Here is a 116,927-nt window from a genome sequence, read left to right as displayed (position 1 = left end):
ATATATGTACAAACAACACCCTTTTCAGAAGTGAAGTGCCTGCTTTAGTAAGGAACTGCCTGCTCTGTTATAATAAATGTGGTAGCACTGATGCTCAAAAAATATTTTTGGATTTCTAGCAAGGTAAACGCTGCAAAGGAAAGGCAGAGCTTGTGTGGGTTAAAAAAAGAAAAAAGAATTTTAGCCGTGAACATTTCCAGAGCCATTCCTTCTGATGAAAAAGTCGGAAAATTCATACAGCAAACTTTTGAAGCTGTAAGCTGTAAAATTAAGCATACAGGCCTCACAAAAAAATAAGCAGAGATGTGGCAGCATATGTCTTAGGCAAACTGAATGCAGTGCAATGGCTATTGTGAAAATACATATTCGTGGGTAAACTTTATTTACGAACATTCCAAATAGCAGCAAACCAATAATGTTCTTACAGGGTTGATTGAGGCTGCTCTTTTCCTACTCAGCAGGATTCACACAATGATAAAAAAAAGCAGATTGCTCGACAATGATGCAAATGCTCTCTTAGCAGATACATTTTACCTGCGAATGCATAGCCAAAAGCATAGTTTTTTTGGAATTCTTCCCGCAAGGTGTCTGATGAAGCTATAAAATAATGAAGTAAACAGCAAAAAGTAAAAAAAAAATAAAGCACTGCTTCAGAGATGTCATGAAAATGTAGTGTCCCAGAATCGGGCACAGAAACACACATGAGACAACTCTAAACTATTAGGACAACATTGGCTTTTTACAGCTGAACGCCTGACTGACTGACACCTCCATGCTTTCGGTCAAAAATTGCTGAAGTAACAGTAACAGGCAAAACATTCCATTCCTATCGCAGTAATCCACTGTGCATCAGGATGAAAGTCTCTGTGACACTAGGTAACCTGGAAATGCCCACATGGGGAAAGCATGAAATCAAGATGAGCCAGAACATCTGCACACAAGATTTCATTGTCATCCCCAACATCTTCAAACTCCACTCAAAGCACCAGTCAGCACTGTTCACGCCTTACACCTGACACAAAGCAATACACGAGGAAAACTGTTGCACACCCGGAGACACATTAAAGACCTGTCATGATGCAGCACTGGGAGCCGCCGCACCACCTCCAGGATCTACATCGCCCTGCGACTCCAATTTCGCAATCTCTGCCTTGTACTTGTCGATAGTTTCCCTGGCCACCTTGAGGCGTTCCTTGAGGTCAGATACTTCAAATCGAATCTTGTTCTTAGCTGAGAGGACGGCGTGCAGAGTCTTCTCTTTCTTCTCCTCAACTGGAACATCAAAAGTGAATGACTGTCAAAATCACTTCCCACTTTTTGCAGTTTTGTATTTGCTTTGTTACTGCAGCTTAAGGGGCAACTCAGGAGGTTTTTCGAACATTTCTAGTTGATAGTCACGCCCCTTTCCTTACAGTCCCCTTTCTCCACCCACAACAAAATCGAATCTTGTTCTTAGCTGAGAGGACGGCGTGCAGAGTCTTCTCTTTCTTCTCCTCAACTGGAACATCAAAAGTGAATGACTGTCAAAATCACTTCCCACTTTTTGCAGTTTTGAATTTGCTTTGTTACTGCAGCTTAAGGGGCAACTCAGGAGGTTTTTCGAACATTTCTAGTTGATAGTCCCGCCCCTTTCCTTACAGTCCCCTTTCTCCACCCACAACAAACTGTTTTCATAATACTGAGTGGAACCATTTCAAAATAGTGAAAACAGCAAACCAAAGTCTGCAGCTAGTGGACAATGCTTTGCATGATGAAGTGATGACAGCACCAACACTAGTGGAAAACACTCTTAAGTGCGCTGAATGACTGGAGTAGTAAGTGAAAATAATAAATCCTTTCCCAAAATGCCCGAGACGACCGAATACAAGCGTTCGAATTTTGTTACTGAAGTGAGAAGCGGGTATCAACCTGCGTGGAATATTTGTGACATTAAAAAAATTGCAGACACTATTCGCTACATTCGAATCAGTGTGAAAGCACTGATTTATGCTACATAGAAGATGATGATGAGCAGGCAGTGCCGTGGGACAGAGTGCACCGCGCAGAAAATGGAAGTTGATGAAGACGACGCTACACAATGCACAGTGCGAGAATGTGCTGCAGTTTAACACGACACTGCGGGGATAGCGTAGTGCTTTCATGCAGCGGCTTTTGAAGCTGACCTGTTTGTGCCACTGCAGGTTCGACTCCCAGTCATGGATGTTGACGTTTTTCTTTACTTTGTTTTTTCTTTCTGATTCTTCTGGTAAACAACATCCGGATTGGTGCTTTCGCACTAAAATGCAGTGTTGCTCATAGAAGGAATAGTCTAAACTTAGGCAATGGAAATAGCGAACTTTAAAACCAACTCGCCCCAGAATGAAATATCGCATGGCTGCCAAGCTAGGTGGCAGTAAGAAAAACCTACAGCAGAAGTTTCATTACAATATGGTAACCTCAAAAAACCCTCACAGTTGCCCTTCAAGTGACAGTAACAGTATTTGCCAATTCTGTGACCCTGTGCGTTTTTTGTGTAGAACAGCGGGGGACAACATACTGTATACACTCATGTAAGAGCCGGCCTTTCTTTTTTTTTTTTTTTCAAGATTTTAACAAGGTGCGGGCCTTACACAACACGAGCATTTTGCTCTCAAGTTTTCCAGTCTACACAGCAGCACTAATTACGTACCATCCAATTTTGTTGTAAAATGCATTTTACCACAAATTAGCCCACACCCAGCAAAATCTAAGTCTGGATAACACAACACGTCATCACCTGATGACTGGCAGGAACCACCCAGAATAAATGACGATGGTGAATTTTTGTGGCGCAAGGGCATATGTGGCCAAAGAGCGCCATGGCACAAGGTATTTTCGACTTCTCAAGGTAGGGTCAAAGACCCGTTTCCCGAGCATTTCACCCTAAAGAAGCCGAGCATCAGGCAGGGAAAAGCTTGTACCCAATGTATTACCGGTGGGTACCCCGGCGGCACTGGGGATCGAACCCTGCACCTCCCACATGTGAGGCGGATGCTCAAACGGCTAAGCCACCGCTGCAGTCCACCCAGAAAAAAAGAAGATGGTAAATCACCTTACTGGCAGATGTCACCCCAAGTTATTCTAGAAGAGAAAAAATCTATGGTGGGGGGACATGTGCCTATATTCATCAGGATCTGTTGCCTGACTAATGGCAATGAATGTCTGGCCAGCGGTTTGCAACGTAACTCCTTTAGAGCCACCCATGGCGATGGGTGTGAGGCAACTCACACTGGCTTGCTTTTCCAATTACTGCTTTGCCGAGGGAATTGCAGAAATAACTTGTACCTTCCATTTTATTGTGAGGTTACTGCGTGATGGCAAACTGGAAACAAGGTTCGACCTTTTACGACAATTGGTGACTGCTTTCAAAGCAACTACCTCTGCGGTTTCGGTGCTGTGCAAAGCGTGCCACTAACTTGAGCACAACCCATTCCGGCTTTTGCGTGACAGGGGACCGTTCTGATAAAGGTTTGTCCTTTCTGTTGCGAATGGATAGCATGCAAGATCAGTGCAGAGTGCTAAGGCAGTGTTGTGGGGCGATGAGGCCTCCATGTGAAAGTAACTTCTAGGTATAGTCTGATAGAATGATGCACTGTAGGCGGGGTTGTATTATCAGCTATCACAGTCTGGTAGCTCCCAGCAGAATATGTTGCACGGGAAAAATGATAAAATGAGAAACACAATCCTTTTAGCTAACTTCATTTTTATTTTGTGTTTGAAATTCCTAGGTGCCAAAGTGGGTGGTGTGCCGTTTACATGCTATTTCTTCCCTTAGAATTCCAAAGAACAGTGTCTCCAAGTCATCTTAAAATGCACAAACAATGTACGAGACCACGAGAATGAATTCAATTCTAATGAGACTGACAAGATAGAGTATTGGTTCTGAAAGCCTATACTGATACAAAATGACAAGATTTGTCTAAACCATACCTGAAATGTTTCAGTGTGGCAAGTTTCCATTTTGCCATGCCATATACACACTCTGACAATCTGCTTGCTATGCAGAGCAGCTTTGCTGTCTACTCTCCGCAATACATGTGCTGCTGCCTATTTTACTGCAGGGTCTACACTAGAGCCACCCAGACCACACTCTAAAAGATGAGTACTCACAGTCGAACTCGTGCTTGTATGGGCCCACAGTGAGCGGCCTCGTATTTGTCAGGAGCTGCTGCATCATGACCGTTGGTTCAGAAAAAATCTGTGGACCAAAGCCAAATGTTAGCCATTCAGACACCTTCATCACAGGTTACGGGCATACAGCAAACACATCCCTGTCAAAAGCTCCCGTGCCATGTTGTCATCTCGTGTCACTCCATCGACCCATGTACCATGCAACAATCTCTGCCCCTCCCGCACTGGAGCTGCGAACTGGCGGAGAGCGGGGAGCACCGCAGCACGGGCAGGGCAGAGACTGTCGCATAGTACGTGTGTCACAGAGTAACGCGATTTGATTGACATCGCTTTGCGCCCTCCTATAAGCTTACAGTTTTCGAATGGTGTGAGAAATGGCCCAAATTAGTAAAGCCACAGTGGCAAGGATAATTGCGAAACTAATTCTAAAAACTGATATGGCTATAACTAATTGTCGGCTGCAACTATCTAATTGCAATCAGGAGCCTATTGATAATAGTTAAAAATTAAACTATTATTTAGTTAATCACTTTTCTAGTTAACATGATTCGATAGTTTTGAACGTCCATGAACACTGGTCTATGCCGCAAAAAACTTCTCTTTACGTCAAAAACTCCATTTTTAATATTAGTGGCGGGCTTTCCTGGAACATCTGGTATAGTGTGGTAATGGAAGTGACAGCCCATTGATGGAGGCCTGGAAGTCACGGCAGGTTTGGACTACAAGAAAGAAAATAGAAGGAAAAAAAAGGGGAACGGGTTGGAGCGCACCTTCCAAGCACTGCCACTTATGAGCGAAAGATTACTGGTATCCTCATAAAGAAAGTGTACAGTAATTGATGCACTGCATCAGTGCTTATCTATGGGGTTGTAACATGGAGGCTAAAAATTTAAATGAAGCTCAGGACAGCACAGCAAAAAGTGGAAGACAGAACAATTAGTGTTTCGTTCAAACAAAGACAAGCAGCATGAACAGAAAACAAATGAGAGGTAATAATACACAAGCAAAAATTAAAGCGAGGAAATGGAGTCGAGCGGGAGATGTAAAGAACCAAGCAGACAACTAGTGGCCTGTCAGAGTGACAAAGTAGACAACAAGGAAAAGGAACTAGCTGAAAGTGGGAGAGAATTTCGATCAAGTGATGGGATTATAAAAACTACTGGGATAGTATGATTGTGGCTGGCGCAAGACAGGAGTAACTGGAGTTGAAGAGGAGAAGCCTGTTCTATGCAGTGACTTCACTCTACAGATGATGGTGTCAATACGGGGTTGCCATAACAAAATGATCCCCAGACCAACTTAACTAGTCGGCGACTCATAGCAATTGAAGCAAACATAAAGCTATCATCTATAAGGGACAGCAACATTGCAACTAGTCATTCTGTGTTGGTCGGAAAATGAGTACATTTCCCATTGAGGAGAATTTGCCACTGCATTCTTGTCTTAATGCAGTTAGGGTTGCAGGCAAAAGCCAAAGGCGTGCCATCTGGCAGAAGCAGTCAATAGACAACACTCAATATTATAAGTTTTCATGTTACTCGTCCAGTTCGTTACTGACTGTGTAATCAACCTGCTGTAATCTGTTGTAGCACTGCTGTCCCTTGTAAGCAATCTCTTGGGCCTCGTTAAGCTGCTTATTAGCAGCTTTTAGCCCCTGAGACTGTCCAGGACGTTTCTGGTAAGTAAAACAAACAAAAAAGCCAGTGACAAAGGGAGTGGCAAGTCCACACAAGGGCAAAATGTACAGGACAGAAAAATGAACTCCAGCACCCTACAAGCAGATATAAGCTGGCATTTCCCCAAAAGGGCGAATAAAGCTTTGGGCAGTGAGGCAAGCATCGTGATTACAGCAGCAAGAAAAAATTCTGTAGCCTAGCATGACTTCACCTTACTTTTAAAAAAAATGTTGTGGTAGAAGATTTCCTGCGCAGCAACTAAGGTTTCACAATTAATATGAGGAATACTGAAAAAAATAGGAACCAAATGAGTGGCCCGCATCTACTGCTCCATATTCTCGAGACGACAGCTGCATTGGCAAGCAGAGCAGCCACTCTCAGTTTGTAATGCAAAGCTGTGCACACGACGTTCAGTAGTTTCAGTCTATTAAGCAACCACAGAATTAAAAGCACTCACCAACTCATCATACGATTCTGACACAAGCTGCTTTTTCCCAAGCATGATGTTCGTGTCATTTTGGAAAAGCTTCAAGATATGGTAGACAGTCACCTAAGGAAGTGCGGTAAGTATCATCAGTGCAAGAAAGGATTGGTCTAGCAAAATAAGTGTGCAAAATAACTGGGCGTTTAAAGGTTCAGACCACTGCCCACAGCAAAGAACAGCATTTTCTAGACATTGTGGCATGTTCAGTTCTTTGTTCTTCATACCTCATCGCAACAAAAAGATTATACCATACGACAGTCATTTACAGAATGACCTTCCCAGTGCTCCCTGACCGGTTGATGATCAATGCTGACATCACATCACGTAGCAGCTGAGCACACCTATACGTACAGACACCCACACACCTATCCAGAGTGCTCGAATGGCACACTTGGTGTTGCATTTGTGACAATCGCCGCTGTCTGGAGAGCCCGATATAGCTTTTAGAGAAAAGAGGAGCTAAATACAATCCATGGGAATGTGCATGCACAATAATATGCTGTTTCAAGCTCTAGGCTGCTCGTAAATGATCCCAGCGTTTTCCCTGGTGTGCTGTTCGGGCACTCTAGACAGAAGAATACAATACTCTTCCTCTGGTTTCTTGGGAGCAGTCAATAGGGGATATTCAAAAAGCCGCAAGTGCGCTTTCCCACATAACTATGTTGCCAAAGACAAGATCGCCGACTTCTCTGTAAAAAAAATTGCGAGGGGTACAGAACAGGGGCTAAAGGTGTGGGCAGAATGAGCGAAACATATTTTGGAAGAGTAAAACAAAAAACTAGTCCTTCCTTCTTTTTTTCAGCTGGAAACGCATGGTCAGCCATCTTGTGTTAGGCAACATTGTTATGTTGTTATGAGGGAAAGTGCATTTGCAGAATTTTGAATATGACCGCACTGGCCCCCCTCAACTAGGGTGCTGCTCTCACTGTCATTGCGGACCATATGCATGTGCACAGGAACTACATAGAAACCATCCGACGTTGTTCTTGACACCAAATCAGGTTTAAGTATATCCAATCAAACCTGACAACTCAAATTTTCTAATCAAGCCAAGCAAAGTTAAATCAAGAAAGGAAACTATTGTAAAATGAATCATGAATCCAAGGAGATGGACTTAGGGAGGAATAGAATGAGAGAGACAATTAAAGAAACAAGCGTCAATATGAAGACAAGTAATTTGTGGAGACATACAATTAATGGAGAAATAATGAAACAGTGTTATCATTAGCGACTGCTTGGTTTTTACTTGGCAAACCAGCAGTGCGGAATATGAGGCACATTGTGGTGAAAGGGTCCGAATTAATTTCAAATATCTGGGGTTCTTTAAAGTGCACTGAAAACTGAGTACAGAGCCGATTTTACATTTTGTCTCGATCAAAAAGTGGCTGCCATATCCAGGATCAAACCTGTGACCTCACGCTCAACACATCTTCACTGCTGCATTGTGAAAATGAAAACGAAGCACACTATTATTCAACCATGATCAGCCAGAACTTTTTGTCTCGTTTTGTAGTGTGAGCTACACTGGCTGAGGTTGAGCAGTTTCGCGTGGCTCCTGGAGAGCCGTGCTGCGCATGCGTGAGGAGCAGTGACATCACACGGCACACAGCTGGCGCGCCGGAGCTGCCGTTGCCGCACGTGCCTCGGCATTCCAGCTGTGCGTCTCCGTTGCGCAGTAGCCAAATCTGACGCTGCGCCGGAGCCGCTTGATAGCGCCCCTCATTTTGTGCGCATGCGCAGAGGTATCAGTGCGGGTATACATATAGCGGGGCGTTTACCAGTGTGGTATAGCCATGGAGGAGAGCGAACTTCCTGCTCACGCTACGTATATCGTGGCATAGCCGAGCTAAGCCACTGCAAATTTTTACACTTGAAGGCGTCATATTCAAGCCCTATTTATAAACAACAGCACATCACTATGATGAGTGCATTTCCCAGTACTGCCAAAGTGGCTCCAGAGGACAAAACTTTGGAAGTTGAAGTGGGAGCATTTTTATAAAAGCTGGACTTTCAGGATATACAGAGTCGTCAACTCTTGGGGTGCACATGCGAGCATGTGGCAGTGTTCTTCGGAGCACCACAGCGTGCAAAACAGCTGTGCATCGAAACAAAGTGGCAGACGAAGCGAATAAATCCAGGTCCCTCTGCACCTGCATCACTTTGCTTCAATGCATTGCTGTATGGCACATACTGGTGCTCTGAAGAGCAAAGCCACACGTTGGAGTGTCACGTCGTCTAAGTATCTAAGTGTGTCTAAGTGTGGACGACTACGTGCAGCAAACTTCAGCTGAGGTTTTGGGTACTACAGACAAAGGGCAGATTTACAGGTGACTCTTGAAGGGGGCGGTCCATCTTTCACAGTATTTTTTCAAAATTTCTTACTCAAAAAAAAAAGGGGGGTGCTTTGAAAAGAACTTTTCTCTTGAACAATTTCTCATTCTGTAGGGACAGTCTCCCGCTGCCCAAATCCACCCATGTAAATAGATGAAATTAACAGTGAACTTCTCTGCAGTGGACTGCACTGTGCTGTGACCAAAATGTGGTGTGTTTGGAAATACATTCAGATTTATGAATGCTAAGGAGCTTTCACTCAGTTCCAGATTTAGGGGACTACTTTGATATGACCAATGGTTTTTCACACATAGTGCACTATTAAAGCCCAAAGGCTGACAGGCCAATTCACACTCCTGTCCAAGAACTAATGAGATGTCACACTCACCGGTCTTTCTGTGGTATCCCAGAAGTATATTTTAATGACAATTTCAAATTCACCCCAACCAGTCTCTGTCACTTCGTATGGTGGCTTTGTTACCACTGCATAAAAAAAATAAACTATGCTAGAGGACACGTCACAAAATATATACCTCAACATCACAGTCACTGTATCATGGATCAGTAGAAACAAGCTCATTAAAATAATCTGTTCTTCAGAATTCACAATTACCCAATGCTTGTAGGAGAAAGGATAAAGAAGATGCTAAACAAAATTATTAGGGCACAATGTCCAAAAATCCTAATTGCAACATGAATCGAACAGAATGAATATAAAAATGCACAAGAAGAACAATATATTCCACCCTTTTACAAGGCTGAAAAGGATAGGCGACAGTGAACAAGCAGTTTATGATATCAGCAGAATAGAATAAGCTGAGTTTATACTGACCAAGTTCGTCCAACACTTAGCAGATCAACCTCATCAAGGTAAGCTTGATTCAACCAGTGCATGCCCGCGCACTTAGTTCTAGCTTCCACAATAAAAAATGTATTATTAATGCTACCCAAGCATCCATCTTCACCACGGAATACGCAGCCAATAACACCTTAATGCACAAGACAGTTAATAACTAGTCCTATGCTGAACACTTGCTCACAATGAGGAGCCATCAACTTGGCAGTAACATAGTATTTCAGAGAACCAGCACCCATATAGTTCATTGAAAAGAAGGAGTGACAGTTCAAAGGTCACAATGACATGTGTTCTGTTTGTAAGGTCAAAATGACATTGAGAAATAATGAAATAGCTGTGGAAGGCAGTACCGTTGAGCACCAAGCCCAAGGAAAGCGTAGTGAATTACTACATTGTACCAAAAAAAAAGAATATCTCATGCCAGACCATGCACCAAAGATAGACAGTGAAGCGCCCACTTGGACATAATCTGCGCATCGCAAGCCTGGCACACGCATCTGATGTTACTACTGGCAGCGTGCAGCCACGTCGTCCTTTTGGCTCAACGATAACATTTTGTAAATGATTTAGCATGGTGCTGCGTTGTAAATTATTGCGAAAATAGTTTAAGAATGTCTATGCCTAGCTTCTTCAATACACTGGTTAACTATCCTTTGTTTTCATCCAGCACCAATCTGCAGGAGCCCGTGCAGGGTGCTTTATGAGGATTTTTATCAAAATGACAGCGCTCTGATGGAGATTTTGACAGCTCAGCATTTATATGTATTCCCTTCAAGCAGGCCTGTTAAATCCTCTCGAGCAACTTCACCATGGCAGGTGACAACAGCAAATCATAACACAGCTCCTAACCACAGCACTCCACTACTCTCAAGCCGTGCAGAAATAATGTGCCACATCATCCACAGCATAACTTATGCAAGTCACAGTAGTTGATCAGTTGGAAGTACAAACTGCCTGAGTGGAAAGAATGAACAAAGAAGTTCCAAATACTCACCTCTATTCTGGTTTGGGTAACTCTCGTGAAGCTTGAAGTGCACTTTCTTGACATACGAAGACATGTCCTGAAGAAATCACGTACAACCCATTAACTTTTTCAACTAACCATAACAACAGTACATCTCTTCAGTTTGCCAGAAGAAACAAGTTTGACCTAAGTGACTTGCTGCAGTGTGCATGTAATAAAAAACTACTGTCCAAACTTGAGTATGCCAGACTAGAGCAGTGGGCAGCCTTTCGAGTATCAGCGATACATTTAAAACTTGAGTACTGAGACCCATCAAGCACATCACTCCTCTGATGCACAAATGTCACTTAACAGCAGATTCTGCTTAATACAGCAGTAATACTTGGCAAGCAGATGTTGTGTCAGGACGTGACGTCAAAGAGATGTGGTGGCGCTGGCGTCAACAGTGGCTTTCGTTGTGTTAGGCAAAAAGCGGGACCTTCCGCATTGGGTGCGCCACGCTTGCGTGCTTTTGTGCACAATTCACGGCGTGCCAACAAATTGTGGTATGGTTGGTTGAGCCGCAATGCAGAAGAAAGGGAGCGGTATAAGTTTCCACAAGTTTACTGGAGTCAGACAGGCGCGAAAGCGACGGGAAGGGGCCGAGGAGCAAGAGAAGTTCGGCGACGGATCGGCTTCGCGGCTAATTATTACCGCCGAGCTCATTTCGCCCCTTGGGTTATTACATTGCGTTTTTTCACTCAAATCTAATAAGCTGGTTCGTGTCTCTGACTTCACATCGTTGCTGTTCGGTCGCGTGGTGAACAGTGCAAAAATCAAGTAATGCCTGCAATTTGTTCTCATTCTGTCGTGCTCTCAGCACAAGTTTAGGCACGATATTCCGTGTGCTTGGGATTGTAAGCTGAACGCAGGGGGGCACTTTCAGATGCTTATCACCTGGACAACGTCCCGATCTAGCATCACTTAGCGAAAAAAAAAGACAAGACAAAAAGCTGCCGCCAGTCATCTTCAGCGTTCACACCATGCCGCGGTTGAAAAAGCACCAGACTCGGGTAGTAGAATGCACGACGGTTTTTTCTCTGTTTTCATTTTCGCGAATTTCAACAAGTGTGTTGTTTCAATACCGGTCCTAAGACGCTAGGATGTCGACAAAGTCGAGCAGTGTTATTTCCCAAATTATTTGAATTTTCCCACTGTAGGTCGATCAGAATCTGGCGAACACAGCAAATTACACGCCAAATGCCACTCCGATCAAGCAGAATGCACACACATGAATAAATTCTAAAATAAGAAACAAAATTTTATAGCTTAGCAAAGTGAGCGTAAATTTCGTATGGAACTCGAGGAAAACATCTGTGCATGCGCTTGTGTAGCTCTCGGATCGCATTTGCCTTATTCAAACCAGCTATAGTGTTCATTAATTTCCAATGTCTCCGGAGTGAAGCGGTTCGGTGAAAATAGGAAGCACATTACAAGGTCCGTCGTGTGAGAAAGCTGATTCGCGTCCTGCAACACGTTGTCCTATCTTGCACTAGCAATCTGATATGCTTTATCGGCCCATAAGTTGAGAACGGTGGACGATTCGTTCCTCCCCATACCTCGCGCTTTCACCCGCCGTAGCGCTAAGCTTTTAGTTGTCGCCAACTATAGGAGCGGAGAAGCACCCGATGCAGCGCTTCACCTACTAATTTCTTCTGGCGAACAGGCTGAAAAGTGCAGAACTACTCTCCGAGCATCAACAAATATATTTCTAACCACAAGTGACGCGCACACTTTGAAATATTTGCATACACCAGCTGGTTTCGAAGGCAGCGTCACTTGGCGCAGTGTAGGCGCGCTGCGTTCTGCCTACACCCTGCGTCGCTGCCGACCGCAGCGCCACCTTTGTTTACAAACATCACGCTTGTCTATACCTTAGTGTGTAAGTTTTGTACAGAAGAAAAACATTCAACGGATGTTAAACTTAAGCATAAGCTGCTTAAGCAAGATTGCCTTAGCAAAACTTCGCACCTATTTCTCTGTGATACTCAATTATACTGAAAGTATGCATTACTAAGATTTCACTACTGTCTAGGTAACACAAACAGCAATGCTGTACTCCTAGCTTTGACTCAAAGCAAAGCGTACAGAAAAGCTTCATGTGAACATCTAAACCAGCCAACGTTACAAGAAGACTGGTAATAAGAGCAGTGGCATACATACTTCATTTTTGTATGGCTTCAAGTAAACCGTCCATTGATGAGTGTGGCCGTCTTCCTCTCGCTTCTTCCCAAAGTAACGAGCAACATTTCCATACACAATGGGTTTCACAATAGTCAACCCCTGTGAATGAAAAGAGAAAAAAATGAAAAGCTGATTGTGACCCTGCTTGTCACAGGGCCCTAAAGCTCATGTCACAACCTAGTTATGGCTTCCATTGCCATTCAAAGAGGTTACAAGCCTAATGACCTAGTGGTGATACAACGTCTACCACACCCTGACCATGGCACACAGGAGAGGCCAGCACTGAGATTTTTTTGCTTTTTAACTGCACAAATGTGGCTTTTGGCGTAAGACAGTTATATGTACATATGCAGAACCGTGTCGGCTATAGATGCAATCAAGGCCTCATGTTGGGGCCCATGTGTCCAGGTTCTTGTGTCTGGTGGTCAGCTAGGGTGGTAACCCTAGCTTGCACGCCGCCCAAAGCCCACGGCAAGTTATAAAGAAGTGATCTACTGTCACCTCTATAGCCGGAGCGGGGCAGAGGGGGCACGTCTGACAGAAATGCAAGGCTTGACCCGTACATAGCAAGAAAACTAACCTCCACATGCAACACTCACATATCTTGACAGGACACCAACAGACTTTGTGAGTTAAATTTGTACATTATGGACTGATTCAAGCTAGCCAGGACACAACTTCACAATGGCACCAGCAAGCCATTTTGCACTCTCATTACCACCTGCTCTCCAGTGACATGCAAACAGACTAGAGGCAAAGACAAAATTTGTGATAACTAAGTCCAGTTAAATACAATGGCAAGACGGGCGAGTTGGCAAGACGGGCGAGTTAAATACTCAGACAGTAACAAAATGACCTTGCTTACTAAAGAACTACTAGATTACTGTAAACATTTGCTAAAACTGACACTCACAGCAGTGCTTACATGTAGTGACTAAGTGACACACTATCAAACTCATTGAACATATCCATCAGCTTCATGCATACATGATGCAAAAGGCTGAAAAAGCAACCAAAATTCAGCATGAGCAACACCGACCAATCAACACACTACTTTTCAGGTATCAGTTGCCACGGTTAAGGGCAGTGAAAGCTAGTCAAGCTGCACCCATACTGTCCGACATCCTTTATGTGTCAAGAACAAAACTACGTTCAGTTTTACTCTGTGCATTCATTTACACTTTTGAGCACTTACAATAATGAGGTATACGCTGGTACACTTGCTAGATGCTAGCTCATTCTTTCAGACATACTAGCACGCAGATGCATCTAACAGTCCAGACTAATTTCTGGAACACTGGAAATAATTGATCGCATTCTGCTACTCCCTGCCAATGCAACTAAATATATCTCTACACAAACATGGAAACTAAATTACACAACACCAAATGACATTATGCTTGAACAAGGCTTAGCAAACAGAAGCCTCGGCCAAGACTGCTTAGTAAATTTCCCTCAAATCATTCACAACAGTGCAGCACAATTTATCACCTCTCAATAAGAACGTCTCCACAGAAACTATCTCTTGACCTACCTTCACTGGCTCAGCAGTGATGAATTACTAGAGTTTTCCTTGCAATGCACACTAAATGTTCCTAGCTTGTAGAATTCCATGTCGCCACCTACAAGCTATGCACTGTGCCATTTTTTCTTCTACAGCTCCCTTATTATCAGCACCTGTGTAGCTCAGCAAATGCTTCTTACATTAAGCAAGAGACATTCTGAATAAAGAATAACTTAATAAGGGAGTAATTAATTAGTGTCCACCCAAGTGCAGCCATATGGCTAGAAAGGAAAACTATAACGCTTCCACAGAAACTTCGCAGTTGAGCGAAAATTCGTCTTGGTCCGGGGTTTGAAATCAGGACCACCGCGTCACCACGGAAGTCGCCCTACCAGCTGAGTTAACCGGGACGGCTAGCATACGGTAAGGCGAGAGCGAATTGATCAAAAACTCCACTTTGGGGGATTTCCTTAATCTTTGGACCAAAGAATAACCTCCTTAAACATAGTCACGAAGTGAATAAAGAGGGGAAAGACTCAGGGTGCTTGCCAACGTTTCGAGGTGAAGACAAGTGCTCTTGTCGAAACGTTGGCAAGCACCCTGTGGCTTTCCCCTCCCTTGTTCACTTTGTGATTACCATGAACTATCTGCCCATCCTTTCTCTATCTTGTACTCTTTAAACATAGGAATAACCTCCTCTAGCATATACAACACTGAAGAGAGGTAGGTGGAATTACCTCCAAACATTTAATATTGTTTAGACTTTGACGTGCCCTTGCATGCTTTGAGCCTGTGAACTAAAGCAGTGATCACTTCTATTAGGGTACTGTTTCTTTCCTTTCTCCTTTACTGTAATGCCCACATTTTACCTACTATGAGTAGAATAAGGGAATATGACGAGGCCCTTAGTGGTTCCTTCTATATTATTTGGTTCATGTGGTCCTTTTAAATGTGCGTTGAAACTACAGTAAACAAATGCTTTTGCATTTCCATACTAAGATGTTGTGGAATGAAGAACTGTCATCATGTTTTGGAGCAAACATATGGCGAGCTATGATACGTACACTGTTGCTCCGAGAAACCTTGCGCTTACAGAGAACCAATAAAAGTAAATAACGCTCACTAGACCAGTGAAATCGCAGTTAAATGAGAAATTAATGTATTTTGATGTGCTCAAGCTAAACATGGGCTGTTAGACATGCCATAATGGTGGGTGCGGCATTAGTCTTCACCACTGGGGTTCTTACTTTGCCGTCATCAAATACAGCCACCCCAGCCAGGAATTAAACCTGCGACTTCGTGCTGAGGAACAGCACTTCATAGCTTCTTGGCTATTGCAGTGGGTGCAGCTACAGTAGGTGGAAAATGAGTCAATCTCAACAAAAGCAGGCAAAAGCATGTGTACCACATACCTTCACCCTCCCACCGGGTTCTTGGGCAGTCTCTGGAAATGTGCCCGGCATGACAACTGCCATAACACAGCAACAGACCGTTGATATATAATTCTGCCGACAACCTTTGTGCCCAGCCTACGGTCACACCTACATGGTTAAAGATATAACATATAAACCACAACAATAGTGAGTGCAAGTTGTACATATTACAGTGAAACAGACACAACATGCTCATCAATATCAAAAGAAAATTCTAGATTAAAGCTAGGAGGCACCTTAAAGTGAAAATGGCCCATGAAATGATTTAGCTGACAGCATGTGGTGCTATCATAAACAGGAAACAAGCCTCCATTCGGTCATGATTCAGGTGTAGACAATCATTGTTTATTTGTTCAAACTTCTGAACGATTACTGAATTTTTATGCGCAAAACAACACAGTGGAACATAAGATTCGCCGCAGTGGCGGGATTCAGACTTATTTCGGGCACTCGAAGTGCCCTAACTCGTACCAAAAATCTCAGTCGAACCCTCGGAGTAGAGCTCGGTGATCATAGTAGCGGGGTTCACACTCCTGAGTGATAAATGCACAGGGTAAAGAAGTTTCGTCCAGGTATCAGAATGACAACATCGTCACCCCGGCGCACCACTTTACTCGTTAATGCAAACAGGAATCGCTCAATGAGATCTCATAGTTGCATGCTTTTATCAGGGATCCAGCAATTCCTCACTCTGTGGTGTCAGAGCTTACTGTTTTCACTCCTAATGAGGCTCCAACATCCGTACTTTTCCTTACGTCTGTGTCAATTCTAGTTCGATGTAAAGTGTACATACTTATAAGCGTCTTAAAATGAACAGACAAATATGCATATGTGTCTTTCCCAAACTTCTTTCGAGCTGGTCTGCAAGTCCAGCGAAACAGCATGTCCGAAACAGCCGCTTTGTCCGGCGTAGCACACCAAAATTACCACTGACAAATCTTCACACGTTTCCAAGTACATCTAAATAAGCGAATACCATAAGTAAATTGACCCCTGAAACCGAAATAAAACATAAGTTTGCGCGTTGCACCGAGGCCCGACTGCGCGATGTTGACTCGGAACAACGCTAGGCATCTTGCCCGAGAATGGCGCAGCCGCCACAAAAAAACATGTCATTTTGTACGAAGACACGCTTTGTAGTCTTATAGTATTTGTCTCACAAAATCAAAGGCTGAACATGCTTGCAGTTACGTACTTAAAACAAGAAAAGATTGAACTTACGAAAAGCGCAGGGAGCGCAGCCGCTGCACCAGTCACAAATTCATGTCGAGCGCCATTTTGTTCAGGGTGGCCGCTTCACTGGAGTCGTTCGCTAGTTACAGCAGAGCGCGATTTTGCAGTTCAAAGAGGATGCCAGCAAGCCAAAAGCCACAGTAGCAACAATTGCAGTTTTAAATCCGATGTGACTTCCTATTTTGTCAAATTTTGCGTATTTTGACAATTTTTACAAGCGCCGGCTTGCGTATTCTTTGTATCGAAAGCTCTAAAGCTAATCTAAGGGCTTTATTTGTATTTACCCGAGCGTAGGCCCTAGCTTTCGGTTTCGGGCGCCTTAGGTGCGCTGTTGGGGTTGTTCTGGACTCGCTAATGAAGTAAATAGATTATTGACATATTGAATGTTACTTTGCGCAGGAATGAGTTTTAGCGAGTAAAGTGCTACGGGTATATAAGGGGAAGGAATTGAGAGTGAATAAAAGTTGTATTTGAAATTTTGCAGTAAAACGCGATGTTGGAATGTTTTTTTTTTTTCTTCTAAAGCTACACCTTGAAGGTAATAAAAAGGTGATACCTCCGTGCTGCTGCGAAGAGCGGAGCAAAGTGACAGTGTGGACCGCCGTTGTCTAAGATATGAAGGTCATTTGCCCCTGCCGGTCTCCTGACTCTCCAACTTCATATCGAAGGGTAACAATTTTGATTGAGGTGTGGACTGTCCATAAAAGTAATTGGCTTTCATTTCTTAGTTTTTGGGCATTTCTAAGAAAGCGGTTGGGCCCTTCTGCACGTAGCGCGAGTATTAGGATAGATACTACAAAATGAAAAACGCATGAGCATGCATGATATAGTTCAACTTGTGTATATCCACCTCGACCATTGTTAAAGGTGCATCCGTCTTTCTTGCGCACTTTCGCCTCCTCCATAATCTCAAACACTTTATTATTGAATTGGAAGGAAGGGATTGGGGGGGAGGGGGGTCCATTTTTTCTCGATTTTTACCTCCCTGCTGCGGCACATTTACAAGCACGCAAATTCCATGCCCGCCCTCACCTTTCTGAGCACGGCTATGTCAAAGCATAATTAGAACCGCATCGACCAAACTGAATTGCTTGGGCGTGCCCCTTTATGCTCAGAGCAAGCAAAAGAGTGCCGCGAACAATGCAATGGGAGCGCGTTCGCTAGCTCATTCCGTGCCTCTTCATCTAGCTGTTGGTCGGCTTTGCATGTCTTCAGAATGTCAGGTGCTTATATTCCCTGCCCGCAGAGAAATATTTTGAGCCCCAAAAGCAACACAAAAGGCGGAAACATGGCAAGACTAGGGCAGTCTTGTTCTGCTATATTTCCTTGTCACGTTTATTTAGCGCTAAAAATTGTTCTTCACGTCGATTAGCTCTAAACCCGCCGCGGTGGCTCAGTGGTTAGAGCACTCGGCTACGTGAGCCGGAGTTCCCGGTTTCGAACCCGGCCACGGCGGCCGCGTTTCGATGGAGGCGAAACGCAAAAGGCGCCCGCGTGCTGTGCGATATGTAGTGCACGTTAAAGATCCCTAGGTGGTCGAAATTTTTCCGGAGCCCTCCACTACGGCACCTCGACCTCTCTTTCTCCTTTCACTCCCACCTTAAATCTATCCCTTACTTTACAGCGCGGTTCGTGTGTTCACCGAGATGGGAGACAATTACTTCACCATTTCCTTTCCTCAAAAAGAAAAAAAAAATCACCTCTAAGCTTTGGCCACGTCGCCTAACTCCTGGTAAGACTAGCGGTGAGCGCTTTCCTTGTCTACAACTTGGAGAAGAGATCGTGTGCACCCATACTGTCTCGTCGGTTTAGGCGCCGAAGATTAACCGCGCCACCTCACCTATATGCGTAAACTGTCATATTGTGGGCGATGTGAACCATTTAATATTAGCATGCCCGGTGGTGGTGGTGAAAACTTTAATAGATACAGGCGAGTTTAGGACACGCAGGTCCTTGGGCCCCCGCACGGCCCCACTGCACTCAAACGTTCATGTCCCGGAGGCTCATGACGCTGGCAGCCCGGCCTGTGGCGATGGCTTGCTTGGCCGGGTCCTCGGAGCGCAGTAGGGTCTCCCAGTGGTAAGGTGCTCCAGGCCCCGCGGAGGAGGATCCGGCGGGCAGGGGAAAAGGATATGATCGAGAGTGGCTTTGGGGTGGGGGCAGAGGGTATACGAAGGGTTTGTGTGGACTTGGTGATAGCGCGAGCGTATATAAGGGGAGGGTAAGGTGCGTGTTTGGAGCCGCCTCCAAAGTGTCTGGGGATAATTGTCGAGGGAGGGATGGGGATCGAAAATAAATGAAGCTAGTTTCCCTTAGCTTCCTTTTATTTTTCTCCACTGTAATTACCTTCTTTCAAGCCAGCCGTGAAGAAGTCGCACTATACACAGAACCACAAAGGACGCTGCACTGACCCCTGGGGTCAGGGCGTCCTGGATATCCCGATCTCAAACGTTTCCCACTCGTTGCTTGCATGCGACGCTGAATAGTCTCTGGGGGACCTGTCCAGGCCCTTAGAGACAGCGCACATCCGCCACCTGCGCAGCCTGGGTTACCACTCGGGTCGCTCACCCGACTTGAGAATGTGGACACACAGGCCTGAGCGTCAAGCTCTGCTGAAATTGACTAGATAAACAGGTCCTTAATTACCTCTTCCTATAACTTGCGCTGCACAGCACTCCAGCTCAAGTATAACAAAAATCGCGGGTTATATATTTTTCTGCCCGCTTTACGCTATTGAATCATGCGTATTCTACGTTACTTTCGTTAAAAAGCACTAGACAGTTTTTGCGCAACCAGACGGTGGTACGGCAAATACGGTAACGCGTTGCAGTTGCTACCATTGCCAGGCTTGCCTTTAGCCACGTTGGCTGTACGCTAGCAGCTGCCGTAGTTACTATGTTCACCGTACGGTGGTGCTAAAGCTCTAGTTAATAGACATACTCTAGTTAATAAACTATAGTATGTCTATACGCTTCGCTATCATGCGTTCCCAGGTCTCTTTTTGCCTCCGCTTGGCAGGTGGGAAATTGCACAGCACGAATTCACATAGTCAGTGTTGTGAGGACCCGCTGTGTCCCGCTGGTTTCGTTAATTGCAAGCATTTTCGCTTGCCTCATTTCATAAACTATGGTACGACTATGGCCTCCGAGATACTCACGAAAGCGGGTTATTTCAGAGGTCCTGAGCACGACATGGGCAGTTGGGTTATGCCGCTCTCTACGCGCTATAGGAACCAAAATGGCGTCACTCGGCTGCAAGAATTTCTTCGCGTCCGCTCCCTCTCCACTGTGGGGGATGCTTTTCGGGACGCGGGGAGAGGCGGAACCGCGGCACGCGCTAGCGATGGGGTCCAGACGCGGAGGCGCCTCCCGCATCGATCCCGCCGACGCAAAGGGGCAACTTTTCTTGTCAACTTTTGCTGGGAGCAGCGGCGACCCCCCTTCAGTCGTCCCGTTGCGGGACGGCCAAGAAAAGGGATGCGGATGGGATGACCCGGCGGCCGGATCGCTTCACTGGTCCCCCTCCCCGCAGCCACGCGAGTTGTGCGGCGACACACAAGCTGACGCTCCTGGGGCGGGGTTTCCGGTGATGTTTGCCCGGTGTCGACAGATTTGCTGACAGGAGAGACGCGATGAACTACTACTGCGACGAAGAGTGCCAGCTACTGCCCGGTAAGGAAAGGAGGAAACCCTATATGCATGCTGTTCTATTGACAGGTCCCCGTGGCCGATTTCCTCGTTTGATCACTGGCGCGCGTTTTTGGAAGGTTTAACACAGAACCTTGGTACGCGTGTTTTTTTCTTCATTTTTCTTTTGCGAAACCCGCTTTGGAGTTTGTCCCTTTGCGAAACAGTACAGCACTAGGAGTGGCCCCCGAACCTGGCTTTTGAACAGACTGTGTCGGAACGTGTGCGGGAACAACATAGGAAAGAGGGGTAGATCCAGTTGATACTTTCTTGTGAGCTTAACATAAAATACTTAGGTTTTTATGAGAGCATCGCGTGTGATCTAAGGTTCGCGCTCAGTAATATAATGCCGCTTAAAAGCGCAGATTTTTCGTCTCCATGTCATTCGAAAGCGACGCAGTTTTTTTGGCGTATTTCTATGTGACGTTGACTGCAATGTATCGAGGATCAGAAGAGCCTAATAATAATAATAATAATAATAATAATAATAATAATAATAATAATAATAATAATAATAATAATAATAATAATAATAATAATAATAATAATAATAATAATAATAATAATAATAATAATAATAATAAAATACTTCAGGGAAACCGACTTTTCTTTAATGAGTTCAGTTGACCGACGTCTTGTTCAGTGCGGTTGAACGAGAGACCAATTTGCTTACTTTGTATTTTTTCTTTTCTTGCCTTCACTGTTTCAGAGTTCAATGAGTCCACTGTTTTCTAGCTTTACCCATATTAATAGAGAATGCGATAGAAATGCAAGGTGTTGCAAAATTAGGCATCGAAGGGTATGCCGCGCTTAGGGTACCTGTGTATCTGCCTATCAGGCGCATCGTATGCACAAACACAGCTACAAACATGTATGCGTATTTCCTTATTTTTCGCATATTTGCGAAAAGCACCGGTCCGTCTTGAACATAGCTCTGTATTTCTCTTTCTTTTTTTTACAACGAGAGTTTTCATTTTGCCTTAAGACACAATCAAGCACACAAATTGCTAAATATTGAATTCCAAAGAGAAACATTTTTTTCAAAGGCACCCTTCGAGAACAGGCGACAAGGCACATAGCATGACTTTTAATGCAGGATTTTTAGCTGTTCAGGTTGGACCATTATGGTGCAACTAAATAAGTTATTTCAATTAGCAGTACGAATGAGGTCTCCAAAAATCGTTTATGATAGCCTTTTAATTCTGTCATTAAAGAAATGAGAGCAGATTTGTATTGATTTCTTATGACTCTCGTACAAGTTTATGTTTAATTGAATGCATATGATACGCACGGAATTCTTCCTCGTGATGTCTGTCACAAACGCGTGACATAAATAACATATAATAAAAAAGCAAAGGGAAAGGATAAAACAAACGCATTACATGGAGATGAGTGTACGCAATTAAGAATACCACACGATTACAGAACCAAGAAAGCATTAGAAAGCACTTTCTCAAAATACGCCGTTATACATATATTTTCTTACTTTTAAGTGTGATGTGGTTCATTTTTTCGTATGCGGAAATTCCTGCAGACATAAGGGTTGTGTCCCAGCACAGCCTGCAAAGGGTTGACTGGTTGGCGGCGAAGATCCGTATTCATTCTATCACGCAGGATTCTTATGGCGCCGATATCGGTACACGGGTGCGCTTGCATTTCAACTCAATCGAAAATTTGCAGTTGGGTTCGTTCGAACCTATTAAATCGTGCTCAGCGGCCAAACAAGTCAGCAAAGGCTACATACATAAAATATTGATTTTTTTTGTTCGAAATTGCATAAAATCGACAATTTAGAGCCAAGTATTGATGAATCATTTGTGTATGTGCTTCTCCCACGGCCCTCAGGGAGAGTATACACAATAAAAGCTATTAGATTACCCTTGGTGGATCGTTAGAATGGGTTAGCAGCCAAACGTTCGTTATATCTGAGCTGGACACACTTCGCTACATTCGAGGTCCAAACAAGAAAGTTCGTTATATTCGAGCGGCACACTAAGGTTCGTGATATCCGAGGTAGTATACTACGTTCGCAGCCCGGTGGGCAGACTGCCACCTGCCACAGGCTATTGACAGACGATGCTCTTCATTTGCTCTTGCACCGACTCTTCTATTGCTGATTCATTAAAATGATAGCGACTGGCTTCTTTCTGCACCAAAAGAAATTGTAAAACAACGCCGAATGGTAACGGAAAGAAAAATATATATTAGTATATATCTGCAACTGCATTGTTCATGGTATAGTCCAATTGTTTCACCCTGAGAACCTAGAGAACCTAAAACAAACCGAACCCATCAAGAAAAAAAAATTAAATGAAACGTTTACATTGTTACGGCCTGTGCCACGAATTCCATCGCGTCGTCTAAGGCTTCATGTACAGAGCGCACCAAACTGTAAAACGCAGAGCATTCATCATCCGTCGGGACGCAGTTGAAAAAAAAAAAAAAAAGACACATTGTCTTCACTAGCCGTCTGCGTTTCTTTAATTTTCTCTTCGTTGCGTGCTTCTGGGCAATGACGTAGCGTTATTGCTCGTTGTTGCATAAGGACCTCATTGTTCCCCCCGAAAAGGATGAGCGTATATGCATACAAATGCGTAGCATGAATGAACGATGAAAATAGCACGAAGCCGGTCGTTAAATGAGGCGATGCAGTTTTTTCGTTTGCAATATGAAGGCGCGATGAAGATTTACGCCGCGAAAGTAAAGAAAGATGGAAGGAGGAAAAAAAAAGGACATCCGGGCTATCTAGGGAAACCGCTCTAAAGGAAATGAAGGCACGGTACATTTAGCACCGCCGTGAAGCCGTTGACAGAATGGATTGTTACGAGTTGTGTGGGCTCATCTGATCGTGATTTCCACCGGAGGGCGGATCCATGCTAGCGCAAAATGGGGCAATGGTACAGAAGGCGCAATGTCTTTCAGCTATGAGGCATAGGTGGAGAAATCGCCGACGCACTTAATGTTTGTAAGACATCCTAACAGCACCCCGACCAGCACACCTTCACCGTAACATTCACCACAAAGTACCACAACCGCTGCCCAGCACGAAATATTGCCCAGAAATTTCAGTGCTGATTTCGTTTGGCGTCTAATTTAGGTCTTACCTCATAATTACTAGAATGCCCCGCGGGAGTGCTTAGTGCAGCTTTGAGGAGATCAGCTGGAGGCGGTTGAACGTATATAATAATGCGGTTTCAAAGACTGCTCCATTTGGCTCCCAGATTTGCTGAATAATACTGTTCGTTAATTCGCACTCGAGCATATAAAATTCACGTTTCTCGTAGACTTCAAGCTGCATGATACGCTCGTGACACCAGCAGTGTCGGGGGCCTTTGACTTCGGCAGCATATGTTGGCCTTTTTTTCGGCAGTACGCTCCAGTTAACACCTTAACGGTTCTTGAGAACCAGTTTAGAGTCACCATTGAATCTAGCTGAAGTTGGCTTGTAGGGATCACTGCGTTGTAATGACTAAGAGGCAAATTTCAATGAAAACGGTACTTTCTTCAGCCAGAAAAGGTAAAAATATGAAATACAAGTGTCGCTACCATCGGCCATTGTCGCGGGTAAAGGGTGGTCAAGCCAGAAAAAGATTTCTGAGCGCGGATCTCCGAATCTAGGCTACACTGTCTTCCGCCCTATACTTCCAAGTGGCCATCGCGAAGTTTTCACGGGTCGGAATGAGTTTTTAAACCCGCTTTTAAGAATCGATGCACCTTTCTCTTTCGCTTTATTCTCGTTTCGCACTACACTAGCGCCCTGTTGTCAGTTTTTGTATATGCGGTATAAGTTAGGGTCGTTTGCACACATAACTACATGCATTATCAAAGGCAAGAAGGCACGTGCACCAAAACTCGGAAACGATAACCAGAACTGCTGATGAATAATTACAGCCAAGAGGTGCATTTCGTACGGTTCTTTGTTTTAGATAAAGAGCTCATCCGCATCTCCTCAGAGTTTTCAAAATTGCGGTGAGCGGAAAGAACACGCGAGGCCTGAATTTTTAAAGAAATAAGTGGCGATAATTTTTGAGTGCACGAATTGTTTTCGACTTGAATAAATCTCCCCATAATTCTTCAAAGTATTTGAGCGATATTTCGTTCATAAAGGGAGGGAATTGTTGACGATCATTGCACAATCGAAAACCCTACTTTGGTCCGTTTAAAACATGTTCGCTGTATTCTCGTCCACTCTGCTTATTTTTTATACGGACCAAAACGTCTAACCCGCATTCGTACCCAACAACCAGCGTTCCTACTTTTCTGAATGTTAACTTCGAAACCTGTGTATATGGCGTACAGACAAGGAGCGTCTTCAATAGCCTTACGCAGAAGACATAGAAAGGCTAACGTCTAAATCCCGCACTGGAAATACCAATGCAGACAGAAGTATGTTTCATAACGAGCACACCTTGTTCTTCCGTCTGCGCACGAGAATAAAACGAAAAATCGAGGAAAACCGTTTGCTGGCAGTATAATTAACAAAATGATTAATCTCGTGTAAGTGGCCGTTCGCATGTACAGCACGCTGCGCAGCGCGAATTGAGCGAGAGAGAGATTGAGCGAGAGAGAGAGAGAGAGAGAGATGGGGGAGAAAGAAGGAGAAGAAAGGATGAGAGCGTGGCGACCAGTATAGATCTCTCTATAACTCGAATGCATGGGAACCACCAGCCATTTCAGTAAGGGAGCGAGACAAAGAAAGAGCAGTCGAAAGAGAAAGAAGACAGAGAGAGCGAGAGAGAGAATGAGGAGAGGTAGGGGTCAAATGGAAGGCGAAGAGAGGAGCGCATCTCACCACCGCTATAGCTCCCGCGATCTGCCATTTCGTAATTACGACGAAACGATTCGCCCCGAATGGCCCTGCAGACGCCGCCGTTGCGCTGTTCTCTCGGTCGAGTGCCTGGCTCGCTGAATGTGCAGGCAGAGGCCGACCCCGGCATCTATGAGCGCTACTACGCACTCTCTTCCGCTCTCCCTTCCTTTAGAAACTGTTCCTGCAGCCCAGCGCCGCACGCGCTCTGCTGGAGCCTATGGCTGGAGCCCCCGAGTCGAGGCCTCGCAGGGTCGGGAGGCTGTAGCCACAGGGCGGCTGCCCTTTCCCCTCTGCTCGGAACTATTACACGAGCCGGGTTCGCAATTAGGCGCGGCGCGAACACGGCGCCGTAGAAAAAGCGAAGGACGCTCGGAGCAGCGGCGGCGGGGGTGTGAGTGCGTGTCCCGGCGCCTGTGCATGCGGGGCATATAGATGCCGCGGTTTTCTGGGTGAGAGAGGCTCCGATCCACTCTTCCGCTGTAGAGTCCTTATGCATGCGGTATACTGTGCGTAGCACTCGCTTTATGCGCTTGTCCGGAGTCGTTTGAGGGCTGGATATTCATGCTGGGGGGATGGGGGCGGAGGAAGTTTCGCTGGTGTATGTGACTGCCTTGCAGGACATGGAATGCCGGCTGCCTCTAAAGAATGGCCGGAACATAATGAAAGAAATCGGGGAATATATACGCAAATACTGTAACTACTCCAGGGAGATAGGCGGCCGGCGACTTGAAGCGAGAGATTTATGAACGATTTTTACTTTACGAATGTTTCCTCACTCTAAAATGACCTGTGAGTGATAACCTCAGGACAGCGCATAATGCGACGGACATAACGAGCCTTTCAGTGAAACCGCAGTTTGGAAAGGAGTTATAGGCAGTGCGCTGCATTGCGCAAAGTTACCGTAGTAACACTCGTCTCATATCCGAGCGATGGTTGAGAGGATTACTTATTCTGGCTTCGAATGAAGTTCGTGCTGTATGAGGCCGGAGGAGGGACCCTTGGCACCTTACATGTCTGTGTGCGTGTGAGTTTCTTGATGCTGAGGAGAAAACGAAATTTCAAGCTCAGTATTCTACCGACCGTCATAGCGCGGCAGAGTTGAACGAATGGTCGTGGGCAGGAAAATAACGAAATAAATAGCGTAACAAAAATAAAATGTGCAACTAGAAATCGGCTAAATATAATACTGAAAAAAAACGATAAAATGGTTTCATGTACTATATAGGCGCCTGTCTACGCTCACCATCAGGCTCTTCAAATTTCTTGACAAGCAGGACGCGTTCTATTGGGCGGTTGCTCTTTAGCCTTTAAACAAGGATACGCCTGTGTGAGAGTAAAAAAAGGAGTAAGATCACCTATAGGGAGTGGGCTAGAGGACAGCTAGCCCATTCCCTTTAGAGGACAGCTAGCCCATTCGCTATAGAGGACATCTTACTCCGTTTTTACTCCTTTTTGTTTAGAGTGTATACTGCTTGTTTGCCGTGTGGTCAGAGGAAAGGAAATAGCGTGCTGATGATGGACATCTCTGATGATGACGAACAAGTGCCCGGGGACATCCGCATGCAGTTTTTGCCAGAACTATATAAGCCGATAGCTCGGAAACCGACGGAAGGATAACTGTGGCCTTCGAAATTCCTCACGTGTCGTCTGAAGCTTTCGAGAGCGATGATGACGGTTGTCCTTCCAGTTGTTTAAACGTTCAGGGCTTCACAGAAAGTTTGTGGAACAGCTCGTGGTCAGTTTGGTCCCTATTCCGTGTGGCATTCGAGCTGTCATCGAACCTTCCCGCCGTGTTTCTAGGCGTCCAAACCAGTTGTCCCCATTTGATTAGAGCAGCGTGGCAACGTACTCCATCGAACATTATATTATGTACTGCCGAGAGTACAACGCGGAAAGGTATGTGATGTTCGCTTCCTTCAAGAAGACAGGAACCCGTCACAGTACAGTTCAGGACATTGTCTACCCGAGTGGAAACCAGACATGCAGAAGGGAGGCTGCACGCCTTCTTTAAACATTTCTGCAGGACACAGACCTTGTTTCTAAATGGTGACAGCAGGAACGGACTATGGCCTGCTGTGATGGAATGTGTGCGTAGATGGTGTCATCTGGAGTGGACTACGTTATAGTGTGAGTAAATGTGTGCATGGATTGTGGCACTACAATGGCCTATGTTCTACTGTGACTGAATATGTGCATAGATGGTGACTTCTGGAGTGCACTGTGATGTGGACAGTGTGGAGTGATTGTATGCATAGATGGTGACTATGGGAGAGGAATGTGAGCTATTATAAGAGACTGCGCACAGCGGGGTAGGTGCGACAGGTTTTAGGACATTATTAACATAGAAGGGGCCCTACGGTGGAGCGATTTCCGGCAGAATAAGCAAGGCTAACCCCACGTGTAGAATTCAACACCTCAACTCAGCCTCCATCATTTTGAGAGAGGAGCAAAGGCCAAGGAGAGGAAAGACTAAAAGGTTAGCTACATGAATGATGACGGTTGGCTACCCTATACACATTTTCAAGGAGTCAAAAGTATTTGAAGTGCAAAGAGGGTGAAAGAATATTCAGTATTTAGTCCGTCGTGCCTACAGGTCGCGATCATATATATCCATAGAGTCCGTCGGGGCCTATGAAGACACAAAGGCTTAGAGTTCATATATATGAGCTCTGAACAGGTGGCCGTTTCAAATAATTATGCTGTCGAAGCACTGACAATAAACGCCGTCGATGATGATTGAATCCGCTGCACCGCGCCACAAAGTAGGCATGCATGCGTTTAAAGAGTAAGGCTCGTGAAGCTTGCAAGCCGTTTCCATCAAGTGTAGGCATGCGGTTTCTATTTCTACATTCGGCGTGAAAAATCACTGGCCCTCCGTCCACCGGGTACCGTTTACATATATACACTCGCATATGTTTTCTTCTCGCTTCGATGTCGCGGAAGTTTCTTCCTGTTCCAGCTTCCAGATGTGAGAAGTATGTTCTTGCGCAATAAGACAAAAGGCGAAACACATACGACATGTATGTACAGAGCGCTCTGTACAGTCTTTGTCAAAAATATACAGCCTAAGGGGTTTACTTCTAAACCCTCTAGCGCCCTTATAGAAATAGTCTAAACAGTCTATAGACTTTTTATAGACCCTATAACATTCATATAGATATTTCTTTTTGTCTATTCATAGTCTATAGACTGTCCACATACAAGTATACTAAAAGTGTATGACCATAAATCTATAGAAAGTCTATAGACTGACTGTTTATCAGATCTGTATAGCCTATAGACTATTCTCTAGGTTTGTCTATAGAAAGTATATAGCCTATACAGACAGAAGTCTATGGACAGTCTATAGACTGTTTAAATAAATCTTTGTAAGTGCGGGGCTCTTTAGCACATTTGACAGTCCTAAGCTTGGGTGGGTAGAGGACTTGAGTTCCTCCCGTCTTTGTCATATTAGGGTCTCTCAGTATGCAAGAGGAGCCGCGCAGCTGGACTCAGAAGCAGACTATCTGGGCTATAAACTTTTGACAGAGACTGTGCATACCGTATGTGTTTCGTCCTGTGTATTATTGCGCAAGAACGCACTTTTCAAAACCATGAACCAACTTGCCCAAACGAAGTTACTGTTAGAACATACTCCCAGACTGCACGTGAAAGCGCGCAGTAACAATGCGGTCGCGTATAAACGAGTGCTCTAGTGAGCTGTAGAGCGCACGGGCTTCACTTCACGCCACACGGTCGCCATGCAGAGTGGCCGCGGGTTGCGTGGCCGTGTCGCTTAGCCGCATTGTTTGCGCAAGCAACGCCGTTGCCACGGGTGGCCGCTGCGTTTCGCGCAAGAACGGGAGAATGAGTTGTTGCGGTACCGCAGGGGCTCCATCTCGGGTCCGATAAAAGCGGACCACGCGAGAGAGCAGCGATGAAGAAGTATGGCGAAGGGCGAAAGGGAGTAGGGGTGGAAAGGAGGGATAGAGGGAGGAATAGTGCGTAAAAGCACAGCTGTTATAGGGAGGTGCAGGTTGTGCGTCGAGGGAGAAAGGGGGACACAAAGGGGTTGGCGCCGAAAGACGAAGCGAAGAAAAATAAAAGAAAAGTAGGGAGGCCTCGGTCACATTCTGGTCACGCTCCGGCAATGAGAGGGCCACCTACGTGTCCGCGATCGATGACCTCAAAAAGCAGCCCCACAGAAGGGGACCAGCGAGGGCTGTACAGCGGCGAACCACGACGTGTGTGTGGCACGAAAGCCATGGAAGGGGGAGGGGGGGGGGGGGGGGGGCATAGTCCGGGCTGGGTGCTGCGCTATTTTTTTTTTTGCTACTCTGTACGCGTGTGCGCCACATCAGGGGTGGACTTTTGCCGCGACAGAGTAGAAGCTTTTTCCGTAGCAATATGTAGAAGCGTGTGGCGGGAAAGCCCTTCTTGGATCGGACGAGTATTAGTGCTTCCGAGGCAAGTTACTTTGAGCCGGGAACCTCTCAAAGCCCGGGAAGTTACGTCGTCAACTTTTTGGGTTAGATGAAGGATAGCAATAATATAGCAAGTAAGAACGTGCTGGTATTTGACTTAATTAATCAATCTCGCTCCGAAGAGTTGCAAGCCGCTATCTAGAAAGAACGATATTTGTTATTAATCGTCTTACGCGCTCAGAGATTGCATGGAGAAAGTGGAGAGTTACCGCCGCAAATGTCATGTTTTTTTTTGTTTTTTTTTTTTTGAACTCAGCGAAGGACAATCTTGCTGCAAAAAGCACGTGTCTATATGCATTTCCAAACGTACAAAAGGGGCGAGGTATACGGTAGGTTTAGGGTCTGTGTCTTCTGATGCCTATCCAAAAATTCGAACCACCACGGCGCAAATTAAACGATGATTTGATAGTGGGTTCTTCGGATGTCTCTTTTTTGCTCCCGAACAGGCAACTGAGGCAGCTTTCCGGGAAATTGACATGTTAGCGGTATTGGCTCAACGTGGTCGGGGCTTTCACAGAGCACATGGAGGGAGGAAATCTTTAAATTGTCAATGGACTTTTTCTTCATTTTTTCACGCCGTTCTTACTGAACTGCCAATCAGCCAGCTACCTCGAAAATGTCAGTAATAAGGGCCAACACCATGGAATGGAGCTGGCTGAGACATCCACTGTGTGCGTAACGTTGCAAAAAACTTCGCTGGAGCCTGTTCTATGAAATGCATCCTAAATTTTAAGCCTGTGGGCTTCAGAGAGTTTATGACAGATGACGACACGTGAGGAAAAATAAGGAAATGATTGCCGTACTGTGACAGAGGCCTGAACAGGACAAAGAGCTTTGGGGCAAATTAAAGTGGCAGTAAACGGAAACTTGATGCAAATGTCGAAATATGCAGATGAGCTCAAAGGCCGCCTATTATCCTCACGTATTCTTAGAATTCTTGCGATTTTTTCATCTTATTATACTTTATAAACATAAAGTGCACTTTGCACCACTTTTCGGATTTGTTATCTCGCTTGCTGTTATGACTTGTAGATCATTTCGTGGACGCATTTTCATTGGAAGAAGAAAAATTTGATATTACCGGGGTGATGTTTGAGAAAGTTTCTATTAAAGCTCTCTACGCGATCTGATTCTCGCTTGACATGACTGCACAGACTGGAGCACAGCCACCCTACGACACCTTTTCCACTCTATAGAAACAATATTATCTTCATGTCAGTGAATCAAAATGTTGCAATGCAAGTCTGTACCTTCTCACCATGTCACCGCGCCACTTTTATGTGCTCAAAGTTCATAGTTTGAGAAAACAGTCCAGAGTGTAGGATTTTCTCTGATTACATTGAATCGGATTTGAAACTGCTCTCCTGCAGTCAGCGTCATTATTTATCGCTTGTTAGTCTGAATGGGCCTGCGTCATCTGTACCATCGCTTTTTAGACAACAACAACAACAACAACAACAACAACAACAACAACAACAACAACAACAACAACAACAACAACAACAACAACAACAACAACAACAACAACAACAACAACAACAACAACAACAACAACAACAACAACAACAACAACAACAACGATAACAACAACTACAACAACAACAACAACAACAAAACCTCCCTTTTCGTCACATTGGATCAAAGCTGGTGAGTTGCGCGTCGCTTTTTTTTTCTTGTAGCGCCTGCTGAGCAGGATTAGGCTCTTAAAGCACTGGCTGGAATCGAATGACCACTTATGACCACGTATTACCTCTACGTAGTGAGGATTACATGGCTCACATATTTGGCATGGTTTCGTATCTGTAAAAAAATTGGCCTTTGTTCCTCTAACATCATTTTCCTCATGCCTTATGGGGACACTGATGACATACTGAAGTTGGCCTGTATGGACACGTTACGTCATTGTAACGACAACGAGATCGTTCTCACCAAAAAGAGACGTTTTATTTGTAAGCGAGAAAAGACTAAAAATAGAAATGCAGGTGCTGCCATCACCGGCCGATTTCGGAAGTTAGATGCGTGCGTCGACACCAAAAAATCACGGATCCCAGAGACTACGCTACACCTTTATTCACTTCAATACGGTGGCTAACCGTCCTCTTCTGTAAGGACGTGACGAGCTTGTACCGAATGGCGGGAAGATTTTTTAAATGCTATTTTCTTGCTGAAAAACAAAAACAAATTCGTCCTTTGCTGCCAGAGAGACGTCAATATACTATGAAAAAGGCACAGATTCGATTTTTAGAAATAAAAATTTTATAAAGTTGTTCTCAGTGGTACTTTCGACTTTTTTGTTACTAGGCTTTATTTATTCGTTAATTCGTTAGCGTCCCCTCTCTTAAAGCTGCCATTTTAACTAGGTAGTGACCTAGCCTATAGCACCAATTTTCTAATATTGTTGGCGCTAATAAAGAATTTCAACTATGGCACGTGACAGAAGACTGCTCAACTGGCTTCGTTAAGGAACCTGAGTAAATTACGAAAAAAAGTTCTCCAACCTAAGCTACTCTGAAGGAACTCGACTTTTCTGGGCTGTTTCCACAGGCCTTGACCACGGAAGCTCCAGCCAACACATTTTCTCTTGTCAACGCTTATGGCTAGGTGTGCTTTGTTTTTTGTACGTCTTGTTTCTGTATAAGAGCAGGCTCCTGCAAATTGGCCCGCGACGTGAAATCGCCGCCGCTGTTCCCATATAGATGCATTACGGAAAAATAAGGTCAAACAGGGGAGAGCCTTAATGGATTCCGACGAGGTCACTCACGTGTTAGGCGGGGCCATCTGCACTCCACGAGGGGAACAAAAAGGCGTAAGGAGAGAGAAAAAAGGGGGAAATAACAAAAAAAAAACAAAGTGATTAGAGCAAATAGTGTACGTGAAGAGTACGTGTAGGTACGTGAACGGTGTACGATAGGGGTACGTGAAGTGACAGCGCAACACGAAGTACACAGAGACGTATTAAAGTTCTCAGTACAGGGAAAAGTGCGACCTCTTGCATCATATAAAATGCGGAAAGCAAGGTACGCGAAATGATATGAAACCCAGAGCAAAAGTAAAAGTTACCTGTCAGGACGTACACCTGACATAAAAAGTCACCGACTCGATCGCCTTGCCGTTCTGAAATGCGTTTTTCCTTATTTCCTCGTGTCAAGAAATATTCTTGTTACTGGAGTTACCTCGGCCGTTATCACGGAAATGCATGGTTTCAGAATATAACCTCAACATCGCTGACAATTTAAGCGTAGACGTCATCCGAAACAGGAGGCGGGTCCCTTGCATTTGTGCACGTTATGTTGGAACACATTGTTCAAAAAAAATATCGTGCAGTGATAAGATTGCTGTGTGGTGACTAATAAGAGCTTGTCGGAAAACCGTACTCGACCGCCCCTGCGAGCACATTACGATCGTTCAAACAGAAATTACCCAAACCGCACTCCACGACCCGACATCTGTTCCGGATTGTGCAAGGGCGGGGGAAAGATCGGGGCGCGTCGCTGGTCCACTTCGAATGAAATATTCAGTGGCCGCTTTGCCGAACCCCCTGCGTTATAACACCAGGCTCTCCTGCATGTGTGTGTGTCTGTGCGTTAGTGTGTGTCAGGTGTGGTCAGTTTAGGCGTGGTCTTCATCCGGCAGATCTCGATTCTCAAAACTCGCGTGTAGTTATAGTCCTCATGGGTGTTCAGGCACGGGCGTCTGGCTGCTGACTAGATCAACTCGGGGCGCTAATGGTCCTCAAGCAGACGACAACATTACTGTCGCCATTGATCGCCCGGTGGGAGATTTTGGCGGCGATAAGCCACCTTTCGGAGCTCGTTTATAATATGGAGCTGGGCTGTCAGTATAGCAGGCAGTGTTGACCTTTGTTGCCTCTGTAATTTGTCAACAAGACGTACCACTCGACGTTCTATGCAAACAGGAGCCAAAACTGCATAGCTTTCCTGCCTACATACACTGTATTCCTCGTAATTACAGGTTCGCACGTTTCTCTAAGAGGTGAATCAACTCCCACGGAAGAAAGCAGAGATGGAGGAGTTGTTAGCTTGAGAGAGAAACCCTCTTCGGATAGCTGGAATACAAGATAAAAAGAGACTATAGGTAGAGATACGAAACGATTTCGTTTCGACATATATGAGATAGAGTGGTAGAAGAAGCAAACCGTAATTTAAAAAAAAACTGCTCGAGTGTAGTGGTTGCCAAGAGACACGAGGGAAAGGCTAAATATTGTCGAGAAATGGATTCCATCACACGTTCGTGGGTCAGACGCACGGGCACGCCAGTGCATTCACAAAGAGAGAAAAAAGGCGAATTAAAACATCTAAGAAAGGGACACAGCTTTAAAGGCTTGAGCAAGCTAGGCTTCACCATTCATCGTAGCTTATTCAACACTACCAACTTGCGAAAACAAGAACGAAACCGGCGAAGCCCAAGTGGGGACTTATTGCGGACTTATCGCCTTCTAACACTAAACTTTCGGCTTGCATTTAAATGTCAGTCGTACAGCATTCGTCTATTTTGTTTCGAAACAACTTTGAATGCATTTCGAAACGATCGGACCTCGTCACTACGAGCCCGCATTTCGTAATTCTTTAGAAGGACTTCGCCGCGAACAGCTGCTGCCTTTGGCTTATCGTCTGCTTCGTATGTGGAAATGGGAACGCCCTCTTCATTTCACAACCACTTGTCTCTTAATTGCTCGTATTTACGACCAAGCTGCCGAAGGTACGCGAAGTACTCACCATTTGTATCAAGGATTGTTAGTGGCTCCTAATTTCAGGGTTACGAAGAACGCGCACTAGCAAGACAGTTGCGCGAAGCCGTATATAAAGGGCGAAAAAGATAAAACTCCCAAACCTCTTCCGTCACATGGGGCGAAATACGGACCGCGATGGTTGCGTCGCAGCTACATAGCTTGAATTCTCCCAGATTTAGCCTGTCTATGAACATCTCGCGTTTAAAAAAAAAACAAAGACACGAACTTTGCTTAGTGTATTTTTGAACTTGCGGCGTCGTTGTACGCCCGTTAACAATGATAAGAGGGTAATATGCATAGAAGATTCTGCATGCCGTTGCTTCTATTCATACCACGCATAGAATCAACGGAATGATATGAAACCCTTTTGACGGAGTAAACGCTTGTACCATATTTAGTTCCTGTTTCCAGAATCGGCGCACTGCTAGCAGCCAGAGTGCAACGCACGCACTCTGCAGGAGCTGATCTACTCCTTGTAAAACGAAACTTAATTAAAAAATTTAAACCAAGCTGCAGCCGAGCCAGGAATCGAACCGCTGAACTTTCAGTCGCCAGCTGGAAGAGCTACTTATTGCCTATCGCTGGGTATTTTTTTTTTGTTTTCTAAAAGATGGAGTTTATTGCAGTGAAATATTGTTCTGTATGCACCAGCTGGCTCGCAGATATTTATTAAGCTGTACAAAGCTCAATCCAAAAGAAGGCAAACGTCCCAGGCAACACCGTACTAGAGTAGAGGAAATGCGGAGTACGTCACCAGGACGAAGTCCCACTCCGATTTGAAATCTATCGGGGCATAATAATAATAATTGGTTTTAGGGGTAAGGAAATGGCGCAGTATCTGTCTCATATATCGGCGGACACCTGAACCGCGCCATAAAGGAAGGGATAAAGAAGGGAGTGAAAGAAGAAAGGAAGAGAGAGGTGCCGTAGTGGAGGGCTCCGAAATAATTTCGACCACCTGGGGATCTTTAACGTGCACTGACATCGCACAGCACACAGTGCATAAACTTCAGATTAACAACCATTCAGCTGAATTGGGATTTTTCTTATATAACCGTAAATAAGAGGGAACATGACCAGGGGTTCATAGCATTATTGCAGAGCTTCCAGGTATCTTAAAGAGTTGAGCAGTCAAATCAATTTTGTTTTAATGCCCCTGTAGGACATTTCAGAACAGTATTGGGTCTTCACAAGTGATGAAACAACGCTCAGCTGTTTCTGGAGCATCACAGAGATGGCATTTTGCTGATGACACAAAAATTCCCCTTTTTGTTTTAGCGTGAAACGTCTGTGTGTGTAGCTCATAGAAGAAAGTATATAACAAGGCGAAAGAGGTTTTGCGTCCTCTAGAGAGTACTTCATGGCCAGGCATGCCTAAGTTCACAGAGCGCAACGTACACGGAAGGAAGAATATAGAAATCAAATCTTTCTACAACTTTCTCCGCGACATTGAAAACAGGCACTCAGCAGAAAAGCAACTGGGCAGTAAAAAGCGAGCAGAAAAATACACTTTATGCATTGAACCCCATAAACAAAGACGATCACGAACTTCGGAAGACACAATAAACGTTGGCAGTACATTAACTAAATTGACTTTCAAGAACGCACGAACTATCGGATGCGAAGTTTCTCCAAAAAACACGACACGCGAGACAATCTGTCGCACATAAAGATTAACTAAAACCGAGTCCACCAGCGCTGACAGGCCTAAAAACGACAAGACGTCTAAAACATTCAAAAGATGAATCCCACGCAAAAGTAGAAAACACTAACGCAGTGAATAATTTGCAGTACATAATAAATTTTATCAACCAGAAAGATGTTACAGTTCGGCGCTATGCCGAATATCGAGAGATCATCGGGAGGAAATGTCTAAGCACATCTGTGGAAAGTTGGCGCGCGTTCTTTCCAGTAACGTGCACTAAGTTTGTAGACATTTAATGGGACAGCAGGGAATTTTGGTGGTCTACGTGCCCATGAAACATCAGCATTCAGTAGACGATTGATCCGAGCATCTGAAAATGAGCTCAACTCTTCCGTTAAACGATTTTTGTCTGCTTTTGGCTTGTCAGCACAGAAGAATGCGACGTCATCAGCATAAGCAAATACCTTGACATCGTCTCATAAAGGTAAGAAAACCATGAACGACACCACTTTTCATTAAAAAAAGTCTACTCCCAGCTATTCTTTGTATACAGAGCGAACATCAGCGAAACATAGGGCAACCTTGCTTCACAGAGGACATAATAAACACAGGTTATGATAGACAACCATTAACGACCAAGAGTGAATAGCAGTTACTCTAACAAAGATGTGTTCCACTGGAAACAACTGAAATCACATTGATGTGCCCTAAAAGAGAGAAAATAAATTAATGGTCCATTCGATCAACCGCCTTTGCAAGGTCGTCTTGTAGCATCAATAATTGTTCTTGAGAGTCGCAACAATACTGCGAAACTGTAAGCTCATCGATAGGTTAGACTGTATTGATCGCCCTCTCATCTGATGAGGTCCAATCAATGTAGACATTGCAAACTGGAGCCGATTCGATGAGACTTTTGCCAAAACCTTCTAGTCTACATTAGAAAGCGTGACAGATCTGCCGCCACGAATTAATCGCAGTATTTATTTATTATTACTTTAAAAAATAAAAATATGTGACTTTCGTAAATGACTGGGTAGAGCGTCACTCTTTTTAAACGCACATATATGCATGACTGTGTGTCCCGCGGCTTTTTCCTAAGTGCATTCTACAAACTCCAGAGGTCCAGCTGACCAGATTCCAGCCGCGCTAGTTTGCACATCTCAATAAACGATGAAGCAATCTAGACAGTTTCTGTAGACAGCAGAAAATCTTCACCCGGACGAAATTTCATGGCGTACGGTATCCGCATCATCAGCCATCGAAAACCTCTTTCTACTCCCTTTCCACTTCTCCAGTGCAAGGTAGCAGGCCAGGCGATGACCCCTCAGGCTGACCTCCTCTGCCTTTCTCTCAAATGAACATATCTCTCCCCCTCTCGTCCTTCGTGAACACTGATCACTGGCGTCCTATTGGATAATTCAGCGTATAAAAAAAAACAGTGCAGCTTCACTTGCGCTTTCGCCGAGTATTCACGCCGTAATAACAGTGCAGTACAAACTATTTACACTGATGTTTCACGGACAATAATAAATATTTCAGTAAGATATGTTGTCAGAGTGGTTGGTTCTGCGTGCTAACTTATGAAAAAAGGCGCTACATTAACCCACACAAAAAGACAAGGCCACAAGCACAGGCGCAAGTATTTTTCTTGAGCCGAATTATCAGTTGTTTCTAAGCAATGTTTCTTCTATATAAAGGTCACTGTTTTGGGTGCAGGAAGTCGTAAATGTACTCGTCAAGCGGATAAAATGTTTTCATTTAGCGATAGAGCTGTGAGTTTTAGTATAAACTGCCTCCACCCGGAGGTCGTCTCTTCTAAAACATATGTGCGGAAGTGCATGTCTTCGCTGAATGTGTAATACACTCTAAACGCAAAGGAGTAAAAGCTCCACTCCATTTTACGAAGTGGATTACGCTAGAGGGCAGCTTACTCTCTTTTCTACTCCCATATAGGCGTATAAGTGTTTAGAGTGTAACTACTGAGAACGAGGTATATCGGCTTCTTCTTGCCGCTCAGGAAGAGCCCTCTTTGATTTGCATTAATTGGAATCAGTGACGGAAGCATTTCGCGAGAGGCGCAGGTCAGAGGTGACATTATCCCTTTGGTGCATTATGCAAGCGATGAAAATACGACCATTCACTAATTTCTTAAGAATGCAGAGGGAGTGTGCAGGGAGTCCTAGAGTCCGCCGTACTTTGCCGAGGGAAGCATTTCACTGCTTATGAAATTTATGAGGGTAAGCAGCTGTTAAGGAGAGCACAGCAGCCGGTTTTCCCCTTTTTGACACAGTGCGAGTTCCTAGAGTGTATGACAAGTAGATAGGAATATACAGCTTGTGCGTGCTAACGTGAAGCGCAGTGCTTAGTTTGAAATAAAAGTGATTAAATACAATGATATAACGGTGCCGCGAGTGCAGGCTTTCACGTTGCACTAAACAACGTGAACTACGGCGTTAAAAGTTACATTTACAAGTAAATAGTTGCAAGCACTTTTTATTGAGTAAATTTATCTGGCCTAAAATTCTCTATATCATGAATTTCCCGAAGTATGCGACATAACTACGTTGTTAAAAGTTACATTTACAAGTAAATAGTTGCAAGCACTTTTTATTGAGTAAATAAATCTAGTCTAAAATTCTCTATATCATGAACTTCCCGAAGTACGCGACATAACTATGTTGTTAAAAGTTACATTTACAAGTAAATAGTTGCAAGCACTTTTTATTGAGTAAATAAATCTAGTCTAAAATTCTCTATATCATGAATTTCCCGAAGTACGCGACATAACTATGTTATCGCTCTCACAATTATTCTTTCCAAACTCTATGGTCCTTTGGTTGCCTTGAAGGTTGCTTCTTCTTTGGCCGGAAAGTCGTGCAGAAAAGCTACATTACGGGTATTGCGAGCGTTGTTTCAAGAGCCGAGAAAGATATGGCGCAGTGTTTACTGGAAACGAACCCCTTAGTTTACATCATTAACATTTTTTTTTATGCGGCGGCTTTTCCGCCCCCCCCCCCCCCCTCTCCTATGATTTGTGCCCGTGCCGACAAAAAATAAAAATTTCCGATGATTTTGAAAGTTAATCATTCTCGAGTTCTCCTAACAATCCTTCTTAGTGACGAAGCAACAAAAGCCTTTTTCATGCTTATTGCGCCGACAGCGGCAGAGGAAATAATACAAAGTCGGCGGAGTTACTTGAATCCTTCGACAAGTTTTAAATTTCCGTCATTAAAAGCGTTCATATGACATTCGCCGTCACAAACCTGCACAAACAAGACTGTTCATCAGCCAAGATTTTGTTTCATAGACAAGCGTGCCGTATTATTGCGATTTGAAGCAACGTTGACTCATTAATGACCTTCTTTCGAGCCCACTGTCTCACTCGGCGCTCCTCGCACGCGCCGTCACTCGAGGAGGCACACTCGCATCGACCCAACTTAGGTATAACGCGAAGGCCAGCCCAATTTAACGTGCCACTACTGCTGCTGCTGCCTTTGGTAGGGAACGGGGCCAGCCGGGCGCACACGCTGGTACACGCGCGCACACTCGGACCGACCAACGCGATACAAAAATGGCGCCCTGCGTGGAGCCGCCACGTTTTTTGCATTTTTATTTGTCCAGACGGGGGCGCGGCGACCAACCGGAGCGAAGGCCACCGCCTCCTCTCTCTCCTTCTCCTTCTTTCTGCTCACTCTCTCTCCCTCTTTTCGCCACGGGTCGCGAGACATCGCGAGATCACCGTCGTCGACGAAGTCGGCCTGGGAAAGAAGAGGAGGGCGGGAAAAGCGGCGAAGCGCGCTGTGGCGGTGGCGGCGGCCGAGTAGCGTAGTAGTACGTGAGGTGGAGAGCCTAAGCGCAGCGAAAGAGGTAAAAAGAGCTCCGCGCTAGCGCTAGAAAGAGCAGCGCCAGCGGAGTAGCGGCGGCGAGGGTTAGAGAAAAAGGGAGGCACCGGCGGGCGTCGTCTGCTCCTGACGCGACGCTCGTCGACAACGTCGTCTGCTTGCGGCGTGGACCAGGTCAGCTGGCTGGTGGAGCGCATGGTTTGACTTGCGGTGGGTGCGACGTGCGTGTTGGTTGGTCTGCTTGCGGAGGAAGAAAAAATGCGTGTGGTTGAGCGAGTTAAGTCCTTGCGGTCTTCTGTGAATGTTGAGAAGCTTTACGCGGTACGCTAACCGCTTACGGTTGCGGTTGACGTTGTCGTTTTCGTGAAGTGGCGCGCTGTCGTGCGGGAGGCAGTAATAGAGAAACGGGGGCATCCGGTGAAGCCATCTGCGCACCTGATTTTCAAGGTTGCTGGGAAGAAAAAAAGTGTGCTGTGTGCGCTCCTGACTTCTTCGGCGTCCGTGAAAAAGAGTCCGCGGGAGGGAGATCCTACGTCTGATTCACTGCATGTAAGTGCAAGAAAAAAAAGGAATCGTCGTCACATGCCGGGTTCAACGCTTTATTGCATTTGCTGTCGTCACATGGCTGTTTCAACGCTCTATTGCATTTGGTGTTCCTCAAGAACGTCGAAAATGGCGCGCGTGAAAAGTAATTGAAAGCGAAGTTATCGCAACTCTAGCAAGCACGACCTAGGTAATACTGACACTGCATACGTTTGAGGTCATGTTTTGTGGACCCCCCCCCCCCCCACCCAAAAAAAATAACATGTTCAGTGCATGCGCTGACTTTGATGCATTGCCAATCCTTCAATCATTACGTATTTTTTAAAAGTCCATCATTCCGGTCAATATGAGATGCAGAGAGATCTAATGTCTGCACAAAGTGAGGCGCGAAAGGCTGAAAACAAAAAGAGGAAAAGGCTAGAACGTTCCCTAGGCGTTCTAACCCGAGCGTGTGATGTGGCGTTGTTGCTACGTTACCGTGCTGTTTAAAAAACGCTCAAGCGCTGCAACCATGCTTGAGGACGTGGATTCCGTTAGCGTCACGCCCAGTGGCAAGAGGTGAAAAGTAGAAACGGGTGTTCTTGTGCGTTTCGGTCTGCACGCGTTTAGAAAAAAGAACTGACTTCATTAGTTGACTTCAGCTTAGATGACCTGACCGTAGTTGAACTAGCTGACTTGACCCGTGGAAGTGATTATCCTTGTAAACAACGCTGACAAACACTGTTACGGCCACTCGTAAGCCATTTCGGTTAAGATTTTCTCACGTCAACATTGAGTCGCGATGAACCAATGCGTGACTAATGCCTTGAGTTCTGTTATGGCTGACCAAACACCGAATACATGCTATTACCCACCGAAGTTTCGTACGAACATCTTTATAAATCCAGGCTGTATTTTCCTCAAAACTGCTACAGAAATGCTAAAAAAATTATTCTACTTTTGCAGCTTATTGTTCTCAGTGCTTCATGTCAACACGCAGAGTGCTGCCTTACGTTTTAGTAGCCAGTCGTTTGTTTCTAACGTCTAATTTGTTCTCTCCTTTTTTCAATATCGTATTTTGTACAGGGAGCTGTCAAAACAGCTCCCTGGTCTAATCAAGCTTCTTTGACAGCCGTTTGCGGGCAGAACCACCGAGAACGTCTCGAATGATATCTGATTTAATAATTCGGTTTAAAAAGATGAAAATCAAGACTAGTGGCACTCATGATGTCTTACAGTTCGATAATGTTTCTTAATATAAAACAAAAACAATTTGGCCTCGCTGTCCAATCTTTGAATGGATAAAAGATAGAATAATATACCACCGCATAGGTATCCCGTTCAATGAGAGCAGGTTTTGATAAAGTGTCATGCTGGAGTAGACTGGCATAAGGTTCTTGTTAACACAGACCAGGTCTCCGAGCACACAACCAAGGCTCGCTCAATACTGCTGATGGGGCTAAAGGATGAAAAAAGGAGAGGGGATTAGAGTGCATTTGTAAGTAGCGCTTTGTGTGCACGGAGTTCGTCGTTACAAATGGAATCCATCACGACAGGAAAGTCCTTGCATTCTATATTCTAGAATTGATAATAAATAGGAAAACAGAGTAGCTGGTTTATCCGCCGTGGTGGCTCGGTGGATATGGCGCTCGGCTGCTGGTCCGAAAGACGCGGGTTCGATCCCGGTCGCGGTGGTCGAATTTCGATGGAGGCGAAATTCTAGAGGTCCGTGTGCTGTGCGATGTCAGTGCACGTTAAAGAACCCCAGGTGGTCGAAATTTCCGGAGCCATTCACTACGGCGTCTCTCATAGCCTGAGTCGCTTTGGGACGTTAAACCCCTATAAATCATAAACCAGGGAAGCTGGTTTCAATGTAGTGAAAGGACCAGTGATTGACATCACATCTGCAAGCTGTCACGCAGAATCAATTAAGCACGCTGAAAGTCGAGCTAAGGTTTAGTTAATGCTTCTGCTTCGCAGATATTCTCTTCGATAATGGTAAAAGACAAACAATAGCGTGATAAGGGCAGTTTGCTGACCTAAAGTGCGGTGAGGCGAAAGCCTTTAGCGCGGTGTTGCTGCTTGTGTCACTGATGTGTGGTTAAGATGTTGTGTCACTGATGTGTGGTTAAGTACACAATTTTTTGTGAATTTTAAATGCTGGAGACACTAGAGGGCGTTTGGGAGGCGTCCGTCTGCCTTTCCACAAACACTATCCAGCGTCTTAGACAAGGAGAAGTACACATGCGTTAGTAGTTAGTAGCGTAGTAGTTACGTTAGCACGCTCAGCTGCGGAACGGAAGGATGGTGGTTCGAATGGCATCGTGCACGAGGTTTTTTTTTTCTTATCGAGTTGAAGAGCGCAACGGTGGGACGGACGGACGCGAGTATAATACAGTAAAGGCTTTCGCCTTAATAGAGGACGTCACATTTTCAAGGTCCCCACGATGTCAGGACGTTACATCGCTTCGCTGACAACTGCAGCTATTATTGAGCAGCACACGTTTTGTCGAATGTGTCTAAGCCTCTTTTTCAGCAGGGCTGAGAAGACACATTTTCTACAGGCTTTTCAGGAGCCCTACGATAATTAGAAAAAAACGCGAAAGCTCCTTGTAATCGTCCTGTGTATCGAATTCCAAAGAAGACAACGCACGCACATACGCATCGCACTGACTATATTTTTGGTGTTCACAGCGCCTCCAAGAATTCACTTTTTTGTTTTCATGAAGCATCACATAGTCTAACATGTTTGTTTTCATAGAGCATCACATAGTTTAACTTGTTTGTTTTCATGGAGCATCACATAGCCTGACTTGTTTGTTTCCATGGAGCATCACATAGTTTGACTTGTTTGTTTTCATAGAGCATCACATAGTTTAACTTGTTTGTTTTCATGGACCACCATATAGTTTAACTTGTTTGTTTTCATGGAACATCACATAGTCTAACTTGTTTGTTTTCATGGAGCATCACATAGTCTATATTTTAACTCCCACAATGGGCATTACTATATGGCACAAAAACGTCACACCGCACTTAGTTTCCTCACAGCACAGTGTACTATTCACGAAACACAGCAAGCAGGAAACGCGGTCGCTGACGAGTGTCCCATGGAGGATTTACGTCTTCCATACGTCGTTGTCGACGCTTCGTCGTCTTCAAAGTGACGATGTCCGACGAGATCGCGCCTTTTCACTTCACACGCCGTGCATCGTCGCAGGGCCGCCCGGGGCTCGGTTGTTTCGCTTGGCCCAGTGCCCGTCGCCTCGTACCCGCTAAACCGTCACAGTCCCCCCACCCCCACCCCCATCCTCCTTCGCCGTAGCCGTTTTCTTCAGCCGTTTGTTGCCCCTTTCCTTAGCGTTAGCGCGCAGCTGTTTGCCAGTGGCAAACACAAGAAGCAGAGACGTGCAGCATGAAACGAGCCGACGTATCGACGTCGTTCACCGTCGTCGCTTAGCGTGCGGCAATTGATCGGCCAAAGATGCCGTTACTGAACCGGTCTGCGGTTTGCTGAGACCCGAAAGAATGATAAAAAGGGCTAAGAGAAGTGTTAGAAGAAAAGTAAGGACAAATATCGCAGAGCAGGGTAAAGGTAAAGGCAGAGTAGCAATAAAACATTTCTTCTGGACGTCTCTCTAGGCGAGGATATTCGTTACCGCGCACCTCAGAGTCTTGTTGGTGATATAGAGAACGATTATCATGTAGGCTTCCTTTGGTTGGAACATGATTCGTAAAGAAAGCAAAGGAACGTGAGACCTGTATCTTTTCCAAGGGAACAGCGGTGCATTTGTTTGCTTGCTGACCTTATCTAACTCTGCTCGGTGTTTGCTTTCCTTGACGGATCACGTGCGGCGGTGGGGTTCTCCGACGCTGTCTGCAGTTGGCGGCGGGTTAAAGGGCAAAGGTTGCCGCACTTGAGCGGGCGTCGAGCTCTCGTGGGACGCTGCGCAAGGCTCCACCAATGGAGAGCAGCCAACTCTTATGACGACTTCTCGATCACTTTTACATCGCGTTATTTAGCGCGAAAAGTTTTTTTTAGATTGTTTCTATCTCCGGCACCCCGGACAACACGGAAGCCGATGCAAGGTGTTTCATTTTTTTTTTTCGGTGTGCGGTTTGGATATGAAGGGTTTGGCGTCACGTTAATCAATCACCGTGACCTTTCTTCTGGCTGTGCCTAATCGCGCACCTGCCTGCGTCGCAGTAATGCGGGGTTAAAAAAGTCAGCGTCGTGGTTAAGAACGTGCGCGCCTCATACACATGTGCAAGTAACGTGAAGGTGAACGTCAGCGCGACTTCGAAATTTCATACATTGTTCACCTGCGAATGATTCAAGTTTGTGCTAAGGCACGGTGACGGGGGAGGTATTTGCACCCCTAGTTCATGGCTGGAAAGAAAGCTCCAAACAACCAATTTATCTATTTGTATAACTAGTTTATGTATTAGGTATCTATCGTAATAGTTTAAGAAAACACCGGCGGAAACGAAGGCGCACTGCTTCGGAAGCTCTGGGCGAGGACATGAAATGCGCGTGGTTTGACATAACTTTAACCGGGTGTTGTATTAACTGTTCGAAGGCCAGAGATGTCATGTTGCACTGTTGAATGCATACAAGAAAGGGCATTCCTCCATAAACAGTTCCAGCTCAAAAGCTGCATCCCTCGTACGGCAAAGATGGCACAACAAATCGCCATGACAGGCCTTCCCTGACGATCTCTGTAGATCACTGGAACATAATATAAAATTAATTTATAAATCTCCTGAAGACGTTTGCCTCTTTTTATTACAAGTTCAGTTACTATGTTCGCCTGAATACTAAGGCGAACAAACGTAATTCAAAACTTTCATTCACCTGATAGCCGTCGCCTTACTACATGAGTGCACAAATCATATTACAGCCGCTAATAGTCTTGCGGGAGCCACACGCTTTGCTAGACATAGATTCCCTCACACTATGCAGTAGTCCATAGTCGTCTATAGTAGTCTCTAGTAGTCGCGGTGGGCGTTCGTGCTGTGCTAAAGCGCCAGTGTAGCGAAAATGGCCTCCAGCTTTTTGTGATTCACGGTGGGCTTCTTTGCATTTAACCCTTATTATCCGGGTTTACTTATCCCGTGGCTGACGCCGTTGTACGCCTGGGAGAGGAGAACGAGTCTGACCACAGCGGTTGCTGATAGCTCTTTGAGCACCCGCCTAGTACGGCAGGTTCGCAGCTCGATCACCAATGCAACCGGTTAACCAATAAGTACAAGCTCGGATTATCTGGAGATAAGATCCTGACAAAAAAAAAAGACCTTAGACTCTGACTTGCGCAGACCAAAGCACGTTTGCTATGGTACTCTTTCGTCAAGCTGATCTTACGCCATTAAAATCAAACCATTATGATAATCAGAGAATTTTCGTAGTGGCAGTTCATACGCGCTACTGTTCACAACTACTCTGACATCCCTCTAAGCCCCAACATCGAGGGCTGTGTGCAACGTGCCTTGGATGTTATATGCCTTGGTGGCGAAGATTAGTGGTCGCAGACCTATTTTCCTCGAAGAATAAGGCTGCCGCACCAGAGGAGAAGGTCAAGACTATCGCCATTTGTTAGGTACACCGTGTTTTTCCCAGCTGATTCATTTTTGTCCGGGGCCTTGTTTGAACCTGCGCTAAGATCACTGTACAGCAGGACGAAGGGCACAAGGTTACCGCGCAAATTCTCAAGGCGCACCGCAAGCGGCATTCGCGCGGCTATATGACAGCTCTCCATATATTATACGAGAGCTCCTCCGCTGCTTTGTAAAGCGCCGGACCGCCGCACACATTGCTGCGAACGGCCTCACAAAAAAGACAGAAAGAGAGATAGTGAAGGTTTGCAAATTTAATTCCTTCCTTTTGGCCGCAGCTGTCCGGCTCCCAGGGCCTAAACTGTGCCCGGCATTTGATGCTATAGTGTGTATAGAGACCGTGAAGTTCAAAAAAAAAGAGGAAAAAATGCCTCGCGCAGTTTATATATGCCAGCTGAATGTAAAGGTCAAAAGAGTTGGCCATGCGGAGAAAGGAACGGAGCTTGGAGTCACAAAGGACCAGGCCCCCGTGGACCGACCACGCGATGAATAAAAGTCGTCCTGAGAGACGACCTTTTTTTTCTCGGCCAACCCTTTGTGCGAGATAAAAAAGAAAAAAAGAGACCGAATTGCTATAAGCATAAAATGTGCGTCTCCGTTAATGGCCGGCTATTAAGGGAGCGCGTTGGTTTATGAAGAAGGTGGCCCCCGGGCGCTGTATAATATAGGGGGCGCTCGCGGTGCCCGGGCGACGTCGGAGATTGCTATCGACGTAGCGATCATAGTGTGACGTGGCGGAGACGTGTCGGGGGCTTCTTTGCGGACGCGTATGACCTTTGTGGGTCAAGGGAAGCCTTTATTATTCGGTGCGTGTCAGTGAGTGCGGCGGAAGCTTTAGCAGTGGTCGCTTATTGAAATTAATGCTTTCATTGGCCGAGCCCTGGAGGTCGGGCTGCGCGGTAGGGCCCTAATCTCTAACTTATCACGTATGTCTCGATCAAAGCGGTGCTGGAGCTCTAAGTGATAGAGAGAGAAAAAAACACAAAAAAACGCTCTTTATGTGGAAGGAAGGTTGTTATTAGAACACTGCACGGGCCTCGTTCTGAGTCCCGAGGCTCAAAGTCTGAGAGCCTGGCCCGGGCCCGCAGCATTCTCGGCGTGTGGCTCCGCCCGCGCCCATTCAGGCAGCAGCTCAAGAGGTAAACTACCGACCGTATGCAAGTAGACTACTACAACACAAGTGAAGGCTGTTTCGAAAGCAAGCGGAAACGCTGGCGATTTCTGTCGCCGAGGCGCAAAAACCTGTTTCGAGAGGCGGCGTCTCGAGCGACGAGGTTCGAAGCTGTAAATTCATCGCCGCGCCGCTTGCGGCATAATTCGCTCAGTTCATTGCATGTGAAACAGGCTCGAAGTAGTGGACGGCGAAGGAGCTAAAATCGAGATAAGGTCGAAGAAATTGTTTGGTAAACAGAAAAATAAAACAAAATTAGGCGGGTTCGCCCGTCCGCCTTTTTGAACACCGATCTCGCCTGTGGATAACTCCGAAGCTTCGCTACCCAAATGCAAAGGGTTGCATACGTGCGTAAAGAAACAACTTTTTGTTGCCGCCACATTTCTACTCTGTAATTTTTCCTTGAGATGCGATGTCTAAATAGTAAAACACCCTCGCAGCCGTAGTAATCATATTTCTTTTTTTTTTAATGAGAACGATCCTCCCTCTTGAATTTATGGCTGCACTGCCAATATTGCAATAAAGACGAAAAAGAAAGCACCTGTTTATTGCCTAGTATGTTAGAAGACCCGAAGTGGCCTAAACCAATGTGCTCTTCCCCAGTGGCATTGCTCATAGCGTAGAGATGTGTTTTTTGGAGTTTACGCAATCAAAGACGAGCTTGGAATAGACGGCTTGTCTTCAAGCTGTAGAATAGAGGTCACACTCCATCGGTTCTTGTAAGGCTTCAAATGTCCAATCGTGAGCGGTCACACAAGATAGAGCTGCTGCGGGGTGCCTTTTGGTCTATCCGTTCTTGTGTCAGGCGTTACAAAGGTTCACTAAGAACGCCTCTGTTACGCAGGCCAATGTGGAATTTTACACTTTAATACTTGCGATAGCGCTCATTCGCTGCTATCTTCAGTCACTGCAGAATGGCACTGAATTTTCTTTATATCGTTTTTCGCGACCGAGAATGCGCGTCCGAAGTTACTTTGTCATGGCCTTGTGAACGGCGTTGATTAAATCCGGTCTGCAAACGACGTAGTTAAGCTTTCTCTCATTCGCGTGCGGAAAGGTTTGAGCTCCGGAATTCCTTAATTTCCGAGACGTTGCGTGCACCAAGAAAAAAATAAGAGAAACAGTATTGTTTGTAGCTTTTCTCATTTGAGAAAAAAGCATCTATAGGAGACACAAAAAAATAAACAAATACGCGTTGAGCAACATTCTTGTCTGCCCACACCGTAGCCCTCTTTCACTAATGTCGCTGCTATAACACCCTGTATATGTACTTCAGCCTACAATACTTAATGAAAAACTGGACTGGACGCCCTCTTTGTAGGAGCCCTTGCCCGGCCCGGCGAAACAGCGCATTTGTCGGCCTGGCTTGGGCTTTCGGGCCGGCCCGAGCCCGGGCAGTGCTCCAGTTGTTATCACCGTGTTTTCTCATAGCAATGTGGCTCTAATTGAAAAAAAATAGCAGGCTTGTCAATTTCGTCGTTGGTGTTAGTTGTGGTTATGGTGATTGCGTTACTCTTTTTCCGATGTAGGAGAACCGGGGGCAGAGGAGGGGGGGGGGGGGGGGGGAGGCGAAGGATACGCTCCCGTGCAATCTCAACAACAATTAACACCTACTGCTCCCAATTTCTTGCAATTTCTCACCGGAAATGATCCGCAGAAGGAGAGAAATCAAGTATTCATAAACCATTAGGCGAAAGTCTCCATTCTGTCTAAAGTTCGTGTAGAAATTAAAGCATTTAAAATTAAAGCAGTTAAAGTAAGGGAAGCGGGAAATAATGTGCAAGCGGGCAGCTCGTGTGTATAAATATTTTATACACTCCTTGTATTCTTTCCTCGAAGAAAAAAGAAATAATCAAGCGACAGTATTATGCGCAAATGATGCAAGAACAACTACAGCAATTAACTGCAATTTAGGAATCATATTTAACTCTTAAGTCGCCTATCCGCTGCGCACTGTGGCCATCATAGCCTGTGGTGGCATAGAGGGTCATCCTTGTTCAAAACTTCCCAGGCCACAAACAAGGTCAGCTGTCTAGATGTATGAGGAATACTTACGTAATCCCTGATGCTACAAAGCTGCTGCCGTGCGGGAGCTTCGCGGATATCGTAACTGCCCCACCGCTCGGTCCAGAACCAAACCCCGTGGCCTGGGAACTTTCACTTAGGTTTTATATGCTCATGTACAGCCTCGCTCAAAAGTCCCCAAGCCACGAGGTTTGTTTCTGAACCGTGTAGTTGAGCAGTTGCGAAACCTCGTCTGGATAAACACATTATAAATGTGTTTTGTTCACTGCGGTCTTCACCTATGACACGATAAAGGCGAAATTAAACTAAACGTTCCTCAGAAGAGGTCCCTTCAGCTGAGCTGGAATAAAAACACGCAAGGGGTTCGGAAAGGAAATGGAGGATAGTAAAGGGGAAAAGGCGGAGGGGGAGAGGTAACAGCGGTAGGCGTTTCTCTCGGACGCCGCCGGGTACTACGAAGGTCAGTGACGCAGGCAGATAGAGATATAGTTGTGCAGAAACACAGAGCGCAGACCTCTCAAGCCAAGACGCAGCCGACGTTAGACACACGAAAACAACTGGACGGAAAGCGACGCTACCCGCTTTGCTGGCCTTTGCCAGCACGCGCTCGACCTTGGGCCACTCACTGCCCATTGCAACGACTACTGCGGTCTCGGTGCAGCGGAGTGAACCGCCTAACATGTCCGCTTGCTTTGGAATTGTCCGCGATAGACGTCTCTTTGCTTCCCCTGGTATAGCCGAATAAGCTCTTTCACGGTCCTTATTTCTTGGGCACTGTTTCAATTCCTTTTTTTTTATTTGCCCCGACGGTTAATGTACTGAGTGTTTTTCAATGTAGTTTGTTCTATAGCATCGCAAGCGCATCGTACAGTCGTAGCCTCCGGCTCATAGCGATTGTCACTGGTTAAACGAAGTGGGGAACGCAGTAAAGATATATAGAAATCGCGCTATAACGAAGAACTCGTCTTGAAACCATGCAGGTTACAGCACAGGACTGCGGCGCTTTTGAGAGGACTTGGCGAGATGCTCGCGCGGTTTGCCGTACAAGCCCAGGATGAATGTCCAACATTCTTGGACGAAACTTTTGAATGTCGGAAAACTGTAAAGTACTCGTAAATAAATAATGAAGGTAATGGCCGATTATTCCGATATATACAAAATATTTAAAATTTTTTTCATCGCTCCCATCGAGCAGTTAAGACTGCCCTATAGAAAACCAATGGGGGACGCTTTTGACGATAGCAAGAACTTGAATAAAAAAATAATTTAAGCCCGCCGACCGGAGATCTGCGTATATATTGGCTGTCACAGTGAAATCTTACAACATATGAAAAAAAAATGAGCACATATACTACCTCCCGTTCAAGAATGCATTTCTCCAGAATTGTTGGGAATGAAGCTTGGCTCACGTATCTAACTATACTTTGCGATTCCTTTGTCGAGGTGCATTGATAACAATGTCTGACTACTGTCGCAGAAACTGCTTAACTTAACGGTTCGCTACAGGAGACGTCAACATATCACGTGACGCTTCGCGTTGTCACGTGTGTCAAACAAAACGGTGCAGGAGCTCAGAATATGAGCGGACACCTTTCTACAGGTGGTCGATCTATGTGGCTAGAAGTCATGCAGTAGTGCTCATCGATTATAATGCGCGTCGTTCTCTATATTTACATTTGCTGCACCGAATGCGTTTCTAGCGTACCGGTCTGCTACACGACTGGTAAGGGGAAGTAATGAAAGCCTCAAACACTCAAGATGAGATTGCGACTAATGAATTCACAAGAAAAAGTCTCATATCTTCCTCTGAAGGCAGTATTTGCTCTCTGTAAGTGCCTGCACTAATAAAAAAAATATCGCGGGTGGTTTAGCTTGGGGCTAATCACGAATTACCGCAAAGCTAGCATGGTTACCCCTGGTTTTGCATGGTTTATCTTGACTTTCTATGGTTCTCCTTGATTTTAACTGGCTTACCTTGGTTCGTATATCATATGATGTAAGTCTGCGTGATATAGCATTATTTTAGACTTGTACTGCAGTGCAATTGGTCATTCTCAACATTTATAGATCGCTGGGGGCCCTCATGCACCACTTCTGGCGCAGTGGTACAGTGGTGAAGCGTTTAAGATACGCGCCATTGCCCTGCGATGGCAGGTGCTGCCACCGGCGGGACTTGTGAGGCCCAACTTGCTCTTCCCGGGAAATCTGTCGATGGGAAGTTTGCTCACCATCCGGTGGGCAGGTTGTGATGACGCCACCCGGTCACGTGACCTGGGTGGCCAGCCTGCCGCCCAGGCGGTTGGCACCCATTTCGGCAAAGTGGAAGGGAAAACGCAGAATATCACCAGCCTCTATATATAGCTTTCATGTATTACTGGAAAAGCATTCGACTCAGTGGAAACCTGAGCCGTCATAGAGGCACTAAAAATTCAGTTGTTGCATTTTCTTTGAATACTTCCCGTCACGCGTGAGTGTGTGACGACTGTGTTTCTGCTTCGGGAGGCTCACAACGAGTGTTTTACGACGTGAGAAACTCATTGGCACGAATATAGTCATCTTGGCGTCTGAGGCGAGCGACTTTTTCGCGTCGTTCTAGCCGCGGACGAAGTTACGGTGGGTGCGAAGTGTCCTGTGCTGCTTCGGCCTTTTCGCGCCATGTGGTCATCCTTCACGTCGCGCTAACTGTGACGTCATCAGATGAGACGGCTGAATTACCTCGAGGAACAGGCTATACGCACGATGTGGTCACGCCGTCGGGACCATCCAGCGTTACGACGACGGCTGCTACTTCGCGGAGGCCGGAGAAGTTCGCTCTAATATCGAAAGTTGTGGAAAAAAAAATCTCCGTATAACGTCTCAACTCCAGTCGTTCTACCCTAGTCTTATAACTGGCACCGCTTTCTCTCTTTTTCGTTTATTAGCTTGCTTTTTGCCATTTGTCGATGGAGAAACAACACCTCTCTGCATGTGTGTGTGTGCTTCCTCTTTTCATTGGCCTCCGATGACCCCAAATTCCTAATCCCTGAAATGCAGGGGCGTCCTTGATTGTGCTTTCTGGGTTCCCGAGAAAATAATTCTTACTGAAAGGAACACACTCACTGCGCTCTCGTGCTGATTCCTGTGTTTTGCGACAAGCTGTTCCTATAGCTCTGATTCTATTCCTTCCTCTTCACTGGAGAAAGAAAAAAAAAAGTTTTCAACTCGTTCCACGCGATCTGTTTCAAGGCAAAACAAAGCGCGGACCCACGGTCACGACCGCAGCTGGCGTGACGCCGACGCGTGATTCACTCTCAATGCTGAGGATGATACCCCTCCCCCCCCCCCCCCCCCCCTCACCTCCTCCTCCCTGCTACTTCCGAGGTCGGCCGGGCCAGCCCCTTCCACAACCGCTCGGTTGCGCGTCAGCCCAGGCGTTACAACCAACCCCTCCTCGAGCACACCCGCTCGTGGTCTCCCCCCCAAACAGTGGCACACAGGAGCCCCACGATGCCCTGCCGCCGTTTATTTTAGCGCCAAGGTAGCGCGCGCGACCGGTGGTGGCGTCTAATGCGAAGCCGCCCTCTTTTCTCCGTCTCCCCTATTTTTTGCCTCGCACTCCCCCCTCCTCTCTACGGCAGTCTGTGCCGAAGGTGTTTGCTCCGGGTGACGGCGATGACGCAAGCGATGGTACAAAAGAAGACACGCCGTTTCCTCTGTCACCTTCGGCACAACACCGTCGTCGACAACAACGGAGGCACCGACCAGACCGGTTTGCCAACTGAGGTGCTGCTCCACTGCTTTGTTCTTCGCTTTCTCTGTTTTCCTCCTTTGCCTCTTTGCATTTTGTTTGGGCCCTGCTCACTGCCTTGCTGAGTCAGTGCAAGAACAAAGGCTTGGGGAGGGGGGGCGGCACTGTCGTTGTGCGTATATTTAACGCCGGATTGCCAAGCTGAACTGTCCGGTGGCCAAAAATTCTGCTCGCTTGACTGCGACGACCAAGGCAACCACGGCACTGTCCCCGATGCAACTCCTCAGTCGCTCGTTTGGCTTGATTTGTCGAAAGCTCAAGCATTCACGTGCGCTCTAAATTTGTCCCTCATGTGCGACACACACTCCCTAGCTCACTTGGTTATCCTCTGATTCTGTTATCACCGACTTATCGCTTGCCTCCTGACCCATTCGTTCGCTGAGGCAATTAACACTTCTTAAAGCACTAAGTTGAGTGCTCAATCACTGATTCACTTATTCGCGTAGAATCATTCACTCGATGGTTCACTCCAGCGCTCACTGACACAGTGACTCACTCACTGCGCCCTGACAGGCAACCAGTTTTTAACGCGACAGCGTTAAAGGCCCCGTTATCCAGAAAATCCTGCTTCGGCGTTGTCGGCGTTGTGGGCGAAAAATCACGCGCATGACTGTGGCAGGTGGTGAACAGAGAGCAACCTAGGAGGCAGGTGGGCCACCTAGGTCACGTGACCTTGCGGCGTCATCGCAACGTGCCCCGCGGATTGTGAGCAAACTGCCCACCGTGGCAGGTGGCAGCTAAATTAATGATTGATCGCCGCTGGGAACACCTGTCATCGCAGGGCAGTGGCGCATCGCTTAACCGCACCACCACTGCGCCAGGAGGGGTGCGAGGACTTCCAGGGATCTATGAATGTGAAATAGAGAATGGCATTCTGCATATAGGACAATTAACCCTTTGCGCTAACAAGTTATACTCTTAAAGCGGCGCTTAAGTGTCTCCTGCAAATTTTTTTCTTTTCATCTCTCACAGTCAGTGTATACCTTGCCTGCTATCTCCTACAGTATTATAGTCGTCGCAGCCAGGCGATTGGAGTCCGCTGCGGGACCAAGGCTTCTTTCATTGATATGCAATCAGCTTTGTTCGGCGCCAGTATGGGCCACCTTATCTAAGACAATTGTCTACTACCACCTTTCCACGTGACTCTCCCGGCCTCGGCTTCGCTTGTCTTATGCTGGTATGCGCTCTGGTACAATCGCTTATCTGTTATGCGCACTCTCTATCGTGCGAAAGTTCGTTTACCTCTTGATTTGAGCTGGGATATCATCTACTCACATATACTGAGCACTCAAGGTCTACCGGTACTAAGTGACAAATAAATGAGTGCACATTACCCAGTCATTTTCTAGGCTAATTTCTCTTTTCTTAGAACTGAGACAAGTATCATTTTCCCACATTGTATTTGCCTATAGAAAATTCATAGTTTTACTAACAGGAAGACACAGTTTCCGAACTCTTTGAAGAGGTTCAAGGTATACAAGTCTCAGTGACGTCCGTCAAGGCGCACATTTCCCAGCACCAGGCTGTGCAGTGACAACGGCTGGAAGTTAAACTGTCTTTTCCGTGGAAAAAGAAAAAAACAGGTTGAGCCAAGCAGTATGCAATGACTGAAACTCCTCATGGTTGTAGCGGGGATCTTCATCTAGACTATGTGGGAGAGTACCTCACTCACTCTCGCTTTTAAATCGGCTGAAGACGAGGCTTCGTAAATGCACTCGTTGGTTATGTGGGCCGAATACGCGCATAAAGTACTCGTATGCGTCAAAGAACTGTTGTTGCTTAATGTTCTTCTTATAGACAACCTCATGCTACAAGGAAGGTTCGTGACGGGAAAAGCTCCCAAGTGATGCCCTTGTCTCACTTAAGTTTATCTGCTGTTTCCTTCTTCCTAGGGCTACTATGGGCTACAAGTGCGTTGTGCTTGTTTGCTCGTTTGCGAATTTTCTAATGGAGATCTTGGAATCCAGGCTTCGAATAACGAAACTGAAGTACTGTCGGTGCTCAAGTTAATTGACAAACACTTGGATGTGAAGCTCGAGCGAACGTTGTTGACTTAAGAAACACCCATGGTCTTTTATTTTTTTTCTCTCCGCCTTCCTTTCGCCTCCTCGCCCACCCGGCATTAAGCTCCTCATTCTCGCAGCATAGCCCTACTAAACGTGTGACTGTGGAGCAGCAGAAACAGCAGCAGGCTTGGGCAACGGTCGCAGGGTTGGAGAAACCCCATTCGGGTCTTATTCCTGACACACACCGGGAACCGTAGCTTCACTCTTAACAGTCAGCTCCAAGGTTCCCCGCAGCCTCGCGCCTTATTCTGCACCTCTTTTCCTACCTTTTATTTGTGCAAACGAGTTTCCGGTCTGCGGCTGGCTCAAACGCTGCTGTGTAAGCGCTCGTTTCGGATGACGCTGTCACTTGTTTGCCCGGGTTCTCGGAACATCGAAGAAGAAAGAAAAAACAGAAAGAAAGAAAGAGAGAGGGGAAGAAAGAAAGAAGGAAGGAAAGAAAGAAAGGAAGGAAGGAAGGAAGGAAGGAAGGAAGGAAGGAAGGAAGGAAGGAAGGAAGGAAGGAAGGAAGGAAGGAAAGAAGGAAGGAAGGAAGGAAGGAGGGAGGGAGGAAGGAAGGAAGAAAGAAAGAAAGAAAGAAAGGAAGGAAGAAAGGAAGGAAGGAATAGAGGGAGGGAGGGAGGGAGGAAGGGAGGAAGGAAGGAAAGAAGGAAGGAAGGTCGGGAGGGAGGGAGGGAGGAAGGAAGGAAGGAAAGAAGGAAGGAAGGAAGGAAGGAAGGAAGGAAGGAAGGAAGGAAGGAAGGAAGGAAGGAAGGAAGGAATGGAGGGAGGGAGGGAGCAAGGAAGGAAAGAAGGAAGGAAGGAAGGGCGGTAGGGAGGAAGGAAGGAAGGAAGGAAGGAAGGAAGGAAGGAAGGAAGGAAGGAAGGAAAGAAGGAAGGAAGGAAGGAAGGAGGGAGGGAGGAAGGAAGGAAGAAAGAAAGAAAGAAAGAAAGGAAGGAAGAAAGGAAGGAAGGAATAGAGGGAGGGAGGGAGGGAGGGAGGGAGGAAGGGAGGAAGGAAGGAAAGAAGGAAGGAAGGTCGGGAGGGAGGGAGGGAGGAAGGAAGGAAGGAAAGAAGGAAGGAAGGAAGGAAGGAAGGAAGGAAGGAAGGAAGGAATGGAGGGAGGGAGGGAGCAAGGAAGGAAAGAAGGAAGGAAGGAAGGGCGGTAGGGAGGGAGGGAGGAAGGAAGGAAGGAAGGAAGGAAGGAAGGAAGGAAGGAAGGAAGGAAGGAAGGAAGGAAGGAAGGAAGGAAGGAAGGAAGGAAGGAAGGAAGGAAGGAAGGAAACTCCCGCCACTTTTCTAAGTACAGCGGTATACAAAGTTGTTGTCAGTTACTCTCTGTTAAAGCTAATGTTCGTTGCCTTTTTGTCAGGAATACAAAATGCATTGGCTTCCAGTGAAACCGACAGAGTTTCGCCGCCTTGAGTAGGGTTGTGCATAGCGGCACATAAAACTACGTGTGCGTACGCCCATGAGCCGCCTGTACTTATTCTCTCAGTTCTTTACCTAAAATTAAGCACCTAAAACAACATAGAAGCGATGCGGATGCTCCGTCACTGTTTTTATGCACTCTAAGGTTCAATACAACAATTTCTCAAGTGTCTTCATGATGCAATTTGGGCGTCGCTCGTAACCATCGGTTGAATTTAATGGCGTGGTGAGAATTCATATGCTAAACCTCACTCCTCATGCAGCTCTGTGCAGTGTCAAAATGGAATGCAACGTTCTTCACATTGGCCTTTCACACGTGTTTCAACAGAGGCGTATATACTTAGCTCTTGGGCTGGTAGCAAATTAAAATATTCGTGTGCAGCGAACACTGCTTTAGGAACGCTTACATTTCTTGGCAACACTATTATTCTTTATCGAAAGGTACGTCATACATGTCCTATCTCGGGGGAAAAAATGTTTGCCTTTAAGGAGAAAAGTGCCGGCAACCCGCTCTTTTTAACATACGACGACGCACGAATAAACAGCGCAGTCAGATAATCTATTACACTTTGGCCTGTAACCTTCGAAACACATGTCAGCAAGGTTTTGTTAACAAAAATTTTAGTCGACAGGAATCGTTCAAAATGCTACATGCTACGATGTACGGTATAAATGCACGCCTCGAAGAAAAAGCGTATGTTTGCGTCAGGAATTACCTTCGCAAGAACCATGATGTGTGCCGTCTTTAGTGGATCCGCAGACGACCGCAATCACAGCGGATGATACTCGGAAACATTGGCGTTTGTGACGTCAGTGCTTTTAGAGAATATAGAGGCCCAGCGACAGCTACTCTGGAAGTGCACTCAGCCTTTCTGAGAGTCAGCCATCGTGTCACGGAGCGGACATTCATTTAAACTCGACATGTAATGCGGACACGGTCACTGCATAGTATGAAAGCCAATTAATAGGTGGCAGAGAATTTCTAGAAGCTTACCAATGCCTGGTACTTGAGGAAAAATTATTTAGCGGAGCAGTCACGGTAGCGAAGCCACGCTAGCAGGAGAGGTAATGCTTACCACATGAGAAAGATGTGTGCAAGGAAAGAAGTTTGGTTTATGGTTTATGGGGTTTGACGTCCCAAAGCAACTCAGGCTATGAGGGACGCCGTAGTGGAGGGCTCCGGAAATTTCGGCCACCTGGGGTTCTTTAACGTGCACAGACATCGCACAGTACACGGGCTTCTAGAATTTCGCCTCAATCGAAATTCGACCGCCGCGGCCGGGATCGAACCCGCGTCTTTCGGGTCAGCAGCCGGCAAGGAAAGAAGTGTAGTGTAGTGGTCATAGACTGGTGAGAGAAAACCCAAATGAACATGCCGATCAAAATGCTGACAACACCAATGAGACGGTAGCCAATGAGAGGAGGGCGTCACGTCAGCTGCAGCCAATGGGAGGAGGGCGTCACGCCAGCTGTAGCCAATAAGAGGAGGGCATCACGCCAGCTGCAGCCAATGTGAGGAGGGCGTCGCGCCAGCTGCCACCGAGTGGAGAAAGTGTGAGAAGATAAAGACCGAGAAACGCGGTTGCGTGCACATGCAGATGCCAGAAAGACTTTAGAGGCGAAGAACGAACACATGCTTTTGCAAGTCTACTCGGTTTAACTGCGTTAAAACCCTAACCACTTATATTTTTTATTTCGTTTATTGCCCTACACCTTATCCAGCCGTTCACCTGTCGCGCAAGTCTACATTTTACGTACACGAATACCAAATACTACTCTCATTTTTGTCTTTGTTGTTGGCCTTTTTTGGAGCGACACATACTAACGAGTTGGCGGATTGGCCATTGTGCGCTGCGAACTCAAACGGGAGAAAGCCGTTTACTCAGTTCAGTTAGAGAGCCGTTGATTATATTTTTTACTTAAAAACTAATGTAATTTTGAAACTTATACATAATATTTGTCTGCAGCGTAACTTCTCACCGCGTCTTCATATTTATTTATTTATTTATTTATTTATTTATTTATTTATTTATTTATTTATTTATTTATTTATTTATTTATTTCAGAATAATGCAGGCCATTGCTTGGCGCAAGCAGGTATTTCCTTCCTCATTGCCGTCCTATATAACTACCATCTGTCGCCTCCCCAAATAACGCTTTGCACAAACTACAAAACCAAGAAAAACATACAGGATTTCGTTCTGTCTTTAGTGTCTTGCTGGGTTCGTACGCAGCAAGCAATGTGTGGCACGAGCCAATATTTGGCGCCGACACACGCACTTCCGCGCAGCCTGCAGACGGACCCACGTTTTTCAAGCAGGACGCGAATCCCCCCGGAAGCTTTATATATATATTCTCCTGAGCGCGTCCAGCAGCACAACTAAGCCTGCCCGAAGCCCGCCGGAGCACGTACTGTATTGTCGCTCGTTTCGCGGGCGCTAGGGGGCGCCACGCGAGAGTGCCATCATTTATGGAGGCCGCCTATTTGTTTACCGGACACCGGAGCTGATCCTTGCCACCCCGCGCCAACGCCACGCCTAGTAACCGGCGCGCGCTCTCATCGCTGTATTATAGATGCGAGCGGGGGCAGATTCGGGGCAGAGGGATGAATTTCCCCGTTTCTCCATCGCGTTGACTTTCGTTTTATATAGTGCTTTTTCTTCCTTAAACGCATGATAAAACTTGTTCTCGAGCATGACAGCTAAATTTTATACGGAAGTTAGAGTCATCGCAGGTTCGGTGTAATGTTTAGATTTTAAACCTAAGCCCATTTTGATACGACATTTATTTTGTTGTTGCAGGCTTGATGGAAGTGAGTATATGTGTATGGCTTAGCCACGGAGAAAAGGCTTAAGGAAAGGCCGTATCTTGTCGTCTGACGAGACGATTACTCCGAATTATTGAGTATTTTAGGGATGCATGGCCATCAGAATCTTTCGCATTAGGTCACTACAGCGACGATGCAAGAGGCGTCATGAATTTTCCAGGACTATTTCTTCGTCCTGGAGACTAAGTGAAAACAAGGTTGTTTAAGTATTTAGAACAGCAAGCATTGTTTACGCGAAAGTGTAGGTTGGCTGCTCTGCAATAGAGTCGTATGATTTGTCTGTGTTTATTTAATTTTTTTTCTCGTTTGTTGAAGTCGCGTGGATTGCACGTTTCTCTGAAACGGTTCAGTGCGCTGCAGAGTAAGTATGAGCCTAATCCCTTTGTAAGTGCTTGCTGAGCTCGCTTTTCAAAAGTTGGCTAGATAAGGCAGAACGAAACCAACTTCAATCACGGCTATATTAGTAGCATATGCTAAAGAACGTGTCTTCTTTCTTCCTGCTCACAACTTTGATAATTTTATACGCTGTATATTTCACGTTATATATATATATATATATATATATATATATATATATATATATATATATATATATATATATATATATATATATATATATATATATATATATATATATATATATATATATATATATATATATATATATATAACGCCAGCACCAGCGCCACCCTCTCAACACTCTCAAGGTTCACTTACACGCAATAAACATAAATACTCACGAGAGCAGCAGATTGGAGACAGCCGTCGCCGTAGCTCAGTTGGTAGAGCACCGGACGCGATATTCGGAGGTCGTTGGTTCGGATCTGCCCGGCGGCACGGTTGTTTTTTCTGCTGCCTTATAAGTAGTTTTCTTGAAGCGACAAATTAATCGAAGTATTACTCTGTCACTAATCAGCACCACAAATAAAAAACCAGATAAATTCCCCTATGCACCTTGGTTTCGCAGACTGTTGGCTTCCTTCATATGTTTGTCAAACGAGCCCCTCGTTTCCTTTACCTTGTCTACTAATATATATATATATATATATATATATATTACTAGTAAAAATACCTCTGTGTGTGGCAGTGCGCTGCAGTATCTCCAAGTGTATGAAATAATATTGATATGTACCGCTCTATGTGTTCTAGTATCCCCCAAGTATTTCAGTTGATGTGCACGTACAGTATAGCGTAATTAAGTATCTATCGTAGCAAGCGCTTTTCGCCGGAGGCTAAGTGCATTCGACGCTAATTTATCCCCCCTGACTCGTTAAATTATCATAATAAGCCGAGGAACACATTTTTGAAGGGCAGGATAATTACGAAGCTTCGACACTCGCGTTATTCCCTCAATATGCTAATTATTTCTGCGATGTACAACTAAGTTTGTTGCTAAACGCGGCGTGCATACAATATCCACAATACCACTAATTTTAAAGCATGTACACATTGTATAACCATCGCAGCATTTTTCAAGGCTTATTCAGTAACGCTGCCGCCACTATCCACGAGAGATAAACGAGTAATATAAAAAATCTATTCGATCACCCAGCCGTCGAACAAGCTCGTCTTTACGCCGGGGCGGTTCTAGGTCAACAAAAATTTCGGCTCGTACAGGAAGCACAAGTCGATATCTCTATAGAAAGCTGCGTAGGAAGGATTTCTCCTCCGAAAGCGAGATTATGCATAGGGCGCATATTGTGTAAGTGCTCAGCCTTATTTGCTTCACGCAGCGTTGTCGAAATTGGAGCTCGAAAGCTTCTCCAAATCTGGAAGCGAGAAGGCGTCCAATGTTTTCTTTGTGGCACACTGCAGCCTTTTAGCTCCTGCTTGAGTGACGCGACTTCGGCATCTCTACAAATATTACCGATGTTAGCGTTTGATTTGCATTTATTACATGCGGGACAAATACAGCTTGTGTGAAGGGAAGAAATAATTGCTCGCAACTTCAGCCGAACGCGCAACTATGCTGGCAGAAGAATACGTCTTCAAGACTCTGTGGCTTGCGCGGAGACGCGTGCAACTTGATGTAACGCGTGTTCGAAGTGGAAAGGAAACTGTGTCTGGGCGGACCCCTTAGTACATACGGAAGATAGAGGCAACCAACGCACTATGCCGCTGTAGTGGGGTGTGCTCCCCATGCACGCGTTATAAACTGCTGCTGAGCTACTGTCACGAGCCATTGTGTATGAAAGAGTACCACAAATGGATGTGCATAAGCTGTCCAGCTTTATGTCTTCGTACGCCACCAAGCGTACATGTTCATGCTGCGTGCGTGACTCAATCTCTCGGCTAAACCGGGCACCATTTATGTGGAAATGAGGTCTGGAGGGTGCAAGAAAGGGGCGGGGCGAAAGAGAAGCCATATGTTGTTGAAGAATAACTCTCAAACCGAAGGATGCGTGAGTGTAGTGGGCGAAGGAGAAAGCATGTCAGCGATAAAAATGGAAGCTGCACTGCATTTACGTCCTGAAATTTGATGTGCTCGCCGCTAACTCTGTATTCCTTTGCTTGAATGCAACGACACGCTATTTGTATAGTCTTCTCGACAGCACTTTGAGGCGCCAGTAGATAAAAATATATATAAGCAGACTACTGGGTTGGGGAAGATGCCGCATCCCGTTATCCAGGTCACCGTGCCCGAGAAGGGAGTTGACAAAAAAGCAGGGCGCCAAAGCGCACGCGCAGAATAATAACATCATTCTTGCAATTGTTCTGCGCATGCGCACTGGGACCCCGCTATTTCCTTTTCCCCCTAACCGATAGAGTAATCTAGAAGAACTTCTTGCTGGGCGGTTTGGTGCATAGCTAAGATAGAGTACCCATATTCTAAAGCCCTCTAATAGGTTTTGAGCCAACGGACTTAAGAAAAGGTGCATTCATAAAGGCCGGATCTCGGATGCGGAGCCGTTATCGTTATTATTTCTTTAATATTCACGAAAGCAGTGAGTCCAGTAGTTTAGGTGACGGTGGGATTTCACGTAAAGAAAAGTGGATGATAAAAACAACGCAAAGGGAACACTCCTCCAAAATACGAAGCGTGATGATGGGCTCTCACGTAAAATGCGCATATGCAAGAAGAGGGGCTTAACCGCTGCCGTTCAAGCTTGTTATACCTACACCACGGTTCAACTTGAAAAACGGAATGCGGTTGTTGGAGCTCACCGTTTGCGTGCCAGAAGGCGACGCTAAGAAAATAATGCTTACGGAGGCGCCACCATCAAGGAAGCCGCGAGTTTCGCTTAACCTCGCCTTGCTGTGACGCTACCAGCGATTCATGCGGTTAAGCGCATAGCTTCCACTGAAAGTCGCAGCATCTTTGAGAGTCTTCTCGGCGATTGAACACGCAAAGCAGAACAGATAGGCGTTCAAATGACACTCAAACCCCAAAGTTGCACCATCGTGGTTATCTTGTCGCTTGCGTTCGGCGGCTTCGACTTGGCGTGCGCTCACTTCCTGCACTTTGACGCCGTTGTCTCATCATCTCGGCGTCGCGAGCTAGCACAACAGGGCCCCCTCACCGCTGACGCCATCACTCCGCTCCTTCACGGGCGTGCAGCTCCGGGCCCTTCCGTATTTATTTACTTATTTATTCATTAATTTATTTACAGATACCTTACAGGCCTCCGGAGAGGCATTGTGTAATGGGGATCAAATACAGAAGTTTGCGCAAAATAGGTTAGAAATAAAAAAACATAGTAAAGTACAGCATAGTAAAGTACAGCTCGGCTTACGTTCGCGTTCGCGGTGATGTTCGAGAAGTTCTTCCGAGTGCTGCACCGAGCAAGCCATCTTCTCTGCCACGGTCGCGAACTGAACTTCGGCAAGCCTACTGCCATTCACGCCGTGATCCTGTGACGTCAGAGTGAATCCAGACACCGATGAACATAGAGAAAGTGGCCTACCTTTCTTAAAAGGAACACTAAGGACAACTCCACCTTATTATTATTCTCGGTAAAAATTGCTTATATGACTCCTTCGTGGCATGTTAAAGTTTGTCTGGCCGCAAAAGACGATTTATGGCTCAGAAAATTTAATTTTAAAATTTTCTCGCTATTAGATTCAAAGTCATGACGTCCATACCTATAAGGAGTGGCTGCCGCCGTTCTTAAGTGAATGGCGGTGTAACAGCCTCTAAGATCCGCGCTTACATTTCGGTGTTATGGAAACAATGAATAACTGCGCAAAAAAGTCGGGACAAGAGAGAAGAAACACATGAGACAAGCCCAGACTAATCCCTGGTTTATTGCACCAACGCCTCCTTCCTTCGACAACAAAGCGTATGCGCACCAACAGCAAAGACAAAAGCCATAATCATCACGTCAAACCAAGAAACTCCAACTCCTTGTGGTACAGGTGTATGGAAGCCTCGCTAACACATTTGTCAGGCCCTAAACTCGCGATTTCTAAGGCTTCGGTAACTTCACGTTCTTTTTTTTTGTCCCTCGCGTGTCCGATAATCTTAGTCCTGCCGAAAAGTGGAGTGCCATCTTTATCGTCATGCTTGCAGATCTTACAATGCCTAGGCAGATGCTGCCCTCTAGAATCAGGTAAGGAATTGGCATGCTCTAATAATCTAATGATGATGCATCGGCCAGTTTGCCCTACGTACACCTTACCACAGCTCAGCGGAATCTGGTAGATTACATTCACTCTGCATTGCACAAACTTGTTCCTGTGGTTGGTGCTACACTCAATCTTCTTTTGCCTATCTGGTATGACCAAATTGCAAAAACGCGACAGCTTGAAAGGTGCCGAAAAAAGGACCTCTACGCCGAATTTACCGGCGGCCCTCTTCAGGCCGTGCGAGACCCTGTGAACATAGGAAATTACTTCACACTTCCGCCTCTCCTGGGCATCCGCCCCATGAGGCTTTGAGTTTGGGCAGAAGGACTTCAACAGGGACTCGGCAACTCCCCGAAGGAGGGCCAGCGGAAAACCGGCAGACCGAAGGCGATCCACCTGTACATCAAAGCTAGCGTTAACCTTATGATGTCGTACCAACTAGCCCCTCACCGCAATCTTCTAAATTTCGGTGTCTACGCACGCAGTTCACTTGCGAAATCGGCCGGTGATGGCGACACCTGTATTGCGTTTCCTCGTCTTTTCTGGCTTATAAGAGTTCCGTTTCCGGCGAGGCTGATCTCCTTGACGTTATACTGCCGTTATCGATACAGGTCTACTTCTATTGGTCCTCAGAGTTACTTTAATATAGCAAGCGTTGAAAGAACTTGTCATGCAGTGAAGCATCGCATGGGAGCCAGTCGATGAGAAGGACGACCTGTTCGTTGTTTTTATTTTCCTTGCGCAGAGTCTCCGAGCCTGGTGGGCGACGTGCACGCTGATTCGGCGCTGAGCACGTCCAAGCTGGGCAAGCAGTACGTGGCCCTCGACTCGGACTGCATGAGTGTCAAGAGCGAGCACAACCTCACCAATGCGCTCATCCAGAACAAGTGAGGCCCTCTTCGTTTGATTTTTCCTCTCTCGCTCTGGTATCGTGGACAACGCCTCTATAAAACTTATCGTGCGCTGTGTCTACCGGTGCCATCATCATCGTCAGCTTCTGTAGAATTTTTTGAGTCTCAAGTATGATGTCGACGCACAGCCTGTGAAAACTACGATGGTCTTACTCTGTGAACGAGAAAGCCAGTGCCGCTAACACTTGGGAGTGCGCACGACAGTTTGTTTCTCGCTACACTTAGAGTAGTAATTTAAGGCACAAGTAGTGATTACAGTTTACCTTGACGCAGTCCGCTTATTCATGGAAGATGAAAACACATTTTTAAACTTAGTGCTGTGCGTTGTCAGTGCACGTTAAAGATCCCCAGGTGGTCGAAATTATTCCGGCGCCCTTCACTACGGCACCCCTTTCTTCTTTTCTTCTTTCACTCCCTCCTATATTCCTTCTCTTACGGCGCGGTTCAGGTGTCCAACAATATTTGAGACAGATACTGCGCCATTGCCTTTCCCTAAAAAAACAATTATTATTATTATTAAACTTAGTATTTGCCGTTTAATTTGCTCGGCGCTTTGCCACATAATTGTTATGCCTGCAAAAAAGCATGCTTTACAGGGCAATGAATTTAGCGAGGGCGTCGATGCTAAAGGGAAGAATTCAGGGATGGAGTCGATGATAAAACCCTACGCAGGAAAGAGATGGCTTGCCGTTAATCCAAATACTGAAAGCTCTCGAAACAAAGCGGTACTCTGCAGAACGGACCCTTTTAGGCATATCTTCGCTCATGTGTTGAGACCTTCAGTGTCACTCTTCAATGTGTTCATTAAAACGGTCCGATTTTGGAGATAAGTAAGCTAACAGATTTAGCCACGTTATCAGCTTCAGCCTTGGCGATGAGAACGATGACCATCGGAAGGAGGACAGTCGACGCACGTGCTCATTTTAGTGGCGTTCCTCTCCGCAGCTGCCGCGCTCCCATGGCGAGCCTGGAGTGCCTGGACGAAGGGACGTTGTCCAGTGGCAGCTCCGTGCTGGCCAGCCAGCCACCGACGCGGCAGGTTTCCACGTTCGCACCGCCAGCCATCCGCTACAGGTGGGCGGCCAGTCATCGGGTTCTTCCACGTACAGCATTCTTGGGCAAAAATTTTGAATATTTGAATATCATAAGAACCCGCCGTGATGGCTCAGTGGTTAGGGCGCTCGGCTACTTATCCGGAGCGCCAGGATTCGAACCCGACCGCGGCCGGCGGCCACTTCTCTTTTCTAGGCATACCCTGAATTTCTAAAGAAATATTTAAACACCCCCCTGTTTATCCAACTTCGTCTGAGTAGCCAAACGCTAGGATTTGATGTCGCTTTGTTAACCATTCCGCTTTCTGCATGTATACTCATTTTCTGAACTCGGTTTCAAATCGGTAAAAACGAAATGCCACAAAAATCTCTTCGTTATTCATTGATTGGCGCGCTTACATCCATTCTCTTTTTTTTTCGCCGCAGAAACCTTGGAAAATCAGGACTACGCGTATCAAATATTGGGCTAGGTAAGCGTGTTTGTATTTTTAATTTATACAAGTGCAACCAGGGGCCATGCGATGGACGTGCAGTATTCAAGTGATATACTCGTTGCAGTAAAATTCTGTGAATATTTCACCTTGAATAAAATACATGGGATCCCCATAGTAACGGATGCGCTTGCTCGACTTTGTCTTATAGAGTGACTGAGCGTGCGTTTTTTTTTCTTTTTCAGGGACTTGGGTAACATTCGGCTCATTAATATCAGAAGAGGTGAGATATCGCAAACGGACGTCGTTTCGCCGCCTGTCCGTTCTTATCACTAAGGTTTTCTCCTTTATTGAACTGTTAGCGACGAAAATGCCCATCGAAGGATCACTTTTTAAGGGCATTCTGTGCTGCTTATCATGACGTGTGCGTTGTTCGAGGGTATTGTTTCGTTTTTTGTGACGTCACTGGCCATAACGGTGTCGTGATAGGTGGTCCCAAACTTGGGTTCACGGACGGAAACTTATTCTCCGCATTTACATTCTGAATTCATTTCTGAAAATCGAACGAGCCCTACTCGGTCAACTTTATGTTTTTATGCCTTCCGGAACCAGAAGAAATTGGTACCTTGCTTCTTTCCTTCCTAGAACACAAAATATCCTATTATTATTTCGGATATTTTTTTTTTTCACTTTGCACTTTGAACGCCTTTATCACAACGCACTGATAGAAAATTCCCGTTCATTGTAGTCATCAAAAAAAAATGAAAACAGAGCACGTCAGAAGCCAAACTTTTTTTTTCTTTGTCGCGCAGTCTTTAAAAGATAAGAAGAGCATACCTTTTAAAGCGTTTGTCAAATTGGCCTATCTGTCCACCCGTCGTTATTGCTGCAGTTGAATTGCTCCAATCGGGCCTTCGCAGGTGGCCGAAGATATCGTGACGGCTGCCTTCGAAAATGGCATCAATGTCTTCGACACGGCAGACATCTACGCCGCAGGGAAGTATGTGACTTCTCTCTTGTCGTGTTTCTACATCCATTACGACTGCTACGCTCGATCTATGAAACAATTGAAAAGCTTAAAGAATACGTTTCTGTTTTCGGTATAAGTTGCATCCTCAGTTGCATTAATTACCACATGCGCAATAGTATCCTCATGCTGAAGCCGCATGATGCCACGCATGCTTCGTAAAATTCGTTTTTCTGCATCCGCAACTTTTCTGTGAAACTGGCGTGCGCAAACACAATCCTCCTATATTTGATGCTCTTAGCGCAGCTAAGCCTTTCCAGCACAGCTCATAGCACAAGTACATTACCGATGCAAGCGAAAGTGACGCGCCTCGAAACATTTACTACAACTCGAGCACAGCAAACATTCTATTTTCCGCAGTTTTCGTTTTAGAGTGAAAAGCAAACGCTTAGAAATAGCACTCGCGTCGTTACAGTGTCTATCACAGCATTACGCGACCGTCTCTAATGCTAAGAAAAAGGGGAAAAAACCGTTCTTCGAGACAGCCGCACGTCTGCAGCGCATGCATGCATGCGCTCAGCTGCACAGCGATGTAGCTCACGCCAGCGCCTTAATTTCTCGGCATTGCTTCCCCCCCTCTCTTCTTACCCCTAAATTGCCCCCTCTCCTTCTCTGTCTCTGTGTTACCCCCCCTCCCTCCTTTCTCTGTCCCGCGCCGCGCTTCCCGGTCTGGCACAATGGATGCCGTTGTTCGCGCCTGCGAAGAAGGAGGCGTCTCGAAGACGAGAATGACGTGAAAAATAAAAAAAATGAAAGATATTAATATAAGAGAACAACTCTCCCGTGCCTCTGTGGCGGGCGAGCGAGAGAGCAGGGGGGGGGGGGGGGGGGAAGAGTGTAAAAGTGGCCGCCTGTTGTTTGTGCTTACAGGGCGGAGGTGGTTCTTGGCAAGGTGCTCAAGAAGAAACGCTGGAGGTGGGTGGCCACTCCTCCCTTCCTCGCCTTCTCCTCATCCTCGATTTCCTCCCCCTCTCTCCCTGGCCCGACTCCAAGCGGCCGGGGTTCTCACCCGACTCCATTGTTTTCCCCGAAGCGACTGCATGCAACGGGGCCGGCTCTCGTGAAGCCCCACCCTGTGTTCGCGCTGAGAAAGCAATAATGCAGCGGGGGAGCGCGCTTCTTTCGCTCGCCGCCGCACTAAAAGAGCGCCGATTGTTCTCGATACGAGTGGCGTCGTGTTAGATATGCGCCGCTTTTGCGTGGGTTCTGATTCCGCCCCCCCCCCCCCTTTTTTTTCTTTTTCGCGCGAAAGCAGTACCAGCTAGTTTCACAATGCGAAGATTGCGGCATCTGTCTGCAGCCTTGTAGAGTGAACCGCCACTCATTGGAAGCACAACTCATTAGAAAACTCTCCACTGCACCCCTTTGCTTGGAATGCTACTCACGTAACCACCGCCACGCTCTGAACAGAAAGGAGTAAAGGGGGGTAAACTGTCCTCTAGCAGAATCCCGTTTATAAAAGGGAGCGCGCTAGAAGCCAGCTCACTGCCTTTTTACTCTCATATAAGAGTAATCATGTTCACAGTGCACACTTGATCCACCTCCGCATCCACCCAACTCTACCCGCCAGAAGAGGCACCCATCAAAAGACCACCTTCCTCCACTCTCCACGAAGCCACCACCCACGAGAAGCACACGCAACCGCGGGAGGAAAAAGCCGCGACGAAATCGAATTCAGAGATACAGTGGGAAACCCAGCTGTCCTTCATAAGCACCATCCACTAAACACAAATACGCCAGTAAAAAGAGAGTAAATTGTCCTCTAGCGCACCACTTCATTTTATAGACGGGAGTGCGCTAAAAGACAGCTTATTCCCTTTTTAATCCCTTCGTATTTAGACTCCCTTCCTCGTTTACACCTTCCAAAAGCGCCAATCCCATTCACCCAGCTTCGCTCACCTTCACCCTACAGAAAAATTCAGTCGCGTGCGATAATCATCGGTTAGAATAAAAGCATTCATTAAAGTAAAAAGCATCATCGAGGGTAAACGCAACTGCTTTCGCAGAACTGTCGCCTCAGATGTCTCCTCAGACGGTGACAGTGGAAGTCGGAGATCATTGTCGGTGCCTGTGTGTGAGGAGGCGGAGATCTGACAAGTCACAGAACTAAGCCACAGACTTACTGTTTAAAGGGACACTGAACACGAACTGTAGTTGGCCTGTGTTGATAGGGTAATATGGAGTAATCCCAAAAAGACCACACTCTCACGGAAAATGACGATTTTGTTTAGCTACAAACGATCAAGAAACAAAATGGGGATGTCGCCACCATCTGACTATTTCGAAACTAAACTGTGTGCGTCGATGCCGCTATACCGCGTATCCCAGAGGCAACGCAACACCGTCATTGCCTTCAAAAACGGTTGCAACCCTTCCTTTGCCTCCTGGCCCGAAGGACGCGGGTTCGATCCCGGCCGCTGCGGTCGAATTTCGATGGAGGCGAAATTCTAGAGGCCCGTGTGCTGTGCGATGTCAGTGCACGTTAAAGAACCCCAGGTTGTCGAAATTTGCGGAGCCCTTCACTACGGCGTCTCTCATAGCCTGAGTCGCTTTGGGACGTTAAACCCGCATAAACCAAACCAAACCTTCCTTTGCGGTAAAGGGCGTCGCGAGTCTGAGTCGGCTGGTGGCGGGAAAAATTTTTTAAATCCAATTTTTCCCGGATATAAATGCGCTTTTTACTGCCGGATAAACTTCAGACATGCCCGCGAAAAGCCAAGGAATCATTTTTTTACTGAGAACAGTAATGGTTTGACTTCTTAATGTTTCTTTAATGTATCGCTACGATGGACCAATTGCCGGCACCCTTAGAAAAACAACTTTAGGTAGTCTATAGACTGTCCATAGACTTATGTCTATAAAGTTTATAGTCTGTGTATAGACGAACCCTAGAAGGCAGTCTATATAGGCAATACATGTCCTATAGACAATCAATAGATTTATGGCCATACACTTTTATTTGCAGACTTTTGTCAATCGACTATTAATAGACAAAAATAAATATCTGTAGGACGGCAACTGAGTCTATAAGAAGTCTATAGAGTGTCGGGAGACCATTTTTATAAGGGCAGATTTAAACGCCCAGCCAATCCCCCCGTTTACCCAACGACAATCTCAACACCAACGTCAACCTATAGTCTGTTAGTTAAGTCCGTTAGGTTATAACAAAGAAAGGAAAATCTCGCTAAGCCTAGCGCGAGTACCTGGAGATGCCGATTACGAGAGGCAAAGCCATTACGCTTCGCGCGACGCCGCGGATAACCCTCTATACGCGTTTTCGGCGCCGCCACCCAAGGAGCCCGCGGACACCCGCGTCCCGGCTAATTTCTCTCCTTTTTGTCTCAGCATCGCAATGCTCTTCACGGCTGATTTATGCAACGCGCGCCTGGCGTGGCCTCCTTACAACAAAGCCGAGGCCGCTTCCCTTCGACATGCCGGCCCGCGCTGAGGTGACTGCCGCCGACTGTGTCTCTAATGAAGGCGCGGCTTCGTTGCCGGCCGAGGGAGACAATCTGAGACGGATCGGGCGCGCAGTCGTTCCGACGCCGCGAGAATAGAAATGTCGTTCGCCGCCAAAGCGAGCGAGGCTTGGAATAGAGCGCACTTTCTGCTTTCGGGATGGGGAGGTGAATTCATTAACAAAGGACGACCTTGATGCGGCCGTGTGCAGGGCGAGGTGGGAGCTGCACTGCGCAACCGACAATGCGCTCTCTTGCGAGTCTCCGACTGACCTGACGGTGAATCGAGGCAGCGTGCGAGGGAGGCGCTCAAATTCTGAAGAGGCTAAAAAAATTCTCCAGTTTTATATTCAGCAGTTTATAAAGGAAACGAATAAGGTTGTCTTTCACTTTGGTTAAACATTTTTAAAAGCAAAAAAAAAGAAGCTTTGTAAATGACGAACCTCGCTATGATTAATTTACGAGGATAGTCTCGCATCTACTCAAGCGTAGCCATACGACTACAAAGGAAAGCTATACAGCTTCTATAGATAGTTCGTAGTTTTAAAAAAAATTCGTCCTGGTCCGGGGTTCGAATCCGGGACCACCGCTGTCTAGCTTTCCTTTGTAGCCATACTGCTGCGCTTGAGTGGATGCTACTGAGTATTTACTTCCTGGTTACAATAGTTGTTGAAGCGGAAGTTATATCTACTTTGTACCCCTTTGATTACCTGGTTCTTTCTTCTTCCCAGGCGATCCTCCTACGTTGTAACGACGAAGTTGTTCTGGGCGATGAAGTGAGTAATGACGGGCCACTAGCGTTTACACATTGCTGTCTTTTGGAGGCATGCACTCATAACCTACCATTTATAAAACAATATCTCCATATCGCCTCAGCAGCGTCGCATTCACTGCCGTCGCTGGCTACGGAAGCCTTTTTCTATTAAAGAAAAAGAAGAAAGCAATTGGTCAGTTTCTCAGTCGTACGCTCTTAGTTCTGTGCACCTGGCGCTTCCTTATGTAGCGCATGGCACAACATTGTTACCTGCGTGCAGCGCTGAATAGCGCCATGCTATTTCCACCGCCAACTAACACAGGTCAGTATACAGGTGTTGTTTATGGTTGCCGTGTCGTTGCTGTTGTTCTTGGCACCCGCCGCGGTGGCTCAGTGGTTAGGGCGCTCGGCTACTGATCCGGAGCTCCCGGGTTCGAACCCGACCGCGGCGGCTGCGTTTTTGTGGAGGAAAAACGCTAAGGCGCCCGTGTGCTGTGCGATGTCAGTGCACGTTAAAGATTCCCAGGTGGTCGAAATTATTCCGGAGCCCTCCACTACGGCACCCCTTTCTTCCTTTCTTCTTTCACTCTCTCCCTTATCCCATCCCTTACGGCGCGGTTCAGGTGTCCAACGATATACGAGACAGATACTGCGCCATTTCCTTTCCCCAAAAACCAGTTATTATTATTATTATTATTATTATTATTATTATTATTATTATTATTATTATTATTATTATTATTATTATTATTATTATTATTATTATTATTATTATTATTGGCTGAGACGGCACGCACAGAAGTGAGCAGGCTTGTCCGGAGCACTCGAGCTGCGCTCTGGAGACGAACAGATAATAATCATAATAATTGGTTTTTAGGGGAAAGGAAATGGCGCAGTATCTGTCTCATATATCGTTGGACACCTGAACCGCGCCGTAAGGGAAAGGATAAAGGAGGGAGTGAAAGAATAAAGGAAGAATGAGGTCCCGTAGTGGAGGGCTCCGGAATAATTTCGACCACCTGGGGATCTTTAACGTGCACTGACATCGCACAGCACACGGGCGCCTTAGCGTTTTTCCTCCATAAAAACGCAGCCGCCGCGGTCGGGTTCGAACCCGGGAACTCCGGATCAGTAGCCGAGCGCCCTAACCACTGAGCCACCGCTGCGGGGCAGACCAATACATGCGAAATTTCAAATCCGGTAATAGTTTACGTAGAAAACACTTGCGCTCCAGCGCCTGAGGCACAAGCACCGGCTCCCAACCTAGCGGCTGCGCTAAGGTTTCGCTTTATCGCGTTGCCCGGCGTTCCTGAACTCCACCAGCTTCTGTCGGCCGCCAGTCGAAAACACCTTCTTTTTACTCTTTCACTATTTTTATCGCGCATACGCAGGAGGCGCTTGGCAATCTTATGTGCAGCTACGCTAATACGTCTCCGCTGTGCTAATTCTCTCTATTTGTAGGTGCTGTTATGACGTGACAACAGGAAGGGGCTAATAACTCCCGGTGTGCAAATTACCCAGTCGAAAAACACAACAGAAAATTTTCTGTCTCACAACAGATTTTCGGTTGTATCTTTAGCCACGAACCTGTAGTAGCAACAGATATTTGTGTACAGTTACTACAGAAAAACAGCACAAAACTGAAAACTGCAGATAAAACTGTAGCACTGCGGGGAAATACTACAAAACTACAGGAAAATCTCTCGTTACGACGAAACGACAGACCATTTTGTCGTAATTTGGCCACGTGTTTTTATAGTTTTTGTTTCGACTGGTTTATAGTGCTCAAGCGAGCTACTGCTAATTGTAAACGTCCGCTTTTCTTTAACTCTTATTGTTCTCTGATAATCTCTCACTTCATTTTTGTGTATTTTTCTCTCATTCTAAAGGATCTGACCTTACATTCGAGGCTAACATCACTGCTTCAAACAAGAAATTATTTTATTAGCCGCTCTGTCAGCTCAGCATGCATCTAGGCGCAGACGACACGATGTTTTGTGTACATTGAAATAATTATTATTTACTCTTTTTTCAAGGTCTGACTCCGAACGAGGGCTCTCTAGGAAAGCCATTATCGAAGGTGAGACCCTGCGCATGCAACAAGCGAAAGCTCCCGAATACATTACTCAGGGCTTACAACAGGAAGATTGGTCCGCACGATTAATTTAGCGGGTATTAAAGTTGTGTCCTCTTTCGTCTGCTATTTTCGCCTGGCTCGTTGGGCAAGGCGTCACTGTATGTGCTATATGTACGCACACAAAGAGCTTCGGTGCAGTCGAAACGCATAACGCGCCCAGGTGCTGTGCGATGTCAGCTCGCTTTAAAGACTCCCCCCCCCTCCCCCCCCCCCCCCAGGCGTTTGAAATTAATCCGGTGCCCTCACCTAGGGTACCTCTTTTCGTCCTGTCTTTTTTCACGCCCCTACTCCCTCCTCCATCTCTTCCCACACAGCGTGGTTGAAGGTGTCCGCCGAGTTCCCTTTCCTCAAAAATCAACTCACAAGGTGGCTTCAGATGTCAGCGCACGTTAAAGATCCCCAGGTGGTCGAAATTATTCCGGAGCCCGCCACTACGACACCTCATTCTTCCTTTCTTCTTTCGTTCCATCCTTTATCCATTGCCTTACGGCGCGGTTCAGGTGTCCAACGATATACGAGACAGATAATGCGCCATTTCCTTTCCCCCCCAAAAAACAATTATTATTATTATTATTATTATTATTAATATTAGAAAGGAAACAACTCTGACATTTGATGCAGCTCCTTGGTGCGCGTCTAAGTGCGCACTCGGAAGTTTTCGCTCGAGTCCAAGAGAAATAAAATGAATGAATAAATAATCATGCGCAGATTCAGACTCTTAATTTTGATGCATTATTATTGTAGTTGTCTACCTGATATTGCATCCATTTTTCATAAGAAGTGGAGTTTCAAACTAGCACGGCTATGCGCGCTTTACGGAAGGGCATGCTAATGCCATAACGAGAGAAAAAGCGGACTCTGTGTACAGTAATCTTGTGCTTTCTTTTGTTCGATACTTTCGTCCCTCTTGCTTCTTCATACCGCTCGTTCCCGTTGTAAACGTCAAAGTATTAAAGCGAAAGTTTATGGAGGCAAAACACTAAGGCGCCCATGTGCTGTGCGGTGTCAGTGCACGTTAAAGATCCCCAGGTGGTCGAAATTATTCCGGAGCCCTCCACTACACCTCATTCTTCCCTTCTTTTTTCATTCCATCCTTTATCCCTTGCCTTATGGCGCGGTTCAGGTGTCCAACGATATAATACGGCATAATACGTTTTGAAAACATGTACAATTATCACCTGTGCCTTGGGCTTATCAGGGAAAAGAAAGCTAAATGCAATAGTTTAATAAGGTTTGCCGAATTAGCCATAAAAGGTCCATCACGCTACCCCACACGCAATCTCGAGTTTTGGAAAGTGCATTCCTTCCGGACTAATTATGGATTTCAGACACTAAAATATCGAATTCCTAATATATTAAACACATACCTAAAGGATAACATTCATATTCTTGATCTTAAGCCACATGAACTGAAATATTTATTCCTGTAATGTTACCTTTGTGTGTCCTATATATTTTTTACTTATACTTAAGCTTTGCCTAATTCAGTTGTCATGAATGCATACATTTGTGAATGCTTTCTTTGTTATGAACTATCAAACAATGTCGCCTTTATGTTGCTGTATTACATTTGTGCGCTCATTTTTACCATTACACTTTTCTTAGATATTAGTATCTAATATTCCTCCCACTTAGAAACTTGTATTCACTTTTTGTACGAGCAGTACATCCCATACTTTATTATGTATTATTATGTTTTTCATGTACGAGTAGTGCATTCTGTACTTTATTATGTATTATTATGTTTTTCTTCGATGAAAGATATGTCGGGTTGTCGGCGTGTACTGCTGCTGCTTTGTAGGGGACGAGGACTTGTCAAGCTGCTATCGCAGCTTTTTGCCTCGCCTCCCCCATCTTTGATGGAAATAAATGGAATATTATTATACTGCGCCATTTCCTTTCCCCCAAAACCAATTAAATTATTGAAGCGAAAGTTTTACTTTAACGTGGTTGGTGTTGGTAGGACCTGTTGTGCTGGCGTACTCAAGCGTGTTGCTGGAATTTTAACGTTGCGGAGCACCTGGCGGCACTTCTTGATCGCAAAATGAGAAACTGTCCAAATTATCGTAGAAATTAATTTGTTGCCTTAATTGTCAACAGGTCTTCAGGCGTCGCTGGAGCGGCTACAGCTGAGCTACGTAGACGTAGTGTTAATCAACAAAGCCGACTCCATGTGCCCCATGGAAGGCAAGTGCCACAGGAAGTCACTTCGATCACAGGAAGTCACTATTCTCCCCGTCGTCGTCATGCATGGAAGGGGAGTGATTAAAGCTGAAAAATATTCTTGAGCACGTAACTTTTCTGCAAGATAGTAACTGTAACACACCTAACGTAATGATAATATAACGCTTTATCTGTTTTGCATGCTTAACTATGTATGTCATTCATTTGTGACGTCACGAATTTCAGCCTGTCTCTGCACCATATATCCCGACAGTTTTTTTTTTAGTTTTTTGCGTTTTACTCGCTTCTTATGCTGCATGTTGCAGAAATCGTCCGAGCGGTTACCTATTGCATCAACCAAGGGATGGCCATGTACTGGGGCACGTCACGATGGAGCGGCATAGAAATAATGGTAATGACTGCTGCTTTTCACGTTGTTCATCTACCTCGACAAATTCCCTGGACACAACTCATTCGAGCTCAGGTTAAATCGTAAAAAGAAAAAAAGAACCAGGAAGCCAGAAAGATACTGAAATCACACCGCCTATGTGCAATTATTCGGAAAATCACTTTTTTATTGCGTTAATTTTAGCTGATAGCTTTAATACATCTTTAGTTCTCTAACAAAGCAGGCTGTAACGAAATTACGGATGTTACGATAGTTCTGCGATTCATTTTAGCTATAGTTGCAGGTACAACCTGTTGAGTTATCGGTATGCACCTTTTCGAAAAGACGTCGAATGGTGACGCCTTATTGAACGCTGGGCTGTGCTAAGAGAACAGGAAGGATTCGCGCTTTCCCCATAGACCCTCCCCCCTCCCCACCAAAAAAAAAACTCACAGGACGGTTAGGACTGTAACGCGAGATTCAGCGATAGCTGTTTAGGCATTGGTTTTTGGGATATTATGAGGTAGAAAAGATACAGTGACCTCATGTCGCACTGGTGAAGTGATCACGTGATGCACATCTCCACTGGCAGGCGGTTGTTCTAAACAAAGCCACCCGTAGGCTTATGCGACCCAGGTTGACTGTGACATTAACCGGTTACGCCGACGGCGACGAGAAAGCCAGGGACGGGCGCCTAACAGCTGTCGCTGTAAAACGGTTTTTCCTAGGGTCGTGAAAAGGTTTATGTAACCTCTTGTTGCACCGAACTAATTGCATCTACTCTCTGATTCGGTACGACCTGACCTTTCCTCATGAACGGGCAAGCCGAAAATTTCTTCATTAAAAAAAAGAAAACGTGGCAGCACTGTAACGCAGTCCACTGTGTTGTCTTCTCTCACCAGGAGGCGTACACGGTGGCGAGGCAGTGCCATCTGGTGCCCCCCGTCGCGGAACAGACCGAGTACCACATGTTCCACAGGGACAAAGTGGAACTGCAGCTACCGGAACTGTGCCAGAAGATTGGTCAGTATGCGCTCCCCATTTGTGCGCCTCACGTGACTCATTGCTCACACCTTAAGAACCCTACTCCTTTTTGCTACAGGCCCAAATGTCAAGTTCCTTCGAACTAATCCGAGGCATGACAACGCTCGTCGCACTTTCTTTTTTTGGCCGAGTGTGTTCAGGGATTGTTGAAAGCGTCATTCTTGATGATGATGATGGCATAATCGGTGGCCATTTGTCCCGCCGTTCGGATAACTAGAATTATAATGATGACACACGTGCTTTCAGCATGGGCCACGTGCAAAAGAAAAGAAAGAGAAAAAAAACCTATTGTGTGTTTCCTGCCTGTGAGGGTGTTGTTGCATCAGAATTTTTATGCCATCAGCAACATGGCTCTCGTCGAAAGAAACTATTACGGCCATGTATCTTGACAACATCTTATTCCTTGAGTGTCATACCGCTGAAGAGGCGTGTTCCGAGTGCACGCCATTACCTCGCAGGGATCGGCACAATGTCGTGGTCGCCGCAGGCCTTCGGTGTTCTGACGGGCAAGTTTGACGAAGGGGTTAACCTCCTGTCACGGGGCTCCTTCAGGGTAAGGCTTCGATTCTTCCTGGCCCGTTGACAGTTGCGACCTTCGTTATTACAAGCACAGCTTCCATTTATTTGTCTCTTCGTCTTTGTACTCAAGCAATCTTCTTTAGTTCATATTTTGCTGCATTTTTTTTCTTTGCTTTGTTCAAGCGTTTGCGTCCATGCCTGATTAAGTAAAGCAGTCCTGAAATTCCCGTCAGTGAAGGGGAAGTTCTTTTCTTACGTCCTGGATTCTCGTTCTCCCCTTGGCCCCGATATCCTGCGGTAGATCGCGGGAAGCGTGTACAATCGTCGATCAGTAGAGCCATCCATCATCAAGGACACTTAATTACCTTATGTGTTGGCAGTTCGATATCACCAAAAAAATGTTGATGCCTTTACAAGAAGTGACGTCAATTTCCTTCAGCCAATGGGAATGCTCCAGTCTTGTGACACTTCCCTCCACTCATATATAGGCGAATTTTATGGCCGACGAAGCATTTTGGCCCCATGAAGCTTATAATGACCATTAAGATATAGGCGCCTGTACCGGACGGTTCCGGATTAATTTAAACCACGTGTACTTTTTTTTAATGCACCTGCACACGCTTTTTAAATGCACATTCACACGCTTCCCACGCTTTATTGTTTTCTTTTGCACAGACGTCGTGACCGGCCGAACGGATCTCCTAAATATTTTTGTAGCACCGGAACAGAAGGAATGGTGACGAAAAGCAGAAGCCGCGAAGTTATTCAATTATTTGAAATAAGTGCGGTGACGATAATTGTGCTTCAGGGCCCTTTTAACGCACACAAAGGACATTCGTTACTGCCCGTTGTGCCAAACGGCGGTGCGGGCACATCACTTTTCTTCTGCTTTCTTTTCCTGATTCTTTCTAATATATGTCTGCTATGCCCTGCGTGCGGGGCAGTTTTCATTTCCTTTTTCTCGTCCATTCTACTATTTGACTGCTGTGTCCTATCATTCGCTGACAGTAAAACGAAACTATGCAAAATTGCCCTGCTTTGCGTGTTGCAACGTCGTCTAAATGTACTGAGCACACCGTTGCACGCCATTTCACTTCCCTATCACTGTAGTCCGCAATCAACGTAAAGTTGAATGGCGCAAGGGAACGAACACAGGAAGACACAGAGACACAAAGAGCGCCTACTACCAACTGAGTTTATTGCGGAATTATACGCCAGTACATTATCACCATCAGTGCGTTATCATAGCCAAGCTAACAAGAAGATATGTGTACAGAAAAAGATTACATTTATGTACAAAAGCCAGAGAATTGCTACTCACATGACAAGGCATGAAAAATTTTCGAACATGGTAACAAGATTGAATGACAAGATCTACACATGACCATCTAAAAAATCCAGTTCCCGGCCGCTGAGTTTGAACGACGAAGTGCTTAAGTGCTTATGCACTTCGTCGGTCATGTGTAAATCCCGTCATCCAGTCTTGTTATCATGTTCGTAAATTTTTCATGCCTTGTTCTGTGAGTAGCAATTCTCTGGCTTTTGTACTTAAATGTAATCTTTTTTCTGTACATATATTTTCTTGTTAGCTTGGCTATGATAACGCACTGTTGCTGATAATGTACTGGCGTATAATTCCGCAATAAACTCAGTTGGTAGTAGGCGCTCTTTGTGTCTGTGTCTTCCTGTGTTCGTTCCCTTGCGCCATTCAACTTTACGATGAACCAACTAGCCCAACAGCAAGTACTTCCGCAATCAGGTCTGGTGAAATCAAGCGGCTCACTCATGTACAGTGGTCGGATGTAGTGCGGTAGATATAGCGACGGATCGGTGTGCGCAGCAATATGTCTCCGCCGTGACGGACAAGGTGGACCGTCCGGAGAAGGCAATGTGCGAGGAGTCCGGTGGCCGTTTCCCGCGGCAGCAGTCCAAGCTCCAGGAGCTCTCCTACATCGCCGACAGGCTCGGCTGCAGCTGCAACCAGCTCACCATTGGTACGTGCCTGCACTTGCCGACGCCCACGGGAGTTTGGTGGGCCGCTGCAAGAACGCGTTACTCGCTCTTGTACACTCTCGGTGGAACTTGTGACGTATGTATATATACATGCAAAGACATCCTGGACACGCGCATTTCTGTAGCGATAGCTACATTACGGTAGCATTCCGAGCCTTCGGCGTGGCTGCGCCGCCACGCTGTCACGTGGTTGGCCACGTGGTGCTGAGCAGCTGCCGGCGGCGCGGCGGCGTGGCTGGTCACGTGGTTCGTCATGTGGTTGGTCACGTGACCAAGTTCCACTCGACCAGCTGTAGCTATCGCGTCACTCCAGGTTTAACCAGAGCTAGACCACCGGCATTTTTTTTTGTCAACGAAAAGTTGTTTATGAACGCAATTTTTTTTTCGCGTATCGTGAGATTGAACCGAAAATATCAATATATCCGCCGATCCTTCCTCGGGACGTTGTGTAATTTTCTGCTGTTTATTGTCAAAAAACGCACCCCGATGGTTTTCAGTCGCAGCCTTAACTATACTCGGTGCGAGCGGGGGACGAACTTTAGAAGAAAGATTTTCCTACACATCGGAAGATTAGACCATTTTCATTAATATGCTCGTAACAGCATTTTACAATATTACACAGTTGTCTCGCAGTTAAATTGATATCCAGGAAGGCTGGACTTGGAAGCAAAAAATATCGGGCACTATATACTAGCCCAGGACGCCCTGTGCACCAGCATGGGCCTCTTGCATGCGTAAATTCCCTTGTCCTGGACGAAGGATAATTTCTCAGCGCAGTGGAGAGACGACGTTTCGATGTGTGCGCGGTCGTGTGCTACATGACGTGCCTGTACTCTAAACGGGAATACGCCTACATGGGTGTAAAAACGGGAGTAAGCTGTCCTCTAGTGCAGTCCCCATTATAAAAGTGAATGCACTAGAGGAGTCAGCTTACTCCCTTTATACTGCCTTCCATTTAGAATGTGTCTTTCTTCGTGTCCCATGCTCTGCGGCGGTGCGCAGCGTGGTGCCTGAAGAGCGAGCACGTGCACACCGTACTCGTGGGCGCCTCTTCGGTGGACCAGCTCTACGACCACCTGGGTGCTCTACAGGTACGTGTGGGGCGCACTACATACTGGCGCCGCCATTAATGCGCCAACTGTGCCGTCGCCCTCATGTTAATTGTACAGACCTCAACCTCCAGTCGAGCACAGGTTTTAGCTCCGAGTGTTTTCTGCGTGTTGATTTTGCTAGGAATATTAGTACGATGAAATATGCATCACCGCATGTGAAAGCCCTGTCTTTACCAGATTGCAGTCCTGCGGTTATTACGTTGGAATGGGGTGCACCTAACATAGCCCTTCTAAAGTGAGTTGCGGATACCCCACACGACGTCCTCTGTGCCCTTGTTTACCGCCCTGGTCAAACTACCGTTTTTGTGCCTGGGATAAAATCATCAAATATTCATTCGAGGATACGTCATATGAAAAGGCTGCAAGTGATCGACCTTCTAATATACGGGCGGTGCGGGGTTCAGTCTCCAGCGCCGCCGGCTGCCACTAGTTTTTCAATGGATACACGCTTTTCTTGGGTGAAATGCGTGTAAAAATGGACCTTTTACCTCAACTCGCGCTCACCAAACGCCTCATCTTTGCCGGTTACTGGCCAAGGCATCACTGCATCATTAAAATCAAACAGTCATCATTAAAAGGCTACCGGTCCCGAATAGCCGGCCAATCCAGCCGTCCGTTCGTCCTCCCCCCAGGTGTTACCCAAGCTGACCTCGACCGTGATGGGCGAGATCGAGAAGGTCCTGGACAACCGGCCGCGGCTCGTTCCGCCGCCCAGGTGACAATTGCAGGAGCCCTGGCTGGGCCCCAGAGCACCGATCCCCGACAGCCCCGGCTCGCAGCAGCAACACATCGCGCTCGATCTGGACGACCCGGGCGCGGCTGACGAAGGCGGCCGAGTGCAGCGCTTCCTCACCAGCGTCGCGCATGCCTGCGTCATCCAGTAGCGGAACTCTGTGCGCACCTCCTCAGCGTGCTGCAGACTTGGCCCCGGCAGGCGCTTCTCTCGCTCTTCCGTAGATAAGATAAGGGGGGAACTTGCGCTGAAGTTTGCGGTGCCGATTGCAGCGCCATAGCATACTGCCTAGCGAGAAGAGCAAGCAGTTTTGGGTAGTACTCTTAGTACTTTTCCGCGCCACCTTCAGTCGCTTATTGGCGTGAGCCTCCGCGCTCTGTCGAAGGCGCACGTGCCGTGCGTCAGCTATCTGGACTACGCCGAGAGAAGCTAGGCAATGAATGCTGTCAGCCAAACGCGGGTATCTAATCGCGCGGAATGTGTTCTCGCTTTTGCAGCGGCCCAAGCGGCTGACGAAAACAGTTTTGAGTCACCGAATGGAACAATTGCAGTGGCACCTTGGCAGCGCAGGTTCCCCATAGTACACACTGCAAAGTGGCGTACCTTCCTGCTGGCAGGTTAATTCGCGGGCTCTTACTACCGCAACGTCGTTCCGTGGCAACGTGTAAGTGGTTCCCCGGGCTTGCAGTGACAATCAGAGAGCTGAAACTTTGGTGTAGTTGGGAGCGTTGCTTCATGGTGGCGGCCTTTACGCAGCTTTAGAGCCATCGCGACGCAATTACGTTTCGTAGCATAATGCGAAAGGAGCCCTCGGTGACCAATACAGCGTGTGCGTGCACGTCGGCAACTGTTACTACTAGTTTGCCGCTATCATCCTTACGAAAGGCGAAGCCATATCGATTCAATGTTGAGAAACACACTGGACCTTCACAAGACTGGAAGAACGAGAACGTCGTATAAAGGAAAAATAAAAACTAGGAAGCGGCGTTTCTTGCGCTATCCTTTAAAAGGCGAACGGGCTGCACATACATAGGCCGGGGCGTTCGATATACAATACTCGGCGTAGCTCGGCGGCAATCTGTAATTACACTGCCTAATCTACCGTGAACCGTTTCGCCATGAGTGCATAATGCCGCCGAGAGGTTGTGTAGATGACGGAGCGCTTACATGCTCGTGCAGATCGATAGAGACGCCATCGGCGAGCACGCGTTCTGAACGAGGGAGGAAAACAAAATGACAGCGATTCTCGATTAGCCTTCAACGACGACTTCAAATGACGTGCACGCTTCGTGGATCGGTAAGAAGGAGCGGCAACAGTTTCAGGCAGGCCTGTACCGATGCAACGCTGACCCCGCTGTCGTAGACGTCAGTGCCCGCGACGTCATCGACGGAGATGGAGAGTATGGAAACGCGTTTGCGTCAGTGTGGCGGATGCAAGTAGAGTTGGTACACATCTGCGTGACGTCAGACAAAGCGCTAAGTGAAATCGCCCGTCGTTGCCACATAACGCTTGTGTAAAACCACGTGTGTGTTCGTGTGTTAGGACTCTCCGGATTGTCCTCTTATGGAGGGCGTTGATTCTTCGCGGAACGCAAGTTCCAGCTTTGCTCGAACTTCGGCGGTATAGAAAAGAACAAAATTCTTGAGCGAACTCGGCTGACTCGGCAAATTCGGCGTAACGGTTTGCATTCCTCCGTAAGCGGCTCTTTGAATACAACGCGGCGTACGTTTTGTGACAGTAGTCTCGGAGGACAGCTGATCAATGTCATTGCATTGCCTGCTTATTGCTGGAGAACAAGGGAAGCGCCTGCTGAGCCAAGAAAACGTGTCCGTATAAAATCGGTGCTTCACTGTTTTCACGGGGATCGACCAACAGTCAGGGCTCATAGAACTGTATCTCATACTGTGTCGTTCATTGTTGTTTTCGATACAGGGAGTGATTATACTCATTAGCACTCGCCTGAGTGCAGCCATAATTGAACTTGTCTTGCCATCGCACATTGTTTCTATCAGAAGGTACTCAGTTTTGTCGTATACATCGTACGGGTTCTAGTTTCCATCGATTATCTGTGTAATACATCAGTGCAGTTGTAGGCGTACACGTTGTACATAGGCTGTTGACGCTACATCCTCAGCTTCGCTCCAACACAGTGTCATGGGGGAGAAGGTGTCACGACTGGCGTCGTTGCCATAGCAACCGCCAGAGAATTGGCCTGGCCATCCGCGTCAGTTGAAGTGCAGCTTGGGGAATGTTCAAGAAGCCAATCACTGTTAATATTTTGTTTCTTTGTCTGGGGACGGCCAGTGCTGTGACCGATAGCACAGTACTCAAAGTTTGCGCAAACCGCACGCCCGCAGTCATGGGGTTCTCCTGCCGCGAACAGCCAGGCCGAGCGGACTATAGCCGTTGTATATTGTGGGTCCAACGCACCCAACTGCTTCAGCACGTACTACATGTGACAGTAATTTAAACTGCCTGTCTGTGAGCTTGCGCGGGGTTGTTTGTGTGTCCATTAATTTTCGTGTCGTTAATGTTATTCACAGCACAATTATGCAACTACCTCGCTTTTGCAGTTGGCATTCGTACGGGCCTCCGATCGGCGGGTGTCATATTTTCTTCGTACTTCCTCTACATACACTTCATACTTCATGTTACGTATATATGCGTCATTACAACTTGAATTTGCCGCCAGATGTACGCGCCAATAGTTGCAGCTTCTCGCCACATTTGTTTCTATGGCGTTTCAAAGGCAATTTTATCGAAAGCTATAGCATAGACAACGGTACAGCAAGTGTGAAAAGTGCTGTCATTGTGCAACATGACATGCCTCGTATTTTAATACACCTATAGCTTTTGACATGCCCAAAAATCCAAGATGTAAAAATGAAGAAAGGCCGAAGAAGAAGAAGGTGATGATGACGATGAAAACATTTTATTGAATAAAAAGCCTAGCGCCCCCCCCCCCCCCCCCCTCCACCCACCCCGAACTCGGAGGGGCTTTTATTCCAGGGCTCTTACGAATGCGAGTGCAATTAAAGGGGCCCTGGTGTGCTTTCACGGAACAAATTCCACCTCACATATGGCGCAGAGAAGTCACTACGGCTAGTCCGCACTGATTGTAAATAGCTGCAGCACCGCTCCAGCAATGTCCTTAAGGTTTTTTAATCACTCACTGTCCTCCGATGTGCGCGTTTCTATCAACGTAGGGGAAAAGCATGTGACGGCTTTTGGTATAAAATTCCTACGCGAGCTCTGGCTGCTTTTGAAGCGCGCATGGTCGGCAAAGCAGTGCCCACGACGTCACTCTTATACAGTTTGATAACTGCACTTTTTTGACCGCTGTCGTTGTGTCTTCGGAGACATCTCACATTTCCACCGTTTGGAACTTCGTGCACTAGACAACAGTCTGGAGTTGGGCTAGTCGGCGAAAACCAAACATGGGCAGAAAACAAGCTCGTAGATACAGGTCAAGAAAGCGACCACACACGCAGAGGGCGCTGCGCTCTGTGTAGCCTCTTTCTGGTTCTGTACGACGTGTTGTGTTCCGCCATGTTCTCCATACTACCCCTGCGCCTGCTTCATCGGGAGATCAAACACGGCTAAGGTAGTTCCAAAAAAAAATATTTGTCAAGTGATGCGCGTATACTCACTAAAAGCGAAGCACAATTTATACGACGTTCAACGAGTAAAAAACGAGCAAAATACTCGCCAACGGGAAATCGTAGACATCGCAATTAATAAACCACGGAGACCACAAGCAAAGTCGATATCATCGAACATAAGAAACACGTCGGCACTCTGGGTATCAGTGCAATCAGCCCCATGGGTACCGCCAGAGCATAAGTCAAGACATTGTTGTTTGGAGATCAGAAATAATGAAGAAAAGGGGATGTAGTTACCGGGAGTTTAAAGAGGCCAGTCCGATATCGAACCACACTGACGAAAAGGATACAATAAGCCGTGTCCACAAGCGTGCAGTCAGAAATAATTTAGCGCTCCTTCATTCCAGTTTTGCGCAGTCGAACCTTGAGGTGCGTCGAAATTATATAATACCCGCGCGCTGTGCGTTGCCAGAGGGTCCAAGCGATTTTTTGTGTGCGTGGTTGCGATTGTGAGCGTTTAACGATCTAAGCACTCTTCGTATACTGCGTATGTGTGTGCGCGACTGTTGCTGCGTCTGGGAATAGTTCTGTTTGCAAGATCCGGAAGTGTTTACGTCCGCTGTGCTTTGTATCGTATGGGGTTCCGGTAAGCAAGGTATCCCTTTCTCCTCTCCATCTGCACCATAACAGCGAAATTCTTGTACGACTTTTTCGCGGCGCCGCCTTGGAAGCCAATCGCACCGTTCCGCGGCTCCGTAGGGCCTCTAACAGGATATGACGTCATGGCGACACCACCTTCAACTCACTCCCGGCGTGGCTGAGAATCGTGCTTCATCATGAAGCGTCATTTCCGGAAGCGATGAAATGCCGTATCATTCCGTGTACAGAGCTGTGCCCATGTGAAGGTTAATAATAATAATAATAATAATTGGTTTTTTTGGGGAAAGGGAGTGGCGCAGTATCTGTCTCATATATCGTTGGACACCTGAACCGCGCCGTAAGGGAAGGGATAAAGGAGACAGTGAAAGAAGAAAGGAAGAAAGAGGTGTCGTAGTGGAGGGCTCCGGTATAATTTCGACCACCTGGGGATCTTTAACGTGCACTGACATCGCACCCCATGTGAAGCTTGATTTCGAATTATGGGGTAAGATGGGGCGTGAGTGTAGTATAAACGGAAGGATGGGAAGGGATCCCTTACTTTTGACGACGTTTATATGTGGCTTATGTGTTTTGAAGCTTTTATTTTGTGTATATTGCAAGCTACTGCAAATGGCGATAGCGCTATCTGGACACTAGCGAGGTATGTTCGGTAACAATATAGCTTGCATACTTCTCAAAGCACGGGGTAGTTGCTGTTTTATATTTATCGTCATTTTAAGGCAGAACTAAGGAAAATCGTCGTTAGCTTGCTTAGCTAAGGCACACGCGGTGCGGTAAAACATATTTACGGCCTCTAGCTCGCCCCGCCGCGGTGGCTCAGTGGTTAGGGCGCTCGACTACTGATCCGGAGTTCCCGGGTTCTAACCCGACCGCGGCGGCTGCGTTTTTATGAAGGAAAAACGCTAAGGCGCCCGTGTGCTGCGCGATGTCATTGCACGTTAAAGATCCCCAGGAGGTCAAAATTATTCCGGAGCCCTCCACTACGGCACTTCTCTCTTCCTTTCTTCTTTCACTCCCTCCTTTACCCTTCCCTTACGGCACGGTTCAGGTGTCCAACGATATATGAGACAGATACTGCGCCATTTCCTTTCCCCCAAAACCAATTATTATTACTCTAGCTCGCGGTTTCTGAATTCGAAAAAGAAGCTTACGGATAGCTTTCGCTCCCGCTGATGCGGCTGGCTATGGTTGGTTACCCAGTAGGTTACAATTCAAGCGACAGGGCGGGTTACCAATAAACTTATTTTTTAAATGTTAACTCGTTTTCGTCATTTTCAGAAGAAGCATTAACTACTTTTGTCAGTGGTCAGGTAGCAAGTACAGCCAACGACATTGAAATTGTCACGCTTTGTGCTGAGTCGTTCGTATTCATCACATTTGCATCCTTGCTGTGTCGAAACAATGACGTTCAGAAAGGCTGTGCGATGTCAGTGCACGTTAAATTTCCCCTCATTCATATCCCTTCCCTTACGGCGCGGTTCAGGTGTCCAACGATATATGAGACAGATACTGCGCCATTTCCTTTCCCCAAAAAAACAATTTTTATTATTAGAAAGGAAACAACTCTGACATTGATGCAGCTCTTTGGTGCTCGTGTAAGTGTGCACTCGGGAGTTTTCGCTCGAGTCCAAGAAAATTAAAATGAATGAATAAATAATCATGCGCAGATGCAGACACTTAATTTTGATGCATTAGTATTGTAATTGTTTACATGATATTGCATCCATTTTTCTGAAGAAGTGGAGTTTCAAACTACCACCGCGATGCGCGCTTTACGGAAGGGCATGCTAATGCCATAACGAGAGAAAAAGTGGACTCTGTGTACAGTCGACTCCGACCTCCATGTCTTCGGTACTTTGGTCGCTCTTGCTGCTACGTACAGCTCGTTCCCGTTGTCAACGTCAATTAAACTTCGAAGGCGAAAGCTTTAATAATAATAGGTGTTTGGGGAAAGGAAATGGCAGAGTATCTGTCATACATCGGCGGACACCTGAACCGCGCCGTAAGGGAAGGGATAAAGGAGGGAGTGAAAGAAGAAAGGAAGAAGAGGTGTCGTAGTGGAGGACTCCGGTATAATTTCGACCGCCTGGGGATCTTTAACGTGCACTGACACCGCACAGCACACGGGCGCCTTAGTGTTTTGCCTCCATAAACTTTCGCTTTAATACTTTGACGTTGACAACGGGGACGAGCGGTACCAAGAATCAAGAGGGACGAAAGTACCGAAACAGGAAAGACAAGGCTTACTGTACACAGAGTCCAATTTTTCTCTCGTTATGGCATTAGCATGCCCTTCCGTAAAGCGCGCATAGCCGTGCTAGTTTGAAACTCCACTTCTTATGAAACATGAATGCAGTATCAGGTAGACAACTACAATAATAATGCATCAAAATTAAGAGTCTGAATCTGCGCATGATTATTTATTCATTCATTTTATTAATGATAATAATAATTGTTTTTTGGGGGGAAAGGAAATGGCGCAGTATCTGTCTCATATTTCGTTATACACATGAACCGCGCCGTAAGGAAAGGGATAAAGGAGGGAGTGAAAGAAGAAAGAAAGCAAGAGGTGCCGTAGTGGAGGGCTCGGGACTAATTTTGACCACCTGGGGATCTTTAACGTGCACTGACATCGCACAGCACACGGGCGCCTTAGCGTTTTGCCTCCATAAAAACGCAGCCGCCGCGGTCGGGTTCGAGCCCGGGAGCTCCGGATCAGTAGCCGTTTTACTGGCCGCGAACTTGCGATTTTCGCCGTGGCGGTACTCCGAGGAGGCACATGACTTCACAACGCGCGCCTCGACGCGGATATTTCTCTCTCTTTCTGTCTCGCTCCCTAGTCACTACTGCCCATGTACCACTAGTAGCACCGAGCCACAGGTGTTCCGCCGCTGCGCAGCCTTTCCTCAAAATCCAACTTTCAATATTTAGTTTCCCCTTTCTTCTTTCTCTCCCCCTCTTTCATTCCTTCCTTTACTGCACGATTCGGGTGTCCACCGAGGTATGCGAGACGGTTACTGTGCCATTTCCTTTCCTCAAAAACAAAACAAAAATTTGGGGGACGCTTAAGCTTCGTCTTTAAGAGTGAGACGCGATAGCTTGTTGCAGCGTTGCAAAGGGGTGCACGGAATGGAACTCCATCGCCCATTCGGCGCGACGCGTGGCCCGTTGGACAATTTAAGGAAAGGACACCTTTCTCGCATATCTCGGTGGACACCCGAACCGGGCCGTAAAAGAAGGAATATGAAATGAAAATTGGTTTTAAGGAAAGGAAATGACGCGCGTCACAATTCTCGTTGGACACCCGTACGCGCCCTAAGGCGCGGTACGGGTGTCCAGCGGTGGGTACGAGCTTTTCTGCGACACGAGCTCCTTAACGCTCTCGCGTTAAAAGAAGTGAGAACATTGTCAACGCTAACGCCAATGAACACAGTTAACGCCGACATATTTCACTTTGTATATCCTGGATTAGCCGAGCTAATCCACATTAACCTTTACAACCAGTTTGATAAAAATTTCTCTTTGTCGGCCACTATAGTACAGGACTGGTTACATGCGTGATGCAGGTATGTTTAAGAGGCCAGTCGAGCGGTGTATGACTGCGGGTCAAATTCTTAACCACTTTCAAGCCTATGGTTGTCATTCTGCATATAGCGGTGTTGAAAGGACTTTCTGCCTCATATAGAGTGAAATCCCGGATGCCATCGAGTTGAAGGCGTTCACGGTCAAGACCACGTTTGCTATTCATTCGGCTGACGCCATGTTTTCATCTTGCATGGTATCTGCAGCAGGTTAGATTGGCATAGCTTGATAGTCTCTAGCCTGAAATGCCTGTCAACTATTACACGCAGTGACCGAACGCTCCGCGAGTTCTACCTTGAACGATTAATAACTGGACGCCCCACTCCAGTTGTAGCCAACACAGTGCTGTGCGCGTGTTTTAATTCCTCTAAAATCAACTAATCACGCGCACAACCTGGACACATTTCTTATTGAGTAAATAGTTTGTGTATATTACCTCTCCCCCTATCCTCTCTTCCTCTCCCCTCACCTCTGTCATTTCATTTCTCCATCCTGCCTGCTATTCTTTATTTCCGCTGCCCCAGCTCAGGTGCTCCAGTATCAATGGCAGATGCCGGGGCTAGTAAAAATCTTTTCCTTCCTTTTTAATATTATTTTAATTAAAAAACAACTACCGCCACATTTCCGTGGAGCCAGCTTAAATTTGTACGAGAAGCAGAAATACAAATGAAGAAGAGAGAGAACTTGACTGGCACAGCACCAGAGGGCGAACAGCTTTATCAAGGAGTTTCCAAGGTCGGCTGATGAGGTGAGCCAGACCCGCCACGTCAGAGAAGGGTACGGATAAAGAATGCTCCAGATGAGCACTGGCTTAGGAGCTATTGAGGACCATCTTATCTGACATGAGCTCTAAAGTGGAATACAACTTTTAAAAAAAGCCGCTGGCAACAATGGGCACGCGTGGTCCGCGGCATCCTGTGTTACTCCGCTGGCCAATCACAACAGGAAACAAAATCGGCTTTTCAATGTTTGGCTGTATCAAACAACCCGGATGCATTAAGATTCTTCAGTTTCAACTCGTTATTAGCTTCTTGTGTAGTTAAAAAGAACAGCTTTAGTAACGGTCTACTTTTTGTCCCGGAGGAATTCTGGTCGGTGGTGCTGAATGTGAGCGGAGCTTCACTGTAGACTTCATGTGTGTATACTACTACAGATTACGTTACACGAGGAAGGTCGAATAGAGAGTATGCCCTGACGGCACCTGGTTATGTGGATCCCAAGATCTAACTGTTCACTTTGCTACACAAGTGGGTTGCCCCGCCGCGGTGGCTCAGTGGTTAGGGCGCTCGACTACTGATCCGGAGTTCCCGGGCTCGAACCCGACCGCGGCGGCTGCGTTTTTATGGAGGAAAAACGCTAAGGCGCCCGTGTGCTGTGCGATGTCAGTGCACGTTAAAGATCCCCAGGTGGTTGAAATTATTCCGGAGCCCTCCACTACGGCACCTCTCTCATCCTTTCTTCTTTCACTCCCTCCTTTACCCTTCCCTTACGGCGCGGTTCAGGTGTCCAACGATATATGAGACAGATACTGCGCCATTTCCTTTCCCCCCAAAACCAATTAAGCTACACAAGTGGCGACGACTGTCTTTCTGGTCACCATGCAGCTGCCTCGAAGCTTTAGTGACACTACTGTGTCGCAGCAGAGGGAGCGGGATTTTTTCCCTACCCCTTTACTCTAGGTCGAAAAAAAGAAGCGCCCGCTTTTTCCAAGTGCCTTCTAATCGGCTCCACACAACTTGATAGGCCACTGTTTAGTCGCTGATATTTTTCCTGGTTATCCGTTATCTGCAGCTTATCAGTGTTCGGATGTTTTATCTGGCATCTGCCCGTTATGTGCGTATCCGCGCCTTTCAGCCACTGCGCTCTATGAGCAAACTTAAGCGAACTATTTTTGTGCTATTTTAATGGCGCATATTGTTTTATTACTGGGCTAAGTCATTGCTTGAGACCTGAAGAATAAAGCAAGAAAAAATCCATGCCGTTACTCTAGAAGAGAACCTTTTATACTTTACTGTAAAGAGCGTAGAACCTACCTATTTAACGTCACGTAGACATGTATCATACTGCGTATATAACACAAAGCAGTTATGCATAAACCAAAGCCGATTTATACTCGGCCTACAAGTGAATGCTGTATAATCGCTAACAAGAATATTATACTGCCGCTCACGACAAATGCGGCAAGTCATAGTTTTTATGTCGGTTTAGGCTATTTTCGTGCACGTTAGCACTTTATATATCAGCCTTGCACATCTATTTGCCGCAGCGCACCACACCAGAAATTTAAATTTTATGGTGACTTCGTCTTCATCGAATGCTATGTTCCCCTGTGACGTCTTTAAGGTTTTCGGCGAACGACACAAGAACATAACTTTGTCACCGTTTAGAGGAATATATAGACATCAAATTCTTGGTTGCGTGTTTTCATCCTTGTAATGACGCGTAAGAGATTAATAGACATAGAACACGGTGTAACTTGCCTGCGACCACTTGAAAAATTAATCGATGGTCTTCTTTCACCTGTTTCGATTTGAACAGCCGAGCAATGGCTTTGACGTTAAATGTCCTTATAGGTCACGTGAGGCATGAAAAAAAATGCGATATAATGGCTGCTTTGTCGTTTTAATCACTGCAACGATAAGCCCAACCTGCCTTAAGAGCTAGAATCAGAGCGAGGGAAGAAGTAGAGAGTATGATGTGGTTTTCTTCATGCCTCACGTGACCTAGACCTTTGACATCATAGCGAGCTCTCGGATGTTAAAACTGAAACTGACGAGAGGAGAAATTCAGTTATAATTTAGCGGTTGTAGGCGAATACGACGTGATGGTTCATGTATACTAAAGCCTAACGCATTATTACAAAGGGGAAAACATGCAATCGAAATTTCGTGCCTATAGCCCTTTAAGACTTCTCTATACATGCTTCCATAAATAAAAATAGCAAGCAGGGTCCTGTTGGGTGTGAATGTTGTGGGCGACTTATGGGTGTTTGAAAGCCCGAATATAGATGTACGCGTGATAACGTCTTTATTTGTAAATATGTCGTTTTGCTAATTGCCGTCGATGAGAAAAACGTCCGATAAACTGGAGCGACTAGATTTTGCTTTCCCGGATTCATAGCAATCAACACGCTTTCCGCAGCTAGCTGCAACACCTGAAACACGTACTATAATCACACTTTAATAGAATGAGTTCCTTGAAATATATTTTCATTTTTCGTTGAACCACCATCGCCATTTTGTCTTCGTTTCTTTTTCCTGTGCTCAAGACCAAGCCAAAGGTTGCAGGTCATTAGATCGATGTTCTGATGGATGAGTGTCTACCAAGAAGCTACATGCGCGCACCGCCTGTGCACCCCTTGCGCGTTTCTAATGCGTATTCTCTTGCTTCGTCAACACTGTGGCGAAAAGATCCGCCCCCCCCCCCCAAAAAAAAAAAAAAACCTCGCCTGTTTTTTATTTTTTTTCCCTGCCCACTACCTATCGATGGATTAGAAAAGAAGCTTGTACACGAGACGTTTATGAAACAACCATCGAATAAGGTTGCGCGGGGAGGCGTTAAGCCACGTCGACCCAAGGTGGGCGTGTGGAGGTTTGAAAGTGGAATATCTGGGCTGCTTTAAATTACCGTATTTACGCGAATATAACGCGTTTCGTTCTTAGTTTGTCGGTTAGAGAACGTGTCTCGCGTTATATTCAGAACCAAGGTATGAATATAATACGATTTTTTTCCCTCGCTGCTCCCCAAGCGAGCTTCACCACTACACTAGCGAGTTGATATAAAAAGCCAGCTTTTCGGCGGCCTTGGGGCAGCGCGGCGCGCGCAGGCAAAGTAGAAGGTGGCTTGAAGGTGGAAAGAAGGCGGCGCGGTCCATTGAGAGAGAGAAGGCACAGAAATAGTTTAGTGGAGTAAGGAAAAGGAAGAAAGGCGAAGAAGCGCAAGACTGGGCAACACAAACACAGTCAACACGGGGGTGACGGTGGCCGCTGCTGCATGGGAGACTGTGTATGTTAACGCATCGAAGGCTTTGCTGCTCATAATGATTTCGCACGCTTTTCTGGAGCTTGCTTGTCAAATAATATCGACGTATCTGTTACTTCCATAGTTTTGCTTGCCACTGCCGTTTTTTTTTTCCGAGCCCTCAGTTTATAGTTGGCTTGAACAGCCTGAAATAGCGTTAATCGTAATAATCTTTTTTTTTCTTTTCGTAAAGTCTAACCCCCCCCCTCTCCCGCCATCGCGTTATATATGCGTTGTCGCGTTCCATACGTGCGAATACGGTATAAACTGCGCTATGGCGTGGTGTTCATAGGATATTATGGGGTTTTGGAGGGCCGGGTTTGCACACTGGTTAAACAAAAATTAATAACCGAAAACCTGGAATTTTCGTGAAATTTATGACCAGCTATAAGAGCGCCAATTAATAAAAGCGTGGAAGTGTGTTTCAGCCGGCTCCTTCGTAGTCGGCTGTTACATGAAAGAGTTTAGCGCCAAATTTATGAACATAATCTTGCTCCCTGAATTGCTTGCTGCACGAGGGAGTGCATTTACTTTTTAGCCTTTGTCAGCATGAATAACCATGATTCTCTGAACTTCTCATCTTCCCGGTTGAAATCGGCGCTGGCACCTAGCACCATCACGTACGTCTAGCATAGAGGAACTAATAAACCAACGTCACAGAAGCATAAGCAACGTACCGCTGTTACCGCGCTGAAACATGATCACGATCTCCCATGCAAGAACTCGCTAACCGGGCAAAAAGAGAGAGAGATCGTAACACAATGTCTTTAGCAACGCATGAATGCTTTTCAGCACCCTCTGCTCCCGCCGAAAGAGGAGTCACGTCATTTCTCCTGCACTCTAAATGCAAAGGGTGTAAAAAGGGAGTAAGTTACCCTCTAGCACACTCCCTTTACGGGGCAGGGTATGCTGCCCAAGCCGTGGTGTAGATCGACACCACTTATGCTTAAGGTTAGCAACGAAAACAAATTCCCTCTTCAGAATATGTGAAGTTCTAGCAGGTACGAAGTTTTTAGCCGAAGTTTCAATCCTATTTGCTAACCTCAAGACTTCCGGTGCCGCATTTAGAAGCCTAGCTCCCATTGCTAACTGCATCAAGCTACTATGTTTTGCAGTGGAAAAACGCCTCTGTTGCCAAGGGTAAGCATTCCGTAAGTTCGGTGATCGAAATCTATCCGGAATTTGGGCAGCATACCCTACCCCTAAAAGGGAGTGCACTAGAGAACGGCTTACTCCCTTTTTACTCCCATATAGGGTATTTGTGTTTAGAGTGTGTGGCGCAAAATTGACGCTAGCACCGTTCACTCCAGTGGTGAAGCCAGAGTTGAGCAGCTTATTTCGACAGCAAATTCCTGCCCATCTTTTACTAATCTGTCTTTAACCATAGCCACCTTTTACTCAAAAATAGGCAGTTTAGAGGCGCATCGCTATAACCGGTGGCACCAGCTGGTGCCGAGGTGGCGCCGGATGAGAAGGCATGTCCTTCTCACTCTCATGAGACCGACCAATCGGCCCTTTCCTCACGGCACGGCACGGTTGAGGCGTCCACCGAGAAGCAATTGAGGTGTCACACTAGGCCAACAGTCGGCCGATTCGGTCTGCCAAAACCGTGTCGTCGGGATGCCTGGCTCCATAGCCAACTAAAACAGTCGGCCGAGTGTCAGCATCGGCTCCAGGTTTCCCGCAAGACGGCAGTTGGCCGATGGTCCGCCAACTCCCATGTCACACTAGCGAGACAACGTGCGACATCCTGCAGACCTGGCCCTTTCTCGTTCTCACTCGTCTCTTGTCATTTCCTGCTATGCGAAATTCATGGGCCAGGACGCTTCATTTTTAACTCTTTCGAATAAATCCCACCATATTAAAACAAACTCCTTAACAATCGTGATTATGAACCTAGATTGAGTGCAGCCCAGTACTGATCGGCACTGACTGACTGCTGGGTCAGAAAGGCATGGCTGGAAAAATAAATCCAGTTGCTCGCGTGTTAACAAGACTGGAGGGATTGTTTTCGCTTTCTGATAACAACGCTCCCACTCCGGCCAGGGTGCACTCAACTTTCTACAACAGACTATACCTTCTTCTCATGAGCGGGTACCAGAATGCTTTCTGCGCTTTCCACTGCGTGCATCAAAGAGAGTCATCTCTTCGTTATGGTGTGCAGACCAACTTTTCGCAGTTGTCTGAGTCACATTTCGGTGCTATAATGTACACCGCGGCCATTGCCAGCCATTGCCGCTGGCTCCTGGTTCAAAATATTTGCACTGCGATTAGAAGGCACAGCACTTTTTGAATTCCTTAAATTAGGACTTCACAGTTGATATTTCCAGAAGCTTGATTCCGTTTCCACAGTATTGCAATGGAAACCCTACTGTCTTTTAGAAGTGTCAATCTATCTCTTATTTCCCTCTGATGGAGCTAATATGTTTGTGTTGGCATTTCAGTTCTCTTGTTCACGTTTCATTTGTTGTTGATAGTATAGTTCCGCGTATTTGTTTACAACAGCTTTCTGTCGGTACGTGACAGAGATTACTGGCATATAAAGAGCTGACCTAGAGCTATGCAAGAAATTGTAGCATTGCCACTGCAGGCGCAGTGTGTGTGAAATTATACATTTCTCAACTGTAAAATGAATAGCTGCTGACTACCTTTCAACTGTGTTACTCCTGCACTGCCCAAATGTAAAGACAGCGTCGTTAAATAGCCCCTATCGCTGGTCATGAAGTTTGGCACAGAAACAGAGCTGTTTACTATTGAAAAGCACCCATCAGAACTGCCTTTGTACAGGATATCAGTGTTAGGAGTTAATAAATCGTCACTGTATATAATACAGTTCAAGGGCAACTCCGAAGTTTATTCTACCTTCTCAGATTTTACTGAACTTTCATGGTATGTTATCGGCAATTTTCTTGTTCTTTGTGCGAAGTTTCACAATGGGGTTCTGTTTTGTCGCAGCGGGAATGAATTTTAAAATTTCTGAACTCCTGGCCTCGATCGGGGAGATCTCTACAGGCAACTTTGCGCATGTGTAGTCACTGGACTCAAGGCCGTCGATATTTGCTCTATTTATTGAAGGAGAAAATTTCGAGCTGTCTATTGGTCATTTCAGACGAATGACGACTCAAGCTCTCACTTACAGTCGCCAGATCAGCCAATCAGCACGCACGCGCTAGGTTTTGAGAAAGTATTCGTAACGTCATAGGACGATCTGTCGTCAAGCCATCATTTGGTCTAAAACCAGTTTTTGGTTTCCTGGTTTTTGATCTTTTGAAATTTGAAATGCACCTACCCGGCAGTTTAAGAACATTTTTTGTACCGGAGTGAGGGAAAAGAATGTAATGTGATTACCGCCTCAAAATGTTCAAAAACCTCTGGAGTTGGCCTTTAAGATTGAAGTTGAATGTAATTAGCTTATACAGACATCTTTTGCACAAAAAAGGCACAATATAGGAAGAACTTAGTGCTGCCTTCAATAAACTCAGCGCATTCCAGACAACAACAGACAGTGACGGCGCCAAAGGAAAGCGAGCCCACCACCCCAAAAATCTGCAGGCATAACCACTAGGAAAGTATCAACACCCTGGGAAAACATAGAAGACACTTTAACCATGCAGAATATAGCTGCCGCTATTAGTTTGTTATTGTGAACATATTGAAATGTTTCCAGACTCGCCGATAACGGTCCAAGCCCGATTTGCGGTCAATTATCACGTTAAAATCGTGCAGCTGCACTTGAAATAGTGGTGTCAAGTCTCTTCACTGTATTCAGATACCTTAAAAAAGCTGCAATTTTACTGCTTTGCTTCTCGGGCCTCTATGCATGCTCTGTTCACTCCAAAAACCTGAAAAACTCGTGGTAGAATCCCTGCATAATGGCCGTAAATAGCAGACTCACTTTCTACAGCTTAACTGGAGTGATTTGTGATGCTACAAAATGCTTCAGCTGCAACTGCTGATGAATGTAACAAAAGTAGGCCCTCTTTCTTTGCACACTTTGTATATGCCAGCTTTTACCATTTGTGCTTCACTGTATATAGCTGAGTGAGCAGAAAGTGACGCAGTGAACTGCTTGCACATTGTTCGCCACGGTAATGCTGTCAGTGAAGCAGCAAAGAGTTTAATAAAGTTTTGACATATCATGTTGCCCATGCTTCTTGTGAGGTTGATTAGCCATTGGCAAAAGTGTTAGTATTGTGTGTACGCGTACTGATGCTGTCCCACAAGTGAATTTTATTGATGAGGAACTGGTATTTTCTCTTATTCTGAGAGGAACAACTGCTGATGCTGTTCACCGGTTGAGACAGCAACAAGAGGATACCTTTCACACTACTACACCATCCATACTACTACACCATCCACACCAATCTTAAGAAATCACGATAGAACTATAGTAGGCCACAGGCTTCATCAATACAGAAAATTGCTTTGATCGTCAATACCATTTAATAGAACATGGAGACATTGAACAGGCACAAGAGTAGATTATGGAATAGACCAAGACATCTGTTTCTCGACGCATGTGAAACGAAGGCCAACAGCTGCTTTACAAGGTTTGCAACCATGGACACACACCATAACGTGCTTTTCCAGCTGAACAAGAACAATCAGCAACAGTTGAATGTTTCTTTTTCCATGGTTATGACTGCTTTTGTGGAATCTATATTCAATGAAGCAATGAAGTGCACAGCCTTGCACTGCTCCAAAAGAACAAGTTTTCAGTACTGAATTATGCATCTAAAAGGTGGTGCTCAATACAACTGAACTGAAACCTTTAAGGAGTGTGCACCACAAAGGTGACTAATGTGACTGGAACAAAAGCGAGAGACGTGAAAAACTGCACATTTTCTAGACTTAGTTTTTAATTAGCATGCTAGCTAGTCATCACTGAAGTAAAAAGCATGAAGATGGTTTTTAAGACCTCACTTCACTTGCCCATACCCCATACTCTTTAAACACTAGACAAGCACGCTTTCACTTACCAACTAAGACAACACCACAACTAACAGTTCTGGCAGCTTGCAATAAGAAGCAATCCTTAGGTGGCTGCTCGTTAATTACACTGGCCGCAGTTAAACAGGCGCTTCTGTTAGGGTAGACGAAAATATTTAAAGTGATCAACACAATAGTGCAGTATCCTTAAAGTACAAAAAAAAAACTTTGAAACAGCACATCCTTGCACACAGAGTCCACATTCCATGACACGCACCAATAAAGCCTACTGCGAAAAGCATTAAGTCAAAAAGTTGCATGTTTAAAACATGCATTTTTGAATCGGGCTTACAAAAGTGTTGAATTACGGAGATTAAACAACAAGATTAAAGGAATGATATCAAGGCAGCAGGAGGCCAGCCGGGTATATGTGCGCACACGTGTAGGGTGGTGCTCAGTGCATGAGCTGGTGTTAAAACCTGCCCCACACAAGTAACGGAACAACACAGGAGCCGAGAGACAAGGTGGCTAGTAACAGCCTTGGTGCACTAGGATAGTGTAAAAAAAAAGGAAAGATTTTCACAGACCAAGTGCTTTCATTTCAGACCAGCATTTAAAAAAAACGCAAGCTCTTTGGCGATTTGTCTGATTTATAGATCCCAATTAAACACAAGCTTGCAACTGCAGGCTGGAATTTCCTGCTACCACACTTCCTAGGCTGAACTCTTAAATTAAGGCATCGTGGCATTATTTACTAAGTGTGCAAAGCTTTCTTATGAAAATAGTTGCACGCTTTGTACAGGGCTTTCAAAGATTGTGCCGGTGCCATCATACATGACTGTACACAAGTAGTCAATGAACATGAGCAGTACACACAAATGGCACAGGATGTAGCTTAAACTCTGCAGTAAAGGAAAGCTTTCCACCAAAACAATGCACACTGTAAGCTCCACTCAAGAACAACACACACACACTGAAGACCAATCCATTCCTATGTTACATTAGCTTGGAGCAAAGTAACAACAGGCAGCACAAAAAATAACAAGAACCTTACGTCGATGAACTAAAGTATATTGCCTTTTGTACCACACACCAGGATATGAGCACACACCGCTTTTCCAATCACACAGAGCATGCTGTCACTGACATATTCAGGCACTTGCCTTGTGGCCACTATCTCTCTCAAATAGCGACTGTATAGTTCATGCCAACCCAAATAGGAAAAAAAAACATTCTGAACATAGCACACATAACCAGCAGGAGCTTCTCCTGTAACAATGGTGGGCACTGGAGACGTGCAGAACTTTGCACTCAAACACAGGGAACTTCCTACAAACATGAAAAGTTAGAAGTGAAGGTGAAGAGGAAAATACAAGCGAGGGCCTACTCCGAGACTTTCAGTACCCTCCTAACACACAACAACATGTCACAATAACACACACACACTTCACAAGATGCATATATGTGGAGATCATGCCAACACACCGAGAGCTGAAATGAAAAAAATTTAAAATGGATCGTGAGAGCACTTCAAGACATGTTACACTGTCCGGTCAATGCCAGGCACAACAAATCCAAGAACACCATATAAAGAGCAAATCCTAGGGCTGCCTCTCCGTCTGGGAGCAGTCTGACTAGGGTGGTTGCATATTCCTCACCGCCCAAACACTCACACACTTTGGAAGTGAGCCAACGGATAGATCGATGGCAACACATGTGCAAGCAGCGTCTATGACAAAGACCGCAGCACGGCTCGGAGTGCAGTGCTCAGACGAACTGACCCTACTGAATGTGGTCGTGGCTTTTCTTCTTCTGTATCCGACGGATGACTGTGCGGCCACTGAGCTTGTGGAAGATCACAAGCGAAGTGGTTGAGATGTTGCCCAAAAAGAGGATGAAGAAGATAGCAGCTGACACAAACACCTGGCAAGCCCATGCAAGGAGAAGAGAAATAGTTGTGAAGCATTGTGTCAGCACTGTTCAACGGGCACTGAACACACACAAAAAAAATGTTCACATCCGTGCCCTTTCGTCTCATCATTTTCTATATGCCAGTTGATAGCTACATTAGTATTACCATGCCAGCTTGCTGCATCTCAATCCATTAGTACAAAAGCCCACTGTCTCACACTGGCCCGTCTATCGCCATTATTGTTCACAACAGCGGAGGTCTTCTATGAAACGCGTACCTAGAAGACATCAGCCAGAATAGCCTTTCATGTGAAACAGTATCGCTTCTGTTCAAAACAGAAGGGCTCAGGAGGACCAAAAGAGTGCATTATCAAGGAATGGAAAAAAATGGTACCCATTACTGGTCTCACTAAAGCTGTACAGCAATGTGGAGACAATTTCTAGGTAATTTACACAGCTGTTTACAAGGAGTGGTCCCAGTGCTTTCATCAACTACCATGACCAGCCAGCTCATATGCCTCAAATTGTCATGTGCCATTCTAAAATGCAACAACTTGTGAACTTGGCCCCCTCGCTGACTGATGCAAGTTTTAGCATTTGCACTGTTGTTTCGGGTGCATGTTTTCAGCGTAGTAGTACAGATGACCATGATGACGTCCAAGATCCATGACAGACCATGGCTAAAGCAGAAGGTGGACTTCAGTTCTAGGAATCGTTCCTTGGGAAAAAAGAGAAGGCTAACCGGTTTATGTAGTGCACCCTGCTACAGTAACGTCGGCTGATTTACACAATGCCTGCCCACAAGTGCCAGCACAGAGTTCCATCACGAGATGTTTCAAGTAAGCAATGGATCAATTTGCTGCAAATTCTGACCACAGCCCAACTCAAACTTTCGATCATTCAAACTGATTTTTCATTTGGGCTAGGTTAAATTCATGCAAGTTGACTGCAAACAAAAACTGAGAATGTCAAGCGCCACATTCATGACCAAAGCACAGCGCGTAAGACCTGCTTTTGCTCAATGAAAGCAGGCATCCATAAGTGGTCCAGATGAAAGCGGGTAAATATGTCGATACATGTATCTAAAAAGAATGAGCAGAGAAAAGCTTACCTGCCACTCATTGCACTCGGGAAGAAGACTGAGATGATACAATGTGTAAGCATTGTATAATTGGAACATCTGCAAGCGAACAGTTCAAGAAAATTAGTGTGAGAATAACAGCAACGTATTCATTGGCTTTCTCTTTTTCAAAGAACTGCATGGCACAACAAGCTCGGGGAAAAAAATTTCAAGGCCACACAGAAGCAGCACATAAAAATTCACAGAAACACCTAATCACATTATGTGTTGGCAAAGTGACACCAATAGAAGCTGTTGGTGCCTTTACATCGAGTTTAGGGTCATTCTTCCACAGTTGTGGTCACGGATTGCTACACGCCTGTGGGCACACGACCAGACATCTCTTCAGGTCCTCTAGCTGGCGGTTAGATGTTTTCCCAAATGTGTCTAGAGGTGGTGACATGACCGCAATGAAGATGCATCAAAACGTATAGTCACTTAAATCCAGTAACACCACTTCCTTCTAGCCAATGAGTGAATTTTGTGATCGACATCGCATTTTTTTCCCAATGGGGTTCTAATGTTTCTAAAGGCAGTTAAAAGGAAGCTTAGAAGATTTTTGTGAATTCCATGAGAATAAACTCTTTGAATGTATGAAGCCTGTAGGTAAAGCAGGCCAAGTTACATTGAGCTAGCATTTCAAATGGTGACGCAATCGCCTATTAAAGTTTAGGCTCATCCTCAGAGTGCCACAGAAGTGCGGAAAAGCTTGATGATATTGTCAAAGAGAGCAAGATTTCAAATTTCTGCTGCCTTCACTCGCACTCCTCCATGCATCGTCAGACGCCACCAAAGAATGCTTCGCGGGGTTTTCCTCACGGCGACGACTTTCTTCTGTCAAAGCAAGCGTCTCTGCATTTGAAATGTACCGCCACTACAGGTGACGTCAACCCCCCGGCGCTATACGCAGCGGAAAAACCCAAGCGTCATGGATTTAGTCGATAATTATGTCACTACTCCAAATCATAGCACAAAAATTTGCATGCTTTACTTGCTAGTTTCGTACATTCATCCCCTTAAAAGGGACAGAGAGCACAAATAATAGTTGGCCTGCATCGATAGGGTGCTGCGTTATAATCTCAAAGAGACCACTCAAACTCAAAATGTAGCTTTTTATAAGCTAGTAGCTACCAAAAAATGAAATACAGGTCCCGCAATCACCGGCCGACTTCGAAACTAAAAAACATGTGTCGGCACCCATTTTTGAGTGCGGAATCCAGAGGCTACACTACACCGCCATTCACTTTAAAACAATGGCAACCTCTCCTTTTTGGTTAGTACCTGGCTACAGTCGAAGACCGAAAATTCGGACGCCTGATTTTTCAGACATGCTAGATTATTCGGACTTTTTCGCGGCACCACGAAATGGCCCATAGAGCCAATGTATAGAAGCGCCTGAAATTTCGGACGCACCACAACTGACCACTCGATTTTTTGGACCCCGTTTGCACTCGCCGCCAATACCCAAGCCGCCATATAATGTGTACCGTGGAACCTCATTAATTCGTACTGCAGGAGAGATCGAAAATTTGATCAAACAAAACAAAATTCAAGCTTAAAGGGAGCCTCTTAACTTGCGATGCTGAAATTCTGTGCAAGTCAGCACATTGCGCCCGCATGGTTTCGAATTCATACTGTTCTTGAACGTCTTCCGCCACAGGAACTTGAACGGTAGTCAGAGTTTGCGGAGCTCATCTGTGCTGAGTCTTTCGTCCCGAGTGCGGAAAGAGGTAGCAGCGAAGCGCGTGGGAGGAATGTGGCTTTACGGAGATGGCGAGCGCGGGAGCTGCCAGTTGTCATTTCAAAGCAAGGCCAGCATACCCGTGGCAAAACGCAACGCAACCCTGACTTTTCTACCATAAAACCGTAAAAACTGACGTTTCGATGACAAGCAAGACACCTCTCATTATACGCAAGCCCTCGCAAAGTGCATATCGCCGGATATGATGCCGATTTTGGCTCTAGTCGCTAGGCCTAATGACGAAGGCCAACGGTGATTGAGCGCTTGCTTCGGCTGTTTCTCGGTTCTTATTGTTTCGCCATCTTCACGTTCTCATTCCAGGCCCATCATATTGCGTGAGCAGCACAGTTCCCGCAGCAGCGTGTTCGCATTTTCATTTAGACTTTGTCCCAACCTGTGCGTTCATCAGAGACATGCCGAGGGCGGCATAGCCAGGACGAGCTCGTGAAAGCGGTCGCCGTCTCATCCGTGCACATGTCGCGCGGCGAAATTTAGTCATGAGGAGCTTTAGAATGTGTGCAATACAACTGACCCCTTCCTCCAGCATATTGGTAATAAGTTCGTGATTTTTTCAGTGAAATCTGATTTTCCGGAATGCCTGATTTTTTGGTTGTTTTCGCGGTCCCTAGAGGGTTCGAAAAATTGGTCGTCGACTGTAGTTGGAATCAACTGGCGGGGAGATTTTTAAATCCAATTTTCTCTATGTTGAATGCATTTTTTTGCAGCTAAACAAGTGTCAAAAAATAGCCAGAAAGGGTGAACGAATCATGTTTTACTGACAAAAATAATTTTGTGGAGTTGTCTCCAGCGTCCCTTTAAGCTCAAAGGATTCTAAAACTTCTTCAAGTGCCCCTTAAGCATCTGCCTCCCTTGGACTGAAAAGGGTTTGTAATATCCAGCACCAACCACAGCAAATGGGATGGTGCTATTACAGTGGTACCGTACTTCGATGCACCTAAAAAAAGGCCACAAAAACTTTTATGTGACATATAAGAATTGGCAATAAAAGCACAAGCATGCACTCACATAGGCGAAGTACAAGAATGGAAGGAGGAACGAGAGTCCACGCCACATCCATGACCGAAATCCATCTGTAAAAGAGGTGGGTAGAAAACATGAATCATCATGCTCATTACATTTTACACAGCCTAAAGGACAGAACAAAAGCAAAGATGCAGCCTGAAGGAAAAAGCAGAAACAAGATAAGTGCCGTGTGGTCGCCACCTCATTTGTGAATGTTTCAAAGGCAGGGAAATAAAGCATCACGAAATGACTGGTTACCTTAGTACACAGCAAACAGGAGCATTTCTCCAGCTGATTATCGTTCAAGCTTCAAAAAAATTGCACAAAAAGGATGAAAGGAAACATCACAATTCCTGTCGACTCTGCCATCTCTGCTGTGTCTGTCATGTTCGTTTCTCCTCCTCTATTTCTCATCTGCATTCTTCATGTAGTACTTTGAAGACTGAAGAGCGCGTACATAACACTGAAGCATAGGCAGAGGATGTAGGCAGAAAGCATGACATAAATGCTAAGCGTTGACGGCATTTCTTAACACAGAGGGAACATTCATTAAGCAGAGAGTCATCACTGGTGTTGCATTCTAGTACCCCATCGCAATCGTAGCCATGATATTCTTTGAAAAAGTGCCAGCACCAAATTGTCCTCTCATCTTTCCTCTCACAACAAAGTTTGGGTTCATGGGTTTATGGGGGTTTAACGTCCCAAAGTGACTCAGGCTATGAGGCACACCGTAGTGAAGGGCTCCGGAAATTGACCACCTGTAGTTCTTTAACATGCACTGACATCCAACAGCACACGGGCCTCTAGAATTTCACCTCCATCGAGATTCTACCGCCGTGGCCGCCATCGAACCTGCGTCTTTCGGGCCAGCAGCCGAGCGCCATAACCACTCAGCCACCGTGGCGGCTCTCACGACAATGTGAGTACTTAAGTAAATGCATAAATGCGGTATTACACTGCCATCAGAAAACTTGCGCACAGTGCACTAATAATTAGTATGTGAATGACAGTACATGCCTCCACATTAGCTCTTTAATTTTACACTTGTGGCTTTTGGGTAAAATATGCAAAGCTACTTTCAAAGAGTAACATGCAACACTATAAATGCATCTATCACTAGAATCAATGTCTACTTTTTTTTTTCCTGTTTGGCATTAAGACATTCAGGATTATGTGCATATGTCTCCTGCCATCTGTCAGTGAACTACCCTTCACTATCCTTGAACTTTGCAGATGAAAATTTCTGCTTCCATCAAAAGCTATTCCTTATGGAGGCAGTGAATATGCTGACAGGAATACTGCGTACATGCATTAGGTTAGTAAAAGAAGCACCCTAGTACCATCTTCAACAAAATTCTGCACTAGTGCTAAGAGAAAACTAATCAAACAACTCATTTGTACCTTCTCACAGATCAGAACTAACATGGCTAAATCATTCACGAAGGAATGAAAGCAGTCGGTGAAAAGTGAACATGTTGTTATACAATCTCACAGATCAGAACTAACATGGCTAAACCATTCACGAAGGAATGAAAGCAGTCAGTGAAAAGTGAACATGTTGTTATACAATTATTCCGAGCTTTCACTGGCTGAAATGCGAAGACAAGCCCATTTTTCACTGAAATTCATTCCAGGAGGGCCCATTTGCAAACTCAACTATGGAACTTCTGTTTGCTTTGGAAGCATTCCTTTCTACGCACTTGTACACCTTTCATGTTCTGAACACAATGAAAGATGAAAACGAAAAAAAGAAGTGCACTCACTGATTGTGATGTCCATGTTGTGGCTTTCACCCAGAGCTCGAAGTCTGTACAGGCATCCTTGTTGGTAATAGAACTGCCAGAACTGGATTATACCTGCCCACAAGAATGTGCACATATTTCAATGTCGGCCTCCAGCAATATGAAGAAAAAATCAGGCACCAAAACTCAGCTCATGCCCACCTTCTCAGAATGCTGCGGCTGTGTAAGCAATGCTAAGCGATGAATACCACTGCATCAATCTCCAAACTATCCAAAGCAGTGAAATAAACTGCAGTACAGTGTCAAACAGGGGGTGATGCACAAATGCCACGTTGCTGTTACACCAGCTTAGTGCATAATCTTATGTTACCATGTCACAAGCCAATACCACAAATGGTCTACAGCAACAGGTTCTTTTTGCCAGCACATTAAAAGAAGCACTTCAGACACTTCAGTGCTGTAGACTTCCCAAAGCAATTCCACTAAACAAGAACCCTGCTAACCCTTTATGGTGCAATACTAACATTATAAAAGCACATGCACATTTTCCAACAGATAGAAATGAATATGCTGCAGATTTGGAAGCAGATGAGCAACAAGGCATACTGCGGCCGATGCTACTGCAGTTTCCCTCACCACGATTCACAAATACCCGGCAATGAATGAAATTAAGGATTTACTTACTAATGAAGCAGACGTACCACGTGAACTGCCTTCGGAACATGCCATATATGATACCATCCGGCCTGCAATGAGCAACAGTATTAAAGTCATTGTTAGCTTTGTTTTTAGTAATGTTCCCAAACATTTGCACTTTATGCCTCAGTGTTGTATGTGCGATCAAGGAATACTTTTGCTTACAAGCTTTAATGATGCTTATAAGAATTTATGGAACAAAAAAAATGTCGCAAAGTCTCTTTCATTCAAGCTAGACTTCAGCGTTCACCAAAGCAAAGAGTTTAAAAAGTAAAGAACAGCGTTGCGTAGAAATATACCATCATTCACTTAAAAACAGAAATGCAATCCAAGTGCAAGGTATCAAAGAACATTGCATTTGCAGACACCTAGCATAAATATTTAGGTGGCATTTAGAGAATTTTTAAAATATCTTAATACAGGTGTATTTAAATGAAACGGTGGCCTGTGCATCTTACCACACAATGATGATTCCAGCCTGTGCAGTCGTTATGAAGTGATGCAACCTCCACCAACCTTTTATCCTGCAACCAGAAAATGAATCAGTATGACCGAGCTGTCGCTGAATGCTCAAAACTAAAAATATAAACGACTTGCTGCCCAAGATACCTGCTGTTTGAAATAAAACAAGAAACAATGGGCACATCATATTTTTTTGCCAAGTATGCAAGTAAAGCAAAAAATCTACATCAACTTACTTTGAGCCATTGACTGCCAGAATACTCTCCCGTATCGTCAGTGTGCAGTAGTACCAAACCAGTAGGAAATGCAGAATGGCATCATTAACTCTGCAAAAAGTCGGAGTGGGTTATCCTTTGTGACCCTAGACATCAATGCGTGACAGCAGAAAAAAAAATAGACATATTCGAGCACCTGCAATGCATCGCAACAGTGGGCAGTTAGGCTAGCTATGATACTCGTGGCAAAGAATTGGTGTGAGCAGACACATAAGGAGATAAAACTGAAAGGCAACACTGAGGCTCCATTCTCCGACTCTGTTCCGCATACGTTCATGCCACAAAATCTCCCTGCAAGTGCGTCACGGAAAGTGCACTGTCAATTAAAGGTAGGGGCCAGTTCTTTGAGGATCTTGCCTGTAAATCAAGGAACTCCTGAATACATCGGATGAACACAAGGACCAGAAACCCAAAATGAAAGCACTACTTCTGAAATGTTCTCAACAAATGCGAAAGCTAACAATGTCAGCAACCATGCAATACACGTAAAAAGCCACATGTGTAACACTAGAAGTCAAACTCTGTACCGGCAGTAAGCTTCTCGAATATCATTTTACTTGTTACTCACCTGTAGTTCATTGTTATGCACAAGATGGACATGACCAGGATGCACATGGTGACTTTTAGCTTGAACCTCTCGTACTCGTCTTTGTATCGGTACCTGATACAAGAAACGTACATATCAGGTAAGCACTAATGTGCATCAGTGGCCACAGTGGGGTTCAAATGAAAATTCACACAAGTGAACAAAGTTACACTCACTTATCTGCATCCCTGAGAAAAAGGTTGACGCTCCCAAGCACTATCTGCAAGTAGAGGCTGCAAAAAGAAAGGAGAAAAAATTGCACCCAAAAGCCACGAGAAATTTCAACCGAAGTTCTGCTTCTGTAGGCAAGAAAAAATTAGAGATTTAAAGGTGATAAACAATTCTGAAATAAATTTTTCATGCTGTGCAAAATACACCAACATTCACTTCTCAAGCACTCAAAATGCAACGACCGAAGCAGCAGTTACAAAGTGCCTTAGATTTTAATTTTTGATTTCAAAATGGCTGCTCTTGCACAAGTGCCAGCCATTCTGGAATCTCAGCTTGTTTTATTTTTGCAGCTATGTCAATGTGACAGCTGAGCTAATGAGTTGCACAGCGTCAAAACTACGGAAGATCAAGAGCCTAGTTTAAAACCAATATCCGGACATTATTTCTGTACCGTTCATGCTCAGTGATTAAAAAAAAAACAGCATTTAATCTGCTGCCTCAAACCATACCAAGGGTGAACATCACAGGAAAGACTTGAGAAATTACCCATTGGAATGTGGCAGGTCCTGCGCTATGTCATCAAGGTGCAGCCGCTTGGCTTCTAGCTTCTGCAGCAACTGGTCCTTCTGCAGCTTCTCATCGTCGCTGTTTAGCTTCAGCTTGGAGAGTGACTCGAGGATTTGAGTCGACCGGTAACGGTGGTGCCGCAGGGCCTTGAGGCACTCTTCCTGGGACCGCTGCGTTTCTCCAGTCAGCACCATGTACTGACGGTACGCCTTCTGCAAAGCCCAAGAGAACGAAAACACGACCCCATTCACATCACATCCACTGTGCAACTCCGAACACTGATATAGCACAAACTTACCACCAGGGAAAAACAAATAAAATGTTTCCAACACTGGTGTCAGCTGTATTCCCGGGAAAATGTTTAAGCTACCTTCAGACTTTCTGAGGGCAGACAAGAGTGACAAAAAGAATCACAAACTGTGGGGTTTGATGCTCCAAAGATACACAATGGCAATGAGGGACCTTGTAATGAACCACCTGGGGTTCATTAACGCGCGCCGACATCACACAGCGCACAGGTGTTTTTGATTTCACCTCGATCGAAATACGGCCGTGGCCGGGATCAAACCCGCGACCTTGGAATCGGCAGCTGAACACCAAAGCAAATGAGCCACCACAACGGGTAAACTGACACAAAGAAAGAACGAGCAATGAAAATCTCTGAATCTTCACCTGAACATTTCTGAACATTTACTCGCAGAACCTCTCACAGCACAAGTAATTGTTTTCACAAGTGAGCAGCTCACTCAGCACTAGAAGTAATTATACAAGGCACCATCCCCTTGTCATTCACTGCTCTCATTGATTCACGGCAATCTTCTAGCTCCATGCTCACATACCTCTATTTGGCTGGCAAGACCCTTGCAGTTGCTCACAAAGTCATTATCCTGACTACAGCTTAACAACACACGCACTTCTGTGATGCAATAAGGTCTGATGAAGCAACCACATTTTTCTACAGCATCCATTGGCAGCCATCAATAGGACTTGAGAGCTGCCATAACAACTAAACCCTCCCCCCTAGATCAACAGTTTAGTTGCTAAAGGAAGCAAGACATTGCAGAAGACAAAGCTACTGAAATTATAAACACGAAAATAAAACTATGCAGTAATATTAGTCAGCTTTGCAGGGGATATCGGATGGTCTACAGGGTGAGTTCAATAAAGTATAAAAATTTCAAACAGGCCGCTCAGATGGTGCATAAGTGTATATTCCCTGTGGTAGAAAGCAAGTTACGCTGAAACAAAAAATTTAAAAAATGCAGCAACCAGGCTCCAAACAATGCCCGCTCTCTAGAACTGCTTTCAACAGCAGTAAGTGCCTCCCTTTTCACATTGTACACCTCTCTCCTTGTTGAGCTCGTCTATGTCCAAGAATAATTGGCTATTGAAATCGTAGAAACCGGCAGGTGCACGCACTGTTCTCACAGAAGCAGTAAATGAAACATTACAAAGTGGATGCTACACTAAATGAATTCATTTAAAGTGACAAGGTTGTGGCTTACGTACAAGGCCGGTATTACCGCATTAACAAAAAAGAAGCCACACTACAGTTCCATGCTGCCGCAGTAGCTCAGTGGTTATGGCGCTCGGCTGTCGACCCGAAAGACGCAGGTTCGAACACGGCCGTGGTGGTCGAATCTCGATGGAGGCGAAGTTCTGGAGGCCCGTGTACTTTTGCGATGTCAGTGCATGTTAAAGGACCCCAGTTGGTCGAAATTTCCAGAGCCCTTCACTACGGCGTCCCTCATAGCCTCAGTCGCTTTGGGACGTTAAACCCGATAACCAAACCAAGCCAAACACTACAGTTCAGAGTACTCTCGTTTTCTGTGAAAGTTATTGCAAGAAAAAAAAAATTTTTAATAAGTAGTAATTTTGTGAATTTACTTTGATCCCAAGCATTCTGCCCTAGTTCAAGGATCCCCACTCTACATAAAAAGGAGTGGTTCAATTCACATTTTATGGTATTCTAATCCGATACCATCATCCATAACACTTCATCTGTACACCAGAAAACATTTAATAAGTAGGTTCCTTTTTGTTTCTTTTGAAATCACTTCAGTAAATTTTAGAAATCCCACAGAGCCCCGCAGTCAAGTATTCAGCCGTCGTGGATTTTCTGCAACAGCTCCTGTTAGTCCAAGACAACAGTTTGGACAGGCTGGTGTGGCAAGATTGTGAAAAGGCAAGGATGAGAAAGATGGACACACGAGCACTAGTGCAGCTCATGTCCAGTCACGTCCGTGTCTTTCGCAGCAGGATCAATTTTCATGACCAAGCTGCTCTTTGCTCGCATAGCAGGGCATTTTCACATGTGGCCTTGAAAACTGCTTACTACTCTTAGAGTCCTGCAACTGTTTTTAGGAATCCCACATGGCCTCTGTACCCATATACGAAGCCATCATAAATTTACTGCAACAACTGCTTTTTATTCACAAAGCAGAATTTCAGTGCACAACCCTGCTATCAAACCCTGCTAGTAAAGAAAACTATCATGTCTGAAGAGCAAGACAAGCCTGGAGAATGTTTCAGATTTAGTCCGTGATTCCAAAAATCCCTATTTCAGAACACCTCTACTATTTCAGTATGCCTCTACCAAATTTTATAAAGAACGCACCAGAAAAGTTCTGCAATTACATAAGTGGGAAAAAGACCGTGCAAGCCTAATTTTATGCCTCTGCCATGGCCACCTAATATTCATTGTTGTCTTTAGGGAGCTGAAAAATGGAATGCATGAACCTGCCTGGGTTTTTTTTCAGCTGCGGTCACTACGGCATTGTCTTTTCTCGCATGATGCAACAATGACACAAACCAGCTGGGCATAGTAGAATACTAATAGGCCCATATGGCACTGCAAGAATTTGCGTTTACCAATGTGCAGCTAACCAGCTGCATGAGTTCAGTTAAACAAAGTTCACTGTATGCATTTATCTAGAGGCCATTCCACTGAAGCGAGTACGAAGCTGAATCACTAATTCTTCCTAGTCAAACGAATGTGCCTCGGTGGCTTAGGGGCAGTGTGTCTGAATAAGGATCCAAGGGGCGCAGCTTTGATTCCCATCTCGCAACAATTTTCTTTTCAGTGCAATTCATTTATTCTTACAAGTCAATAATTTTTCAGTCATGTTACAACCTTACATTTCCAATTTATGTGAAGTTTTAATCATTTAAAATTCGCCACTCCACGTGCGACGTCACTACCTTTTCGACCAATCCGCATTTTCTCGCATGCCACCGAGTCTTCCGCTGAATGGAAGCCTTAACGCTATCGCACTAAAACCCTCACCAGTAGACAATTCACATACTTTACAACCAGCACCTGCAAACCAGTTCCCACTGATGCTAGGTATCCCATCCCCAGTGGTACAAAAGATACGCACCTGTGGATCTGAAAAGCTATAGCAGCTATAGCACTGCCCTGATGGGTGCAAGATATAAAGCCTGCACAAAGGATTCACACGGGGCTTTACTTGAGCCTGGTGTGGTGAAGCAGTAAGGCTACCATTAGAGGTTGCTGTTGCAAGCTAATACATGTTTTTGCAAGCCACAACAATACCATGGGCATAAGAAAAACTGCAAGCTAGTGTTGACACCCCAGAACTCACCAGAAGCAAGAAAATATCACTTCCAGCACAAACCATTTGCATACATTTCCAACAATGAAAAAAATGCAGGAACACCTAATTCCATTATGTGCTGGAAATACGACAGCATTTGAAGCTGTTGATGCCTTTACCGGAAGTGACTGGTGGGGCCTGCGAGACCCAGGCTGCTCTTCCTGCACATCAACTGTCCCCTGCCATGCTTGGCAGGTGGGGGCCTCACAGAGACAGACCTGCTCTGGTGACATCCACTCTAGCACCGGAAGTCACTGATGACATCACTGGCCGCTAGCCAATCAGGACTTTTCTGAGCAATACTGGATGGCACCGGTTTATTTGCTACGATGAGGGTTCTATGCTAATGCCTGATAATTACATTTATATAGTGATGACCTAGGTTCAGTAATCCTCTCTCTAACGTCCTGAGCGACACATGGGCTAAGATGGATGCCATAGTGGAGGGCTCTTTTGTCGCATGGCTGCTTGTGCATGCAAACCACACCTCCTCCAGCTTCACTGGTTGAAAACAAAATCACCAGGTCCTACTGCGCATGTGCAGCTCATGCTAGCAACAGGCGCATGCCACAGGTGGCAGCAGCTGTCAAGCGCACACTTGTCACTTCGCAAGAGCAGTTAGAGCCTTGTGGAATCGGATCATGCCTGCATCTGACACATGTATTTGTTTTCAACCAGTAGGAGACAAATTTTCGCCACTCCCCAGAGGGTACCACACCTTGCAAAAAAGGCGGATTAATTTACGCCACATGGGGTTCTTCAATGTGTACTGACACTGCACAGCACACGGGGAGTTTTTGTAAGGCTCTTTCATTGAAAGACGACCTAGTTGCAGTGACGTTAAATGCACAGGTCCCAAAGGGTTTTGCTATACACAAGCCCAATGTATGGTTCCTGAGAAAACATTCATGACATTAGCAAGGAGATGTTAAAAAAAAATGGTCAGGTTTTAACGTAGTTAAACCGAGTAGACGTGTGAAAGCATGTGTTTAGCTTGATTGGGTCATCGTTTTGCCTTGCTAGGTTGTCTGCACGTCTGGCGACGATATCAGACTCAGATTAAACTCTGATCGAGGTTAAGCTGGTCTGACCTGTTCACACCACAAATGGATGTTGATGAAGACGACGACGTGCAATGCACAGTGCGAGAATAGCATAGTACTCTCATGCAGTGCCAGCGAAGCTGATCTGTTCGCACCACCACGGGTTCGAATCCGTCACGGCAATATTCATTTTATTTATTTATTTATTTATTTATTCAAGGTAAAGGTCAAGGCTTCAGCAATGGCCCAGCTATGACAGCTTTGATCGTGAAGTAGAGCTTTCGTTCTAAAAAATATTCTGGCTCTAAATCCAGCATGCACACGAATGTAGGGTCTTGTCAGAATTTTGCACACTGTCTTTGAGATCAAAATTTCCGTGCTTGATTTCCCTTGAAAATGCTACATGATCTGCATCACTAAAACTGAAACAATCAAAAGTCACTTGCATTGCAAACTGCAACAAATAAGCTGGAAATGAGGATTTCCTAATGCTTGCATCAGAAAAATACACAATGTGTAACCAATGACACGTGCCGTAATCATGCTCAGCTCAACTGGAGAATCAGTTATGGCAATACTCCCCAGAGAAACTTCAATCATTAGAAAGGACGCTATGAGCAAAATTACGTCACTTATATAATTTATGGCACATTCCAACACTGACCAATGCAAGTGAATGCTATAAATTAGAACACTAAAATGACAAAGCATGAGAGAGAGCAAGTGTGAATGTTTTCAACAGAGCAAAATTCCTTTTTGAAAACATGTCAGTGACCTTAAGCCCCACTATAGTTTATTTGTGGCGGGTTTCATGCTCTACAGTGGGACTCCATGAAGACACGACATAAAAGCAGCATCGTGCTGTGGGGCAGCCTTCAGTAATAAAGGTTCTAGAATGTGTACCCAAAATATGCATTCCTTCACTTTCAGTGGGCTAAAATGTCACATTACTATCAGGAATAGAATAAACCATTTAATTCTGCCACACATAACCCCGTATGCTTCCTGGTATGTGTGCAACATTAACTGTTTCGTAAAAATTACTGTGCACTGCCAGTTAAAATGCAGCAAAACAACACCCCCACTTAATTCCTTTTGATGCATAGCAGGAAATGACCGCCAGCCTCTAGTACACCAGCACCAGAAATCATCCAGGGATGCTAATCTCAAATACAGGCCGTCTGCCCCATCTCTTTCTCGTGTGGTCTGCAACCAAGTCACTGATAAGGATTGACAGAGAGTGAGTTGCTTATATTCAACAGGCCACAATCGATAGCAGCGCGAACGTTGTCGACTACCGCTCCTATCGGCCGAGGCAGGGTCCTTCTGCCCATGTCGCTAAGTCTGAAGAGGTCCAGATCTACAGTCGGCACAGGCCCGGCGACAAGCGATAGCAGTAGGCGCGTGTAGAATATTCTCCAGCCGCAAGGACAGCGCTTCAACATTTTCAGTATCAGCAGACGCTCTCCACTGGTAGACAATACAGACTTTTTTTTCCCTCCTCCCTTCCTGCCACTTTCTTCTTCCATGAGGACCGCAGTCAACAAGGGCAGCATTCAAGGCCCTCAAGTTAAAACCGCGTTCACGCACTCCTACGTTCGCGCTACGCTAAAGCGCGCTTGAGCAGCCAACCATGCTGACGAGGAAGCCCAAGCGCGCTATGCCTCCACTTCGAACGGTACGATTTCAATCGCTTAAATGCGGAGAAGGGTTTTCTGCCCGGACGCTCCTCCTCACCTGTCGCGCTTTCCCTGTGCGCCGATCTCCACGCACAGGAAACCCCATCGACAAAGGCGACGGTAATGTCCCTGTGCACGCCCCCCCCCCCCCTTTTTTTTTTCTTCGGCACAGGGCCAGCCCCTCACTCCGTCATCGCGCTCTTCCCGCACAACTACGCACGGGAGCTGAATCATGTACGAAAAATCATTCCACTCGACGGAAACCAAAGGTTGTAGATTGACCAGAGATTGGGAGAGTCATCAGAGTGCGTATCACATACACGCCGTTAACTCAGCTGCCCTCAACGACACCCGGGAAAATCACGTGGGAAAAAACGTGGGGGCAGATTTTCTCTCTTGACGGCGCCAGTGAAACGATGAACGAGATCGCCAACTGGCAGGAAAACACGCAAAGTAGTGGTTGTCGCGCCATTCGACCTTGACTTAATCGCCGGCGCGTCTGAAGCGGTCGAAGCAGCCAATTCGCCGCAGAAAGCACGCACGGTTTGTTTTCTTTCTCACGCAGAAAAAAATATATATATATACATCTGCAGGGTCTTTTTGGCATGACTGCGAGCGTCCCTTGCGCTGGCAACGTGAGTAATACAGTCAACAGGCCAGAAATTACCGATGTTTTCTCAGAAGCGCAACCCAGGCTAGCTACAGAAAACGTTTAGTGCGTGCAAGCTAACGGATACTGAGACATCCACGTGTGCGACAGCAAACAACCGAAATCATTCGTGTATCTTAGGTGGCGTTGGCTGCACGTGCCAAAGTGCCCACAGGTCGAAGCCCTTACGAGTCCTAAAGGGCAACGATTTTAAATTGCACGGTCGACTAGCAACAGGTCTATAGGAATGCAACGGCTTCAGAAGAACAGACGCGCAAGTAAAGCCCAAGAACCACCCACATTCCCGAATGAAAAAAAAAATTGCCTAGCAGCAACGATACTGCTTTTATCCAGCGACTGACAATGAGGCGTTTCTCCAAAAAACAGCGCAGGAAGTGCAATGAACGCTGCATAACAGCTGCCAGCGCCTGTACTGTTAAAACTGAATCACACACAAGAATGTTAGCATTCCGGCAATCTCTGAACACGATACCGGAGTAAAGCGAGCTGTTCACCAAACTCACCTCCAAATCGCAATATTCCTTCTCGAGCTGGTCCCATTCTTCAATGCACGCGGCCAACGGCTGCGAGTCGCTCATCGCAGCGGCGTGGTATCAGCGACGAACGCAAGCAGCCAAAGCTCACCGGAACTCTGAGCACGTTGGCAGGGGCGACGCGGCCCGAACTGCAGCTACAGAGGGGACAACGCCGTGACAACACGATGTCCACGACGTTCCTCGGCTTCTCTTTTCGATCACTCTCTCGCAAGAAACACGCCCGCCGCGTTCGCCTCCTCGCTGCCTTGACTCGCTGGCCTTGCGTCGCTGACGGGGACGGCTAGCGATTTCATTACACTTGGGAGCTGCTGGATTCTGCCGCTTGGATTGGATTGCGGCGCGTCCTCCGACTATGACGTCAGCTGTGACGTACAGTGGCAGCGGGAAATTCAAGAGTATGGTTTACGCGCTATTTGTTTCGCGTTTGCCCTTTGCCGTCATCATGGGAACTTCGGCCCTTCGATGACGTGGTGACATTTACCAGCTGATGTTGATGTCGTGTCACGTTATTTTTG

The 116,927-nt window shown here is 45.9% G+C and overlaps 3 protein-coding genes across 5 annotated transcripts in view; 1 reads left to right on the top strand and 2 right to left on the bottom strand.

Annotated features, from left to right (window-relative positions):
* LOC144120963 (YEATS domain-containing protein 4-like) overlaps positions 1 to 16,942 on the bottom strand; it is a 17,530-nt gene extending 588 nt beyond the window's left edge. Inside the window, exons 1-8 of the mRNA XM_077653798.1 lie at positions 16,842 to 16,942; positions 15,600 to 15,728; positions 12,663 to 12,782; positions 10,491 to 10,557; positions 9,029 to 9,123; positions 6,283 to 6,375; positions 4,129 to 4,216; positions 1 to 1,272 (exon numbers count right to left, since the gene is read on the bottom strand). The exon at positions 1 to 1,272 is cut by the window's left edge and continues 588 nt beyond it. Of these exons, the coding sequence (XP_077509924.1) occupies positions 1,073 to 1,272; positions 4,129 to 4,216; positions 6,283 to 6,375; positions 9,029 to 9,123; positions 10,491 to 10,557; positions 12,663 to 12,782; positions 15,600 to 15,662 (726 nt within the window). The 5' untranslated portion in view covers positions 15,663 to 15,728; positions 16,842 to 16,942 and the 3' untranslated portion in view covers positions 1 to 1,072. The remainder of the gene's footprint in view (positions 1,273 to 4,128; positions 4,217 to 6,282; positions 6,376 to 9,028; positions 9,124 to 10,490; positions 10,558 to 12,662; positions 12,783 to 15,599; positions 15,729 to 16,841) is intronic.
* Positions 16,943 to 40,136: 23,194 nt separating this feature from the next.
* Positions 40,137 to 85,392, top strand: Hk (potassium voltage-gated channel subfamily A regulatory beta subunit hyperkinetic). Of its 2 annotated transcripts, none has more exons than XM_077653797.1 (16): positions 40,137 to 40,259; positions 64,783 to 64,924; positions 65,894 to 66,022; positions 66,427 to 66,470; positions 66,677 to 66,714; positions 67,352 to 67,431; positions 68,329 to 68,373; positions 71,648 to 71,692; positions 73,707 to 73,750; positions 75,908 to 75,994; positions 76,297 to 76,382; positions 77,261 to 77,381; positions 77,861 to 77,955; positions 79,762 to 79,915; positions 80,937 to 81,025; positions 81,679 to 84,762. In XM_077653797.1, exons 2-16 carry the CDS (start codon positions 64,875 to 64,877, stop codon positions 81,763 to 81,765), a joined length of 1,194 nt encoding a protein of 397 aa, XP_077509923.1. In that variant the 5' UTR covers positions 40,137 to 40,259; positions 64,783 to 64,874; the 3' UTR covers positions 81,766 to 84,762. The 2 variants fall into 2 exon arrangements, with proteins under 2 accessions (XP_077509923.1, XP_077509921.1); XM_077653795.1 differs by having other exon boundaries at positions 40,172 to 40,598; positions 81,679 to 85,392.
* A 12,676-nt stretch (positions 85,393 to 98,068) lies between these two features.
* On the bottom strand, positions 98,069 to 116,722 carry LOC144120961 (transmembrane protein 120A-A). Of its 2 annotated transcripts, none has more exons than XR_013312504.1 (11): positions 116,380 to 116,711; positions 108,847 to 109,079; positions 108,306 to 108,362; positions 108,112 to 108,204; positions 107,505 to 107,594; positions 107,265 to 107,330; positions 106,795 to 106,856; positions 106,132 to 106,224; positions 103,216 to 104,436; positions 101,596 to 103,113; positions 98,069 to 100,496 (listed from the first exon to the last, which is right to left on the bottom strand). XR_013312504.1 is itself a non-coding variant. In XM_077653794.1 (11 exons), the coding sequence occupies exons 1-11, from the start codon at positions 116,452 to 116,454 to the stop codon at positions 100,356 to 100,358; spliced, it is 1,044 nt and encodes a 347-aa protein (XP_077509920.1). In that variant the 5' UTR covers positions 116,455 to 116,722; the 3' UTR covers positions 98,069 to 100,355. The 2 variants fall into 2 exon arrangements, 1 of the variants encoding a protein (XP_077509920.1); XM_077653794.1 differs by having other exon boundaries at positions 101,596 to 101,664; positions 104,372 to 104,436; positions 116,380 to 116,722.
* Positions 116,723 to 116,927: the final 205 nt, after the last annotated feature.

Source organism: Amblyomma americanum, chromosome 2, assembly GCF_052857255.1.
Source record: "Amblyomma americanum isolate KBUSLIRL-KWMA chromosome 2, ASM5285725v1, whole genome shotgun sequence".
NCBI classification, from domain to species: domain Eukaryota; kingdom Metazoa; phylum Arthropoda; class Arachnida; order Ixodida; family Ixodidae; genus Amblyomma; species Amblyomma americanum.
Note: the sequence above shows the minus strand (reverse complement) of the source record. Positions and strands in the feature narration are given on the sequence as shown.

Bases quoted from the DNA above. Each gene is read 5' to 3' on its own strand.
- Hk (XM_077653795.1), top strand. From the start codon at position 64,875: ATGAGTGTCAAGAGCGAGCACAACCTCACCAATGCGCTCATCCAGAAC. The intron at 76,383-77,260 runs GTAATGACTGCT...TTCTCTCACCAG, and splicing joins GGAGCGGCATAGAAATAATG to GAGGCGTACACGGTGGCGAG. The intron at 81,026-81,678 runs GTACGTGTGGGG...TCCTCCCCCCAG, and splicing joins ACCACCTGGGTGCTCTACAG to GTGTTACCCAAGCTGACCTC.
- LOC144120961 (XM_077653794.1), bottom strand. From the start codon at position 116,454: ATGAGCGACTCGCAGCCGTTGGCCGCGTGCATTGAAGAATGGGACCAG. The intron at 106,225-106,794 runs GTAAGTAAATCC...TCTTGTGGGCAG, and splicing joins GTGGTACGTCTGCTTCATTA to GTATAATCCAGTTCTGGCAG. The intron at 104,437-106,131 runs GTGAGTGCACTT...CCTCTTTTACAG, and splicing joins CAACATGGACATCACAATCA to ATGGATTTCGGTCATGGATG.